The sequence below is a fragment of the Meriones unguiculatus genome, chromosome 5 (assembly GCF_030254825.1).
Source record: "Meriones unguiculatus strain TT.TT164.6M chromosome 5, Bangor_MerUng_6.1, whole genome shotgun sequence".
Lineage (NCBI taxonomy): Eukaryota > Metazoa > Chordata > Mammalia > Rodentia > Muridae > Meriones > Meriones unguiculatus.
Window position 1 is genome coordinate 2,275,515 of NC_083353.1, and position 124,422 is coordinate 2,399,936.

General features: G+C 47.9%; 9 protein-coding genes across 27 annotated transcripts in view; 3 read left to right on the forward strand and 6 right to left on the reverse strand.

Annotated features, from left to right (window-relative positions):
• Positions 1–615, reverse strand: part of Lbx2 (ladybird homeobox 2) — a 1,653-nt gene extending 1,038 nt beyond the window's left edge. Inside the window, exon 1 of the mRNA XM_060383483.1 lies at positions 384–615. Within this exon, the coding sequence (XP_060239466.1) occupies positions 384–579 (196 nt within the window). The 5' untranslated portion in view covers positions 580–615. The remainder of the gene's footprint in view (positions 1–383) is intronic.
• Positions 616–6,255: 5,640 nt separating this feature from the next.
• Positions 6,256–9,663, reverse strand: Pcgf1 (polycomb group ring finger 1). 3 transcript variants are annotated; one of them, XM_060383485.1, is made up of 10 exons: positions 8,986–9,663; positions 8,746–8,823; positions 8,248–8,353; positions 7,983–8,135; positions 7,753–7,824; positions 7,514–7,619; positions 7,302–7,335; positions 7,116–7,202; positions 6,476–6,556; positions 6,256–6,395 (listed from the first exon to the last, which is right to left on the reverse strand). In XM_060383485.1, exons 2-10 carry the CDS (start codon positions 8,800–8,802, stop codon positions 6,348–6,350), a joined length of 744 nt encoding a protein of 247 aa, XP_060239468.1. In that variant the 5' UTR covers positions 8,803–8,823; positions 8,986–9,663; the 3' UTR covers positions 6,256–6,347. The 3 variants fall into 3 exon arrangements, with proteins under 3 accessions (XP_060239468.1, XP_060239469.1, XP_021510361.1); XM_060383486.1 differs by lacking the exon at positions 8,746–8,823 and having other exon boundaries at positions 8,986–9,658; XM_021654686.2 differs by lacking the exon at positions 8,986–9,663 and having other exon boundaries at positions 8,746–8,895.
• Positions 9,664–15,246: 5,583 nt separating this feature from the next.
• Positions 15,247–17,629, forward strand: Tlx2 (T cell leukemia homeobox 2). Its single transcript, XM_060383484.1, has 3 exons — positions 15,247–16,521; positions 16,755–16,992; positions 17,294–17,629. The coding sequence occupies exons 1-3, from the start codon at positions 16,149–16,151 to the stop codon at positions 17,508–17,510; spliced, it is 828 nt and encodes a 275-aa protein (XP_060239467.1). The 5' UTR covers positions 15,247–16,148; the 3' UTR covers positions 17,511–17,629.
• Positions 17,630–18,917: 1,288 nt separating this feature from the next.
• On the reverse strand, positions 18,918–27,996 carry Dqx1 (DEAQ-box RNA dependent ATPase 1). 11 transcript variants are annotated; one of them, XM_021627862.2, is made up of 12 exons: positions 27,709–27,996; positions 27,112–27,357; positions 26,696–26,889; positions 25,977–26,364; positions 25,401–25,634; positions 25,212–25,311; positions 24,972–25,130; positions 24,693–24,884; positions 20,953–21,072; positions 20,610–20,800; positions 19,475–19,665; positions 18,918–19,321 (listed from the first exon to the last, which is right to left on the reverse strand). In XM_021627862.2, exons 1-12 carry the CDS (start codon positions 27,853–27,855, stop codon positions 19,162–19,164), a joined length of 2,322 nt encoding a protein of 773 aa, XP_021483537.1. In that variant the 5' UTR covers positions 27,856–27,996; the 3' UTR covers positions 18,918–19,161. The 11 variants fall into 11 exon arrangements, with proteins under 11 accessions (XP_021483537.1, XP_060239472.1, XP_060239473.1 ...); XM_060383489.1 differs by having other exon boundaries at positions 18,918–19,324; XM_060383490.1 differs by lacking the exon at positions 27,112–27,357 and having other exon boundaries at positions 18,918–19,324.
• Positions 27,997–28,138: 142 nt separating this feature from the next.
• Positions 28,139–31,175, reverse strand: Aup1 (AUP1 lipid droplet regulating VLDL assembly factor). Of its 2 annotated transcripts, XM_021627867.1 has the most exons (12): positions 30,996–31,169; positions 30,780–30,917; positions 30,550–30,700; positions 30,156–30,340; positions 29,860–29,932; positions 29,699–29,772; positions 29,402–29,468; positions 29,197–29,299; positions 28,946–29,059; positions 28,730–28,845; positions 28,427–28,545; positions 28,139–28,322 (listed from the first exon to the last, which is right to left on the reverse strand). In XM_021627867.1, the coding sequence occupies exons 1-12, from the start codon at positions 31,130–31,132 to the stop codon at positions 28,286–28,288; spliced, it is 1,314 nt and encodes a 437-aa protein (XP_021483542.1). In that variant the 5' UTR covers positions 31,133–31,169; the 3' UTR covers positions 28,139–28,285. The 2 variants fall into 2 exon arrangements, with proteins under 2 accessions (XP_021483542.1, XP_021483543.1); XM_021627868.2 differs by lacking the exon at positions 28,139–28,322 and having other exon boundaries at positions 28,471–28,607; positions 30,996–31,175.
• Positions 31,176–31,281: 106 nt separating this feature from the next.
• On the forward strand, positions 31,282–34,428 carry Htra2 (HtrA serine peptidase 2). Of its 2 annotated transcripts, none has more exons than XM_021627853.2 (8): positions 31,282–31,947; positions 32,049–32,253; positions 32,339–32,533; positions 32,761–32,793; positions 33,003–33,108; positions 33,263–33,332; positions 33,874–33,969; positions 34,067–34,428. In XM_021627853.2, the coding sequence occupies exons 1-8, from the start codon at positions 31,436–31,438 to the stop codon at positions 34,230–34,232; spliced, it is 1,383 nt and encodes a 460-aa protein (XP_021483528.1). In that variant the 5' UTR covers positions 31,282–31,435; the 3' UTR covers positions 34,233–34,428. The 2 variants fall into 2 exon arrangements, with proteins under 2 accessions (XP_021483528.1, XP_060239483.1); XM_060383500.1 differs by having other exon boundaries at positions 33,874–33,988; positions 34,067–34,202.
• Positions 34,369–50,224, reverse strand: Loxl3 (lysyl oxidase like 3). Of its 5 annotated transcripts, none has more exons than XM_060383495.1 (17): positions 50,089–50,224; positions 49,532–49,594; positions 48,074–48,420; positions 46,282–46,445; positions 44,468–44,682; positions 40,604–40,660; positions 39,936–39,995; positions 37,543–37,762; positions 37,017–37,197; positions 36,751–36,905; positions 36,382–36,549; positions 36,084–36,246; positions 35,684–35,927; positions 35,467–35,582; positions 35,257–35,393; positions 35,036–35,147; positions 34,369–34,886 (listed from the first exon to the last, which is right to left on the reverse strand). In XM_060383495.1, exons 3-17 carry the CDS (start codon positions 48,390–48,392, stop codon positions 34,813–34,815), a joined length of 2,385 nt encoding a protein of 794 aa, XP_060239478.1. In that variant the 5' UTR covers positions 48,393–48,420; positions 49,532–49,594; positions 50,089–50,224; the 3' UTR covers positions 34,369–34,812. The 5 variants fall into 5 exon arrangements, with proteins under 5 accessions (XP_060239478.1, XP_060239479.1, XP_021483539.1 ...); XM_060383496.1 differs by having other exon boundaries at positions 48,074–48,447; XM_021627864.2 differs by lacking the exon at positions 40,604–40,660.
• An 86-nt stretch (positions 50,225–50,310) lies between these two features.
• On the forward strand, positions 50,311–52,963 carry Dok1 (docking protein 1). The gene is made up of 5 exons (XM_021627852.2): positions 50,311–50,463; positions 50,787–51,086; positions 51,231–51,324; positions 51,436–51,620; positions 51,776–52,963. Exons 1-5 carry the CDS (start codon positions 50,404–50,406, stop codon positions 52,589–52,591), a joined length of 1,455 nt encoding a protein of 484 aa, XP_021483527.1. The 5' UTR covers positions 50,311–50,403; the 3' UTR covers positions 52,592–52,963.
• Positions 52,959–111,494, reverse strand: M1ap (meiosis 1 associated protein). The gene is made up of 9 exons (XM_060383501.1): positions 111,203–111,494; positions 102,652–102,837; positions 93,253–93,421; positions 75,760–75,933; positions 73,959–74,118; positions 73,194–73,335; positions 57,336–57,542; positions 55,293–55,433; positions 52,959–54,094 (listed from the first exon to the last, which is right to left on the reverse strand). Exons 1-9 carry the CDS (start codon positions 111,440–111,442, stop codon positions 53,936–53,938), a joined length of 1,578 nt encoding a protein of 525 aa, XP_060239484.1. The 5' UTR covers positions 111,443–111,494; the 3' UTR covers positions 52,959–53,935.
• Positions 111,495–124,422: the final 12,928 nt, after the last annotated feature.

Here is a 124,422-nt window from a genome sequence, read left to right on the forward strand (position 1 = left end):
GGCCGGGGCTGGGGGGTCAGGAGGTCCGGGGTCTTTCCGCCTCGCCCTAGCCCTGCCTCACCCCTTTCTTGCCTACAGCTCAAGCCTTTTGTCCGCCCCGCGGCCTTTCTCCACCGTGATTGCCCCGCAAACAGCGAACACCCGGCCCAGCGGCCCCCTCCGCCCGGCGACCGCCCCGGGGCCGCTGCACAGTCTCAGAACTGACGCTGGAGACCTGGGGGGTCGAGATGGAACTGCCCACCCTTGGGCAGAGGGTTGGGGTGGGTAAAAATGACCGGCAGGGTCGGACGAAACTTGTGGCCGAAAGAGAGAGAGAGAGACAGACAACAGACAGACAGAGAGGGGGAGACGAAGTTCAAGTCCGCGGACTTGCAGACGGGTACCTTCAGGAGGCTGCGGAGCGCGCGGGTCGTGGCCCAGGAAAGTTTTACTAGCTAGCTCCTCCAGGGCGCACAGTGGCGACGCGGGATCAGGGCCCGCCTCGGGAAGCTGCGGCGCAAAAGCTGCTCCGGGGACCATGCTTGGGCCTAGGATGTCTGCGATGCTAAAGGGTGTCCGGCGTTGGCGTCCGGAGTTCATGGCAAGTAGGCTGTAGCGATCCCGCCTCCCGCTGGGCTTGGCTCACAGCTTCCCAGGCCCCCCGCGCTCAGCTTCCGAGCTGGGCCCCCTGCCTCGGACCGCCCCCTAGAGCTGGGTGGGAGCCCCGCGTCTCCGCCTTCTGCACCCCACCTCCCTCCAAGGGCCGCCGTCTGGAGCCCATAGGTGTCCTGGCTGCCTTGTTTCTTCTGTGGGGTGGAGAGAGGCCGGTGGCTTCTGGCTTTGAGGTGTAGCCCTGTGCAGGTCTTTCAAACCTCGCATACTTCCCTGGGTTGTATGCTGCTTGGCTTCCTACTTGTAGGCTCCGGCTCGGCTCGTAAACTCCTGGGCAATAAAACTGCTTTCCCTGGCCCCAGGGGCTGGGAATTCGCGGAGTTCTGAGAAACAGGATCAGGGCTGATCATGTTCGCATCCTGGGTCTTAGCTAGAACGCGGTATCCTAATTTGGTCTTATCTTCTCCACCCAACCCTGGAGAAAGAGAACATGGTGGCTGGGAATGGTTGCTGCAGTGTGGGGATCCAGGATCAAGACTTGGGAGAGCCTGGCCTAGTGGACTGCCCTTCCTGAAAAGAGACCACCAGGAATGGGCGGTGAGCGTGCCTTGCTGTAGCCTAGAGGCCCTGCTAAGCTAGAGCACCCTACTGCTCAGCCGGGTCCCTTGCTGATGAGGACTGCTCTCCACAGAGGACTGGCTCTCCCTTGTCGTGTTGGTTAGCTCATTCTTCAGAGGTGATCTCCCTCCGGGGAAGACTGCCTGAAGCATGGACCTCATAGACCCAGCCAGATCACATGACAGGCCTCACTGGCGACTTAGACACAGACCCTGAGGCCTGCTCTGCTCATTACTTTTTGTGTTCTCTGTACCCTTCTCCCCCACATTTATTCCCACCCGGGTAGCACTTCATGATTATCTTGAGGTGAAATGAGGTAGCTCTGGGTCAACAAAGCTGGGTCGGTGAGGCTGTGTGGGCCTGGGTTCCCCATCTACTATCTCCATCTCAAACAGCTCATAGGTATGGGGACTGGCTACTCCCAAAGGTCAAGCCTCTTCCCTGCCAAGGCAGTTGCAATTTTCTTTCCAAGTTGTTGTTGTTGTTATTATTTTGAGACAGGATCTCACTGCTCCGAGCCTACTATGTAGACTAGACTGGTCTCAGTCTTCCCTGGGACTAAAGGCCTGTGCCACCACACCTGGCATTTAGTTTTCATTTTAATCAATTTCCTTATGATTAAGCCAGGGTCTCACTGTGTGGCCCAGGCTCAAACTCTCGTTAATCTTCCTGGCTTAGTCTTCTGTGCAATGAGCCACTGTACAGAGCCAAAACTAGCATTTTGCTCATGTTTGGTTCTTTGTTGCTAGTGCAAGGAAAAGGCAGAACAGTCTCTCCTGGACTATTTTCCTGGAGGCCTCTGCATCTCGTGCTCTCACCTAGTGTCCTCTTGTCTACTCCTTGGGACAAGTGGAACTGAAGAGTTTGGGTGACTCAAACAGGTCTGAGGAGATCCTGGGAAACTGGGCGCAAGGCTTCTTGACAGTAAGACACTCCCCTTGATGGTAGAGAGAGCACCTTCCCCATAGAGGGTTCTCTGGTGACACCTCCAGCCCTCAGGCATCCAGATCCTCCTGGAAGCCTGGAGGACGCTCTTGCTGCTCAGTGAGCCACTGCAGGGTCAGAGAGCAGAGCCAGGCCACGATGGAAAGCTGAGCTGCCTCAGAACCTTGTCAGCTAGTTATTAATGGGGCGAGGGAGGGCAGCAGAGAGCCTCAGCCCTCAGCACAGTCCTTGTGGTTTCACTTAGTGTGCAGTTAAAGCAGATCCCAGGAGGCAGAGGGAACTGCCCTACCGCATCCCAGTTCCCGTCCTGTCACTGCAGCCTCTCTGCAGGGATCCATTACGGGCCTTTATGTCCTTTTTACCTCTGCTCTCAATTACGCCTGTGTGTGCATGAGGAGGGTGGGGCTCTCCTGAGGGGCTCTGCCTTCCTCTCCTTCCTCCTCTCCTGCCTCAGGTAATGGGTGGGATTGGCCCTCAGACACACGAGAGAAGTAGAGAGGGTAAAAGGAAGCTATCCCAGCACCAGAGACTGACCAAGGACACACCACCACCCAGCAGCTAGTCCAGACTAGACCCGCCGACGAGGGGGGCTTCTCCTGGCTAAGCATCTGGAATGTCAGCTGGGGAGAAACTGGATCCACAGGAGGGACTGGAGGAGGGCGAGTGATTAATGAGGGATGTTAGGAGATTAAACTGGATTCCGGGCCTGAGGAGAGAAGCAGTTGGGGAGTGCAGAGCTCCCTGGCGCTAGCTGGTTTGCGCCCACAGGCCCAGCACCTCAGAGGCCCTAGAGGATTCGGGTTGCCTTCGCTGTCACTGTCAGGCAGTTCTTTCTGGTCTCCAACCCTCTCTCCCCCCGACTGTCCCTTCAGACACTTTAGGAGCCTTTTCAATGCCTCATAGGATGAAGATGGGATGGTTACATAGACCTTCATTCCCTGACGCTCACCTGTCACCTAAAGGCCTCTTCCCCCTTTAGCACTGTTCAATAAACGACCATCACTCTCAGAGTGGCTCATCCCACACAGCCCTCTGAATTCTGAATGGAAAAGCAAGCTGGGTTGGAGGCTGCTCAGAATAATCCCTTTGGGACCATGTCGAAGTCCTGCATTGTGACACCGGCCTTTAATCTCAGCACTTGAAAACAGAGGCAGGCAGATCCCTGAGTTCAAGGCCAGCCTGGTCTACAGAGTGAGTTCCAGGACAGCCAGGGCTACAAAGTGAGACCTTGTCTCAACAACAACAACAACAAAAGTTATAATAAGTAAAGCTAATGGAATGAGTATTTTAAAATTGTCTTCACAAAGTGCGTTGAGAGACTGAGGACATAGCTCATAGCACATACACTAAGAGGAAAAGAAAGAAAATCCAAGCAAGGTGTGTGGGAGACGTTCCCAGAACCTGGTTTTCTCTTGGTAGCTAGACTTGAAACAGTGTCTTCTTATACATTATACAGCCCAGGGTGGCCTAGAACCCCCAGCAACCCCCTTGCCTCGGCTTCAGAGCCACTTGCACTCAGCTTGGAGTTTTCTTTTTCAGACTGTGTAACTAGGTGGAGACCAGATCCCGCCACTCAAGTTTTACTTGTTACTTTAGGAATGGTGAGTGTGAGAGGGTTTTGTTTTTGAGTCAGGGTTTCGCTCTGTAGCCCTGCTCACGGTCCTAGTAAAGTCCTTTCCCTCGAGCGGCATTGGAGAGACGAGCGAAAGTCATGTCCTCTGCACCCAATAGAGCTGTAGAGCGCGGCTCTTGGGGGCCGGGAAGGCCGGGAAGGAAGCAGCAAGGGCTGGGCGGGGCTTACAGGGTAGGTTCTCACTGCCTTCATGCAGCGGGCAGCCCTGAGCAGCACATCTTAGGGCACCCCCCACAGAGGCGCTGGCACGATTTCCCAAGGAGATGTGAGCGACCTCGGGGTCAGGGAGGAGGGAGAGGGCAGTTCGCAGCTGCGCGTCCATCCGCGACCGCCGGAGACGCCGCACAGCTCCCGCCTCTGTGCTGACAGGTGGATGCGGCCGGCAGACCCAGACAAGCCTCGGCGCCTTCAGCTGGCCTGGGCCCTAGCGCAAGGGCCGCATCTCCAAGCGAGGTTGCTCAGAGCTCCTGAGCTGGGACCCCCAAGTCTTCGGGAGCGACTAATTAAAACAACCACCACTACCGTTTATTTAGCTCGGGGCTGGAGGCGGTTTTCACGGATGCAAGCTGCTCTCTGGTGTTTTTAATGTTGTAAAACAAATTATCCTTTGAAAAGTTCACACTTTGTATTTTATCATATTCAACCCCAGTTCCTGATTTCTTTTTGTTGCTGAGCTGCAGCCATGTTCAAACGCAAGCTCCTTTGCAGAATGCCAGCGGCGGACCGCCGCTCTAACGCCACATCCAGTGCTCAGCAGCGCCCTTCTCTGCGCTGCGCATCCCTCAGCAGGGACCGCGAACCGCCCTGAGAACTCTGTAAGGAGGACGTTTAAACCAAGGCACGCTGCTGCGGAGGCCAACTCCTGGGAGCAGCTGTGTTCCGCATGGAGGAAGAGGGTCTCTGGAGGGGAGCTCAACATCCGCCCCTCCCCACATTTCCCGGCTTTACAGGCCTGATCCCCGCTCAGACACTCATACATCCTTGGAGGTCTGTCTTCGCGCTTCGTCCAGGCTGGCTCAGGACTCCTTGTGACAGCCCCGCTTAGGCTGCCCTGTGTTGGGATTTACACACGGGGCCACTTGGCCTTCCTCATCTGCAGCACTTTTTAATCTATAATCTCCATGTGTCCCAAGCGACCTGGTAAGGTTTCCAGACAGCATAATGAGCGCTGGAGAAGTTCCAGGTGCCAGCTTAGGCTTTTTCTTTCTTTTTTGTTTTTTTGAGACAGGGTTTCTCTGTGTAACAGCCCTGGTTGCCCTGGAGCTCGGTCTGTAGACCAGGCTGTCCTGACTCACTGAGATCTGTCTGAGATTAAGGCGTGCACCATCATGTCTAGCCCAAGCTTCGGCTTTCTTAGCTCACTTGGCCTTCTAATCTCAGCTCCATAGCCGGCCCCCTTGAACTCCAGGAACTAGGCTTCTGCCTCGAGACTTCAGCTTTACATTCAGGTTTCTCCACATTCACACCGGCTGTCTCTTGCGGCTCACCCAGGTGGTGCAACAACAGTCTGAGGCTCCCTTCAGAAAGTCTTGGGCGAGGCCTTGCCTACAACGTCCTGTTTTCTTTCTTCTTTATTATTTTATTTTTTGAGCCAGGGTTTCTTTTAGCCCTGACTGTCTTGGAACTTGATTCTCCTACATAGCTATCCATAGAACCAGGACACTGGTTGGGATTACTTCCAGAGTCCAGCATGGAGAGTGGCCTTTTACAGAGAAGATTTGACCTTGCCTGGCCACACCCCTCTTCTAGGAAGCTTCTTTCCCACTTTAAGGCTTATCTTGGTGTCTCCACATGGATTCCTTTTCAATTTGTCTGTTTCCATCTTGGCTGTATCCCTAAGGCTAGCTGACCATTTTGTGGACAGCTGTCCTGGGCTCAGATCTGCTCCACTAGATGCCTTTGTGGGGTCTTCTTTCTTGTCTCTATTTCCCAGACTACAGTGCCAGAATGCAGTTATTTGGAGTTTTCCTTAAATATTACCCTTCTTTCTCTTCAGCCCTATAGTGGCCAAGGGACATGAACTGTGTCATCCTCACATACTGCAGTGGCATGCTAGAACAACAAAGCTGCCATCTAGTCAGCTTTCCTTCACCTAAAGGCCAGGTTTCAGTTCACTACGCGCCTCTATCCCTCTTCTTTGGCAAGTCATTTTGGACAGCTGGTAGATAAAGGAGACCTTTTTTCTCCTTGAGAGCTGGGTGACTTCTGAGGAACCAGGAAGGGCCCAGGCCAAAGCTTCAGTTCGAAGTGGCTAAGAAGGGAGCTGGTGGCACACACCTGTAATCCCAGCACTCCAGAGGTAGAGGTAAGTGGATCTCTATGTGAGTTCAAGGCCAGCCTGGTATACAAATCGAGCTCCAGGACAGCCAGGGCTGTAACCCTGTCTCAAAAAGCCAAAACAAAACACCCCCCCCAAAACAAAACAAAACAACCAAAACAAACAAACAAACAAACAAAAAGATGAGAAGTGCTTTTTAAAAGCTTTTATTTCAAAAAATAAAGCCACAGTTAATTTCACATAAATATCTGGGGAGGGGGAGGTGGGAAGCAGGCCTGGCCCCTACCTCCTCTTCTCTTTCACACTGTATTGTAAGAGCAAAGGAGATGGCTAAGGAGAAAAGGGAAAGAAGACATGAGTGGGCTGTCAGCACCCACCGCACCCCTCAGCCCACCGTGCACCTGGCTTACCTTGCCGAACCAGCGGGACAGCCATATCTGCTTCATTGTCATGTGATCAGGGAGAACCTCATTGTCAAAAAGGAGCTGTACCTAAAGGGAGATGGAGCAGGGAATGGCTCTGCCTAGTGCTGAGCAAAGATTTGTTCCTTCCTTGTGTGTGTGTGTGTGTGTGTGTGTTTGCATGTTGTGTGTTCAAGTCTGTGGAGGCCGGAGAACTTTGGGTGTTGTTTCTCAGGCTCCATCCGTCTTTTCTCTTTTCTGAGACAGGTTCTCTCACTGACCTGGAACTCACCGAGTAGAGTAGGCTAGCCCCAGCCGCAGTGCTGGGATTACAGGTTTACACTACCACACTAGTTTTTTGGGTTTTTTGTTTGTTTGTTTTGTTTTTAGGTCTAGGGATTGAACTCTGGTCCAGATGCTTGCAAGGCTTTACTGCCTAAGCCATCTCACCAGACCTCTCTTGCACCTTTTTCGTTTCTGAAGACAAGGTCTCACTCTGGGGCCCAGACTGGTCTGGAATTCATTATATAGCCTAGGCTAGTCTCAAACTTGAAGCAATCTCCCTGTCTTCAGCTTTGTTCCACTAAGCCAGACATGGCCTTCCCCTTTCAGTCCCTTCTTCTTCAGATAACCTAGCAGGTGTACTTACATGTTGTGGGTTTAGCATTAGGCGGTGGCACAGAACCCTTCGGAGATGGCGTACCTCAGCTCTAACAGAACACCGGACGTACTTATTCTAGGAATGGGGAAGGCAGGGAGAAGGACAGAGATATGAAGGAAGGCTTGCTAGGAGAAGTGGCTCCTTGAAAAAGGCCCTCCCTTCAGCCCCTCTCACCTGAAGGACATTTTTATTCTTGTCTTTGCCAGAACTGGACAGAAACAGACATGAGTTAGAATACTGCATTTTTCCTCTTTCCCACCTAGACCCATAGACGCTTTCTTCACGGGAACCGACACTCCCTCACCCCTTGCTTCTCCCTAAGCACCTTGGCTGATTCTGGGTCACTAGCAGTTTTCACTTCACGAAACCTCTGACCTGCCCCTCACCTTAGCCGCTCCAGGCACAGGCTCAGCTGCTCATCATAGCGGTAATAGTGGGCTTTAGAGTGGTCAAAACTGCTGAAGGGGAGGCCAAGGTTGCTCAGGGCTGGCTCTGAGAAAAAGGAGATACTGAGGAGGCTGATACAGGTCCCACACCCCTTTCCCCCAGACGGAAAAACTGAGCAGAAGAAATACCACGAGGGCTTTACTTGGCTCCCTCCCCCAAAGGACCTTGAAGGACATACCTTCCCCACTGGGCTGGGTGACTCTGTCCAAGCTTCGGGACTGATAGAATTCCCGAATCCGTTTCTCTTCACCTAGGAAGGGGTGAAGGGCGGCCATATTAATTCTCTTTGTCCTGGCTGTTGACCTCTTTATCTCTTTATTTTTGGGTTCCCGACAACACCGTTGCTCACTTCAGCTGCCACCCAGCATTGGGGTCAGGAGGCCCCACCAACACAAGGTGGCCACTCACTGTCTTGCAAGCCCGGTACCAGCTTGTACACGATGTCCTGCATGACCCGATCCAGCTTCAGGTTGAGCAGCGGCTGCGTCTCGTGGATCTTGATGTTGCACATGGGACAATACTTGCTGGTCTGCAGGTACTTCACGATGCAGCTTTTGCAGACTGTAAGAGGAGAAACGCAGCCGCTCAGGCCCTCCGGGCGCCCAGCACACGGGGCAGAAGCACGGAGGCGGGAGGCAGGTTGGCGAGGGCAGGGCGGGCTCCGGGCACTCACAGGTGTGGAGACACTCTGTGATGGTGGTGGCGTCCACAAAGTAGCCGGCGCAGAGACAGCAGACGATGTGTTCGTTCAGGTCTTTGATCTTCACCCGGACCTCCTCCTGCGGACACACCCTCGGTCACTCTTCACTGCTCATCTCCGCACTCCGCAGCTCCGGAGCGGTTCGGTCCCGGAGTCGGCAGGCAAGCCCGCAGGGGGCGGGGGCGGGGTGACTCCCCCTCCGCCCAGCAGAGGGCTCCGCGCACAGCGGGTGCTCGCTTCTCCCGGACTCGCCCGACCCTCCTTTCCCCAGAGGGACCCGACGCCGGCGGAGACCCAGCGCGCAGGCGTCCCAGCCCCGCGTTTGGCAACCCGGCCAGCACCGCGCGTGCGCACCGCGCGCCCCGTGGCTGCGCAGGCGCGCTGGCTGCCCGTCCCGCCACCGCCCGTCCCCTCGCCCGTTTGGGTTCGCACAGCTAACGGACCCCAGCAGTCGCCCCGCCGCCCCTGCACCTCGTTCCGTAGCGGGTCCATCTTGTACACTGACTGGAGCTGGTTCCGAAGCCTCATCGCGATCGCAATCTGGCCCCCCTGAGGAGACGCCATCTTAAAGGCCGATCCCAGCCCGCCACTTCCGGTACCGCCTGCGGGGCGGGACTTGTCTCCTAGCGACGAGGGCCTCACACTCTCCGGATTGGCTGGTCTCCCGACACACCCCGCCCTCACCCCCTCGCCCACTCCCCGAGCGCTCACCTGAGCCTGCTGGCCCCCCCGCCGGGGTCGCTAGGGAGTGGGGGGCCGTGGGGCGGCCCCGTCTGTGCGCTCCCCGCGTCCTTCCGACGGTGCGCACCGCGCCCCTGGACAACTTCAGGAGCCAGGGATGGAGAGCCTGTGCCCGCCCTGACCCCGAGCGGTCGCCCGCCGCTGCAGCTCCGGCGCGTGGGAGTCCCGGGACGCGACCTCGCCTCTGACCCCGCGTCCTCAACCTGCAGTGCCGCGCCGCGTGGCCGCGCGTCCGCGCCGCCGGGCTGTGTCCGCGGGACCGGCCTTCTCCCCGCTCCGCCGCGGGACTTCTCCCGGCTTCACGAAGTCCGGGAGAGGGTGCCTTGGGCGGGGTGGGGAGGGAGAGACCCCCGGGAACGGGGCGATCTTAGCCCCCGCTTTCTCCCTGCTGCCGGGGGTGGGGGGAATAGGCCCTGGGTAATGATGATGATTTAATCATCGGCGCCTGCGGAGGCCTGGGACAGACTAATGCAGAGCAGATGCCGAAGGAGGAGGGGAGGACTGACAGCGAGGAGACTTGGGCAGCGAGTGCCTGCGGTAGCATAAGCCCAGGCCCGCACCGGGGGAGGACCAGGGGTCCCCCGGGGCTGGTACACGGTCATCACTGGGTCCTTACAGCGGAGTTTAAAAAGGAGCCAAAGGGAAGATCCTAGTGGAAGCTTGAAAGGCTTTCTGTAGAAGACAGAAGTCTGTGGGCAGGGCCGACACATGGGTGAGGGTTATAAATGCTGGAGATAGGGCAGTGTGGAGGGTTGCGACCAAAGAAGCAGGTGCGGACTGAGCGTGCTAATGGAAGGATTGGGGTTAAAAGTGTTGGAATGGTTAGATTGACGGGCCTGGCAGAAAGGAACATGTACATTATCCCATAAATGGAATAAAATGTCCTCAGAATGGAGTAGATAAGCATCAAGCAAGTAATAATGACTTCTTAATCAACTAATTACAGCTATGGTTTACTTCCCTGGCCCAAGCCACCTAAGCACTACTGAGCCATTGCAGTCCTGACAGTTTCCCTTACTACCACTGCTCCTCCTTCAGCCCCTTTCCCCACAGCATGACGGGTGATTCTGACCATAGCTTAGAACACTCATTTTTGATGGCTGGATTTCTCATTTTGACCGTGGTGCTAGTTTAGTGGGCATGTACATATATTAAGACCAATTAGAGTATACACTTTAAATACTTGCAGCTTATTGTAAACTAGACCTCAAGGAAACTGTTAAATAAAGGCACAGGCCCGTAATCCCAGCATTTAGGAGGTAGAGATGGGGGGGAGGGGATCAGGAGTTCAGGGTCATCCTCGGCTACAAGGCAAATTTGAGGTAAATTTGGGCTACATAAGACTGTCTCAGTCCGGTGGTGGTGGCCTCTGTGGAAGCATGCTTTTCATCCCAGCACTCCAGGAGGCAGAGGCACAGGGATCTCTGTGAGTTAGAAGCCAGCCTGGTCTACAGAGAGCTTTCCAGGACAGCCAAGGCTACACAGAGAAACCCTGTCTCAAAAAACAAACTACAAACAAAAACCCTGTCTCAGATACAAGAACGAAAGCAAGTAATAAGTAAATCATAAAACTGAAAACCAGATTGTTGAAACCAACTGTAGTGGCGCATGCCTTTAATTCTAGCACTCAAGGCAGGGGCAGTTGGACTTCTGAGTTTGAGGGCAGCCTGATCTACAGACAAAGCAAATTCCAGGGCGGTCAGGGCTACACAGAGAAATCCTGTCTCAAAAAATCAAAACAAATAAATAATCTGATTGTTCCCTCTGCTTTTTTGTTTAGGATATTTTAGTGGTGCTGGGGTTACAGCTCTGCAGCGGAGTGCTTGTCCCAGGCCCTTTGTTGATCCCTAGGAACACACTTAGCAAACCCAGGGCCTGCAGAGGCACCTTCGATGCTAAGAGCACTGGATACGCTTCTCAGAGGACGGGGTTCACTTCACAGCACCCACACAAACGGCTTCCAACAATCTGTCACCCAGCTGCAAAAGACCCACTGCCCGGTCTAAACCCGACCTGCTCTAAGATAAAGAAAAGAAAGAGATCCATGTATGTGGTACCCATATATACGTGGAGCAAAGCACTCATGCATGTAAACTAAATCTAAAAACCATCACCACCAACAAAACAAAAATCTCAACCCAAACTTCATAGCTGGATCTTAAAAAAAAAAATTACCTTGGAGCTGGAGAGAGAACTATGGTTAAGAGTGCTCCCTGATCTCTCAGAGGACTAGGGTTCAGCTTCCAAGTCCCCAGCCAGTGTGCTCACAACCCCTGTAACTCCAGCTCCGTGGACGATGCCCTCTTCTGGCCCCCGTGGGCTCTTGCATGCATGTGGTGCACATAAACTCACACAGACAAAAACATACGCACCCATAGATTTAAAAGATCAATAGTTTTTTAATGTAACTTATTTTTGTGTGAGCGTGGCTCACTGCAGTGAGCACACGTGTGTGTGTGTGTGTGTGTGTCAAACTCTGGTGTTCTTAGGACCCCGAGACCGAGGGGAGGCTCCTTCATAATAAGGTTGAGTTGGCTAGCCAGCAAGCACCATTGACACTCGGGTAGCTGCCTCCCCAGTGCTCCTTCATAGGCAGCCTTTCAGGTGGGTGCTGGGGATTCCACTCAGCCTCACATTTACATAGCAAGCACTTTATTGACTGAACTTTCTTTTTTTGAAACACCGTGTTCTTCCACCTGGCCTCAAACTTGTGATCCTCCTGCCTCAGCCTCTTAAGGTAGCTAGAATTACAGGCATGCACTACCGTATATCTCTTAGTGTGTATTCTATCATGTCTCTTTATATATTATGTAGATATTACATTATTTGTTCTCATATTTTTCTAGTTTTTCATCTGCGGTTCCTACTAGAGTGTAAGTTTTTCAGAGTTAGGTACCTCCTTTCCTGTTCTGTCCACATCTCTACCTGCAGATCTGAGAACACAGTGGATGTTAAACTCTCCTGGATGGGGCTGGAGAGACAGTGCAGCAGTTAAGAGCATTCAGTGCTCTTGCAGAGGACGTGAATTTGGTTCCCAGCACCCATGTTGGGCCAATTGCCCACAACTGTCTGTAACTCTGGCTTCAGGGGACCTAACAGTCCTGGCCTCTAAGGGGTCTTGCACCTCTGTAGTGCGCATAAGCTCAAGCAGGCAAACACATGCACACACAATTTAAAGAAATCCGTTCAAAATATTCAGAATGACAAATGAAAGAATGTAGGTGATGGCGAAGGCCTACATTAAGGGTTTAGCAGTGGAAACGAGGAGTGTAGCTGGAAATCGCACACACTTGTAATCCTTGCACCCAGAAGATCAGCGCTCAGAGCCAGCTATGGCTACACAGCGAACTCAATGTCTGAGCTACAGAAGACCCTGTCCGAAGGATAAGGAAGAGGAGGCTGCATTTTAAATTTTAAAGGAAAGCATGGCAGAAGGAAGCAGCCAGGGGCCTGGCTGGGTAGGCCTGGCTAAGAGGATGAATAAGGATGGTGAGAAGTGAGCATTTCCTCTGCCTGCTGGACTTTGAGAGAGCCAGGTGGAGTTAGACCGAAGGGGAGACCAGAAATGAGTCTGGAGAGATGAGGCTCTAGCTCAGGAGGTGCCAATGATTTCTGCGTGGGTGTGAGAGTCAGGACTACTGGAATAGATGAAACCTGACTGGATGCAGAAAAGCTAAAGCCAGAGTTCTGAAGCATGCTCACACTCGTCAGCAGGAAAAGCGAGGCCAGTGGAGAAAGGCTAAGCAGTAACAGTGGAAAGCAAGACAGATGTAATAAAACAGGGCTGGGAATATAGCTCAGTGGGAGGACAGTTGCTTAGCATGCATGAGGCCTTAGGTTCAATCCCCAGTGCCCCAAAAGAAACAAAAATTAAAAGCAAAACAAACAAAACCAAAAGCCTAAAGAAAGGACACCTAAAGAGCTGGTGAGACGGTAGAGCAGGGGAAGGAGCTTGCGACCAAGCCTGATGACCTGCGTTCGCTCCGGGACCCACCGGATGGAAGGAGACAACAGACTCAAAAGTTGTCCTCTGATCTCCACATTCGTATTGTGGTACATTTACATCCCCACACACGCACACACACTACACTAAAAAGAAATGTAATTTTAAATTTAAGAAAAGAAGGAAAGACAATTCGGAAATGATTGGTTGGTGTGTGTGTGGTAGTACACACAGAAGGCAGAAGCAGGTGGATTCCTGTGAGTTCAAGGCCAGCTTGATCTACAGAATGAGTTCCAGGCCAGCCAGGGCTACATAGTAAGACCCACCCACAAAAAGGGGTGTGTGTGTCATAGAAAAACCAGCCTCCACTGGGCTAACACAAGAATAGCTGAGGGGCAAGAAATGAAGGTAGTGGCCATGGTCAGAACAAGGGAAAGAAAAAAGGAAAATCTCACTTAACAAGTAAGGCGAAGACTGTTCGGATGAGGAGAGTCTGAGCTGGTGGGGCAGGAAGGGCTGATGACAGACAGTGGCAGAAGGGTGGGGCCATCTTGAAGAACACTGGGGAGAAAGGGGAGGAAGGAACTGAGATGAAGGACTCGTCTTTCCCTGAAGCTGCAGCCTCTGTGTGTGGGGGTGGGGCGGGAGGGGGCATGCTGGTGCAGGAAGCCCAGAGTCGGGGAGGTCAAGAGAGAAAAGATAGGAGGATGGAGATTGGGCTGCATAGCAAGACACAATCCCAAACATTAAAAGAGGGGTATGGGTGAGGAAAGGACAGAAACAAACAAACCCTTCAGGGTGAGTGCCAGGCCGGGAGGACGCACTTACCTAGAACCTCCATCTTCAGCTTGGACTAGCAGGAACCAACACAGACGAGGCAAGAAGAGAAGCTCTTAGGTGGGCCTGCAGCTGACCAAACTGGGTGTCCTCTGTCCTTACAGGTACTTGACAGTGTCCTTATTAACTGCCTGCTCTGTATGCACAGCTACTGTGACCATTCTCAAAAGGTCATCAGTGGGGGAGTGCCACCTGCGCTGGCCTCAAGGCGGATAGTCCGCCAGGACTTCACCTGTCTCTCCTTCATCGACTCACTCTTTGACCGAGCTCAGGACTTCCTCAGTCGGTGAGAGGCGGTTACCTTCGCTCATGGAGCCCACCCTCCTGCCACACCTGCAAAACCAGTCCCCTGAACTCTGTGCCTGGCTTGGGGTTTCAGGTGCTGCTGCTGCTGCTCAGAACAGGGCGGATTTTGCGAAGGAAAGTGATTGAGTTCTCTAGGGGCATAGAAAGCACCGCATCGTTGCCAAAGTGTCCCTCCTCCACCCTGTGAGCGGGAGGGTGGAAGGAACAGCTGAAAAGGGTAGAATGAGAGACAGGCGGGAAAGGGCCCTCACGTAGTAATGTCCTCCTGAGCCCTAACCACTGTCCTCCGCTGTGCCCCCACCGCCGGCAGGCTTCTGAGAACACTGGGAAGGGGGGCTTACTCTTATCTACTTTTACGTTCCTGTCCAGATGCCCAAATATCCTGGTTCCCAGAAGAGAGAAGACCCCTTCACCCTGCCCCAGGCGTCAGGCTGCCAGCCCATCTGCTGGGAGAAAGGAGGGGCGCCTTTCCCAGGGGAATTCTGGAGAAATAACTAGAACAGTAGTCCCAGGGAGGTCTACACTGGGTCTGTGCTGGGCACTTCGCTTCAAGCGGGAAAGCCATAGCTGAGCCCTGAGGTGGGGAGGGGTTGAGGGTCCAGCTTTGGCAGAGCAGGGCGGGGTCTTCTGGCCAGGACGTGTCCAGGGGCAGGCTGAGCGGCTCCTCTGTGCCCACCCGCTGCCCCCCTCCCCGGGCCCAGTCTCACCGGCTCGGAGGCGCCAGGGCCCCCCCCAGGGCCGGGGCGGGCTGGGGAAGGTAATGTAATTCCGGCCCAGCTAACCCGATTATGGCGGCCTGCACCGGGCAGGGTGGCGACGGGGGCGTGTCTTCGGCTTAGGGGCCCGCCCGGCGGGGGTCCCATCCCAGGGAAGGGCGAGGAGGTCATCCCCCACCTCCCGGGTCCGCGGCCAGAGGTCACAAGGTCACCGAGCCGTCTCAGACCTTCCCCCGCTTTCCCCGGCTGGCACGCTCCAGGCGCGTTTTCTGGGACGTGGGTGGGGTGAAGCGTCTGCAGGACGCGGAGCCGGGAGCCACCCGAGGCCTCGGCGAGTCACCAGCGTAGCCCTTGCGCCTTACAGAGAGGAGGGCAGTGTGTGAGGAGAGCTTTCCGAGAGGCAAGGAGAGGAGTGGGGTCCCGCGGTGGAGGCCCGGTGGGCCCGTGGGAGGCTCCGGTCCGATTCACGGCAATTTCAGAAAATCGAAATTCTAAGAAACAGGGCCCCAGTTCCTGGCCGGCCAGGACAAGCAGGGTGGGGAGCGCTGCAGGAAAAGCCAGGAGGTGGGCCACGACCCCAAACTCGGATGTTCGTTTCCTGCCGCGCCCAGCGAACGCCCCTCGCCACCGTCTGCTTCCCACGCCTGGCCTCTTCCTGGGGCTCCGGGTCGCTTCGCCGTTCCCCGAGCGCTTCTCACACCGCCGGGAAGCCACAACGAGATCTGGGCTCAGGCGGCGTTTAGGTGGGAGCCACAACGAAGCCAGGAGGTGGCCGGCGGCTCCCATCGGGGGGCGAAGAGTGGGGGCTAGGGACGGGAGCGCCCGCCGAGGAGCCCGCGGCGGCCCGAGGGCGGAGGCCGGAGAGGATGCGGGGGCCTGCGCATCCCGGCTGAGTCACCGCCCCTCCCTCCCCGCACAGCGCCGGCCTGACACCCGCGCCTCCTCCGCCTGGCACCAGCCGTCCTTCCCCTTTAACGGCGCGGCCCCGCCCCTGCCCTCCCCCAGCCCCTCTGCCCGCCGGGGCCGACCTGTCAGTCACTGCCCCGGCCTGGCCGGCCGCCCCTCTCCACACCCGCCTCCCGCAGCGGCCCGGGCAGCCCCGCGTCACCTGCGCTCCCGGGACCCGCGGCCACGCTCCCCCGGGATGCGAGTCCCTGCGCGGACGCCCGGGCGGGGCGGGCACGCGTGCGGCTGCGCCCGGTGCGCGGGGATGCTGCTGGCGCGGGGGCCCCGGCGCCCGGCCGGACCCGCGGGCCCCTGAAGCCGCTGTCGGGGCCGGCAGAAACACCCTCGCAGCCGTCCAGCCTCCCGGCCCTCTCCGGCTGGGACCCATGGAGCCCGCGGCCTTGGCCGCGCACCACCTCCCGCAGCACGAGCCCATCAGCTTCGGCATCGATCAGATCCTGAGCGGCCCCGAACCCTCCGCGGGCCAGAGCCTCGGGGACAGCGCTGCGTTCCCCGGCGGCTTCCACGGGGCCCCCGGCTACGCTGCCGCGGGCTCGCTGGCCGCGGTGCCGAGGGGCTCGGGGGGCGGCCCGGGCGGCGTGATCCGCGTCCCCGCGCACCGCCCGCTGCCCGCGCCGCCCGCGCCTGCGGCCCCCGCGGTGCCCGGGCCCTCGGGCGTGGGGGGCGCCGGCGGCCTGTCGGGGCTCAGCTTCCCCTGGGTGGACGGCGGCCGCCGCTTCGCCAAGGACAGGCTCACGGGTGAGGCTGCCCGCGCCCCGGGGTCCTTCCCCCGCGCCCCGGTCCTCCGCTCCCTCCCCGCGCCGTCTGGCCCCGGCCCTCCGAGGGGCGCCTCCCCCCAGCCTGCCGCGGGGAGGGCAGCGTGGAGCGCGGGGGCGCGATCTTGCTCCGCGGACGGGCGGGCGGGTGAGGCCGCGGTCTCGGCCCTCCGCTCCCCGGGCCGCCCCAAACTTCGCGTGCCCTCCCGCCCGCAGCCGCGCTCTCGCCCTTCTCCGGGACTCGCCGCATAGGCCACCCCTACCAAAACCGGACCCCGCCGAAGCGCAAGAAGCCGCGCACCTCCTTCTCGCGCTCGCAGGTGCTGGAGCTGGAGCGCCGCTTCCTGCGCCAGAAGTACCTGGCCTCGGCCGAGCGGGCGGCGCTGGCCAAGGCCCTGCGCATGACGGACGCGCAGGTCAAGACCTGGTTCCAGAACCGGCGCACCAAGTGGCGGTGAGGCGCGGGGCGCGGGGCGCGGGGCGCGGGCCGGGTGGGGGCCGGGGGGCGCGGGGCGCGGGCCGGGTGGGGGCCGGGGGGCGCGGGGCGCGGGCCGGGTGGGGGCCGGGGGGCGCGGGGCGCGGGCCGGGTGGGGGCCGGGGGAGCGCGGGGCCGGGTGGGGGTCGGGGGGCGCGGGGCGCGGGCCGGGTGGGGGCCGGGGGGCGCGGGGCGCGGGGCGGGTGGGGGCCGGGGGGCGGGCGCCGCTGCCCCGCTCTCCTCGCCGGCGCGCTGACCCGCTGACTCGCTCTCCTCGCAGGCGCCAGACGGCGGAGGAGCGCGAGGCCGAGCGGCACCGCGCCGGCCGCCTGCTGCTGCACCTGCAGCCCGACGCGCTGCCCCGGCCGCTGAGGCCGCCGCTGCCGCCGGACCCGCTCTGCCTGCACAACTCGTCGCTCTTCGCGCTGCAGAATCTGCAGCCCTGGGCCGAGGACAACAAGGTGGCTTCGGTGTCCGGGCTCGCCTCAGTGGTGTGAGCGGCCCCGGGGCCGGGTGCGGCGCGGCCGGCCGAGCGCGAGGAGCCGAAGGCTGCGACTGTCCTCCGAGGCTCCGGGGCGTCAGCGGCCCCCGCCCGCACCTTGACTGCACCCTTCACGGCGTTGCGGGAGCTGCTGGAACTGTGGGTCACCAGGGCAGGGCTAGTGAATGAGGCGGGCACTTGCCACTCTGCCCTGAGTGGGCTCAGAGCTCAGGGCCTGCCGGGAAGGGGCCGTCGAGCCGGCGGCCATCAAGGACAGTGGGGTAATGGAAGAGGGGCTGGCTGTGAGGGGACTGAACTGCCCACCTCACCCCTCATCTGTAAAACCATCATTAAGGATTCCTTGACCCAGTGTCATGGTGTCATGTGTCCAACCTGCGGGCGCTCCCCACGTTGAGAGTCTCAGTGCTGTAGGTAAGGAGGTTCTCTATACTCCGAGTGTAAAAGCTGGGACGAGAACCTGCCTCACGCGCCGTGGAGGGCCAGAGAACGGGAGGAACCGGAGGACAGCTCATGGGCCCAGTGTTACAGTCAACAGGGGACACGCTTTGGGACTTGTGAATCAAAGATGATTCAAGACTGGAGATGTGCAGGTCAGAAAGTCAGCGGTGCTGTGGTGCAGGAAGGGAAACTGAGGACCTTTAGCAAGATTAACGGTAGGCAAAACTAATGTAAGATCTAGAGAGAAAAAAAATGCAGATGCCTGCCTTTGGGGGTGCCGGCTGACATCACCGGGGTGGAGACAGATGAAACGGAGGCCAGGATCTCCAGGGAAGGGAGCTCTGGGGAGTTACATGGCTTAAGCCTTTCTTTCCACCATATTTCAGAAACACATTGACAACGCGCAGGAAAGCAGTGGATTCAGAAATTAATGGAATAAGGGTGGAAGAAGGGAAGGAGAGCCAGCCAGAGAAGAAGACCAGGACATCTTTAGAAAGACTTTAGGAGACAGGCACTTGCAGTAATCCTGGCAACCTGAGTTTGATCCCTAGGACCAATTTGGGAGAAGAAGAGAACTGATTTCTACAAATTGTCTTCTGACCACGGCGCGTGTGTTCTGGCATGCTCATGCGTGCACACACGTGCGCACACACGCACAATGAAACAATGAAAAATTAGAAGGACTGCAAGCTATAGGTGAGCCGAGGCCACGGGAGGCTTTGTGATAGCTGAGGTGCGAAGCTTTCAGGTTTAAGGGAGTATTTTGTTGTCTAGTGTCCCCATCTTGTTTCTGGGGGAGGCCAGAACCCTGCGACAGGGACATACTAGTAGTCTGTGTTAGTGACAGCTACAGCAGGCCGCACAAAGGCTTGGTCTGAGGTGGGCAGGGGCTGTTCCTGCGGAAGCTGGCCTCTGACTCACGGATGTTGTAGCCGGCGCTGCAGAACCAAAATCAAACATGGTATCCCAGAAAAGTCTTTTATTGTCCCGAGGAGAGTGCAAAGTTGTGTGGGGCCCAACGTTTGCCCCCTTGCCCATAGATAGAAAAAGAAAGGTCTGCCTAGTCCCAGACTATGGCTCCCCTTCCCTCCCCTCCCACCAGTTCTTGGCTCTTGGGTTCCAGGAGTATACTTGACCCCACGCTGGGTTTCTAGCCGGGCTGAGTGCCCTGGGGCTACGTGGTGGGGTTGGCTCTGTCCATAGGCAGCTCACTGCACAACACAGCTGTCTCCATACTCCTGGGGAGACGGTGCTTCAGGCTCTGCCGCTGGCTCTGCCTCTGCGGCTCCCCTCAGCTGGTTCAGAAGGTCTCTGCTCTCACTAGGGGGCAAGTTACTCAGGAAGTAGGGAGGGGCTAGCTCCACCAGCCTGCTAAGAAAAGGCAGAGTAAGATCTTCCCTTTCCCCTCCACCCCTCTCACAAACCCTCCTCCTCAGTCTCACTCCACAGCTTTCGGTTTGGTCCCGCCCTGGGAGGGGAAGGACAGTGTAAGAGCACAAGCGTCAGGGCCAGGAAACTCACATCTCAGGTTGAATCTCAGAGACAACGCAAAGGCAGTTGTGTTTGGCTATGGAGAAGCTGTGGTAGAGGACCCACGCAGGCGGCCGCGCTGGCGCCCTGCGGCTTCGGTAGCAGCAGTCTGACGACAGCTGGGCTACGTGTTTATGGGTGAGAAGCAGGTAATTTCCAGTTCCGTCCGTGTCTCGGGCCACCTCATTGAAACACGAGTACATGGATGGAATAAGTAAAGGAGTAGAGAAAATCAAGAGGAGGTCAGTGCTGGGTGTGGTGGTGGTCCCAGCACTTCGGGGGCGGAGGCAGGAGGAGCAGGAGTTTGAGGCCAGCCTGAGCTTACAGAAAGTATGAAGGCAGCTTGGAAAGCATGAGACCTGGTCTCACCAGTGCCTTTAAAGACAGGAGAAAGTAAAAAGAAGGGGCATGAAAAGATTAAGAGTATTGTAGAGCCTAAAAGTAAAATGTCTGTGTGTGTGTGTGTGTGTGTGTGTGTGTGTGTGTGAATCTTCAGGAGTCAATCTTGGGTGCATTCCTCAGGCACTATCCACCTTTTTTTGGAGACAGACCCCGAACCTGCCATTAGGTTAGTCTGGTTGGCTAGGCAGCCCCAGGGACCGAGTGTCTCTGCCTCCCCAGTGCCAGAAAGACAAGTGAACCCATAGTTCTGGGAATCAAAGTCTGTCCCTTGAGGCTGAGTAGGTAGCAAGGTGCTCTACCTCAGCTCTCCCCCAGCCCTCCCCTGCCTTTTGATTCATTTTTTTCTAAAATTAAAAAATGGCGTATTTATTTTATCTATGTGTACGGGTGCTCTGCCTGTAGGTGTGCATGCCACGTGCCTGCCCTTGAAGGTCAGACATGTCAAATTCTCTGGAATTGGAGTTAAGGATGGTTGTAAGCTATCGTGTGGGTGCTGGGATCTGAACCTTGGTCCCCTGAGAAGCCATCCGCCCACCCCCACCCCTTTCGGACATGGACTCTTTCTGCGTAGCCCCAGCTGTCGGAAAACTTTCTATGTAGAACAGGCTGGTCTCAAACTGAGAGAGCTCTGCCCGCCCGCCTCTGGAGTGCTGGGATTAAAGGCATTCACCAGCACAGCAAGCAGATGCCTTTTGAGTCTGTCTCGCTGGGCCCTCTCCCCAACCTTGAGGAAGAATCCCGACAGCAGAGCTCTCTGAAGGTCTCTGCGGTTCTGCTGGGAGCCAAAGGCTGGCTGGGTCAGGGGGAGCTCAATCCGCTGCATGAGTTCCAGGAGCTCTGCCCGGAGTTGACGGGCCCTGCACAGCGCCGCCCAGTTTAGACCCCGAGCCTGGCACCACGCCTCATCTGCTCCACCTTGGAGAAGAAAGGAAATGGCTGTAATTAAGTCCTTAAGATGCACAAAGAATGACTACAGGCCAGAGGACCTCCTCTTCCTGAACACAGAGGTCTATTGGCTGACTGGATATTTCCTGGGAGTCTCTGAGGGTACAGACTGAGTCACTTACTTTGTGCAAAGGCTTCGTAGACCTGAATCAGAGAGCTGTGATCGCCATCTGCGTGTTCCAGGGCCCGACGCAAGGCAGCCTCTTCCGCACACTGTGGAGGCCGGGAAAACCCAGGAGCAGCTGGAGGCGGAGACAGGAAGGGGGTTTGGGAGGAATCAGGAAGGGTAGTAACACAGAGAGAGTACTGAAAATGTAGGAGTAATCCTCTGGGAACTTGATTCAAAAGACAGTACATTCTAGGTTCTCTGCACTTCATTATTCTTTGGAAGCCAACGCAGCCAGACCTCCACAGCACAGACAGATCTGCATCTGTAGATTCAATCAACTGAAAGTATTCAGAAAACAAAACAAAACAAAACAACAACAAAAAAACCAACAACAAAAACAAAACCAAAAACTACATCTATAGAGACTATTCTTGTCCGTTATTTCTAAAACAATATAGGGTAGCATTTGCATATGTCTGCACACAGTCTAGGCTACTGTAAGTCATCTGGAGGTTATGCAAAGTGTGCAGGAGAAATGCACAGGTTGCATTAATCGATACAGGGCTTCGTCCTGAGACAGAAGCACCAGTGTGCATTGTAATATCCACTGAGCGTCCTGTAGCCCAGCTCACCTAGGTGCTGATGGCGGGAAATGAGAGACAGTTTTTGCCCTTAAGGAGATTAGAGTCTGGTAGGAGGGAGGCTGGGCAGATACTCAGTGGGTACTTGCTGTATAAGAATGAAGGCTTGAATTTGAATTTCCACTAGCCACATAAAAAAGCTTAGAGCTGCTACCTATACCTGTAACTCCAGAACCTGATGGGTAGAGACAGGCAGATCCTGGGAGCTTGCTGTCCAGTCAGCCCAGCAGAAAAGATGATCTGCTTCCTCTGGCCTTTTCGAGCAAGAACACTGATGCCCCCCCCCCCCCCACACACACACGTCAGGTGGGAGAGTCCAACAAGGAAATGCACGAGTAAGAAAAACAGGTGTGTTTGGTACTCTGAAAGCAAAGAGAAGGTGAGTTGATCTAGACTTTGGTAGTGGGACAAGGGTGAAGAAAAGCAAGAAATCCTCGGATCAGTGTCAGAAGTAGGAATGCAGAAGGGACAGTGGGACCATTTGAAGCTGTTGGGAACAGCCTGACACAAAGGCTATTATCTGGGCCATCTAGTTTGGGTGGGATGGGTGACCTGTGGCAGGATGGCAAGGGAGGCTGGATTGGTCTGCATAGTCAGGATAAAAGGCTGACTGTGTGAGGCAAAGGAGTTAGCACAGTCTAGAACGTGAGAACAGCCACTGAAGAAGAATGCTAAAGTAAGAAAGTCCGAGTGGTGGTCCACACGACTGGCGGGAGACCATGGGAGTGACCAGAGGAGCAGGGAGGAGGGCCCATCCCTGGCATTGGCTGTGACTGCAGAGAGCAGATGACTGAAAAGCACATGGAGGAGCTAAAAAGGGAAACTAGAGACAGGCTAGTAGAGGGTGAGAAGCTGGGAACAGGAGAGGTGCTGGGCTGTCTGAAGCAGAAGAGAGGAAGACTGTGGCAGTGGGTAAGAGGGGCAGGTGAAGAGACTGCTTGAGTTCAGTGCTGAGCTGAGACACGATGGACTAGTCTAGGAGAAATATTTACTAGGAAAGTCAGGAGTTGTGGCACGTGTTTGTGATCCTACCACCTGGGAGGCTGTGACAGGAGGATTATTCCAAGTTTGACATCAGCATATACTAGGATATACAGTGGATCCCAGGGCAGTCTGGACTACACAGTAAAACCCTGTCCAAAAATAAAAAAATAAAAGAGCAGGCCTTCAAAATGACTAAAGACATGCCCCACAAGCCTGGCCTCTAGTTCAGCCCCCAGAACCGGACTCTAAGTGGAAGAACCAATTCTGCAGTCTCACCTCCTGACCCCACACGTGTGCTATGGCTCACCCCCACCGCTTGACATCCCACATCGTGCATGATAATACTTTTAAAAAGAGAGGGGCACAGATCTGGAGATTGTCAGCAGTCACAAGCACTGGCTGCTCGTGGAGAGAACCCACCTATGCGGTGGCTCTCAAGATCTCAAACTCCAGTTCCAGGGGATCAGACGCCCTCTTATGGCCTCCACAGGTACTGCATGCTGTGATGTACCTGTGTGGGGGGGGGGGAGGGGTGAGGTCTTGGTCTTCATTTCTCTCTCTCTGTGTCCCTCTTTCTTCCCTCTCCTCATCTTTCCCCCTTTGCCTCTCCATTTCCTCCTTCCTAATAGCTAAAGAATGCTACTGGTATAAAAAAATAAAAATTAAAAAAAAAAAAAAAAGAGTGCTCCCTGGGGGGAAAAAGGCCAAGATAATCCCAGGACTCGGAAGGCAGAGGCAGGCAGATCTCTGTGACTGCAAGACCAGCTGGGCTACATAATGAGACCTGTTTTTGTTATGGTGGTTTGTTTTGTAATGGTCCTGGCAGAGAGATGTATAGTTTGGGGATTTCAAGTATAGAGGCAGCACTGTGAACTGGCTGCAGATGGAGCCACTCAGAGTTCTGGGACTGAGAAGACACACAAGTCAAAGGTTAGAACCACGTGCTCAAGTTTAAGGCCAGCTTAGGCTATACAGCAAGATCCTGTCTCAAAAAGAAAGGGGTGGCTGGGAAGGTGGCTCAGTGGTTAAGAGCAGTTATTACACAGCATGAGGACCTGAGTTCAAATCCCACATATCCATGAAAATGCCACCTGATGTGGCTAACACACACCCATCACCTTAAAACTGCTAGAGAGATGGCTCAGGGGTTAAAAGCACTGTCTGCTCTTCCAGAGGACCTGGGTTCAATTCCCAGTACCCACATGACAGCTCACAACTGTCTGTAACTCTAGATCCAGGGATCCGACACCCTCACACAGACACATTCAGGCAAAATACCAATGCAAATAAAATAAAAGTAAATAAGTTTAAAAAAAACTGTAGGGAGTGAGCTGGATGGTGATGGCACATGCAGTACTCAGGAAGCAGATGGATCTCTGAGTTCGTGGCCAGTCTGATTTACAGAGTGAGTTCCAGGATTGGCTACACAGAGAAACCCTGTCTGGAAAAACAAAACAAACAAAAAGACTGTAGGGGGTGGAGATAGGAGGATCACTTGGGCTCAAGATACTAGCCTAGCTCCAGATTCAGCAAGAGAGCCAGCCTCGAGGGAATAAAGGACAGAGGGTGGAGCAGGCCCCCTGGCATCCTTCTTTGGCTTTAGAGTCCATGCACACTCATGCACAACTACACACACACACACACACACACACACACATGCAAGCACTGCATGTGATGTCAGAGGCATAGAGAGGAAGTAGTGAGCATTCTCATGCAAAGGCTGTGAATAAATGCTCAAACGTCTGGACCCTCACTAGCGAGCTGTCATTTCAAGGCTATGGTCCTGAAGCTGGAATGCCGCAGGAGAGCCACACCCAGGACAGACTGGGATGAGGATTATGTTGGACAGGTGAGTGGATCTAGTCAGTGTGGGCAAGAAGAGAGAAGGGTTAGGGAAAAAGGCTGTGGAGATGATAGGAAGAGAGGGGTGGACACCTGGCCCCTCGGTGTGGAGGGGTGGGAAGGCTGGCAACCAGTGATTCAGCTTCAGCCCGGCACAGGGCTAAAGAGCTGGCTGCCTAGCAGACAGGAGACCCTGGGTACCATCCCCAGCACAGCAAAAGCCCAAAGTCCCGATGAACAAGTGGCAGAATCCTTAACACGGGGCGCATTAAATCTAGAAGTATACCAGTAAGCATGGCAGCGAGAGTAAGCATTTCATCCACACAGTTAAACTCGCACGAGGCCAGCAGGGCTTTGGCCAGCTCAGGGGGCAGGGGAAATTCCGACAAGATGATTCCCAGGTCCGACAGCTCCCCATCGTCATCCAAAGCAGCCAGATAGTCTAAGTCTTCCACGGCCTGCATCAGTGCTTCTGGAGCTGGTAAGGACACAGGGCTCAGACATCACAAGCAGTCAGAGCCCCCTGCAGCCAGAGCCGCCCTGGGGCGGGGGGGGGGGGGCTCACCAGGCCGGTCCAGGAAGTGGCATTCCCCTGGTTCTGCAATCTGCTTCCTCATTAGTAGCAACACCAGGGAGCTCAGATTCTCTTCATACACTTTGGGGTAGGGAAGTGGGGGAGCCTCTAGCTCTAGGATGGACTTAGAGTACAGGCGGAGGCAGGACCCTGAGCGGAGAGAGGCCTGCGGAAGTAAATTCCTGGGGCTTGTATGGAGGCTGTGTTTCATGTGAGGACAAAGGCTCTTACCTGGTGGGGATCCCCTGGCCCGAAGTAGTCTTGCCTCCGCCTGACACTTGCTAATTGGTCTCAACACCTGGGATTCTGCCCGGATCCGAGGACTGTAAACCTGTCATCCAGCCCCCAGAGAAGGCCACGCCAGATCAGAGTGGCCCATTTCTATCTGAGGCTCCACTCCCCCTCATTTCTCTCACTCACACTGCGAAGTTCCCGTCCTGAGTCAATGACGTGCCGGATGGAAGGGAGAGAGAAGGAGAAGTCTGCTAGCCAGTGAGTGACCACGATCTTCTGGACACTCCTGCCTGTGTCCTCATACGCAGCCTGGACGGCTTGCCCACAGCCTGGGTGAAGGGGCAGTATCCGTGGTGGAGGCCCCGGGACAGCCGGCACCCCCAACTCCCTGGACAAGGTTTCGCAGCATAGGGAGATGTCCTGAGGAGACGGGTGGAACATTAGAGCAGTTCCGACGTTTCTGGGGGTGGGGTGGGCAGAGCACAGACCTTTTAAACAAACTGATGAAAGCTAAGGCCCTTCATTCTGAGAACACACTCATACTTCTGAAGCTGGGGGCGTCCTAACTTCAGCTTTCTGTGCGCAAAATGCTGCATTATAAGGAACTTAAAAAGTGGTGGCAGGGTTCTTTATTCTGAAGTCCTCGACCCTCACGCCAAGACTCCAGCAGAGGGTAAATACAACTACTATTCATAACGTGTTGCCCCGGACAGGAAGGCAGCACAGGAGTGCTTCCCGTAATCCACGTTTCCTCCTGTTTACCTCCTCACTGGGCAGGTATACCAGCACATCTCCTGGAGCCTCTTCCCGTCGATACAGCTCAAGCACAGCTTGGCAGGCAGCCTCCACTAGGTCAGTAGGGACAGTGTCCTTGTAGGTAAGGGTGGGATTTTCACCAGCCTCTCTGGGTACACGCACAATAGGAGAATTGCCCCAGAAAGCTTGGAGTTTGGGTTCAAGGGCTGGGTCAGTAACCACAATCACTCTGGGATCCCCTGGAAGGTCTCTCAGTCTGGTGTCTCGCAAGAGCCCCTGCAGTAAATCTGAGGCCACTGACCGCTCCTGAACCTCATCCAGTATCAGCACACTCCAGGCTCCAGGGCCTCGGGTTGAGGCTACTTCCTGTAAAAGTAGCCTGTCCCAGCAGAACCTGTTGACATTGGTAGTGGGCAGGGAGTCAGTGTGGACACAGCAGGCCCAAGTCCAGGTACTTCTCCCCAAGGTGCCTAGACTTTGACATTGAAGGTCAGAAAAAGATGTTTTCATCAACTTCCTAAGCCTGTGGACCACTAAGTGTGACCCCGCATCTCAGCGGGGACACTTGGTCCACACACTATATCCTCTGTCTTGTGGGGAGGGTGAGGTTTGCACCCCATGACTCAGGGCAGCTTAAACTGGGGTTACGAGGAGGCGCCAGACAGCTCGGTTTGTCTCCGCTCGGTAATGGGAAGCAGCCTTGGACCAGACTGCAAATGGCCCACCTGAGCACGGTGTTGGGCCCAGTGCAGTCCTCCTGTGGGATGCGGTATCCGATCTCATGACCCAGGGTCAGGTCCATCTCATCAGCCACCCTCGAAGCCAGGCTCATGGCTGCCAGAGGGTAGGGCTGAGTGACTATAACCTGGCCTGTCTGGAATCCCCTGGCTAGTGCAAACTCTGCACACCATTGAGGAATCTGGGTAGAGAAAGGGAAGGACCATTGGTCAGGGCATCGGAGGACTTCTGACCAAAGTGCTGTTGGAACTATGGCCAGTTGAACTGGGATCCCTGAATCTTGACTACCCACTGGGGTCAGCCAAACCCAGCTTCCTTCGGTCATCTCTCCCACATCCCCATTCTTTACCCAGGAAAAGGCATTTAACCCTGCCCTCTGTTCACTCCCAGAATCTTCCTCCACCTGGGTGCTCTTGCCAGAGCCGGGCTCCCCAGATACCAGCACCACTCCAGTGGGGCTACTCTCCAAGTGCTCCAAGAACAGGAAGCGAGCAGCCCAGATGGGCAAGGCTCTTCGCTGCTCAAGTAGCTCATAGTAGCAAGAAGAGAAGGGGAGCCCATCAAAGGGGTTCACAGCCAGTTCAGACTCCCCAAGACTTGGTTCAGACTCTTCTGCCAGCCCAGAGGCCATAGTGGCTGTCCATAGAACCTGCGGAAAGCAGGGCAGCCAGTAAGGCTTTAGATCTGGTGACTGACAGCAAATTTCTCTCAGCTTGATTCTCAATCTCAACCCAGAGGGAAAAATGCCTTGGGGCCCACCCTTCCCAGCGGTGCTTGCTTTCCGGGAAACAATGCTGGGTGTTTCTAAGGGGCCATCACAAGTGGACTTTTACCCTGCTTGTGGTTGAGCAGTAAAGATCCGTGACTAGCACAGGAGCCCTTGGGGAAGCAGGAATTACCATTAGCAGAGTAATCTGTGGGAAGGACCCAAGGTGGGGAAAAAGCATGAAATTTGGAAAAGAGAGAGCGGGATATCTCTATAATGACCCTGGATTCAAACCTGCCAGCAGCTCTGAGACGCGTCAGGATGGCAGCCAGTTCTGGACACACCTAGCCAGGCACCACCAACCCTGGCCTGCCTGGAGTACAAAGGTGAATTCCAGCCCCACCCCGAGACTGAACTCAAAATCCAATCCAGTAGCTTCATCTCTGGGGGTGGGGCCTTTTGCTCCACCTTGGTTAACTTAGCTAGAGGAACCTATGAAAAGCGGGTTCCTGCTGCCACGCTGAGCGTGTGTGAACGTGACCGGCTTGTGCTCGTGAAAGGTATTCTGGGACTTGAAACCAAGCAAGGATCCAGTTGTTCTGGCTTCAGTTTAGCATGAGATAATTTCACAGTTCCATTCTGACCATCCTCACCACATACTCCTCAACCAAGGAAAAGGAACCTGCTCAAGGGGCTTTTGAAACCCAGAGAGGCAACAGAGACCTTGAGTGGAAACCCTGAATTTAATGTGAGATTGGGGGAGCCCCATCCCTCCCTTTTACCACCCACTCATCCGGCCTGTTGTTAGCTGGGTGAGGGCTGCCCCCAGTCTCCGTCCTGCGGCTCTGGGTACCATCCTGTTCCTTTGGGTTCAGTCAGCTTCCTGGGCCTGTCTCTCTCTGAATCTCCTGTGGGACATGGGGAGAGATAGTGTGTAGGCTTTGTCATATCAGCTTCATCAGGCCTTTCTCCAACTTGTTTCTTCCTACACATTGTCCTGTAAACCTCTCACCTTCTTGCATATTCATACAGTGCCTGCTTGCGCTCCTGCAGGCTCTCCTGACGGGCCCAGGAAGACTTGGCAAATGTTAGGGCTGTGGGCTGAGGGGTCACCAGGCCAGAGCTGGGGAACTGAGGTGATCACAATGTCAGAGGGCTTGCGAAGTCATCATCATTAAACACCCATCGAATGCCTACTTTGCAAGAGAGGCACTGTGCTAGGGTCTCAACAGCACAAGAGAAGTCAGGGAGAGGGAGCAAAGAGACTGCCCCGATCTACCCTTAAGTCTTGGCCTTGACTACTCCTGGGCCTCACCTTTGGGGCAGAGGCTGTGGCCAGGGCCGGAGTTCCCTCAGTGACGTCTTCAGGCATGAAAGCCACTGCCCCCTCAAGCAGATTTGTGATGGTCAAGTCTACACACCCAGTCTTGGCTAGGAAGAGAGGATCGGAGGGTCCATTCCCTGTACGCCTTCTCTGGCACAACCCAGTTTCCCCCTGTCTGTCACTCTGTGAGGCTGCCCTTTCCCATACCCAGGTCTGTCTGGATGACATTCAGTGGCACGTGGGGCAAGACCTCCTTGACTCTCTGAGCCAGCGTTGTCAGCTGCACGTCAGAAGGGCTGGGAGAAGGGAAAGAAGACTGCACTGTTTAAAAAACAAACAAAACAAACAAACAAAAGGGTCAGCTGAGTGGAGAACCAAGGAGGCGGGCAGTGGGCAGGGTAATTAAGAAAGCACAACTGCCACCGGAGCGAACATCTGGGTGCACGGGGGCCACACACCTGACTGGGGGCGTAATCTGGGGTGTCTCTGTCGCTTCATGTGCTCTGCTTTGTCTGCTGGAGTGAGCCGGGTCCCTATCTGGCCCAATTCTTTGGCCACCAGCTAGGGAGAATTGGAAGGTTGTAACCGTAGCCACTTCAAGCTTTCTTATCCCTTGACCCTGAAGAGGGACCCCACCTCCACCATGCCCGTGTCCACTACCACCTGTTGTACACGGAGCGCAAACTCTTCATTCTCTTCCCCAAGCTGGCGATGAATGGGATGAAGCCACCTGCAAAAAACAAAGCCCTGCCCTGCTAAGGCACCCAGGGATACGGTATCATCCCTTCCTCATTTTTCTTGAACACTGGCAGTGAGAGTTGGGAGATGATGGATGAGTGTGGCCTCTGGGGTGGAACTCTGACATTAACAAGTCCACAGACACACAGGGCAGAGGTCACTACTTCCTTGACCTTGAAGTGGGCATCTTCCCAGCCACCAAAAACTGAGGACAGTTAGTACCTTACTTGATACACCGTGAAAGGGACGAAAAGTGACCACAGCAGTTCTGAGACCCAGGAGGCATCTGACACCGTCTGAGTGGAGGCATGAAGTGAGGCTTAAGTCAGGGCCAGAAGCAGGGAAACTTTCCCTCCAAACTTCCCTGTCCAGCATGCACTCACCACAGAGACCAGGGGTCTCTGAACTTGCAGGGTAAGAGGTTGTACCACATCCTGGATAGAAAATGGCCACGAACTAAGAAAGAAAGAGTAGAGAGGGAGTTCAGCCTAGCCCAGCCAACAACTCGTACCTGACTTAAACCAGGAAACTGTCCAACTACAGAAGCAGATAACCGAGGAATTAAGGAATTAATCATTTCGGGGGCAGGACTGAAAGTGGGCAGACAGGAAATGAACTAGGGCAGGCTCAGGAGCCTGGCAACTCACTCAACTGGGTCCAGATACCTGTGCTAACCCACCTGAAATGCAGGAGCCCCTCTCGGCCATTGGTGGCCTCTTCCTCGGGGAAGAGCAGCAAAGGTGTGGGCGGAAACCTCGTGGAAGCACAGAATTTCTTGAGTGACTCCACCAACTCCACCCGCCTATCCATCTCCATGAAGCCCCGAGACCAACACACAAAGCTGGGGGGACTATTGAGTAGAGGCTGAGAACAGGAAGGAGAAAAAGCAAGAAGGAAAGAATGGGGGGGTGTCAAAAAAAGAAAGAATGAAGAAGAGAACACGTGGGGTGGCGTTTATGAGATGAGGGGAATGGCTCGGTATTCCCCAAGAGAACCCCAATGGGTAAAGGTGAGCCTTGAGCTCAGGCCTAGGGAGCCACCCGGTGGCGCTCTCGGCCTCGCCCCTCACTCACGGTGCTACAGGTGGTGAGCAGGTTGACAATGTTGTGGTCAAAAGGTGTGACATGGTTGGAAATAAGGACCCTGACGCGGTGATCCCGGAGTCCAGTGTCCTCCTGCCGGGCCACGAGCCCCAGTACGGCACACATGGTCCGCACCACGAACCTGGGGACACAGGCGGCGGTGACTGCGCGGTCTCGAGCCGGGCCCGGCCCGGACGCTCCCCGGGCACCACCGTCCGCACCTGCGGAAGACGCTGTCGGGCAGCGCACAGCTGACCAGGAAGACGTGGAGCCCGAGGAAGAGGCGCAGAACCAGCAGGCAGAGGCCGACGGGCGCATAGAGCAGCAGCGCGAGCAGCAGGAAGCCGTCACTCGGGAGCCTGCGGCGAGAGGCGACGCGATCAGGCGCCGAAGGCGAGAGGACGCGCGGACCGGTCTCTTCCCTCCGCAGCGCTTACCGGTGTGAGTCAAAGAGCCGCTCCGGCCCCGGAGCTGGGGGAGGTTCCATCGCAGCCGCCTCAGGAAAGCGGGGCCGCCGTCGCCGCCATCTTCGCAGGGCCGCGGGGGCTCCTGGGAAGGCGGAGTCTTTGGGCATCCGCGGGGATGCCAGGACCCGAGGCCCGGAGGCGCCCCGGAAGGGCTTGCGCTCCCAAAATGCCTTGCGGCCCGGAGGAACGTGTGTGTGTGTGTGTGTGTGTGTGTGTGCGTGTGTGTGTGTGTGTGTGTGTGTGTGTGTTTGTGTGTGAGAGACGCCTGAGAGAGCGCGTCCTGAAGGGACTACACTTCCCGGCATGCACTGAACAGATACCGGCGTACCTCGCTTCTCCCAGTCTGCTTGCTGCGCTCTAGAGCACCGCCTCTGAGAAGGGCGGGCGAGGACAGTGCCGAGGCGGAGCTGATGGCTGCGCTGAAGGCGGGGCGGGGTGCAGGCTGGAGCCTTCGGGCTTGGCGGGCTTTGGGGGGCATCTTCTGGGGGAAAGGCCCCCTGTTCACCCCTGACCTCTGGGCTCTGCTGACGTCAGGAACTCGAACTCCTGACCCTCAGGCCCGGTTGACTTCTGGGACCCCCAGTCTCCCGGCCCGGGTGCCTGTGGGGGTCCTTGCATCACGGGCATGTCTGACGTCTGGGACCCCGGATCCCTGGGAAGGACCGACTGTGGGGACTGCCGGCGCCAGTGCCCAGCAGGCCTGCAGAAGCCTCGGAGCCCGTCGGCGCGAATGGCTGGCGGTGGCGGTGGGAGCAGGGGGTGCAGCGCTGCTGCTGTTGTGGGGCTGGGGGCGGGGTCCTCCCTCGGTGCTGGCCGCAGTTCCTGCTCCGCCACCCTCGTCTCCCCGGAGCCAGTACAATTTCATCGCTGATGTGGTGGAGAAGACAGCCCCAGCTGTGGTCTATATCGAGATCCTGGACCGGTAATGGAGAAGCTGGCCGGGAGGTGTTGAAACACCTGCCGTAAGGCAAGCGAGCAGATGGGGTGGAAGCTGCAGTGTAATCGTGCTCTCCCCCATCCCAGGCACCCTTTCTCCGGCCGTGAAGTCCCCATCTCAAACGGCTCGGGGTTCGTAGTGGCTTCAGATGGGCTCATCGTTACCAACGCCCACGTGGTGGCCGATCGGCGGCGAGTGAGAGTGAGGCTGCGTAGCGGAGACACCTACGAGGCCGTGGTCACAGCTGTGGACCCCGCGGCGGACATTGCCACGCTGAGGATTCAAACCAAGGTGGGATGCGGTAGGCCAGGTCTGACGGCCTCTGTTAACTCGCTCCTTCTTAAAATGACCGGTTTGGTGTCTTCGTCTCCCTTAGGAGCCTCTCCCCACACTGCCCCTCGGCCGCTCTGCCGATGTCCGGCAAGGGGAGTTTGTTGTTGCCATGGGAAGTCCCTTTGCACTGCAGAACACCATCACATCTGGCATTGTCAGCTCTGCTCAGCGTCCAGCCAGGGACCTGGGACTTCCTCAGACCAACGTGGAATACATTCAGACTGATGCAGCCATAGATGTGCGTCCTGATGGGAGAGAAATTAGGAGCTAGGTTGGAATTGGGGAGGGCAGCTGTCTGGCGTGGGCACCAACTGACTTGTGGGCTGCAAAATACAGCCACTGTAGTTCATGGGCTGAGAATGGAATTGGAAGAATCTCCCTACACCCTGTTTTGGCTAGTTATAAAATTCCCAGAGGCATAGAATCCCAGATCTCTTTGATGTTTTCTTTCATCTTACCCCACAGTTTGGAAATTCTGGTGGTCCCCTGGTTAACCTGGTAAGTGCCATGTTCTCCTAAGAATCCAGTGTGCGAAGGGTGGTTTTTTCCCTCTCTCTCTCTGATTCAAGGACTTTTAGTTAAGTTTCTGTAGTCTCTTGATCATCTCCTCGTATCCAGCCAGACCCCTGCCCCCAAGTCCTCTTGTTCAGGTGCCCCACCCTCTGCCATCTGTGTGGGCTAGGGGACAGGGGGCTGTGTCCCTGCAGGATGGGGAGGTGATTGGAGTGAACACCATGAAGGTGACAGCTGGAATCTCCTTTGCCATCCCTTCTGATCGCCTTAGGGAGTTTCTGCATCGCGGGGAAAAGAAAAGTGAGCCTGTTTTACAGGGAAAGGGTTTCCTTTCTAATGGAGGATGGGGCATAGGGGAGGGGCACTCATTGGGACTTGGTGTAGAGGGTTTACTGGTAGGAGGGGAGGGAAAGAAGGATGTAAAGGGGTGGGCTTATTTGTCCTCTTCTTACAGATTCCTGGTTTGGAATCAGTGGGTCCCAGCGCCGCTACATAGGGGTGATGATGCTGACTCTGACTCCCAGGTATGTTTGGGGTCATGACATATGGGACCACCAGTGTGCTCAGTGGTAGACAGCTGGACTCTCTTCTTGGGTTTTGCTCTCATGTCTGTCTTTATCTAAGATGAGCTGTTGACTGCTTTCACAGAGCTGTTCCCTCTCATCATAACTTTCTCATTCTACTGCATCTTGTACCCTTTCACCTGATTGTATCCTGTTAACTTCTGTGATTTAAAGCTTTCGTTGATCTAGCATTGAAGAACTATTTCCACCTGTCTCTAATTAGCCTTCTAGACTCTGCTTGTCATTTCTCCAGGACTGCTTTGATTTTCTACTTTTGTGTCTTAACACCACTATTTTGTATAGGTGATAGGAGCTACCCACCCTTCTAGGTCCTTTCCTTATAGTAGAATTCCAGAATGGCAGAAGTGTAGTTGATTTAACAGTGTGTATCATTTGGATTAGCTATCTTTTTTATGTGTATATCTAAGCTCTGGAAGGTAGAAGTGAACTATCAAGAAGGAGAGAGCCAGTGTGTAGCTAACAGTGGTCTGTGCCCTTTCAGCATCCTTGCTGAACTACAGCTCCGAGAGCCAAGCTTTCCTGATGTTCAGCATGGTGTCCTCATCCATAAAGTTATCCTGGGCTCCCCCGCACACAGGTGATGGAGAACTAGCCCTGTGAGTGGTGTGGTGTGGTGTGCATGGATCCCTGAACCCAGCAGTCTACTCCTTCCTCACCCTGTCCATCCTCCACAGGGCTGGTCTGCGGCCTGGTGATGTGGTCTTGGCCATTGGGGAGCGTATGGTACAAAATGCTGAAGATGTGTATGAGGCCGTTCGAACCCAGTCACAGCTGGCAGTGCGGATCCGGCGGGGATCAGAAACACTGACCTTGTATGTGACCCCTGAGGTCACAGAATAACTGGACTAGCAAGACTACTAAACTCTGGCTGATTTCCTCCTTGCCTTCTTAGCCTAGGCTCTACGTGTACCTGGGCAGAGGACTCAATGGACCTATGGAGGGCAGGTCCCTCTAACCACTGGCACAAGTCCTGGGCTCTGAAGAACACATTTTATATAAAATAAAATTATACCTAGCAACATGTTACAGTCAAAAATAGGGGGCTGGGTCTTTTTTCCCCACCAAAAGGCTAGAGGTAACGTGGTACTTAGGAGAACTGAGACTGTGGGAGCTGACCCTCCTGACATCCCTAATCAAGGGAATGAGCTGCTCCTCTCCTGTGGGGCAGTTCTTTGTGGTGTGTTCTGTGTTGCTGGGTCTGTTCGCTGATTCTCCATGCTTGGCCAAAGGTTATGACAGCTGACCCTGTAAGGGAGGCACCAACTTCTCTAAAACAGTTCATCACTCATAGAGCACAGATGGATGACTGTAGTGGGCCTGCTGACATCAGGGGTTCTTGTGATATGCTCCTGAGGTAATGGCAGCCTCAGACCCCTGCCATTGGGGGCCAGTGGTGGTTTGCAGAGAGGGTGGTTGCATTTCAGACGATCTGGTTGCTGGTCTGGCCAGGGTAGCGCTCAAACCTCCTGTTGGCTTCTTCACTGAAGGCATCACCTGCAGAGTAGACAGGCACTGTGAGGGGCTCTCCCTGCACAGACGCAGGAGCACATGGCCGTCATAGGGAATGGTGGGGAGACACAGCAAGCACTTAGGGAAATGAGAGCTGCTCCCTCCTGTCCTCCACTTAACCCCCCATCACTCACCAATGTGGCAGTTGTGCACCCAGATACGATGTCCGTCATACTTGCAGTTGCATTTCATTGCATTGTTGGTAAAGTCACTCTCTGCTACCTCAAAATTTGGGTTGATCACCACCTGTGAATTAGGAAGAAAGCTGGTGTCACCCAGCTGCACTCCTCCAGGTCAAAGGTGCCATCACCACCCACAACCCCAATATCTGAAAGCCCAGGCAGATGTGAGGCACCTGGAGAATGTAGTTTCCTGGTTTCACATCTGTGATGTCAATCCACTGACAGTCAATATCATGCCTGTAGAGATCCCAGCATCCCACGGTGATGCCCTGCTCTCCAAAGTTGGCACACTCGTACCTCTTTGAGACATCTAAAGGGAATATTATATGTCAGTGAAGGGCAAGGCTGTGCCTCGGCTTAAGTCCACTCTGGCCCCAACTCACCCTCCTGACACTCAGTGTCTTCTAGACAGAAACTAGCTTTGTGGCCCTCAGCCACCTTCGTGCCGTTGGGGGTCAGGATATCATAGTGAGTGAAGATGTCCATACTGTGGTAATGCCTGTGGGACAAGGGAACTTGTGATTCTTTCCCAGATTCCAGCAGGCTTGTCACATCCCCTACAGCCTTGCCTTTTTCTTTGGCCCCCTTCTGCCCTCTCACCCATGGCACTCATGCCACACCCAGGAATGGCGCCCAGCCTTGGGCCTAAAGTCAGCTCTTCCTAGGTTGTGGATCTGGGAAGAGAATCTGAGCAGACGCCGGTGGCCATAAGGCCAGTTGGCTGAGCGGGCGGAGCTAGCCAGGCAGTTCTCTTCAGCAGCACAGTATAACATGTGCAGTGGCCGGTCTTCGATATAAGCGGTCTCCTGTACCAATGCCGAATGCAGCAGCAGATCCGAAGCAGCTGCATGAGGAAAGAGTGATGGGAGTTACCACTGAGGGTGCATCTCTCACCTTATGGGAGACTGGGTTCTCTCGTGGTCAAGGAGAGCCCTGCAGGTCATAGCACATCGCCCTCCAAATGAGAGCCTTGCTTCTCTAGCTCATACTACCCACTCACTTTCAGAACAGATGACTCCTGCAGTGAAGCGGGTTCCCGTCCTCTTGCAGCTGATGTGGGTGCTATGATGGGCACATTGGTTCAGGGACAGCTCAGACCCTGTGCAACGCACTCCGCTCATCACCACTTCAGTTACATTCCCTGAGTCCCAATACCAGGTCTCCTGAGGATGTAGGCAGGTGTTTTGGTGACAGATCGTAGGTTGCAGTTCATAGGGCCAGAGGACTTGTTTTCACAGTCCTTTGCCCAGAGAGACTTTGGTGGCAACAGCTTCAGTTCCCTCCTCTCTTTCACTTACCTGTAGGCCGTGGTTAGCGTAGCCCAGACCAAGTTGTCTACAGGCCACCATGGCCTCCAGTGTCCCCCAGTCGTCCCCACAGATGAGGCCCCAGCGAAGGTGCCCAGGTGCCCCTATTTGCACTTGGACTCGCCCTTCATAACGGCTTCGGCCCCCGCTGAGTCGGATCTGTAGGAGTATAGAGTGGAAGAGGTATAGAGGGGAACTTTGAGAATGGTCTCCAGCAGGGAGCGGTGACAGGGCCGCAAGTGGCATGGTCCTGTAGGAGCTGTAGGGTGTCCGGGCCTGGGGTAAAGGGCTGGATGCAGCTACACTGTGTTTGGAGGCCAGGCCTGGGTAGAAAGACCCAAAACAGAATGTATGACTGACCTTAGTCTCCACCCCAGTATAGGGGAGGTTGCATCGGACACCTGCATCTTGGCTATGGGAACAGTCTTCAGCTGTGATGTTCTTGGAGGGGCACTTCCAAAGGGAGGGTTCCTGGCCAGAACACCGAACTTCACTCAGGTGGATAGCACCCATGCCTAGGGTCAGAAGTCAAGGCTGAGGAGGCGGCAACTAGACCCTCACTGCCCAGAGGATCCCATATCTCCCCAAGGAATGTATCCCTAGTTGTGAACATCCTCGCCCCTCACCCTGCCCCATGCGGGCACCGCTCAGGGCCTCTCGAGCAGTGCCAAAGCCCAGCTCTCGACACACCACACTGGCTGCCTGCAGGTCCCACTTTTGGTCACAGACTGTTCCCCATGTGCCAGCCTTCAGGACTTCCACTCGGCCCTCTCCCGGGTGGGCACCACCCTTTAGGCGTACACGGGCCTGTAGAAGAAAGACATGCCCAGAGTGAATGGAAACATTGGCTTGGGGAGGGCTACGGAGCCCACGTTACTGATGAGGTTTTTAGGATAGTGGGTGGCATCGGGTCTGTGGCGCAGCCACTGGAAGGCTCCCTATCCTCAAAGGTCAAGGCTGTGCTTAGTGAGTAGAGGCTAGGCTAGGGAGTTCCCACCTGGGTGAGACAAGGCCAAATTCACTGTCTTGGGCTAGGATGTGGAGCTGAATGGTAGGTTTGCTGTGTGTGTGTGTGTGTGTGTGTGTGTGTGTGTGTGGCCTGGGGTTCAATCCCCAGTACTGCAGAATGAAAACATCTATTGTCTCACATACCTCCCCCTGCAGCTTAGACTGCTGGTGCTTCTTCTGACCAGTGGCGGTGGAGTAGAGAGGGCCCAGCACACAGCTCACCACTGCAGGGCTTCCCCCAGAGCACCTGGTAGTGTCATTGGCACGATAGAACTCCAGCGAACAAAGGGAGAGGTGGGCTTCTGTGCCCACACAGGCTACGCTGTGCAGGCCAAAGGAGTGTTGCTTCTTTTGGGCCAGCATCCTATGGGGACAGGAGTGAGGTGCAGTAGGGTGAGGCCACGTCCTTGACCCCCCCGCTCCACAGCCGTCTGTCACTTCACCTCCTCTCCACCCCCAATCGCTCACGGCTGCTTATTCCTCTTCTTCCTCTTCTCCGTTTTCCTTGGGGGAAGGCAGGGGTGCCTAGTATGTAGACAAAGGGCTTTGGCTGCCCAGTCAGGGTCTGTGAGGGTCTTTCTGCAGCAGAACCCTAGGGCCTGGGTGGCCAGGTTTGACAGCAATCTTGTTCTTTTGTGTTGTTTTTTGAGACAGGGTTTCTCTGTGTAGCCTTGGCTGTCCTAGAACTAGCTTTGTAGACCAGGCTGGCCTTGAACTCACAGAGATCTGCTGCCTCTGCCTCCTCCTGGAGTGCTGGGATTAAAGATGTGCGCCACCATCCAACTGCAACCTTGTTCTTAAGGACCTAAAGGAAGGCAGAGGCCGAGGCCAGGGCAGCCACGCAAATCTAATGGGAAGCCAAGATCCAAAGGGAAGCCAGAATAGATGGCTCTGAAGGAGTGGCTGACACAGACAAAACTGACCTGAATAGCCAGTGAGCAGACCCTTCTATTATGCTCTAACCGAACAACCCAAATGACACTGAGCCAGGATGCAAGGTACTGAGGAAGTCTGCATCTAAATAGCTTCTTAGGGGCCAGCGGGGCTTCCAGGTTAGAAGCCATGTCATAATATGTCAGACAGGTATGGCCATAGACTAGAAGATGGCAGTAGGAAGAACTAGCAGTGACTCTGTCTGGAACGAAGACAAATGCAAGACAGACAAAAGTTGGAGGGACTAAGCCTGGGGAGGTCGCACATGCCTGTAATTCTAGCAGTTGAGGAGGCAGAGGTGGGCAGATCTCTGAGCGTTAGAGGCCAGCCTATTCTACAAGGCGAGTCCAGGACAGTCAAGTCTGGCTACACAGAGAAACCCTGTCTGGAAAAAAAAAAAGTACTTTCAGTATCCTGTTTGGCTGAAAATCAAAGTCAGACCATCCCAGGAAGAGACCCATAACTTCTAAATTCTCTTATATTTGTGGCTGTGAGCCTAGCCTTTAATGGCTGAGACATTTCTACAGCCCCTTCTAAATTCTCTTACCCACTTCTGTAATCAATAAAAAGTGGCAGTGCATGCTTTAATGTGAGGGATCAGGGAAGGAACCAAAGGATGGTTATGTTGGGCAAAGACAACCCAAACCGAAGAGCTTGTACTCATCAAGTTCTGAGCTCTACGACAGCTCCCGGGGACAGAAGCCCACAACAAGTGAGCCATACTCTGGGGGTGAGGTGGGGAACATTGGAACTTGGTGGGGAGAGGAGGTGACAATGGAAGGAGGCCTTCTTCAGGCCTCAGAGGTCATCAGGCAAGTTTTAGTGGTGCTGCCTGCCTTTTAAAGACAAGCTGCATGGAAGAGTTGGAAATGTCCTACTTTCTTGAATTCTGAGGGAGCCCAGAAAGAAAATACATTAACTCGATGCCTAACTATGAAGAGGCAGCCAGGTGGGGGCTGTGCTTCTTAAGCCCTCCCTAGAAAGGTTCCCTAGGCCACCCTCCACACCAGGTAAACCAGTAATGTTTACTTAAAACAAAAACCAGTCTGAGTGTCAGTTTATGCACATGACTGTAGGAGCTGAGGAAGCCAGAAGGGGGCATCAGCACCACACCCTCTGGAGCTGAAGTTAAAGGCAGTTAGTTGTGACTTGCCTAATGCGGGTACTGGGAATTCAGGTCAGGTTCCCTGGAAGAGCAGTACATACTCTTAGAACCATTGAGCCATCTCTTCATCCCCTAGTAATATTTACTTAAAAAATGGAAATTAGAAGCACTCATCAAATAAAGCAGGACACATCTCTTGGGCACAGGGTGATCTTGTGGGGAAAGGCAGGTGCAAGACCGAAGTGTTAGATTGCCTGTTGGAAGGGAGATAGCCACACGGGGTAAGAAACAGAAGTCTGTGACTAACAGTCTCCAGAGACTCACATCACAGTGACTTCCTTCCATTTCTGGAGAGACCTGGAAGGTGTTTGTCACTGCTGCCACTCCACCTCTCCTCAGCTCCATCAGTCCAACAGGCCCGCCTTAGACCCTTTCCTGGTCGCAGCCCTGTCCCCGTCCACCCTGCTTCCTCTCTGATTCCAACCCCAACTTCATTTACCTCTTGCTTGGCCCCCTGCCCACTTGGGGCTTGTGTTTGACTTTAAACTTGTTGGTTGGTCTGCAAAAAGGAGAAAGATGTTGGTAGAGAAGGTGGTTGAGGATGTGGCCCAGGCAAAGTGAAGCATTCTGCTTTTAGGAGGACCCATTTGTTCACAGTATGGGGAGAGCAACTGCATTCCCTGCACACAAAGACTGTGGAATGCCACAGGAGGGCACACACTTAGCAACTCCTGATGCTCACTGGAGTTAGTGCTACTAAAGGCAAATCAGTGATGGAAATCCAGGTGAGGGAGAGGAGAGGAGGTCAGCTGAAGGCCAAGGGAGAAGAGAGTGGAAATGTTCCTGGACCAAGAGAGATGAGCTGGGAGTGGGGATGGGTGGGGAGAAGGGGAAAGCAGGGGCTGAAGCTGCAGTGGTAGTCCTTTTGGGAGCAGAAGAAGGACGTGTCCCCTCAGCTGTTGCTACATTCTTCTCCCATTCCCTAAGGTCAAAGCTCACCCACTCCCATGCTTGCCTCCCATTCTTCCCTGGAGCAGCCATTATCCAACTACATTCCTAGTCCATAGGCTTGGGTTCTGGGATGGACATGGATAGGTTTCCATCCATCCATCCACCTCCTGAGGCCTCAGGGGCTAACAGGAGGTCCCGGGGCTCTTGCCCCTTTACCTTCCAAGGGACTTGGGGCGTCGGGCCGAGGCTTTGGCCGCTCGCTTCCTCAACTTTCTGTGATGATAAGACAAGGTCAAATCAGGACTGGTGTAGCACCAAGTGGAAAAGACCAGTGTAGCCAGAACCAGGGACAAGATCCCTTTTCTAATAGTCAGAGAGCTTCCAAAGGCAGGGTGTGATGTCATAAGCTACTCCCAAGGCCCCATAGGCCCTCCAGACATGAAAGGTGGGTGGGTCCTAGTCCTGACCTTCAGAAATTAGATCAAGACAGATGAGGAATGACCTCCATTGGGATGTGGAGGTCAGAGAGGTAGCTTGAATCAGCCCCAGGAAGGCTGGTGTGTGTGTGTGTGTGCTTCTTTGGTGGTCTCTCCGAGGTTGGCCCTGGCCTGGGACTGCTGGACCAGGGCCTGAGGACTATATATCTGAGGACACTGGCTTGGTTCACCTGGGGAGTCTTCCTCCTACCCAAGTCCAATCCCACATGCCTGGTCATTCACAAGCTGAGCTCATCTCCCAAACATTCTCGTAGGGAAGGAAATATTTTAAATTGGCTTCAAATTTTATTTACTGGAGCAGGCGAGATGGTGCACACCTGTAACCCCAGGGAGGCAGAGGCAGGCAGATCTCTGTGAGTTCAAGGCCAACCTGGTCTACAAAGCAAATCCAAGAGAGCCAATAATACACAGAGAAACCCTGTCTTGAAAAAAGTAAAAAAAGAAAAAAATATAAATACAAAACTGGGCATGGTGATGCACACCTGTAATTTAACAAAAACTTTGGCTTTATTACTTCCCATATAAATACCCTAAGATGATCTCTGACCTACCCCCCCCACGCACACACAATCTTTAAGGGAAGAAAAAAGAGAAAAGAGCAAAGCAATCCAAAGAATAATCAGTGGCTGCCAACATGGCTTAGTAGGTAAAAGGTCATTAAAACCCGGCAATTTGAGTTTGATCCCAGAAATCCAGTGTGAAAGGAGACAACTGACTCTTGGGAGTTGTTCTTGGCCTCCCACATGCCCTGCAGTGTACACACAGACACACACACACACACCAACACACGTACACATGAACACAATAATAATAAGATAAAGCAATTCAAAGTCAAAGTAATGATTAGAAATGTGAATTAAATGGCACATCTCAGCTGGGCATGGTGATGCAGGCCCATAACCCCAGACTGGAGAGATGGAGGCAGAAGGATCAGGAGTTCAAGGTCAGCCAGGGATACATGAGATGTGGTCTCAAACAACAAAACAAAAAACACCTCTGAGGGCAGGTGAAATGACTCAGCACAAAAAGGAGCTCAAGACTCAGAACCTGAGTTCAATTCCTGGGACTCACGTGGGAGAGATGGAAACCCTCTGACTTCCATCTGTTCCCAGTGGCATGCAAAAGAAATAGTGTAAGAAAATTAAAACAACAAGAAAACAAAACCTCTGCTCAAATCCCTCCAACGGAGCAAAGCCCTGTCTCCCACGCGACCCTCCTTGATCTAGGGCACCTGTTCTTCCCTGCCACCTCCTCTGTCACGGCCTACCACGTCCTCATCTGTTCACTCAGCTCCAGCCACACTGATGTGAAGACGAGCGTGACTTCCCTACCCCCACCTCTTTGTAATCCCCTCCTCACCTACATGTCTGCAGCTGTGCCCTCACCTCCCTTACGTCCGTCCTCCAGCAGCGTCTACTCAAAGCCGGCTTCCCTCTCCACCCCTACTTCATGACCCCTTCCTCACCCCTGAGGCAGGCAAGCAGGGGACAGTTAGCACACTGGGGCTCTAGTTGTCAGCTACCTGTGCACATCCCCTTTCTCAACAAAGCTCTTAGCATCTTGGGACCCTCACCTGCATCTGGCCGTGTGCACCTATCTCTAAACAAAGCAATTGGGTAACTCTGGCATACAGCTGACTGGCAACTCTTAGTAACTCCCTTTTTGGAGCAAATACATCCTGAAACATATCAGGAACTGGAGCAGTGAACCTGCCCAGCCTAGCCAGATTTGGGAGTCAGTGAGGTAAGGGAAACTATATTCTCGAGTATACTTTTAGGGTAAAGTCCCAACCTACCATCTTATACTCACGCATGATTGGGCGTACATATGGTTAAAATGAGACGCATCTTGGGAAAAGACATGAGCACTAAACAAAGGCTTCTATAACCCAAGCCTGCCGATAGAGGCAGGAAACAGCCCACGGTTCGTGCCTTAACAACCAGCGTCTTGCCCTGGACCCCCAAAGCCAGCCCTGGGCAGGTGTCCTCTAGCCCTCTAGCTCGGGTAGCCTGTTGCGCCCCTGCAGCCTATGTGCTCCATGCTTCCACATCACCTTTGGTAAAATCCTTTCCTACTGTGCTCTTTCAATTCTTTGAGTAAGATGCCATGACCCTTGTTCTAATAGAGGCCATGGTAACACTGCCATCCTTCTGTTTTATTAGTTTGCTTTTATCTGGTTGCCCCTGGTTCCCAGAGGAAGAATAATTGTGTTCACTGTGGAATTACCAAAGTCTGCAGTAGGAGCCAGCACACAGTGGGGCATCAAGTAAATGTTGGATGAGTGACTCTCTGGGACTTGGTTCATCCCATACCCCTTTTTTGGAGAAGCTTGTGCTTAAAACCTACAACTCTTTTAGAGGCTGGTGTTTGGATTCTGAATGACAGCCTGAGCTTGGTGGAAGGAACACAGCCTGAGATGGATGACACTAAAGGCGCTACTGCACACAGCTACTGCGAAATGGTGCCGGACTGCAGACGGCTCAATTGTATTCCTTTCAGATGTGTTTGGGCACCACAGCAAAGAACATTCCAGCAAAAATGGAAAAGAGTGGATGTTAGAGAGTGTATTGATTTTAGAAAGAAAGTTTTCTTATTCTACAGATAAATGCTACTCGAGAGTTGCTAAATGAAAAGTTTGTGAGCATTTAAGGAAAACATATGGCAATTCTTAGAGATCTAAAATTACTGAAATAAGAAAATTACACACAAACCACTATGACAGCCCTCTGTGGAGGGTTCCTAAATTTGGAGGCTGCAGACAGCTGTGAACACAGCCTATCTGGATTTTTGCAAGACTTAACAAACAAACAAACAAACAAACAAACAAAACCTCCCATAATTTTAGTATAGATGAATTTTAGTAAGAATGAAATATTGGCTACATTATAGCCGTGTACTGCCCAACGTATATTCAGGCAGCTTTATCCATATTAGAGACAAGACCTGAAATGGTGTTCTGTCTCAATGCAAGGAAATGCCGCCTTTCCTCAAAGACGGGCACTTCCACAAAATCCTGTCCCATCGGACCACATCTTGCGCAGTGTGCTCAATGGAGTCATCTAACTGGCAAGAAGCCTGCCTACAAGAGAAAGAGGAGCTCTAAGAAAGCGAGCTTTCGGTCCTGCAAAACAGGGGGCAGATCTCCAAGTATCCTCCCGACTAGCCCAGGCTGTTTATCCGAACTACCAAACGAGATGCTCCAGGAAGGAAGCCGCCCGCCCGTCGCACGGAACCGTGCCCGGGGAACGCGGGCCGGCCACAACCTCTGAGGCCGCGGCGCAGCCTCGCAGACACCCGCAGGCACCGCCTCCGTCAGGCGGCCGCGCCCTCAGTGAACTCTGAACTTCGGAGGCCCCGGGGCCCAGGCGCCAGAAACCCGCCTGCCGACCGCTGGCGTCACTCCCGCGCACGCGCATTTCCCAGCTTGCCTCCTGTTTGCAGAGCTGAGGAGGAAAGCCTTCGAGGTCCCACATGGTCTCCCGATGCCTGCGTCACAGCGGTCGCCTCACACCCCCGCCCCTAGACCCGGGCTCCCCGCAGCGCCTTCGCCTCCTCCACGGCCTGCACCCACCCCGGCCCGCACCTGTAGAAGGCCACGTTGACTCTCTTTTCTCCAGGGAAGCCCAGCATGCCGCAGACCACGTGGCTGTTGTGGGCGCTCCAGCCTCGGTCACACACTTGCGACCAGCCCTCGGGAAGCCGGACCTCCACCAGGCCCTCGGTCACAGGCAGCGGCCGCCTGCCCCACTCGACGGCGGGCCGGAGCCGCACCTCCTCCACCCGCAGCTGCTGCTCCACCTGAGGGAGGAGCAGGAGAGAGTCACAGCCGTGCGGCCCCACAGGAACCCCGTCCGTCTGGGAAGCCCGTCAGCGGCGGGACCGGGGCGGGCGAGGGCGATGCCAGCCCGGCTGCCCGGCTGGCGAGGTGACCCAGACTGGTGTGTGACAGTGCAGAATATGCTACCGCAGGCGCCCGAGGCTCTGAGCGAGGGAAGCTGTAAGTGCGCGCTCAGGAAGAGGAGAAAGATGCTGGAGAAGAGGGACGGGGCCAGGAGTGGAACTATAGAGGCTGTGCCAGGTGTAGTGGATACTTAAAATAATCGGATTGGGGGCTGGGGCTCTTCCAGAGGACCCACAAGGCAGCTCACAACCATCTGTACCTACAGACCCCTGGGACCCAGTGCCCTCTTCTGGCCTCTGTCTTCACTAGGTATGCATGGGGTCCTACACATACATGACTGCAAAACACCCACACACATTTTTAAAAGTTGGATGTTACAGTGCAGCACCTCATCTGCCCCCATCTTTCAAATTTCGTGGAATTCCACATTATCCTATAAAGACTTATGGGATCCCTTTATAATCTCTTCTAACCGCTTAACTCCACAGCCTTTTCAACTGTGTGTGGGGGGGTGTCTGTGTGGTGTGTGTGTCTGTGTGTGTCTGTGTGTGGTGTCTGTGTGGTGTGTGGTGTGTGTCTGTGTGTGGTGTCTGTGTGGTGTGTGGTGTGTGTCTGTGTGTGGTGTCTGTGTGGTGTATGTCTGTGTATGGTGTGTCTGTGTGGTGTGTGTGTGTGGTGCGTGTCGGTGTGTGTGTGTGGTGTCTGTGTGGTGTGTCTCTGTGTGGTGTATGTGTGGTGTGTGTGTCTGTGTGGTGTGTGTGTGGTGTGTATCTGTTTGTGTGTGTGTGTGTGTGTGGGTGGTGTGTGTCTGTTTGTGTCTGTCTGTGTGGTGTGTCTCTGTGTGGTGTATGTGTGGTGTGTGTGTCTGTGTGGTGTGTGTGTGGTGTATGTGTGGTGTGTGTGTGGTGTATGTGTGGTGTGTGTGTCTGTGTGGTGTGTGTGTGTCTGTGTGTGTGTGTGTGGTGTGTGTGTCTGTCTCTCTGTGTGTCTGTGTTGTGTCTGTCTCTGTGTGTGTGTGTGTGTCTGTCTCTGTGTGTGTGTGTCTGTGTGTGTGTGTGTCTGTGTAGTGTGTGTGTGGTGTGTCTGTGTGTGTGTGTGTCTGTCTCTGTGTGTGTGTCTCTGTATGTGTGTTTGTCTCTGTGTGTGTGTCTGTGTGGTGTGGGTGTCTGTGTGTGTTTGTCTCTGTGTGGTGTTTGTGTGTGTGTGTCTGTCTGTCTCTGTGTGTGTCTGTGTGGTGTGTGTGTGGTGTGTGTGGTGTGTGTGTGTGATGTGTCTGTCTGTGTGTGTGTCTGTGTGTGTGTTTGTCTCTGTGTGGTGTCTGTGTGAGTGTCTGTCTCTGTGTGTGTCTGTGTGGTGTGTGTGTGGTGTGTCTGTGTGTCTGTCTCTGTGTGTCTTTATGTCTGTGTGTGTGTGTCTGTGGTGTGTGTGTCTGTGTGTGTGTGTGTCTGTGTTGTGTCTGTGATGTGTCTGTCTGTGTGTCTGTGTGTACCGCAGACCTCAATGACGTTGGAGTCTGGGAAGCCAGGAAGCCGCTGGTCCTTGCAGATGACCCCGGCGTCCTCGTCGTGGGTACAGTCGCTGTTCCCCCAGCCCCGGGAGGCACACTCTGCCACACTTCCCTCAGTCCCACTGCAGCTCAGATTGTCCAGCCAGATCCTGCCTGTGGAGAGGAGAGGAGCAGACAGAGAAGCGCTTGAGGACGAAGGATGAGGGAGTGATGGGGCTGGAGGGGCAGCATGGTGGCCTCAGGCTGCCTCGAGGATAACCCTCCTTTTTTGATGAGAAAAGGATGGAGATGGGACAGGGGGCTCTGGAGGGGAGGAGGAAAGAGGGTCTAGGGTTGAACCAAGGTTAGGGTGGTCTGGGACACTGAAGAATTAATTAGGGTGAATTACCCTAGAATTAACATTTAAGTTCTCATCGATATCAATAAGGATCCATTCAATAATAGCCATAATTGAGTACTATGTGCCAAATGCTTTGCCACAGTATGTCCACACTTAATCTTTCTTAGGCTGGAGCAGCCAGAAGACCACTTATGTAAACAGACTGGCGCTCGGAAACATGACGTAACTTCCCTAAGAGTTGGACCTCTCACTGAGACTTGGGAATCTTAGATTCTTCCACTGATGTTCTCACCTCTGGCAGTCTCCTATATGCTTATGTTGCCTGCTGCCACAGAAACTCTATTTGTACTTTCTGGACCATAGTGAGTATCACTGACCACTCAAAACTGGAGGAGCCTCCTGAGAGGTATGTGTCCCATTGCCTCAGGCGCCTCACCTAGTCTGACAGAGCTTACCCTTCTGCCCATAAGCCACATAATGATCAGAAAGTCCTTTCCCTACCAGGTCTGATCCGGTCCTTTGATGTCACCCAGAAAACTCTTCAGCCACGACCGTCCGTCCTTCCCAAATTTGAACACAACCAGCATGTAATTACTAAGCGAGGCTTTTTTTGTTTGTTTGTTTCTGTGCCAAACTTTTGGTTTCTTTAGCTGTTCCTCCTGAAACGTGGCCTCTGAAAGTGCTTTCATCCCCCATTCTCCTCTCTCTCTTCTCCCCTCTCTCTGTTGCTGTCTGTCTGTCTGTGTCAGTCTCTCTGTCTCTCCCTTTCTCCTTCTTTCCCTTCTCTCTGGAAAACTGAGTTGTAGGGTGAGCACTCGACCTAGAAGCATTTCCACTTTCTACTGTCTGGCTCAAAGCGTGCTATCTCCAAATGACCCTTTACCTCAGGAGTGGTGGAGCTAGCGGGAGCAGGGGTCAGCGCAGGTTGTACGCCTCAGTCCCACTGTGGCTCTATACCGTCTGAGCTCTTTCAGCCTCAGAGGACTGTGCCCAGCCCTCACAGTCATACCTGCCCCAAAGGAGTTCCAGCTTGTCAGTTAGCTCTGGCCTGGGCCCTGGTTTTGTCAGCTACAGTACACGCCCCCTTCCAGCTATGGAACATGCAGACACCATTCACCTGCTCACACATTCTCATCAAGTCTGCGCCTGGGCCTTCAGGGCTCTCCAGCACTGGGCTGTCCTTTGGCATGGCTCTGCAGAATCTTACTTTGCAGAAGAGAACTTCTCAACCCCCTCATCATTGTGCGTATGGGACACTGGAGGCTCATGGGAAGGACTAGCTAGCTTCAGGTCACAGGGCCTGAAATTGCTGTTAGATGGTTTATTATCTGTGGGTTTGCTTAATTCTGTCCATTCTTGGTGCCCATGTCCCTCGGCTGTGGCACTCTCTCTGCACGTGGACTGCACTTAGGTAACAGGGCTGTCCCAGAGCATCGCTCACCTGTTCCTGGGCCGTATTTGGCACTATGGGTCCAACCTGTGGCTTCTGTGAAGCCCAGCTCCCGGCAGAGGACATGGGCAGCCTGCAGCGTGAAGTCATCATCACAGACAGTGCCCCATTCACCGGCTCGCTGTATCTCCACGCGGCCCTCATAAGGCTTTCTAGGAAAGCCAGCCAGCCGGAACCTCAGCCCCTGGCTTCCGGGCTTCTTCTCTGGGTTGGTAGGAGGGGATGGAGACCCCACACCGGAGCTGCACAGAAAGTGCAGCAGCAGCAGCAGTCCCCATGGGCAGCAATAGCACACACTGACAGCTCTCATGGCAGGCAGGGCCCTGGGGTGGGGGGCACTGAAGGACAGAGAGGAGAGGTCCACACTAAATGAGGGCAGGGGCACAAAGAAAACAGGCACAGCCTTAGAGACCTAGATGGGAGGTGAGGGAAGGAGACTTTCCCTTTTGCAGATAACAAGATGTATAGCTAGTTGTTCTGTTCCACAATGCTCTTCTCTAGTTTGGCCATCATTATCACCATTACCATCATCTCTGTTTCCTCTCATTCATGGGGTGGGTACTCTTGGTACAGACCAAGAGTCTGAGGATGGTCCAGATAAATAGGGATAAGGAGAAAAGACACACAGAGAGGACGACCCATCCAGACAGGATGTGAGAGGAAGAAAGACCGTGGGAACGAAGGGGGGAAACAGAAAGACACAGGGTAAGAGACAGTGAATATGGCCAGACATAGTATTGGAGAGTGACACAGAGACACAAAAACCACGAGGAGAGGGAATAACAGCCAAGGTGCAGGCACAGGAGAAACGACAGGACGACCTATGCAGTCAGACGGCACTGCAGGCAAGGGGAGCCTGTGAGCAGACCGGGGAATCTCTGAGCTATGAATGGGAGGACTATTAGCAGTTTCCTCTGGAAGCAGAAGCCCAGGCAGGAAGGGCTGAGGCTAACGGGAGTAGGGGACTCTTGTGCCTCCCTCCCTAGCACATGGGCTCACAGGGGCAGGGGGGCTCTAGGAGAGCTACGCTTCAAGCTGGGCAGGCTTTGGTGAGGGGTTGTCCAAGCTTCCTGGAACACCACTGTTTCTGTCACCGGGCAACCAGAAGCTGGGGCCGACTCCTCAGCTCAGGCCTTCTCTATCCAAGGCTGAAAACAGTCCTCCACAGCAAGGGGGCCCCTGAATTGCTTCCCCCAACTCAGACAAGACAGCTTTGTTCTGGGAGCCTTTGGCTTGGAAGCCCTGGTGTCCGGCAGCCTCCAAACGGCACCCTGAAACCTCCATCCCCAGTATCTGCTCAGCAAACCATTCTTGTGTTTCCTTCCTTTAGCAATAATAAAACTGTCAGTTGGTTGGCTTCCCGGACTTCATCCCAAATCAGCTTTTCCCCTGGTCACCATCCTCCCCATCCCCAGTTCCTCTTCCCCCTGGCCGGCAGTGACTCCCTACCTTCTACTAGGCAGCGCTCCAGAGGCTGGAAGCGGAGTCCTGGTCCTGGAGATTAGTTTAGGACTTTCAAAAAAAAAAAAAAAAAAAAAAGTTCGGCCAGGGGAGACTAGACCCCCCTTTCCTCCCCCCTCTTCGTTGGTCCCTCCCTCGTCCCCTAGAGCCCTCCCACATTCCGCTTTCTCCCTCCATTCCTGCCAGGCCAGTTCCCTCCTCTAGATCTTCCCCTCCCGCGTGGAGCAGGCTGCAGCCGCGCCACCCCCTCCCACCCCTCCCGGCTCAATGAAGCCTTCTTTTCCTGTAGGTTGGAGGCCCGGCGGCAGCCGCGTTCAGGATGCTGGACTTGAGAAAGGTCTCGGGACCGCAGGATGGCCCCTGTGGCGGCGGGAAGCTTTCCAGCCTCAAGCCATTCCTTCGCCTCCCCAGCGAGGCAGAGCGTCAACAATCCAACCTAACCCCGGGGCTGGGCCCTGGGAGCAAGTCCCTCAAGGGGAACTAATGTCCTGAGGTCTCCCTGGGTCGTTATGGCGCCCCGGGGTGCCTGAGGGTGATGTCACGACCTTCACTCTGATGTCACGGTAATCATATGACATCACTCTCGGCCTCTGCTCCCAGGCCCCGGGAGCCCTGGCTGGCAATCACGGCTTCCCTGAGTGGCGCCACTGTGCGCGCGGTGTGGTCAGGGGCCGGGTCGGCTATTCCGGGACCCGGAGTTCTTCCCGCCGGCTCCTCTTCCTCCCTCTCCCTCCCCACCCGGCCCCTCGGCCGCGGCGGGGGCCCGGGAGGGGCAGGCACGCCTCCGGCACCCTGCAGCCCCGCCCCGCCCCGCCCCCTGCCCTCAGTGCCAGGAAGCGCGGAAGGAGCCGCTTGGGGCCATGGACGGGGCTGTGATGGAGGGTCCGCTCTTTCTGCAGAGTCAGCGCTTCGGGACCAAGGTAGGGTGTGTGTGAGGGTCTGTGTGTGGCGCGGGGCGAGCGAAACCCCTCTGGACTGGGAGTGGGCGTCGGGGTCCCGAGAGAGGGAGACCGGGCCGGAAGCAGGTCCCGGCGCTGCGCGGGCCGCTGTAGAGCCCCAGAACGTTCCCTGCAAGTCCCGGGCCGTGCCCCCCTCGGTGCGGAGGTGGGGTGACATGGTTTCTGGGAAAGCGTCCCTGCCCGGGAAGTCCCAGACTCAGCGGCCTGCGTGGGTCGCTCCTTCCTCGTGGGGGCGCGTGCTGCCGCGCTCTCCCGCGCACTCCGCGCCTCTCGTTCTTTTCCAGAGGTGGAGAAAAACCTGGGCTGTGCTTTACCCAGCCAGTCCCCACGGCGTAGCGAGGCTGGAGTTCTTCGATCACAAGGGGTCGAGCTCGGGAGGCGGTCGGGGCGGCTCCCGCCGTCTGGACTGCAAGATGATTCGCCTGGCTGAGTGTGTGAGCGTGGTCCCCGTGTCCGTGGAGAGTCCCCCCGAGCCGGGCGCCGCTGCCTTCCGCCTGGACACCGCGCAGCGCTCGCACCTGCTGGCGGCGGACGCCCTGTCCAGCGCCGCCTGGGTGCAGACTTTATGCAGAAACGCCTTTCCGGTGAGGGGCTGGGGCTGAGCGGCCTTGGGCCTAGGGGTCGCTGAGAGCATCGGGCTATTACGGCGGCAGTGGACTGTCTGCAACTTGCCTGGACCCAAGGGAATTATTTATGAGCTCCCCTGGGCTCTTTTTTATTTTCTGCAGAAAGGCGGCTGGGCATTGGCCCAGACAGAGAACCCACCTAAGTTTTCTGCCCTGGAGATGCTGGAGAATTCGCTCTACAGCCCCACCTGGGAAGGTAGATGTCTGGCAGGCATGGAGTGAGGTGAAGGGGTGCTCTTGGGAGTTGGTGCTTGGATTCTACCGAGCCCCCTAACTTAACCTTCCCCTTTCTTTGTGTTCCTACCAGGATCCCAGTTCTGGGTAACCACGCAGAAGACTGAGGCTTCGGAACGCTGCGGCTTGCAAGGCTCCTATATACTGAGGGTGGAGGCTGAGAAGCTGACCCTGCTGACATTGGGGGCCCAGAGTCAGATCCTGGAGCCGCTCCTTTTCTGGCCCTACACTCTGTTGCGACGCTATGGCCGGGACAAGGTGCAGGGGCTTGTCAGGGAGGGCTACGGGGTCGGGTAGCTGTAGGTGAGCAGTTCCATTCGAAAGTGGTCCCGTCTCCGCAGATACGCTAACTTGGTCTGACCTGTGGCTCATCTCTTACGACAGCCCTAACTTGTTTCCCTCCATACCCTCAGGTCATGTTCTCTTTTGAAGCGGGTCGCCGCTGTCCCTCTGGCGCTGGAACCTTCACTTTCCAGACTGCACAGGGAAACGACATCTTTCAGGCAGTCGAGGCTGCCATCCAGCAGCAGAAAGCCCAAGGAAAGGTTGGACAGGGACAAGATATTCTCAGAACTGACTCCCACGAAGGGGAGACAGAGGGGAAGGTAGTTTCCGCTCCCACTTCCCAGGAGTCCCCAGGCAGCTGCCCAGCCCTGTACGCTGAGCCTTTAGACTCCTTGCGAATTCCTCCAGGCCCTTCTCAGGACTCAGTGTATTCAGACCCTTTGGGCAGCACCCCTGCTCAGACAGGGGAGGGGGTGCATTCAAAGAAACCTCTCTACTGGGACTTGTATGGACATGTGCAGGAGCAGTTGCTGAAAGCCAAGCTGACAGACTCCAAAGAGGACCCCATCTATGACGAACCTGAAGGCCTGGCCCCAGCCCCTCCCCGGGGCCTTTATGATCTGCCTCAGGAGCCTAAGGATGCATGGTGGTGCCAGGCTCGGCTGAAGGAAGAGGGCTATGAGCTCCCTTACAACCCTGCCACCGATGACTATGCCGTGCCACCTCCCCGCAGCTCCAGCTCGAAGCCTGTCCCTGCTCCCAAGCCACAGGGCTTGCTCCTTCCAGACCCTGGTGCCACAGGTGGCAGTGGCAGCAAAGGCCACGGCTCAGATACAGCTCTTTACAGCCAGGTCCAGAAGAGTGGGACCTCAGGGGGTTGGGACTGTGGGCTCGCTAGAGTAGGCAATGACAGGACTGGGGTCAAGTCAGAGGGCTCCACCTGAGACAGTTGCTGACAGGAATTCCATGGGGAGGTGGCACAAAAATCAAAGAAACCTGTTTTAACTTAACCACAGGAACCAGAGGGTGGGAGGGGCCTATGGTAAGAGCAGGGGACCAGAGGAGGCAAGGGATGACCAACCCCAGTAAGTCATAGGAAGTAGAACAGATGACAAGGCCAAGAGGTAGGCTCTGGGGAGGCTCAGCAGTGCTGAGGAACGGCTAGCTGGCCGACTGGGCCTGTGGAGTGGGCCCACTGGTCAGAGTGGGTGTGCTTTGGGGAGCCCACTATGGATCCTTGCTCTTGTATTGTTCTTTGCCAGGTGTATTTTTTAATTTATAAAACAGATCTCATTAAAGCCAGCTTGGGTTGAAAAGGTCTTTGTGTGTGAATAGACACAGCGGCAGCATGTTCTGGGTGCGTGTGGAGGGATCAAGAGAAGAACCAGATCTATGTTGGGGACCATGGAAGGAGGGAAGGGTCCAGGGAGGAAAGCCTACAGTGTGCTGACTCAGATCCGGCCTGGGTGGCCGCAGGCTCGCAAGGCTGGCCTCTAACTCGACTCTGGGTCAGTTGTCTGTTATCTGCTTAACTCTCCTCTGCTTTCTTTCCACCAAGTGTGAGAATTTATGTCTGCCTCCAAAGGCTGCTTGCAGGAAATGGGTACACCTCCCAAGCACCTACTATGATCTAACGTGTAGGGCAGGAAGGCACCTTACACATGGCAGCCATTTTTCCTGCGCTCCAAGGGGGCCGACAGGAAGGTAGGCAGGTGTGGGGAGAGGGGATGAGGAAGGGAGTAGGCTTCTTTCACAGCACCCACTCCCTCTGCTGGGCTACACAACAACACCCTGTCCCCTCAACATCCACAGAGGTTTGCCCAGTGCTCCTGTGTCTGAAGCTGAAGGAAACTACTGTGGGTGGTCTGGGCAAGGTCCCTTTCTAGACCAGGGTTCAAGTTCTAATGTCTTGATTTTTCTGAGCTGTGAAAGCTCATCCTTATCTTTGAGTTGCAGTTTTCCAGGGGTGACCTGGCCTCACCTACCTTCTCACACAGAGCTGCAGTAGAAGAAATTCTGGCCTAGGAATGCTCCCAACAATGGTAGAGGCTTACTGGGCGTTTAGTTATTTGTGTCAACACTATCAAATGATCCAGAAGAGAGTCCCTGCTAGACAAAAGACAGGCCTGGGTGTGCTCTGAGTTGGGCAGCAGCAGTTGTGGGAACTGAGGAAGGAGAGGCTGTTTCTTAGCCTGAGCTCACTCTCAGGTGCAGGCTGAGAGCCCTCAGGCAGCCATCCTGTGAGTGCCAGTGTAGGTGTGATATGGCCTTGCTCTGGCGCTGGGGACTTAGGTGTGAGAAGGGAACTCCTCCTCTGAATCAGAAGGCACGAAGTTTCCCGAGAAAGCTTTGCTGGCTGCTGAAGTCTTGGGAGCTCTACCTGGGGCTGAAGTCACTGGCAGGGGGACAATTGTGGCTCGAACTTTGTTGGTCTGCGGCTGCCCGGCCTGCAAAGAACAACCAGTCTTCTATGAAGACCAGACAGCTTCTGAGTTCCTGTCCCTGTCCCTGCCAGACTCTGGTCCCAGTTCCTTCCTAGTCTTCATTTCTGGAGTGACACCTGAAGGCCTAGGGCAGTGACAATCCCCTGGGATCCTCTCTAGCGTCATCTCTGTCAGCTTGCCTACCGTGCCCTCGTGGGCTCTGCTCCTATGCATGTGGTCATCGCTTCTACTTTTGGAGCTTAGAAACATCCTGCTGCAATTTTAGCTGAGGTGAAAATGTGCTCAGTTACAGAGAAATGGAGAAAAGGAACATCAAGCAAAGGAACCCTTAATGTGATAGACCAGGCACAGAGGCGCTTCATCTTCACTTTCCCTTCTGATCTCTCTTGCCTTTTTTTTTTGACAGATCTCACTGTAGCCTAGGATGGCCATGTTTATAGCAACCCTCCTGCTTCAGCTTTCTGAGTTCTAAATTATAAGTGTGAGCCACCATGTCTGGCTTTTGGTTTCGAGTTTTTTCTTCAGAACCCCATTCTGAAGTTACTAGCCCAGGTTGGCCTCTGTCTCCTTATCTGTACTCAATGCGATGCTTCCCTTGCTGGTGCTGTGAAGAGTGAGTGAATGAGAGCATCCAAGGTTCTTACTAGAAAGCCTGGCAAGCATCAGTCCTCTCCCTTTCCTTAGGCGGTTCTTGTCCCGCCTCCCTGTCAGCCCTTTCTTTCAAGGAGCAGGCTGTGGTTGTAGTTCCAGTGCAGGCCGGTTTGCTTAATAAGACAGCAGGGTGGTAGATGACTAAGAGCTATAACCACCACAATTAGAATACCTAAGCCTCAGGATATGATGGCATGAGCCATGTTCCTCCACCACCACCCCCCGCACCCCCCACACGCTCAGGAGGCTCTGGCAGGCAGAGAACGAGCTCAGTCTGGGCTACACCGCGACATCACGAGACCTGCCTGAGGAAAACAAAACCAGAACCAAAAGCAAAACCGACTAACCAAACGGCCACACTTCATGTGACTGCCTCAGCAGGTTCTTTTTCCGCTCTCAGCTTGGTTTTTCCCTCTACCTGTGGTGGAGTGGGGAGTGAGCTGCTCTCTTGGGTCCTCTGCTGTTGGGGGGTGGATGTGAAGGGCTCCCTTGGAGTCAGGGCACAAAGAGGATGGGAGGCTACAGGGAAGGTGGGGACAGAGAGCTGTACCTTTCTAAGGCTGCGGCTCTCCCAGCTTGCGTAGGGCCGTCCCTGAGGCTTGGCGTAGGTGCTGGTCAGATGTGAATACAGGTGGCTCCCAAATTGCAGTGGGTTGTAGGTGGGCCCCAGCTCCAGGCTGTCCAGTGTACTCTGGGGAGCAGAGGAGGCAACTTATTCAGGGAACTCAAGGTCGAGTGTGTAAGAGACTGGAGGAGGGTGAGGATGCTGAGACAGATGAGTCCCACTGGTGCTCTGGCCCAGGAGAGTGGGCTTGTGTCGGTGAGGGGACAGAAGTAGGTGGAACCTCTGGTGGTGAGAGACTCTGAAGCCCCTAATGCGAGTTCCAGGAAGTGTCACTGGGTTCTGGGAGAAACCAGAACTCCACAAGGGGTTCCCTGTGGAGGGGTTAGGGAAGGTGTGTCTCAGGTTACAGGGTGGGGTAGGGGTGCTCCTGTCCTCAAGACAAGTACAGGGAGTACCCAGCCCCAGGTGAGCGAACATAAACGGAGGACATTGGAGCACAGCATTCCTGAGTAGTTAGGTTTTCCGGCCACAACATCCTGTGCCAGGAACCGCTGGCCCTGAAGTGAGACCCACCGAGGAAGCCATGGCACTCCTGCCCGCCTCTTTGCATTGCCATGGCTTCCAAGCAGCAAGCACAATCCCAGGCTCTGTCCTTTCTGCTCCTCGGCCAGCCAGCAGTTGAAGGTGGCTCCCCTTCTCCCAGTCCAGAGCCTCCCCTCCCACCCCAACCTGAGGGGTGGGGCAGGGGAGGAAAGTCAGAATCTAGACAGAGAGAAGGAGGGGTGGGAGAACAAGGAGGGAGGGGGTGTTCTGCCCCCAAGGCCTGCTGGCTTCTCTGCATCTGAGTTTCTACTCCTTTTCTTTTCCCCAGCAGAGGCCCAGAGCATAGGCATGCACATAACATTACAGGGGCATAGGGTCACACAGAGGTGCTCAGGTGGAGCCACACGCATGCTGCCATATGTCTAGAGGTTTGGCACACATACTAGAACACCATAATGGACACGAAAATCCACCCACATCTTCCCATTGGCCATCTCCCTTATTGTCCATCATTTCTTTGTTCCTCTGCCTCTCATTGCCTCCTCTGACCCCTTTCTCCCTACGGTACTCATCTCTTCTGTGCAACCTCATGGTCTCTGTTCCAAGGTAGAAGTGCAGGTGAGGAGCGGGTCATGATAGCAGGCTGTTGCAAAGAGCTTCAGACCAAACTAAACAAATCAAATGTAACCATCTGGACCTGGACCTGGTCTGCCTGTGTGGACCTCCTCCCTGCCTGCTGTCAGCTTTTCCTTCAGGACACGTGGCCTTTTTTTCTTCACAGCTAGTTACTTGTTGACATTCATTAAAATTGGTTTTCAGGGGTATATGAATGTGTGAACGTGCAAATACTTATGCACGTTCTTCTCTAAGATGGCTGGCACTAATTCCCAGTTGTTCACCTATGACAAGACCTATTTGTCTTTCAGCTCTTCCTTCACAAACCTTACTTCCCTCAAACCAGCCTTGCTTCTCGCTTGGTTTTCGCGCTGCTGCCTTAGTCAGACCTCCCACCTCATTTTCTATTTTTGCTTCTATCTCTGATGGCCACAACACACCTCGGCTGTTCACTGGCCCATTTTTTATCCCTCACCACTTTCTCAAGCGCCGTTCTTTTTTTCTCATGGTATAGTGGTTTAAATGAGATTCACCACCACAACCTCTTTTGCATACTTAGTGTCCAGCTGGTGAATACTTTGGAAAGATTAGGAGGTATGCCCTTGTGGAGGAGTGTCACTGGGCGTGGGTTTTGAAGTTTCAAAAGCCCACATCAGGTCCAGTGTCTCTCAGCTTGCTGCCTGAAGATCAGGATGTAGCTCTCAGCTACTGCCCCATCTCCACATGTGCGGCCATGTCCCTGCCACACTGACAGTGGACTAAGCCTCTGAAACTGTAAGTGAGCCCTCAGCTAAATGCTTTCTTTTGTAAGAAAAGCCATGGTCATATCTCTTCACAGCAACAGAACCTAAGACACATGGGCCCACTTGCCTCTATGATCTTTAGGCTGTCCCTGGGTGGGTCCTCAGCCAGCGGGGGGAAGAAGACAGGCAGCATCAGTTCCCTCGTGGCCACCAACTTCACCAGCAGTGTGAGGGAGGGAGATGGTGTGATCACATAGAAGCTGCAGGCAGGGGCATTCTGGTTGAACCTGGGGATCAGGGGTTCCCCCCTGGCCAACAGCAGCCAGTCTCTTTTCTGCAACAAGGACATACATCTTCAGTCTTTGGTTTGTTTTGAGGATTACTCCAACTGAAGATTTCAACCTTTCTTTGGGGTGTCAAGGAGAAAAGAGCCATTTCGCTTTGGCCCTTTGGAAGAGCTTCTACTAGCACAAGTATATGCTCTTCTTCCCTGTTCTAGGATATGACAGAGAGAATACACAAGAAATTTTGAGTGATACGCAAACTAAGAAATGCTCTTGAACTTGAAGTGGGTTCATCTCAGACTGTGTGGGGTTTGGAAAATGTCAGTCTTATGGATGTTGTATGTATGAAGTGTATTTGTGTGTGTGTCCTCTTGCTGGCCAAGACCATTAACCACATCTGGCACAAATATAACAGTTCTTCTGTTACACAGACCTCCTACTAGTTCTACCATCCTAATGTAAGAGAAATGTGGAAGAGAGCGGGAAAGGAGACGGTCAGCATTTTATGGAAGAGAGACAAGGGGAACGTGGACCAACAGTACTGAGTGGGAGACAAGGGGAGTAACACCTGCTGCAGGTGGCTTTGGATTTACACCCAGGGAAATGTACTGCAGTAGGAGAGAGGAGGAAAAGCCCTGCCATCTTAACTCAGCACATGGAGTCTGGCGGTTGCTGGCAAGGGGTAGGGAACCTGTACATGTCTCCAAGGAAAAAAGCTCTGACTATTCGTGCGGTTGACAGTAGTGGGCTGATAATTTTGATGCTTCCTCAATAAAAGCATGGGTGGAGATAGATGATCTAGTCATCGGAAAGTTAACTATAACTATAATCATAATCGCAATAGTGAATCTAATAATAATTCACAACAGTGGAATGCTTCCTCAGCCACAGACATTGTGTGAAAAGCACATGGAGGCCTTTAGGAGTTCACACTCGGTTATTATTTTGCTTGTACCTAGAGGTTTTTCTGAAGAACAGATTAAAAAAAATGTGATGCAAAGTCTACCTGAGGCTTACTAAATCCATCATGCTGGGAGTGAATAATATTAAAATTATGGTGTATGTATGTGTCACTGTATTTGCCTAGCCTGGGGACACAGCCTTGCTAAATCTGAAGGAAGAGTAGGCAATTGCTTAACTTCCATTGGCCAAAGTAACTTCTGCTTGGGTCAGGATTTCAGTCATCATTGTTGTTCAGTCTTCTATTCTGTACCAGTTCAGGCATTTGTTTATAAGTTTGTAAAAAGTTACTGAGTGGGGAACTGGAGAGATGGCTCAGCAGTTAAGAGCACTTGCAGAATTGAATACTTGGGTTCGATTCCTGGCACCCACGTGGTGGCTCACCACATCTGTAACTTCGGTTTGGGGATTTGACGCCATCTCCTGACTTCCACGGGCGGTGGGCATGCACGAGGTGCGCAGACGCACATGCAGGCAGTGCATTTATACACACAATCTTTCATAGTGAGTGACCTACTGTTCCAAGCACGAGGTGCGCAGACGCACATGCAGGCAGTGCATTTATACACACAATCTTTCATAGTGAGTGACCTACTGTTCCAAGCATGAGGTGCGCAGACGCACATGCAGGCAGTGCATTTATACACACAGTCTTTCATAGTGAGTGACCTACTGTTCCAAGCACGAGGTGCGCAGACGCACATGCAGGCAGTGCATTTATACACACAGTCTTTCATAGTGAGTGACCTACTGTTCCAAGCACGAGGTGCGCAGACGCACATGCAGGCAGTGCATTTATACACACAGTCTTTCATAGTGAGTGACCTACTGTTCCAAGCACGAGGTGCGCAGACGTTCACTGGACATACTGTGTCCTCTTGGCACGTATAATAGAGTAAGGGGGAAGCCTGTGAAGGATGTTTGTCTAAGTTTCACATGACCCACTCATGGGAGTGGTCTATTTTTAGGAATGACTGTCCCGAGTCCCCATATCTCTCAGTCCTAAGCAAGCTGATAATGTCAACCACTTGGCTAAGACTTGACTAAGCATAAGACAGTTTGCCACTGGGGCAATGAGCTATGGGCTCACGTGATGCTCCTTGGGTCTCATCATTAAGGAAGAGTCATACATGTTACAGCGTGAACTTGATGAGCACTTCTGAGTGTTGCACACAGAACACCTTTGAACACTAGACTCCCAGCTGACTGATTTAGAGCTAAGTTTCTGTTAGTCAGCTGGCATTTAGCAAGGACTGCAATCTCAGAATCTCTGCTAATGTTGGGACTGTCAGAGGACTGGGAGATTTTTTTTTTGTCCTCTCTCTCTCCTTGGATTTTTTTTTTTTTTTTTTTGGTTGCTGAAAGAATTGTATAGAATGCTTTAAAACTAATGGGCTTGATAAAATAAAGAAGCTGCCACAAAGCTCTGGCAGGGAAATAGATGTTCTTATTAGGTGGCTACATTCATTGCTCATTGATCTTCAGTTTTCTAGGAATGTCTGGAGAATTTGAGGAGGAAGGAAGTTGAACTTTCCGGCTCCTGTTTGAGTGTTGATTTCTAGAAGAAAAGGAGTCACCAACCTTCCCCAGCTGTGATGTTAGGCTACAACAATGTCGAGTCTGGCAAGATATGCCCACTGGTGCAAAAGTGGCACAAATGCTATGAAAATAACAAGTTTCTCATAGAATTTAATGCCAGCTTCACAAGTTGAAACCCATTCCTGACAGCATTACTGGGGCCCAGCATCTGTGGCTCAGACAGGTCATAGACCCTAGGGGAGAACCTACATCTATTACTCGGCCATGTGGACATAGCGTTACACCAACTCCTGATGACTTATCCTTACACCCATAGATTAGAGCATCTCTCAGCCCTCACTAGAGAAGCTTCTTTTTGGCAATAGTGATTAACTCAAACCCACAAGATCTCTTGTCAAGGTGCAGAGAATAAGAAACTGTGGGTATTGGGATCATGCTCCTCCACCCAAGGCTCAGGGATCGCGGGGCAGGAGAGGGGCAGAGGACTGTGAAAGCCATAGGCAGTAGACGACATCAAAGAATCTGTTTTCTGGACATAGCAGGTTGCTGCACATATGAATCTGCAACAGATAGTGTGCAGAAGACAAGATTTTTTTAATGTGTGTGGGTGTTTTGCTTGTAAGTATATCTGTGTATCACATGCATGCCTGGTGTCTGTGGAGGTCAGAAGAGGTCATCACATATCCTGGAACTCTAGTTACAAAAGGTATGAGTAACTGTGAGGGTTGCTGAATAGGTCTTTTATAAGAGAAACAAGTGTTTTTAACTTCTGGGCCATTTCTCCAACTCATTGGCTTAATATTTAAAAAAAAAAATCAATCAATAGATTATACTATATCACCTTAGTTAGGGTTGCTATTGCTATGAAGAGTCTGAGACAACTCTTATAAAGGAAAGCACTTAGTTGAGGCTGGCTTACAGTTTCAGGCTTAGCTCATTATTGTCATGGCATAAACACGGTGGCATGCAGGCAGACATGATGCTGGAGAGGGAGCTGAGAGTTCTATATGTTGATCCACAGGCAGCAGAAAGAAACTGTTTTCCACACTGGGCATAGCTTGAGCACATGAGATCTCAAAGCCTGTCCCTACAGTGACACACCTCCTTCAACAGGCCACACCTACTCCAACTCGGCCACAGCTCCTAATAGTGCCACTCCCTGTGGGCCAAGCATTCAAACCCATGAGTCTATGGGGACCATATCAGTTCAAATTGCCACATATGCTAATAAGATAAAGATAAAAATTATATAATCATCCAGTAGGCTTAATTTTTTTAAACAGAATTCGATACCCTTTCACAATAAAAACAAACAACAACCTAGAAATAGGGGTAGAATTTTCTTATCTTGACAAAGTGCTAAAACAAATATAAAACAGCAAAAATAAAAAAATAACCTCATAGTTGCCTGCTGTAGTGGCTCAGACCTATAAATAGAGCATTTGGGAGGCTGACATAGGAAAACCACCACAAGTTCAAAACCAACCCGATCTAGGTGGTTAGTTCTAGGCCAACCTAGACTGCAGTGTAAAACTCTTTCAAAACAAACAAACAAGCAGGCAACAGCCTCCTTCCCCAACTAAACTCCCTCAAAATTCTAATTCAAATCACTGTGGTGATTTGGAAAAGAATGGCCCCCATAGGCACATATATTTGAATGCTTAGTTATCAGGGAGTGGCACTGTTAGGAGGTGTGGCCTTGTAGGAGGAAGTGTGTCACTAGGGGTGGGCTTTGAGGTTTCAAAAGGCCAAGCCAGGCCCAGTGGCTCTCTCTTCCTGCTGCCTGCCAATCTGGATGTAGAACTCCTAGCTACCTCTCCAGCACCATGTCTGCCTGCATATTATCATGCTCCCTGACATGATAATGAACTAAACTATTGATATTATAAGCAAGTCCCAATTAAATGTTTTCTTTTTTCCTTTTGGTTCTCAAGACAGGATTTCTTTGTGTAGCCCTGGCTGTCCTAGAACTTGCTCTGTAGACCAGGCTGGCCTCCAACTCATAGAGGTCTGTCTGCCTCTGCCTCTTGAGTGCTGAGATTAAAGGCATCTGCCACAACGGTTCAGTTTAAATGCTTTCTTTTATAAGACTTGCTGTGGTCATGGTGTCTTTTCACAACAACAGAACACTAAGACACATACTTTGCTGCCAAGAGCAGAAACAAATATATCTGATCGTATTCCTCATCTACAATACAATATTGGAGATGCGCTGAAGACCAGAGGCCTTTTAGGAGGTTAGGATTCTGAGTATGATCCCAGGTGAGAGGCATCCATGATGATGCCAGGGTATTACCAATATGGCACATGGAACTAGATGCTGAATTTGGTGTAAGAAAACAGCAACATGACAGTTATCACGTCAGAGAGCTATGGCAAACCCATGCTGTTATAAGTGCTGTGAAAGCCAAGTAATATGTAGCAATAGACACAAGGGTGGAAAAGGGTAAAAAAAAAAATGAGTAGGGACAAGGTATGATGGGGCAAAAAAAGCTTCACAGTGAAGGCATTTAAGCAGAACCTGGAAAAAAGTGAATAGAACTTTGTCAGATCGACAGAGTAAGGGTACAATGTGTAGAGGTGTGAAAGAAGTTAGAATATTTGGAGAACAGTTAGTAATGTATTAGTGTGTCTGGATGAGACTGGAAAGTGCTGTGAAAGACAAAGCAAGGAAAGTAGATGAGGCTGGATCGCAGAAGGCCGGTGACCCCATGTTAGCCTTCTGCCTTCATACTTACTCCCCTCCCAACCTTCAGGGTCTAGCTTCTACACTTGTTCCATTTTTTAAAAATCCTCTTGACCTGCCGTCACCCCATTCTCAGTTTACAATCTTGGTCTTGACTCTTTGCCTGTCCAGCCAAGGACTTTCTGTTTCCCCACCCATTCACAGCCCAACCAGCTCATAGCCTGTGTGCTCAGACTGGACACATCCTGGCTGGAATTCTGTCACTTCTGTGGCCAGTTAGGGCAGACATGGACTGGACACTCAGGAATGTGTCTCTAGAGTTGCTGACATTTGAAGCTGGAAACTGAGACCTAGGTGGTATTTTCATTTCTTTTTCTATTCATGCAGACCTGACTGTCAGGGAAACGAGGATGTGGAAAGTGAGTCACCAGCTGCAGAACTGAGACGAACACAGTAGGCTTCGGTAATTGAAGCAACATTTTCCTGGCGATGGATTGAGTCATCTCATAAAGACTTGGAAAAATTAACTTTTTAAAGTATTTATTCCCTACCACACTTTATGAAACTGTTATTCAACCTTAGAAAATATGCGAAAGCACATAAAGACAAAATACTGAGTTAAGGAGACTGGCTAAAGGAGAAAGCTAAGAGCAGGGCATTAGTGGAGTCGGGATTAGAGAAGTCAGAAATTCTAGAGATCCCCATGGTTTTCTCTGACATGCAGTCTGGGAGCATCTCCTTATGGATATTACTGAGTAACAAAAATGTTTCAGAGACCACCTGTGATCAATATGACAACAAACTCCAAGTGACAGCAGAGTGGCACAAAATTTGGGACTTGGAACAAGCTTTCAGGAGTCGGTACTGGCTCTACCATTTCTCTGCACCCTAGTTTCCTCTTCCCATCTGCAAGACAGAGATGGTCCTTATTTATAGGATGGGTATGATAATAAAATAAACTAATAGTTGCAAAGTACTTGGAACTGTGTTAGACACAAAGTCAGCATCATAAAATTAAATTTCTAAAATTAGGTTGGCATAATAGTATACATGTTTAATCCCAGAATTCAAGAGGAAGAGGCAGGTGGGTCTCTGTGAATCCAAGGTCAGCTTGGTCTACATAATGAGTTCCGGACTAACCAGGGTTATGCAGTGAGACCTCCGTATTCTTTTTTCTAAAAATTAAGACGTATTTAATTATTAGTTGCTTTTTATTTTGCCAAATTAAAAGTAATTGGTAATTTTGAGATATAGGTCTATAAAAGCATCAATGGACTGACTCTAAGGACATATACTCTTATGATCTGGATTAATCTAAAAGTGAAATTTACCATATTGTGGATGTTGTATAGTGATTTTCTCTAAGAGTAAAACCTTCCATCTTGGAGGGAAGTTCCTGAAGACACAGGATGTCAGAAATGAGATGAGACAACAGGATGTTCTCAAGGAGATGAAACACTCCATCCTTCAAGGACGCTCATTAAGCTCAATAAGTAAAAAACTCAGAGCCTTCAGGAAGTCCCTGAAATGAACCAGACTCGCAAGGCCCTTTCCCCTCAAGCATATATAAGTGGTAAGGCCTGCTGATCTGATAGCCTTGGCCAAGAGTGCTTAGAAGAGCTGCCTACGAAAGGCTCAGAACAAGCAAGCTGCCTGGAAGGGGCACAGACTCAGTTACCCGGAGAGAACACTCGCCAACTTGTTAAGCTGTGTGCAGGCTGTGCACTGTGCTCCAGGCTTTCAGCTTGTCACCTATGCTGGGTAGGCTTTTGAGTCATTTCAGTTCCTGCAAATAAACACCTGCCCATACTCTTGTAAGTAATTTCAATAAAACTCACTGGTTCACCAAGTTGGACATTGGTGGTAGCTATACCTTGGTCTGATATCAATTTCTTATTTAGGATGAATAGATGTTTGTTCTTGTCTCCCCAAAATAGTATCACACAACATTGGAGAATATCTATCTTTCAGAGAGACTGGGTAAAGCTTTTTTGCTTTTTTGATGAACGTACGATACCCAAATAAAACAAACAATCTTTGAAAAAGACAGAAATGGAAGCATTTTCAGAAACGAAACAAATAAAAACCCCAGAATGGAAAGTGGACTTCTGAGTGCAGTTGACTAAGGCTCTAAGGCATGTGCAAAATGCAGCTGGAAAAGTTGCACAACATTGGGCTGAGGAGCCCAGTGAGTCAGCTCAATGGCAAAGACTTGATTATTGCAGCATATATTTTGTCCAGAAGAGCTGCTCCAAATGAAGAGGTGAAAGAGAGGAACCAGTGAACAAACTGACCTACACTTTGACTTGTGGGGAAGCCCATGAACCTGGAAGTGAAAACATGGGTCAACTACCTGGCTGGGGCAAATGAAAAACTGCTCTGCATGTAGTCAGATGGCAAAGGGGGAATATGAGAGCATGTGCTAAGAGCTGCTTCTGCATTGGAGATAAGTGTAGGCTGCTTCTCCTTCCCAGGACAGTCAGAAAAGCCTCATAGCATGTACAGACCAATATAGTGAGGTATTGTTGAGGATTTGAACACTGGAGATTAGAGAACAGACAGTATGAACAGAAGGGGATAAAAGGGGGGAAGCTAAATTCTCTTCATTTATTTGGTTGGAATATGTGTTATGTGAAGGGAATAAGGGGAGATAAAGCTGGACCTTGAATACTAGACTAAGAAATATAGATTTAATGGTAGAATAATAGTCCCTAGAGAGGGAAGAATCTAGACAGAGGCGGGAATGATGATAGCCTCACTCACTCTGAGGGCTTACGTTGAATTTGAGTTGGATGGTGGTAGCAACTGGAGCTCAGAACCTAGGATTTCCATCTGCTAAGACACATTTGCAAGGGGACAGCAACTAGCAGATTTTCCGGAGGAGACCTGGTGGTAGGGTGACCTGGTGGTAGGGCGACCTGGTGGTAGGGCGGAGTGTGACTCAAGGCAGTTTTCCACTCACAGCATTTGTGACATTCTAGAGTTATACGTGGGTTAGGAGGTAGAAACACTTGAGAAAGCTAAGAGTGTCTCAGTAGACTTGGGTGGAAATGATTAGAGTTGAGGCCTTCTAGGGTGGAGGGAAAACACAGTGCAGCAGGCTTGTAGCTGAAAGCTCTGGAAGATAGATTAAGCTTTAGCAGACTGAGGTGCAGTGTGACTCAGCACAGTAGCAGGGGACTCTAGCTGCCTGGTTCAGGGAAGGGTGGACTCTCTCTACCATCTGTAATCTCTCTAATATATTTATACAAAGGTGAGGCTCTCATTAGATATTGGAGGTACAAAAAAGCCAAGTCAGGCCTACATGTTGGAAGACAAAAGAAATAATAAACCAAATCCACCTGAATCTTAAATGCTTAAAATTACATTTATCTGTTTGTGTGAGTGAGTGTGTGTGTGTGTGTGTGTGTGTGTGTGTGTGTATAGGTCAGAGGACAGATTGCAAGGGTAGATTTTCTCCACCATGGAGGTCCCAGGTATCAAACTCAGGCCATTAGGCTTGAACCAAGTCCTACAGGCTCACATGCATAAGTGCTCTCTTTCACACACAGACACACAAGTATACAAACAAACAAACAAATGTAGTGGATGGTAAAAGAAAAAAGAGTCAGGCCTAGTGGCACGTGCCTTTAACGCCAGCCCTCGGGCGGCAGAGGCAGGCATGTCAGTATGAACTTGAGGGTACTCTGGTAAACATAGTAAGTTCCAGGAAAGCCATGCAGAGGCTCAGAGTCTCAAACAAACTAAAAAAGAAGAGAAAACAGGAAAAAAGAAGTGGAAATTGTAAAAGCACTAACCAGGAACTCTGCAACCACGTGCCAGATACATGACAGCTGCTTTTCACATACAATTCTGCTCACCCAAAAACTGGCAATGCACATTTTATAGTCGCTGTTAGATGCGACAGAGACAAGAGTTGTAGTGTGTTTCAAATGTGACTCTCTCTTCTTCCTTTCTCTCTGCTCTGCTGAGCACAGAAGCCTTGCTAGCACCAGCCTTGAATATTTTACACAAGATCTGGTAATGACGTGAATCATGCCAGAGAAGCTCAGCCGGTTTAGACTATGTGGCTGAGTGGGAGGAAGAAGACCAAGGACAGGGCCCAGAGGATGTGGTGAGAATTTTGAGTGTGTGTGTGCACACATGTGTGTAAGAGGCCTCGGGGCAGCAGCTTCACGGTACAGATAGTTGAGCGAAGGAGAAAGATCTGAGAAATTCCATTGTGTTTATAAGATAGATCTTCTTTGGTATTCTTTGAAAACACAAAATAATTAATTAAAAATTACTTTTGGGTCATTGGATAATGTTTTTTTTTAATATGTGGCCTGTGTAGGGCTTGAAACACATGGGCCACTGTTTGCTAGGGTTATGAATGCATATATATGCCATAATTAGAGACATGAGCATGCATACGTTCACAGTAAAAGAGCAGACTGAGGGCAGTTCCAAAGGGCAGGCTTCTCTTGAGCAATAGGTATTTTCACCAGAGTATTTTAGAAAATTCCCCTGAGCCCCTCAAAGCTAGAAGGAGTAGGTGCAAAGGAGCAGGCTCAGTAATTAAAACATGTCTGCTGCGTCACCAGGGGACTGGAGTTTGGACCCCAGCACCCACAGAACAACTCCAGTGTCCCCATGAGGGCCTATGACCCTAGCTTCGAGTGAGGCAGAGGCAGGGTATGACTGAGGCTTGCTGGCTTCTAGCTGAGTCTAGAATTCACAAACTCCCGGTTCAGGGAGAGAGCCTGCCTCAGAGGAAGAGGCAGAGAGGGAGAGAGGACACCAACACTCCCTTTTGTGCCCCCACTCTCACCTCACACACTCCTCTAGACACACTCATACATAAATCTTTTAAAAAATAAAGGTAACAAAAGGGGAAATTTCTTAGCCAAAATTTGACTAAAGCTGAGGACTTGGTTGGTAAAGTGGGGAAGTGATAGAAATACCAGGAAAAGTCAAGTTTATCATTTTGGATTTTAGAGTAAATCAAATTTACATCTCAGTCTTTAAGTTAAATAACAGGAAATATACCTAAAAAACTACTTAAATATGCCTTTCTCTAAGAAGGAATACAATACATAAGATCTAATGAAAAAAGCAACTGGAAAGGTCTCTCTAAGGAAGCACCATTGGAGCTAAGTCTTTCAGGTTAGGGAAGGATTTGAACACACGGAGATAAGAGAAGGTACAGCATGAATAGAGGAAGACCAAATGTAGGGAAATTTAATGTTCTTTATTTATTTGGTTGTAATTATATGGATGTGAAGAGAATAATGGGAGATAAAACTGGATCTTAAATACTAGACTAAGAAATATGATTTATGTTATAAAGAATAATAAGACTTGTGGTGTGTGTGTGTGTGTGTGTGTGTGGTTTTGAGATCAAATCTAGGGCTTCATGCACACCAGGTAAGTCCTCTATCACTGAGCTACAACACCAGCTGAAGACACAAAATATTTTGAAGTTGAAGATAGCAGCCTCACTGTCATGTTTCAGGGTTGGGTTATGGGTATTGCTCTAAACCAGACTGAGAAGTGGAAACGTGTAAGTGTCCAGACCAGTGGAGAAATGACTGCAGTATTAAAGCACAAGTGAGAAATGGCTCGGCTAGCACAGTGAGGATACAGGGGGGAGAAGGTGGTGGGCGAGGAGGACAAGTGAGGTTCATTAAATGAGTGGGTGCAGGCAATGAGAAAATGTGGTTGTCAGAGGACTGCTTCAAGAAGGTAATATTGGCATGGTGGTGCATGCCTTTGATCCCAGAATTTTGCAAGCAAAGGTAGGCAGATCTATGTGATTTCAAGGCCAACCTGGTCTACATAGTGAGCTCCAAGCCAGCCAGAATTATACAATGAGACTGTTTCAAAATTAAAAAAAAAAAAAATGAAAGAGAGACAGAAAGAAAAGAAAAAGTAATGTAGTGTCAATGTGCAGGTAAAATGGGGCTGGAGAGGTTGGGAAAGGGAAATTAGGAGTTTATGAATAAGTTTGTGTGTGAGCAAAGCAGTGGGAACAGGAAATGAGAACAGCTCCAATTTAGGAGATGAAAACTGATGTGGCCGTGGGTGACTCAAGTGTAAAGGACACCGTGGCTGGAAGTGGCTGAGGTTTCCAGCCTGGGTGACTTAGACAATGGTGGGGTTGCTATTAACAGAAAGACAGAAGTTGGCTGCAGAAGACACATCAGTGTGGGAAGGAAAGAGCGCAGAGAGTTGCACTGGGAACTCAGTAGTTCCCAGATTTGAAAAGAATAAATAAAGTGTAAAAATACAAAACCAAAGATGGAGGAAAAGTTTAGCAGACTCAGGGCTGGGGAGGTAGATCAGCAATTAAGAACTCTTTATGCTCTTCAGAGAACCCTGGTGTGGTTCCAGTACTCAGGTCGGACAGGTCACAACTGCCAGGAGCGCCAGTTCCGGCCTCTGTGGCATGCACTCACATAGATATACACACATGCACACTAATAAGAATAAAAATATATTTAAAAAGGTTTGGGAAACTAGTGAAAAGAGGGTTAGGGAGGTTCAAGCTAAATAGTAGGTCTTGTCACATAGTAAGTATAAACATATTCCTTGTTGAATGAATGACTTAAAGTGAGAAATTCTTCTATCATACCGCCATTGAGGATTTGTGTCACTCAGGGAAGGTGCCATTCAAAAAGCAGGATGAAGAGCCTTTCGAAACTAATTTACCCCGTCAACCCAGTAGGAGAGTAGTATTTAATGCAGTGCTGGAATGAACAGGGCCAAGAAAACAAGTTCCCTGTGGCCCACATAGTGAAAGGAGAAAACTGACTCCTGCAAGCTGCTCTCCAACTCCCATGCATGTTATGGTCTCTAAACCTACTTCCCAAACAGACAAACGAATGTAAAGGATGAACAAGGAGCAGTTAGGAATGCCTAGAGTGAATGCTAGCCCTGTGAGATACAGAAGCCCAGCGCGAGGGGGCACATAGAGCTCCATGTTCAAAGGCCCCTCAGGGAGGGGCTTATTCCACCTGACAGCTGGCCGCCTGGCGTCAGTGCCAAGGCAGGAACTCCAGGCGGGAACTTGGAGGCAGGAACTGAAGCAGAGAGCGCACAGAAGAAGCTCTCTATGGCTTGCTCAGCCTTTTTTTTTTTTTTTTTTTTTTTTTTTTTTTTTTTTTTTAATAAAACCCAGGACTATCTGCGCAGGAGAGGCACTACCCATAATGGGGTGGGCCCTCCCACATCAAACATTAATAAAAAAAGCCCTACCTACAGTTTTGCCTACAAACCAATCTTAGGGAAGCATTTTCTCAGTTAAGGTTCCCTCTTCCCAGATACCTTTAGCTTGTATCAAGTTGACAAAAAGCCAACTAGAATGCCTATTTATCCATTTCGGACATTAAGCTGTTCCTAGTTTTCTACCACTGTAAATAACACTGAGATAAACAGCTTGTATGTGTATATCTTTACCTCATTTTCTCAGGCTATCTATAATCCTGCCTAAAGTGTTGAATTGTAAATTTTAATGAAAATGTGTTAAAATGCTAATGTCTAAAATATCACATACTAGCTAGGTGTAAAGGTACACACCTTTAATTTCAGTACTCAGCAGGTAGAGGCAAACATATCTCAGTGAGTTCAAGGCCAGCGTTATCTGCATAGTGAATTCTAGAACATCCAGAACTTGTCTCACAAAAACAAAACAAACAACAACAAAACAAACAACAAAAAATTCTGTACTATAATCATTGAACCAGGTATGGCAATACCTGCCTATAATACATGCTTAGAAAGCATAAAGCTTATCCTCAGCTACATAGCAAGTATAAGGTTAACCTGGGTTACATGCGACTGTCTTTAAAAAAAAAAAAGTATCGCATTGAAAACAGGATCTGCAGGCTGAGGACTGTAATTCTAGCTAATTCAGGGAGGCTGGGACAGGAAAGTCTTGAATTCATGCCTTGTCTGGGCTGTAGGTTAAGTTCAAGTCCCTGGGTAACCTAGACCTGTACCCAAACAAAACTAAAAAATAAAAGGAAGTCTGGGGATGCAGAACAGGTGAAGGGCGTTTGCCAGCAAGTGTGAGATCCTGGGTCCAACATGTCCAAAAGAAAAGAAAAAGGATTGAAGGCATTGGGGAGAAATACCTGCTAACTGATGGGCTATCTCAGAGACTCTGAGGAAGTGGAGAACATAGGAAACTGAGCTGCTGGGCACTTGCAGAACTGATTGATCTGTTGTCTCTGCTCTGCAAAGACAGGAGGTGGACGGCCTTCAGACCAGAAACAGGAACCCAGTGGGTGGACCCAAAAAGAAACAGGAAAAGAAGTTTGCTTTTGATAGTGAAAGACACACAATGCTGTGCTGTCCTTTCCCTCGTGTCCACGGAGAGTCACTGTCGCTCATGTCCACTCAGGTCAAGCCTTTGATTTTTAAAAGATTTGTTTTATTTTTAATTATATGTGCGTGGGTTGGTGCATATGAGTGCAGGTAACCTGCACAGAACAGAGTTGTTAGGTCTCCCTGAAGCTTGAGTTGCAGGAGGTTGTGAGCAGCCCAGGTGGGTGCTGGGAACTGAACTCAAGTCCTGTGGAAATAGAGCATGTGCTCTTATGTTCTGTGCCATCTCTCCAGCACTATGTCAAGTGCTTATTCAATATCTTGTCTTTGGGTTCTCTTTTCAGTTATTTTATTTTGATTTAAGCCAGACATTAATTTTTCTTAGGTTTTTGAGACAGGGTCTCACTATAGCTCTGGCTAGTCTTGCATGTACGATGTAGATCAGGCTAGTCATGAACTCACAGAGATCCACCTGCCTCTGTTTAACAAGGGCTGGGATTAACGGCAAGTACCACCACATCTGGCTTCTCTCCTTTCCTTTAAAAACTTTATGTGTGTACATTGGGCCTGAATGTATGTGTGTGTGCATGCCATGTGTGTGTTAGTGGAGCCCAGCAAAAGGCATCACATCCCCTGGGCCTGGACCCCGGGGCGTGCGAGCCCTCTGAGGTGGGCTCTGGGAACTGAAGCTGGGTCCCCTGCAAGCGCAATAAGCTCCACTAACTGCAGAGTCACCTCTCCAGAGCCTCGCTAGTTTTCTCTCTATTTTAAAAATAATTTATTGTCAGTCTCTGGGCAGAGTGTGGGGGTGTGTGCCACGGCACACGTGTGGGGTCAGAGGGTAACTGTGTGGAGGTGGTTCTCTCCTACCTTTGTCTGCTGAGTCGTCTGGCCAAGCCACATCAGTTTTGTGTGCATGTGTTTGTGCGTGTGCGTGTGTGTGTGTGTGTGTGTGTGTGTGTATTTTGCTTCTGTTTCAAGGACTGACACCTTGATGTTCAATTCAGAAGCCAAGCAGTACTGGATATTTCATCTCTCTGACTCCCCATACCCAATTCTCGTTAGTTCTAACTGAGTTCTAACTGATTATATATGCCTACAAATATTTCTCTGTTGCATTTTTCTAGCTGTGACTTACTCGATACTCTTAATCTTAGCTATATTTCTATATCTCTATGTAGGTATGTACATATGTGTTGTCTGTCTGTCTCTTCCACTGCAGGCTAAGTTTCTTGAGGAAACAGATCTATCCATTCTGTCATCACTGAATACGTGTGTAGGGCTTACTGATCTTTAAATGACCTGTGATAACCAGGGTAGTGTTAAAAAGCTGTGGGACTTTAAAACATTTATTGTTATGCTATGTGTGTGTATGTACAATGTGTGTGTGTATGAATGTGGGCACAAGCGTGCCACAAGTACATGAGTAGGGGCCAGAGGAGCATTTCCATTCTCCATGGTGGATCCCAAGGCTTGAACTCAGCTCATCAGGCTTATGTGGCAAGCACTTTTACCACAGAAGTCCAGGAAGGAAGCATTATTAAAGCATCATTACCGTTAAAGCTTATAAAATAAGGGGTTATGGCTGATTTCAGGACGCACTGTGCATTCAAGCTGAGCAGCCTCACATTGCTTCTTCATCCCTGCTTGTAACTGCTACCCTAAAACTGACTTTTACCTGACACTTTGAGATATGATCTGAGGTTCTGGATTTCCTAGCTATGGAATGAATAAGAACAGCACCTGGGCCAGTGAAATGGCATGCTTGGTAAAGCTGTTTGCTGCCAAACCTGACAACCGGAGCTCACTCTCCAGGACCCACATGGCCCGAGTGATAGAAATGACTCCCAGAGTTGTCCTCTGATCACTACACATGTGCCACAGCATTTGTGCAACACGCTCAACACATACACAGAAAACAAGGAGATCAGATCTATAAGACGGCATTTGTACGGAGCGGGGAGGTTCTTTTGTCCTTGATCAGCTGGTCGGGCTGTTCCAGGCTGATGCCCGTTAAACCATCTGATAGAGTGTGTAATGTCTCCTTTGGGCTCATCTAACAAAGGAGATGTTAGATTTGCTATACATTTCAGAGTATTTCCAGTGTTTCATTCTTCCCAGGTTGATGCAAGTCTGGGATTAGGGCCGAGCCAGTGGCTCTTTCTCTAACTGTTACTTGAGCAATCTTGCCAGGCGATAGGGCACTCACCAGCAAGCAGTGACACAGGGCATGAAAATGCTGCTGGTTTGTCTCCAACTCATCCCAGTCCAGCTGCCAGCAGCTTGTGGGTCTGAGGATGAAGGGGAGTCCATAGGTCAAGGACTCACAGACCCCACTGGAAGTTAGAGCCCTGGAAAAAGAAAGACTTCTTAGTGGCATCTGGCACCTCTAACCACACCCATCTAAACTGAGCTCTGACCTACGACCTTATTGTGGAAGCTGTGGCTCAGGGTGTGTAAATTACATAGTGTGTCGTCAGTCAGTATTGAGCATGGAATCCAGCACACTGAAAGTTCTCAGTTTAACAGTCAGTCTTCGCATGGGGCCCCACAGTAAGAATAGAAAGCAGCAAAGTCAGGCCCTCCCATCATCATTCTGCTGGATCCCCTGAGGCAGCAATCCTGATACCTAGAGCAGCAGTAGCGTTGGAGTTGGATCTTGATACCCTCTCCTCCTTGAAAGATTCATCCCTGTACTAATCCTAACAGGTTTTTGATAAACATCCGTTGGATGGCTGAGCACCATTGCATCAACCTTGCTTTTCTCTGCAGTCAGATTCCATATCTGCTCCGTTGGCTTCTGCTTGCTGAGGAGCTCAGCCTTATTTTATTTTCATTTTTTATGGCAAGCTTGTGACTGCTGCCTGGCTACTGACTATTGCCTGACTGCAGAGATATAATCTAAATCTCCGTGCTTCCAGGTCACAGTGTCATCAAGAGCAGCTTAGAATGGTGGGGCTTCCTCAAAGCATACTTGATGACTTGTAGCTTGTACGGAGATGATGACAGGGAAGCCATCTGGTAGAGTGTGCTGATGTCTCCTCTGGGGTCATCCATTTTCAATGTGCCATCGGCTGTACCAGGAAGCAGGGATGGGCTGAGAAATCGCTCTTGGAGATCGCATTTCAGACATACTACAATTAAAGGAGAGTTAGAGAAGACCCTGGGTTACAAGTTACCTCAGGCTGACAGCAACTGCTACTGGTTTACTTTCACTGCTCAGGCAGGGGTCAGGAGGAGGCAGGGGAAATGGGGTAAGAGAGCATGCTTGGTTTGAGGGTAAAACGGATCTGCCACCTGAGGTCTCGCTATTGCTCTGCATAGTTTGTTCTCTGAGCCTGGCATGGTTTTCACTTGCTTTACTGCTGGGCTGGCTGAGCTGTTGTCTCAAAGCGAGAGGCGTGGCTTGTCATTCAGTGCAAGAGGAACATATGTCCTTGGTGGAGCAGCTAGTGGTAAACTATGCGGGGGCCCTTGGGTATTACAGAAGGAAATCGTGCCTCTGCTGCTTCCCTGCAGCTTTGGCAAGTGTGCTGGTCAGAGCAGGGAAAGCGGAAGTAAGACAGTCAGCTGACTGCTGTTCTTTTCCCTTGGGTTCTTCTAGGGGTGCTCTGGACTGTGGGAGGAACAAGTTCCTAAAATAGCTTATTTTTAAAAATTTATTGTTTTATTTATTACAATTTATTCACTTTGTATCCCAGATGTAGCCCCCTCCCTTGTCTCCTCCCAGAAATAGCTTATTTTTAATGCTTGGAAGGACCCTGAGTATTGGGCTTTCAAAGGCCTTGGAACACAGTGGCAGCATGACATGAGGAGTGCATAGATTATGTGGCACTTTGCTCTATAAGACTTTTGGCTTTTTTTTTTTTTGGATAGGATCTCTTGCAGCCCAGATTGACCTTTGACTTGCTCCGTAGCTGAAGACAATCTTGAAGTCCTGCTCCTCTTGCCTCTATCTCATGAGTGCTGTTTTCCTCAACGTCATGCCTAGCTAGTGAGAGTTTTAAGAAGTTTATTATTTGATGTGTTTTTTTGTCTGTCTGTCTCCATGTATGTACACTACATGAGTGCAGTGCCTGAAGGTGTCAGATTCCCTGGAACTAGAGCTACAGGAGACGGTGAGCTCCTCGTGAGTGCTGGGAACTGAGTCTAGGTCCTCCACAAGTGCAGTAAGTACTCTTAGCCACCGAGCCACCTCTCAAGCTCCAGTGAAAAGATTTTCTTTTTTCTTTTTTTTGTTGAGACAGGGATTCTCTGTGTAGCCTTAGCTATGTGGAACAGGCTGGCCTTGAACTCACAGAGATCCACCTGCCTCTGCCTCCCTGAGTGCTGGGATTACAGGTGTGTGCCACTGTTCCTGGCTTCTAGTGAGACTATTTTTATTTACTGTTATTCTCCTTGCCACAGGTCGTGTTGATATTATCAAAGCAAAAGAATCTTTTGAATTATAGCACCAACAATATCTACCATAGTAAGAGAGTTACCACTGAGAAAAATGCATAATTCACTTTACCCTTATATGGTGTAGCTGATGTCTTATCATTGAGGTGTTGAGGACTTTGCCTCCATAACTACTTGGCCTTTGCTGGCTGGTATAGTCACTCTTTAAAACTTTTCTCTTTATACCTATGACATCACCAGACTGTGTCACCCAATCCTCACCCAATCCCTGGGCTTTAAATTGTCTATTTGGAAGACTCACTGGAGTCATAGAGAGTTCTAGCCCTAGGCAAGAACACTCAGCCTACAGAACCTATCCTTTCAGGTTTGTGTACTTGGCTCATCCTTGGCTCTGGAAGAAGGAGGAAGGCTCTGTGGAGTAAGAAAAAGGTGGATGTGTTCTCGGTCAGTTTCACTGTTATGCAGCCAGGCTTTGAAGAAGACCTCCATGCTGACAACATCGTTGCCTAGAGTCTGAAGGACAATGTCAGCTTCCAGGATAGAACTCTCTGCAGAAGAAAGGAAAATGGTGGTTAAAATGGCTTTTTTCCCCAATCTTATTATTTACTTATTTATTTTAAGGTTTTTGTGGGGGGTGGGGCTGGGAAGATGACATGGTTAGGAGTGTGTACTGCTCTCGCAGAGTTAGCTGAGTTCAATTCCTGGCAACTATATCAGGAGGCACACAACTGCCTGTGACTCCAGCTCCTGGGATCTGATGCTCTCTCATCTAAACTCTGAGGGTACCTGTACTCACACATGCACACACACATGTAATTAAGAATAAGAAGTCTTTACAATGAATTAAAAATAGATTTTTTTTAATTAAAAATTATTTATGTGTGGTCCTGGAGAGATGACTTGGCAGTTGAGAGCACTTGTTCTTGCAGAGGATCTGGGCTCAGTTCCCAGCACGCACACGGTGGCTTAAAACTGTCTGTAACTCAAGTCTCAAGGAATTCAACACCCTCTTCGGCAGATGCCAGGCATGCATGTGGTACACATGTTCGTGCAGACAAAATACTCATACACATAAAATAATAAAATAATCTAAAAATGTCAAAAATTACATATGTGTTTGGGTCTGCATATGTGTTTGTGTACCGCAACATGCCTGGCACCCACAAAGGACAGAAAGCGGCATGGCATCAGATGCCTTGGAACTGGAGTTCTAGATGGCGGCTGTGACCTACCCTGTGGCTGCTATGAATTGAATTTGAAAGAACAACCAGTACTCGTAACTGGAGAGTCATTTCTCTAGCCACGTATTTAAAATTGTAATTATGCATTTGTATGTGTACATGGGAGTGTAGGTATCTGTGGAGGTCAAAAGAGGGTGTCATATCCCCCCACGCTGGAGTTACAGAGGGTTATGAGCTCTGACTTGTGCGCTGGGATGAACTCAGGACCTCTGGGAGAGCAGCACATGCTGAGCCATGTCTCTAGTGCAAGCGTTTATTATTATTATTATTGAGACAGGGTCTACCTGTGCATTTCTGTCCTGGATCTGACTATGTGGATCAGGCTGCCTTTGAACTCTCAGGGCTCTCCCTGCCCATACCTTTCAAGTGCTGTAATTAAAGGCATGCACCGTCACACACGGCAAAGTGTTTAATTTTTAATCAAACGTTTTTTTTTTTTTTTTTTTTTGTTTTTTGAGACAGAGTTATGCTATGTAGCTCTGGCTGGCCCAGTGTTCACTGTGTAGACCAGGCCTTGAACCTGCCACAAACCCCCTACCTTTCTTCCCAGTTTCTGGGATTACAAGCTGAACTATCATATGCAGCTACTTTTTTAATTATAAAATGTGAAAGATATAAACTTTAAGATATAAACCGGCATGCTTATCTCCTGATACACCAACTGTATGTCTGTGCAGACACATTCGCGGAGCATACACAGAAACTTACACAAAGACGTTCAGCATTGTCACACCAACAGCCAAACCCTAAACAGGAAGCAAGTTCAGTGCCCAGTCATGGAGGAATGTTTAAATAAATTATGACACACTCAAACTGGCTTATACTATGTAGTTGTAATTTAAATGTGCCGACGTGGGGACCTAGACGGGAGTAACGTAGGAAGTCGCAGGGCAGGTATGATCCCGTTTGTATGAACATGAAGCTACCTGCAGAAGTGCATACATGAGTATGTACATGTACTCACCATGAAGGTCTGCAAGGATGCCATCCAGCTACGAGATGTTGAGCAGCAGGAGCGGGCAGGTTCCGAGACACATTTCCTTTTTATTCACATTCCTACATTCTTTAAATGTTATCTTGATTTTATATTTCTGTTTTAAAATATTCTAGGGGGCTGGAATGATGACTCAAAAGTTAAGTGTGCTTGTTGTTTTCACAAATGACCAGATTCGACTGTAGCACTCACACTGAACAGCTCACAGCTCACAACTCCCCTGGGACTCCAGCTCCAAGGGATCCAGTGTTCTCTCCTGGCGCGCGCGCGCGCACACACGCACACGCACACACACACACACACACACACACACACACACACGTATGCATGCACGCACGTACAACACACACTCTACAAATAAATAAAACAAATCTTTAAAAAACACCATAAATATTCTAGAATATAAAAGCTACAAAAATTACACCGCAATGCAAATTATTTATTAGCAAGGGACACATCAGTTTTATATTATTGTTTATAGTAAAAATGTGTTTAATTATTGCCTCTGTTAAAATGAATCTGAACATTTAAAAGAAAAAAGATGGACTATGTATCGGTCTTTGCCTTAAGATACAGAGTTTGTCATTGGTACAGCGCCTCGCAAGTGTGCTTGGTATCAGAGGTGGGGCTAGGCGAGTGTGTGATGAGTGGCTCTGCGCAGGTGGGTTACCAGGCTTCCCTGGGGTGCTTCGGAATTCAGCCAGCTCCACCTCGGGTGCTGGGGGCTGCTGTTCTGCAAGTAAACATCAGGGAAAGTCAAATAGAAAGTAATGGAGGAAGCATGGACAGTGGCCGTGAGGGAAGAGCTGAGGAGAAGCCCTGAGGGGCTCGCTGAAATACAAAGGGCCTAAGAAAAGTCAGTGGCTCAAATGAATGAACTTCTGTGCATGACTCACGAATGCCGAGCAGTTTATTTCCAGAACGACATTCCTGAGGACAAGTTGGTAGAGGTGGCAGCCTTCTCCACCACAAGAACAAAGAAGGTTCAGTTCTACGTGCTGGCTCTAGCACAGGAGGTGCGGGCAGCTAGGTGACTTCACATTTCATTCAAGGACTTACCCTGCAGCCAAGAGGGATAGCAAGGATGCTTTTTCCCCAGCAGGATCGACTCTGCTAAACAGTCATGCACATTCATTCGTCACTAGCTGCTTCACTCATTCCATCAGGAGTACACAACTGTGGAATTTTAAAAGCAGCACTTGAACATTCCTTCTCAGGTTCCCATCTGCTCCATTGTGTTTCATGATACTTTAGCAATAAACACAAGATATTGCCAAAGAAGCATTTAAAAAAATAATGTGCATCTGGTGATGACATAGGCAAGCACATGATAGTTTACTGCTCTTTTTTTCTGAGCCTTTGAACGTTGACTTTAGCATTTCCTTAGTGAGGCAAAAGAGCTATTAAAGCAAGGAGGCCAAGTACAGAGCTAAAGAAATGGAATTGAGGTGCTGGAGAGGTGGCTCAGTGGGTAAGAACACTAGCTAGGTATTTTGCCTGTGTGCATGTCTGGGGGCCATGTGTGTGCAGGGCCCCCAGAGGCCAGAAAGGGGCAATGGATGCTCCAGGGCTGGCGTTACAGATGGCTGTGACCCACCTTGTGAGTGATGGGAATGTTGGGAATCAAACCTGGCATTCCTGGAAGGCTCCGCCCTCCTCTTTTTCTGTGATGGCTCAGGCTATTCCTCCCCATTGCCACCTACTGACATTTAGTTTACAAGATCAAGTTCAAACACCGCCTGCACGTGTCCTGCCCCACCCAGCATTTGTAGGTGATGTTGGCAGATAGTTTCACACTTTGTGTCGTCACTTTTGTGACATTTGATCCTCCGCTTTTAAATGGAGGCTTCTTTTCCCGTGATCCTTCCCACCCCCAGTTCAGGGCCTTTGCCAGAACTCAAGCGAAGCCTGTGGCTCCCATTGCTTTTCCTGTGCGTCTTGTGTTTCAGCTAAGTTAGTTGCCTTGTCACATGACTTCCTTCCTTCCCTAGGACTTTCATTACTCTATTAATCTGTGGCCTGCTCCTCCTCCAGCATTTGACTCATAACTTTGTCCAGGAGCTGTGCTTGAACCATCTCCCCTCGTGTGTCTGTAATTAGTACTGCTGGGTGTTCGGGAGCTTCATTCATGCAGCATTAACCGTGCTTGTTATTTTCTCTCTTCTGAAGGGTCCGTCTCCCTGAGTTTATGAAAGGCAGTGAGATCTAGTGGAAAGGCCAGGACTTGCACTGGATATTGTTAGCCTTGCGTTCTTGGCTGGGGGCTCTGTAACCTATTTCCTAGTTGCCATAAAACACTATAAGGTGAGAGGTTTAATAACAGCTTGCAGTAGGTTTAACATCCCTCCTCCTCTTCTGTTTCTTTACCCGCCCCCACACTGTCACTGTGAGAGGAAACAGGCTCTCATATGGTCCAAGTTGGTCTCACACCCATTATGTAGCCAAGTATGATCTTGAACGTCTCATCTTCCTGTCTCCACTTTCCGAGTGTGGGGATGACAGGGATTGGCATTCAGCAACATACCCAGTTTATGTGCCGAGAGCCACACCCAAGGCTTCGTAGACATGACGCCTAGGAAGCATGCTAGTAACTGCACTACATGCCCAGCCTTTCACTCTTCTCCAGAAAGCTTGGTCCCTTCCTTGGCCTCAGCTTTACTATATGTGAGCACACCAGTACCTACTGCAGGATCACTCACAGATGTAACCAAATGTGCTAAGCCTGGGCGTTGGAAAGGAGATGTCTTCTTAGATGCTGAAGAACGGCTCTTCCTAGAAGGCAGGCCCCCCCTTGACGAGTGCCTGCAGGAAACTACAGCTAGTGTAGCCTCGCCTGAGTCATTGTAACCACAGAAGGCTGCGTCAACACTATGGGTGGACTTATTCTGCCCCCTAGTGGCCACAAGCAGTGACAGCCTTCAGTGAGCTCTTCAAGCTCTGCCGGATACTGAAATCGGGTACCGCCTTCAGCAGTGACAACACTGAAGTAAAGTCACAATTGCAGTGTTGCTTTAAAAAAACATTTTATTTTATGTGTATGTGTGTGTATCTGAAAGTATATATGTGTTCCATGTGCCTGCAGGTGCTGTGGACTTGGATTTACAGACAATCATAATCTGCCGTGTGGGTGCTGGGAAGCAAAGCCTGACCCCTGGAGGAGCAGCCCCCGCCCTTAGCTGCTCAGCCTGGCGCCCTTAGCGGCTGAGCCATCTCTTCAGCACTCTGAAGGGTATCTTTAATGGAATTCTCCACGTGTGTATTAGATGACGGTATTTTTCTTGACATAAACTTTCTAAGGTACTGGGTCGTAGGTGGTTTCAGGGAGATGGAACTCCCGAACAGTCTTGCTGCCCATATCCACTCCCACAAAGACCTGGGGATCATCCCCTTGCTCCCAATGGCCTTAGCGTGGCCCACCCTGGGGGATCATGGGTGTGAGCCCTCTGAAATTGCATACAGTTTCAGCTGCATGTGTGAAGGTGCGTTTGCGTTGAGCAGGGGAAGAGGATGGGCACTTGACTTTTCCCAGACTCTTAGAAGCCCTCTGTGAACCTTGAGAGAGCATCCAGGCTTTGTCGCCGATATTACTCACATCTGTGGGATATGCACTCGTAAGTGTCCACGGAGGCCAGACACTGGATTGCCCTGCATCTGTAGCTACGTGCACTTACGAGAAGCTCCATGTGGGTTCTGGGAATTGAACTCTCATCCTCTACAAGGGCTTGGCACACTCCTAGCCAGTAAGCTAGTCCTTATACCTCTCTTAAAAATATTTATTTGGTGAGAGAGAGAGAGAGAGAGAGAGAGAGAGAGAGAGAGAGGAAGAGAGAGAGAGAGAGTCAGAGGACAGCTTGTAGGGGTCTTTTCTCTCCTTCCACCATGTGGGTCTTGAAGGTCAAACTCAGGTCATCAGGCTTAGTGACAGGCCTTGAAGCCATCTCCCCTCCCCCAACCCAGTTCCTGACTCTCTTCGGTTCATGTGTTCTAAGTCTCTCTCTTTAGGAGACGGAGGCAGAACTGTTGTGAATTTGGCTGTGGGGTAGATGCCAAGCACAGGGCAGCCAGGGTTCCATAGAGACCCTGTTTAAAACTGAAAGTCTTTGATCCCCCCCCCCCCCCGCAGACTTTAATTTTGCATTATAAAACTTACAGGTACTTAATGTGAACTGACATTTAAAAGTTAGAGCTGACAGGGAAAAAGAGTTTTCATAGGCACTGTGCTGAGAAAGGTAGGACAGGAAGGAGTGGATGAAGAGGGCGCAGGAAGACCTTCAGTCTGATGGCAAGGCCCAACAACCATAGCACTGCATTTTGCCTCCTTTAAACATTTAAAATTGTATTTATTATTTATTATCATTCTTGCCTGTGTGTGTGTGTGAGCATGCTCACTGCTGTACACTTGTCTCGGGGAGCAAATGTGGGAAGGTCGGAGGGCAACTTTGGGGAGTGAGTTCTCTAACTTCACCATGAGATCCAGGGATTGAACTTGGATCGTCAGGCTTGCACAGTGAGGTAGGTTGGGTAAGAAAAAGTTGAAAAGATTTCTGAAATCAAAGAAAATCCCAAAGCCCATGTGCACACGCACACCTAGGCTGCACAACTGTGATGTGTCTGTGAACCTTTGCATCATTTGGAGAGTGTTCTCAGGATACTGGCTTCATTAAAGAGGAACTGCTGACTCAAAAATAAACCCATATAAAGATGTCAGAGGTATTTACAAATTCCCCTCTAAGAGAGTGGCAGCTTTGGGTTTAGATATCAGTCCCCCTGTGTTATAAACACCAGTTCCTTCCCCTAGTTCTTCGTTGTCCCTTGACATCACAGTGCCTTTTATCTTGTCAACTTTATTACGTAAAGTTACATTTGTGTGTGGCAGGGACATGGGTGTGTGACGATGTGCATGTGGTAGTCAGATGGCAACTTGGAAGAGTGTGCTCTCTCCTTCCACTATGTGGGTCCTAAAGATTGAACGAGGGTGTGGAGCTCAGGTCTTCGGGATTGTGTGGTAAGTTCCTTTACTTGATGAGAGAACTTGCAGGCTTAGATTATTATATATAGAACATAGTAATATGATATATAATAGTATATATAATATATGAATATACAATAATATCTAATATATAATATAACACTATATAATATATAAATATATTATGATACTAATATATTATATATATTATTTGTTGTTTTTGAGACAGGGTTTTTCTGTGTAGCCTTGGCTGTCCTGGACCCACTTTGTAGACCAGGTTGACCTCGAACTCACAACGATCCACCTGCCTCTGCCTCCTTGAGTGCTGGGATTAAAGGTGTGTGCCACCATACCTGGCTTTAGGTTTAATAGTTTTAATATTTAAAAAATTTAAATAAAATTTTAAATTTTTATTACTTTATTTTGGTGTGTGTGTGTGCGCGTGTGTGCGTGCAGGTGTGTAATCCATGCTTGCACGTGTGGAGGCCAGAGGTCAACCTCAGGACTTGCTCTGTGGCTCTCTGCCTGGCTTTTGAGATAGGGTTTCTCAGTGTTTTGGCTGGACTGCCTGGCCCGTAGGCCACTGGGATCCTCCTACCTCCCCTCACCAGTTCTGGGATTGTAGAAGGTGTTGCAGCGTCTGGCCTTTTCACATGACACTGGAGATTAAACTCAGGTCCTCGCACCTGCACAGCAAGCACCTCATCAACTGAGCCCTTTCCTCACGACAAACCCTGATAGGAAAATCTGTCTCCACTGACTTTGTTGGAGGAGGAAGACAGGTGAACCGGGTCTCCAGAAAGTAAGGAAGCAGTCCAGGACAACAGAGAGCCAGAGAGCACTGAATGACGTGTTTAAGCTCAGCCCACCGCCTTCGATGGCCCTTGCACTACACATATGGGGCAAACTGAAAACATCTTAGAGTTTAGGTTTAAAGAATGGGATTGAGTCCGGGTAGGGTGGCACACACCTATAATCCCAGCAGTCAGCATGCAGAGGCAGGTAGATCTCTGTGAGTTCAAGGCCAGTCTAGTCTACACGGTGAATTCCACACCAGCCAGGGCTACCATTAGGTCTACCATTGTCTCAAATGGAGACAACAACCAGCAAAAACAAACACAGAAAGAGTGGGACCAAGAATTTGAGTATTTGCTCACTGAAGGGCCAACAGGTGGGAGTCTGAGCCTAACGAGGTTAATTGTCTGGGAAAACAAGCAAAAATCTCTCCAAAGCAACATAATAAAATCTAAAAATCCCTATAATATAACATTCACAACATAAAATCAAAATGTTTTTGGCATATAGAGAAAGAAAACTATGACTCAGTCTAGAAAGAAAACAGAAATCACAGACGCAAACCCTAACATGCTACAGATGTTGCGTCTACTAGATAAGGACCATATGTCCTTACCACCACACCAGTATCATTGAAGTCATCCTCAATGAGCAAGTGAAGGCATGCTCACAATGAATACAAATATGACAAATGGGGCCTGGGGAGATGGCTCTTCCAGAGGACCAGGGTTCAATTCCCAGCACCCCACACTGTGGCTCGCAACTGCCTGTAACTCCAGTCTTAGGGGACCTGACACCGTCACATAGACATACATGCAGGCAAAACACAAATGCACATGAAATAAAAAGAAATAAATTATAGAAAAATAAATATAACAAATGTCAATAGAGAAGCAGAAAATATAACAGATAATTAAATGAATAATTTAGAACTTAATACTATATCTAAACAAAAAATCTTCACATGGGTTTAAAAGCAGAATGAAAATAAAAGAGGAAAAGCAAATGACTTAAAGATAGATGGATCGAAAAACGAACAAAATCAACAAACGGGCCAGAGAGAAAGCTCAGTTGGCAGAGAGCTTGCTTAGTGTGCGCAAAGCCGTGGTTCTTCCCAGCCCGGTAAAACCAGGTGGGAGGTGTGGACAGGGGCATAGAATGTTCAGTTATCCTCTGCTGTGTGGAGGGTTTAAGGCCGCCTGGGACCTGAATCAATACCAACCATGCAAGTGGAAACAGAAAGTACGGAGCTGAGGGCTCTGTGGAACACATTTTATTCAGTCCTTTAAGTTTTATTTTGTTATTGCTGTTATTATTTGAGATAGAGCCTTTGTCTTTTGAGACAGGGTGTCTGTGTAGCCTTGGGTATCCTGGAACTTACTACATAGATCAGGCTGGCCTTAAACTCACAGAAATCTGCCTGCCCCTGTCTCAGAAGTGCTGGGATTAAAAGCTTGAACAACCACGCTCCGCTTGAGACAGGGTCTTGCTATGTAATGCAGGCTGGCCTCAAACTTGGCCATCTTTCTGCTTCAGTCTTCTAAGTACTGAAATTCAAGTTTGCACCACTATACAAGAAACTCTGGAACAATTTTAAAAGATATAACATGGGCACTTGGAGTCTTAGAAGGAGAGAAAGGATATAGCACAAACATATTTAAAGAAGTAAAGGCAGAAAACTTTTCAACCTAGGCTACAGATTTAAGTACACAGGTTTGGTAGGGTGTGGTTGTGCCCACCTTTAACCCCAATAGTTGGAAAGCAGAGGAAGATGGATCTCTGTGAGTTTGTGGCCAGTCTTGTCAACAAACTGAGTTCTAGGCCAGCCACGGCTGCTCAGTGAGACCCTATCTTAAAAAGAAAAATAGACTATATACTCAAGTTCTTTTTCCTGGGCCCCCTAAGTGGTTGGATGAATCAGGATGAAACTGTATATTTCCTACTCAGTCGCCAGCTATTTAAAACACTTTGAAAAACACATCAAAGCGGATGATGAACGGTAACTTTGTAGTTTCTGTGAGAAGCACAGACCAACATAGTAGCTGATGCTGCTCTGGGTGAAGAGTGGAAGGGTTACATTGTCTGAATCAGTAGTGGGAATGACAGACAAGGTTTTCCCCTGAAGCCAGCGGTCTCGACTTATGTCAGAGAGCACCTGCTGTTGAATAAGGGGCATTCTTGTGATAGACTCAGGCGAGCCGGAGAGAGGAAGTCCAAGTCTGTTCACAGATGCACTGTGGACGCCAATCTGAATTCCCAAATTGGTCACTGTTAAAAAGGGAGAGAAGGATATTCCTAGACTACTGTGTCTCAGGGTTGGGGCATGAAAGGACTAGCAGAATCCTAAAGCTTTTCAATCTCTCTAAAGAAGATATCTGCCAATACATTGTCAGAAAGCTTTTAAAGAGAATAAGCCAAGGACCAAAGCACCCAAGACTTGGAATCTTGTTACTCCACTTGTCCTGCAACAGAGAGGCCAAAATGTTGCTCTGAAGAAACAACACATTAAGAAAAACAAGGGGAAGGGTTGGAGAGATGGCTCAGAGGTTAAGAACACTGGCTTTTTTTTTCTCCAAATGTCCTGAGTTCAATTCCCAGAAGCCACATGGTGGCTCATAATCACCTATAGTGAGATCTGGTGCCTTCTTCCAGTGCGCAGGAACACATGAAGGCAGAATGCTGTATAAATAATAAATAAATCTTAAAAAGGATCTAATAGCTTAAAAAAAAAAGAAAAACAAGGAGAAAACTGCAGAATACGCTAACCTTTTGGCCAAGAGAATGAAAGAAAGCAAAGAAAAATGGCAGGAACAGACTGCCAAAAGACATAGGCTATCCTTAAATAAGTTTCTATTTCTGAGTCCAGTAAAACAACAACAACAACAAAAACAAACAAACAAAAAAAAACTTTTAAGATTAAGAGATATATAATCAGATCTTGGAAAAAATCTATAGATTCAAGAGGCTTCTTAGTGAACCTTAGACAGGGTAAGTTAGAAGAAATCTATTAGTAATGTCATTATTAAGCTGCTGAAAACAAGCATTAAGGCATATTTCATGAAAGCAGCCAGAAAAATGATCCTTTCCAGATATCTTAAAATGATTTAAGGGCTGTCACTTTCAGATAGAAACCAGGGATGGCCAGAAGGCAGTGGCAGATCTTTAAATTACTGAAACATCCTAGGCAACCTATAATTCTAAGTAGGAGACAAACATGTTCATGAATGAAGGTGGAATACGTTTTTCAGATAAATAACAATGAGAATTGTCACTGCTAGAACCCACACTACAAAAAATTTCAAGGTCCTTCAAGGGAAAGGACATGATATCCAAGGGAAACTTGGCTATCTAGGAATGAATGAGGACCTTTGGAAATAGCAGAAAATATGGGTAAAGATGGAGGACTCAGGATTTAAGACCAGGGGCTAGAGAGAGAGTCCAGCAATTAAGGGCAATTGCCACATGACAGCTCATAACCATCTGTCACTCCAGTCCCAGGGGATCTGATCTCTGCTCTGGCCTTTGTGGGCACGGAACACATGTGGTAACTAGAGCATGAACAATAGTGCATGTGTCACCTAGGACTTAGAACCTGAGAGGCAGGACACAGGAGGCAGGAGTTCAAGGTCATCCTCCTCTGAGTTCTATAAGACCTTGTTTCAAAACCAAACAAACAAAAAGAAGATAGAATATACGTTTGAGATGGGATAAATGGACCTATGTAATTGTGAAGTTTCTGTATTTTACTTGAGATGGTGTTATATTAATTTTAAGTAGGCTGTAAAAAGTGTAAAATTAAATTTTAAGCCTTGTGGCACTATGTTAACTCTAATTAGACTGTGAAGAGACAAAAGATATGTAATACAACCCCCTAAGAGAAGCCACTAAAAATAATACGAAGATGAACAGTAAATTACAATTGATAAAATAGCATTAAAATGCCTTTTCTGTTTGTTTGTTTGTTTTTTGGGGACAGACCCTGGCTGGCCTGGAATCCACTATGTAAACCAGACCGGCCTCGAATTCTCAGAGATTTGCCTCCCTTTACCTCCTGAGTGCTGGGATTAAAGGCATGCACCACCTCACCAGCTAAATTAAAGAAATGATTTCTGTGTCTGTGTGTCTGTGTGTCTCTATGTGTGCTACATGTATTCAGGTGACTTTCGAGGCTACAAGAGGATGTTACATCCCTTGGAGCTGGATGTAAGTCGCTTGATGTGGTCAAAGAAACTGAACCTGGGTCCTTTGGAAGAGAGCAAGAGCTCTTAGCTGCTGACCATCTTTCTAGCCAAATATTTTAAAAATATTTGAACAACCTTCAAAGACAGGAAAGCAGGAGAAAAAAACACCCAACCAAAACAGCTCTAAAAAATGGTAGACCTAAAACCAACCATATCAATACTGAAGGAGTATACATTTCAAGTAAAACTTAAAAGTTATCAGAACAAATAAAAAGTTATAATAAATAAAAAGTTATAACAAATAAAAAGTTATAAAAATAAAGTATACAACAAATATACTTTATTTATTTTTAATTACATACTTTATTCATTTGTTTGTTTTACCGAGATAGAGTCTCTCTGTGTAGCCCTGGCTGTCCTGGAGCTCACTCTGTAGAGCAGGCTGGCCTCCAGCTCAGAGACCCACATGCTCTGCCTCCGCAGGGCTGGGATTAAAGTTGTGTGCCACCACTCCTGACTCAGATTTACTTTAATATAAATTCACGGATGGGTTGAAAGCTCATGTGTGAGAAAAGATGAATGTTAAGGACCCAGGAGAAATGAAAACATACATGCACAACAAGATCTATCCGTTATCTATCTTTATACCAGCGTATTCGTAGCCAAAAGTTGGAAACCAAAGTTTCCATTGACAGGTGAATAGTTTAAACAAAATACAACATTTATGTAAAATATTACTACTTAGTAGTAAAATGAAATTGATATAAACAACATGGACAAATTTCAATATCTAAATGAAAAAAGGCCACATACAAAAGTATGTATTGCATGGTTGTATTTATGTTAAATGCAACCCAATCTACAGGTGGGAAGCAGAGGCTGGAGGGTGGGATTGAGGATAGTGAGTCAAGAGGGGCCATGGAACATGATGACAGTGTTTCATATCTTGACTGGGGTGATGATTTGTAGGCGTATACTACTATGAAAACTCACTGAGTTGTCCATGTTGAGCGGATGTAACTTCTGGTGTGTAGATTATTTCTCAAACCGGCAAGGACAAATATTTAACATCTCAGTTTTCAAGTAACTTCCGATATTCTGCTAGATTCCTATTACTTCATGTAACTATAAAAGGGAGGTTGCTATTTCTCTGAGACCATGGTTTCTTTCAATGAAACAAATGTCTGTCTGTGTTAAAAATCTTTAGGTAGCAAACACAGCAGAGCTTCTAATTTAGTCTTAATGCCACAGGAAAATGACTTTAACACAGTTATTGGAGACTAGCTTGATGAGCAGCTGCTCATTCTGGTTTGTTCCCCAAGACACCCGCCTGACAACTGGTTGGAGTACAGAGCGGATGCCTCAATCCCCTACTCCTAATTCTTTCTGGAATCTTCTAAGAAGCACTGAATCTCTGTCTTCTTTGTTTGGATTGTTAACATTTGGTGTGTCCTGAGACTATGTATGGATAGGATATATTTCCAAGGGAGCTTGACATGGATCTCTGGTAAACTCAGGAGGAAATTTTAAACAGATGGTTTGTGAGCACTTAGCAAAGGAACCCGATATCCTTGTATACATGGCTGAGAAATGCAGGCTCGTTGACAGCCTCGTTAAGTTGATTTGTAACTGCTTCAAGACTTATATACCCAATCAGTGCAGACGGTTGTCAACCCAGACAGAGGCCGTCTAGATGCCAAAGTATATTGATCACTGTGGCCTTTTTACTTTTGGCATATTTATTACTTGCCCATTCTTTAGAAGGCTATTATAAAAAATTTATTAAATGCAAATGAAGACATACTATGTATGCTCATGGAAGTTCCAAAAGCTCAACAATAAGTAGACAGGCATGAATTCTTTTGTTGAACTTGAGATGTAGAATATCATTAATAATTGGGAGGGAAAGAGGGAGAGGGCTACATCTGGGATACAAGTGAATGTATGAAATTACTTAAAAATAAAAAATATTAAAAAAAGAATATCATTAATAGCACTGATATGCCTGTGTGCTGTTCTCTGATTCTCAGGTCAGAACTGAATTGAACTTTCTTATCATTCTTTTCCTTTTAAAAAGTAGTTTTACTACATTAAGCAACATTTTATTGTTTTAGTTTCCTTAAGCTTTGTAAAGAAGCACAGTCTTCTATATGCCTTTAGCTACTTGCTCTCTCCACCTCAATATCAAATATTCATTCACATTGTTCTGCATAGTTGTGGCTCATTCACTTTATGATGATGGCTCAGATTTCGTATTCCAGACAGTAATTCTTTACTGGTTATATGAGTTAGGGCTATAGTCTAATTTTTCTGACTACCTTTTTCATGGTGTCTGCTGACAAACAGAAATTCTGATTTTTAATATAGTGACAATTATTCAGTCTTCTCTTCTTTAGTTAGCAGACTTTGTGTCTCATTTAGGAAATTCTTTTTCTCACTTACAGTCATAGATTTTTTTCTTATGTATTTTCTTCTAAAAGTTTTTATCTTTCATGTTTAGGTTTTTAATCCATTAAAAAAGTTATGTATTTCATAAGGTAGAGATCCAACTTCCCTTGTTCCTATAAGGAACACTGATAGTTCTAGCATGACTTTGTAATTACATTCATCTTTTTTCATTGTTTTTTTCATGGCAGCCATGCCACATATCAAGTTTTCATGTGACTTTCTGCTTCTGGGATCAATAATCTGTTCTAGATGGGACAAATTATCTATTTCTGTGTCAGTATGATACTATCTATTATTTTCAGTAGAGCTGGGTGTTAAATCCAGAGCATGATGCATGTGAAGCAAAGGACCTGCGAGTGAGTTGTATGACAATTGCCTTATTTACCAACTTTATGAATCATCTTTATGAAACACCATTAGCTTAACATGAGCCTTAACTAAATGTGTGCATGCATGTGAGCATGTGCGTCACACACACTTTCCATAGGATTAGCTTGTCAAATTAATTAAAAAAAAAGTCAGCTGGGTGTGGTGGCACACATCTGTAATCTCAGCATTTATGAGGTTGAAATGGGAGAATCTGATTTTCCAGGACAGTTTAGCTTACATGTCACCTTGGCTTTGCAAAGCAAGACTCTGCCTCAGAACAAAATAAACAAAGTAAAGCTGGGCATGGCAGTATACACTTGCAATCCTAGCACTCAAGAGGCCGAAGCAGGACTTCATTGTTCTAGCCAGAACTACATTGCTAGACCCTGTTTCAAAAACCAAACCAAGCCAAGAATCTCTCTGTTGAGTACCTTTCTGTTTTTTTTGAAAACAATATTTTTATTTATGTGTATGTGACTGTGTGAACGCCATATGTATGACATATGTATATGGGTGCCAGGGAAGGAAGAAGAGGGCTTTGTATGCTCTGGAGCTCTATTTAAAGGTGGTTGTAAACTATCCTAAGTGGGTGATAGGAACCAAACCTGAGTCCTCTGGAAGAGCATTTTCTTAGTCACTGTTCTATTGCTGTGAAAAGACACCATGACCAAGGTAACTCTTATAAAAGAAAGCATTAAATTGGGGTCCTGCCTACAGTTTGAGGGGATTAGTCCATGACCATTAAAAAAGGAAGCAGACAGGCATGGCATTGGAGCATAGCTGGAGCTTGATACCCTGATCCACAGGCAACAGGATGAGAGAGAGAGATGGGGAGGAGGGAGAAGGAGATGGAAACGGAGAGAGATGGAGGGGAAGGGAGAAGGAGAGGAAGAGGGGAGGGAGAGGGAGAAGGGGAGGGAAAAGAAGGGGGAGGAAGAGGGAGAAGGAGAGGGAAGGGAGAGGGAGGAAGAGAGAGCAGAGACCAGGTCTGGCATTGGCTTTTGAAACCTCAAAGCCCACCCCCATTGACACACCCCTTCTAATGAGGCCACAGTTCCTAATCCTTTCCAAGCAGTTCACCAACTGGGGACTAAGCTTGCAAGTATATGAGCCTATGGGGCCATTCATTCACAATGACATAGCAAAAATGCTCTTAACTGAGCCATCTTTCCAGCCTCCAAGATTTCCTCCTAAGGAGCTAGAGCTTTAGATCAGTGGTAGAGTGCTTGCTTTGGTTCAAGGTACTGACTTTGATCTACAGTACTGCAGCAAACAAAAACAAAAAGAAAAAAAAATATTTCTGCATTTAAATAGCTCAATGGATAAAAGCACTTGCACACAGCCTAACGAGGCAGAGACAGGAGAACTGTCTGTAAATGCGCACTGCAGCTATCCTGGAGTACTCAGAACAGCAGAAACCAGAGACTCCTACTTTGAAACAAGGTGGGAAGCTAAAACGAACTCCCAAAAGTTGTCCCCTAACTTCCACATGTACATGCCCGCTTACACACACATGTGCAACACACATACTACTAATAAATAACACACAAAACAACAACAACACAGGGAAAAACCCTAACGAAGATAGCGGCATTAGCCTCATGGTTTTTGTGAGGCTAATCTTGGGTGCTAGAATTAGCGGAATTTACTAGATTGATTGAAATCATTAGGAATCTGATGGAGAGACAGGGCGGCTCACACATAAAGAGAGAAGATAGGTAAAGAAAGCACAGTGGTTTCTTTGTGAGAGTCTGTATGTATTTCTTGGGCCAATGTTTCCTCATTTTCCTTTAGGAGTAAAAAAGAAACATAAAAGCAAAAAAGAAGGGCCATGAGAACCATGTAAAAGTTTTATATTATGTTTGATGAAAAAAAATCACACAAAGTACAGCTCTATGACATAAACGTGCCAGGGGACATCCGAGGGGCAATGTATGAAAATAGAAGTGGCGTAACGGGGTAGCGGGGTTATGAGAGGCTTCTACACTGAAAAGTATTTTGATGTCATTTGTTTTTTTAATAAAACAACAAATTACTAGAATTTAAATTTTTTCTCAGTAACAGGATATTAAAAAGCACTACAAATACTTATATTATTCTACCATTAGTATCAGCACATGGTATTTATCTGTGGCAGGCACTGTTCTAAGTGCTTTTTGTCACAAAATTATGAAAATTTGGGTTACCTCTCTCACACACCCCTCCCCTCCCCCCCTCTTTCCTATCTCTTGTAGCTCAAGCTCTTTGGCCTCAAACATGCTATGTGGTCCAGACATCTCATCCCGCCTGCTTCCATCCCCCTCATGTTTCAATTACAGGTGTGGGCCACCACACCCTACTTTTTCCTTTAAAAAAAACAAAAAAACAAAACTGGCAGCCAGGCATGGTGGTGCATGCCTTTAATCCCAGAACTTTGGAGGCAGAGACAGGCAGATCACTGTGAGTTTGAGGCCAGCCTGGTCTACAAAATGAGTCCAGGATATCCAGGGCTCGTGCTACACAGAGATACCTTGTCTCAGAAAAAAAAAATTATTTATTTAATTTTTGTTGTGTATGGGTTTTGCTAACATGTACATCTGTGTACCATGTGCAGACGCAGTACCCACCAAGGCCAGAAGAGGGCATGAGATCCGCTAGTTACTAAACTAGTCCAGGACAGAGAAATCCCGGTCACTGTCTGAACTGGAGTTCAGACAGTTGGAAGCCACCATGTGGTGGGTGCTGGGAACCAAACCTGAATCCTCTGTAAGGGCAACACGTGATCTTAGGCACTAAGCTATCTCTCCAGCCCCAATATAAAAAAGGTTTGAGGCAGTAAAGATTGCTAGGTCAAGAGCAGCATAGTAAACAGCAAAAGGCAGGATTCTTACCATCATTGCTGGGTTCTTCAGTAGGAGATGGTGAATCTACATGCTCTTGGATGCCTTTTGTAACCTCAACCACCTGCAGCCTTCTGACGCTAAGTAGGTTTATATCTTTCAATCCTTCCTCTAGAAGTTTGATCACTTCTTTTCCAGCCTGAGAAGTCAGGACAGTAATCTAAAATGAAATCCATGAAAATAATCAATTTGTCTGCTCTTCTTGATATCCAGAGTGAGAAACATACAATGTATTCTGGAAGACAAATTTCTAAGTCTGTGGTAGCACCTATTGTATTTAGTACAAAGAGAGAGATTTAAATATAACTTACAAACAAGATTTCACTTGATCTTAGCTAAAAGGTTAAGAAAGATACAACTCACATTTCATGTGACAGATTCTGGTGGGACAGATAAGCATCACTAGTCCTTTCCAATAATTCCAGGCAGGGCTTAGACAGTGGCCAGTGAGAAGCCATACAAGCTTTTTAGTCTTTTTTTTATTTATACTTAAAAAATGTAAAACACTGGCAGCATTTCCTCTGCTCAAAATATTTTGCTTTCACAGGAAAACAGAGGAACAAGGTACGTGAGTTCCCCTCACTGCACCTTAGAGAGCCCATGGCTTTTCTCCCCACAGTGCGTCCATGTGTGGCATTCTCAGAAGGAGTCTCTGCTTTCTCAGCATGGGTCCAAGAGATGATTTCTTTTGACTCTAAATGTACTTAACTCTTGACCAGTATGTTGGACCTAAAGGAATATTAAGGTATTTGTGTATAACTGAATCCTTTATGCCATCAAAATGATTTTCTTTTTTGATAGGGATTCTCTGTATAACAGAGCCCTAGCTGTCCTGGACTTGTTTAGTAGACCGGGCTGGTTTTGAACTTACAGATCCACCTGCTTCTGCTTCCTGAGCCCTGGGATTAAAGGCGTGTGCCACCATGCCCAGCAAAATGAATGTTTTTAATTATCAGTTTTGCTTTGGATTTTGATCCTCTGAAAGCCAATTGTATATGCAATTATTTTATATGTAGATTTTTTAATTAGCGAAGAGAAATTCAGATGCAAGTACAGTTGCTACTATTATTTCGGAATACTTTAGCATTGTAGAACGGTTTTAGGTTCACAATGACTTTGAGAAGAAGGGCACAATGGTGCTTCCCCTGCCCTCACACATACTTAGCTTCTCCCTTATTGATTTCCTCTGCCAGATTAGTACATATATTGCAAGTGATTCATGTAAATTGACAATACCCCAAACCCATAGTCTATGTTTGGACAAGCTGTGAGTGTGGTATGTTCTATGAATTTGTACAAATATACAATGACATTTTCCTATTAGCATATTTTCATACAGGGTGTCTTCATCTCCTTAAAAATCCTCTGTGCTTTTTGCTCATCTCTCTCACTTCACTATTTTTTTTTTTAATTTTAGTACTGAGGTTGAACCCAGGGCCTTGTCCTTGCTAGGCACATACTCTATTCCTGAACTATATTCCTAGCTCATCAGTCACCTTTTCTACAGTCTCTAGAATTTTACATTTTCCAGGGTATTTAGAATCACAAATGATATATATTTTTAAAATCCTGGATTCTTTTATTTAGTAACATTCACTTAAGGTTTTTCCATGTTCTTTTGTACTTGACAGCTCATTTAGTTTAGGTGCTGAATAGTATCCCATTGTCTGGATGGACCATGATGTTTTATCCGTTCATCTACAGAGAGACATTGTGTTTCATGGGCTGTGACTGCATGCACAAAACCTGCACAAGATCAAGCCATCAAAGTCCCTGCATGGGTAGGAGAGGGGCTCATGAAGCCTCACCTCTAGCTCTTTACATTTGATGGCTGCTAGGAGAGGGAGAGTCAGGTGTTTTTTTGTTTGTTTTTCTGAGATACGGCTCCCAAAAGGATGGCCATGCTCCAGCAGATGGCCCCATATCCTTTGATTTATTTATTATTTATACAGTATTCTGCTTGCATGTGTGCCTGCAGGCCAGAAGAGGGCATCAGATCTCATTTGTGATGAGCCACCATGTGGTTGCTGGGAACTGGACTCAGGACTTTGGAAGAACAACCAGTGAGTGCTCTTAAACAGTGAGCCATCTCTCCACACCTCCAAGGCCACACATCCTTTGATAGACAAGCAGCACTACATGAATTCTGGGTTTTAACAAAAAGAGCACATGGAGCTGGGAGAGAAAAGCGGCAGTGGGGATTGGGGAGGACCTGGACGGGAGAAAATGTGGGTGGACTGGATCAAAACACAGTGAATACATATATGAAAGTCTCAAAAATGAAAAATAAAAATTCTTAAAAAGAACACTGTGTCGTTCCCAAGGTTGAAAAGTATGAATGTGTTAAATGATTAGTAATATTTAATACTGATTTGCATGATTGTTAATACATATGAAAATGGGATCAATTATTCTATTAATGTAATTATTGCTGGTTACTAATACAGCAACAGTTGCTCCTTAAACCTTTATTTCATAAATAACAGAGTCAGAGACCTGTTAGCTTTAATTTACCCCTTAAAGCACTGGTGCTGGGCAGATAATCAACCCTGCTTCCTGGCTGTGGACGCGGTACGGCTCGGTCACCCCGTTCCTCTGCCGCCATGCTTTTTCCTCCATCCTGGGCCATATCCCTTTGAACTGTAGGCCACAGCAAACCCTTTCATCTATCTTGTCTGCTTCCCATCCAAAGCCCCCGTGAGTATTTGCACATGTTTCCATCTGGGCTGCTTCTCTCCATCAGGCCTATCCTCAGGGCAAGCTCCTCCTGACCCGTGCTTCTAGTTTACGTTCATCAGTGTCGACCAGCTCCTCTCTCCCTCCTTCCTCTGTCCTCCCCATGATCCCCCTGCCACCCCAAAGCCCACGACCCTTCCTCTCTAAGGTTGTGTCTTGTCTGGCATTTGATGGCAGCAATGAGAAAAGCAACTAACACAGTTTCTTGCAAAATGTAACAAAAATTTTAACTAAAATCATCAGAAGCATGGCAGTATGGCTCAAGGTAGAGTGCATGCAAAAAACCCTGGGTCCGATCCCCAGCAGAGCAAAAGTAGAAAGGGAAAAGACAGAGAAGAAAAGTGAGACAGGAAAAGGCCATGTGTGACATGTATGAGATAGTGACAGTGCAAGTCAGTCCAACAGTGTCAGTAATTACTTTGAGTATCAGTGGCCTAGAAATACTACTGTGAAAAAAATAGAGACTGGACCGAAAGAAAGACGTGGTTATGTTTTGTCTACGAGAAACCCACACGAGAACTGGCTCAGCCAATAAAAGCGCTTGACGCTCGCTCAGGCTTGAGAACTTGAGCTGGACCCTGAAGCCCACAGCGGAAAGAGAGCAACTTCTGAAAGCGGTCCTCTCACCCCCATACTTGCACCATGGCACGCGAGCATGGACACACAGACACCAATAAGAAATAAAACAAACAAATAACATAATGTTAAAAATAATCCCACATTAAATATAAAGACAGACAGAGATGAAAAGAGTGTGTGGGGAAAAACACAGCAGTCAAAGCAGGAGGAGCTGCGTTAATTTCAGGCAAAGAAATATCAAGATACACAGAGTCATCAGAGACTAAGAATTATCATATTACACAAGGATAAAGAAATCAGTTATTCCAGATGACATAACAATTATTTTTTATTTTTGTTGTTTGTTTTTTAACAATTTGGTTTTTCTTAAATATTTGAAAGATTTTTAAAGTGTTGTGCAAACCTTTAATCTCATCACTCCGGAGGCAGAGACAGACAGATCCCTGTGAGTTTCAGGACAGCCTTGTCTACGTAGTGAGTGTCAGGGATGACAGGGCTATACAGTGGGACCCTCTATCAACCCCCCACCCAAATTTAGTTTATGTATATGGATGTTTTGCCTGCATGTAAGTAAGTACACTGCATGCATGATTGGTGCCCAGAAAGGCCAGAGAGGGTGCTGAGTGCCCTGGAACTGGAGTTAAAAAGGGTTGTGAACCAGGCACAGTTCCCTGAAAGAACAGCAGAGAGAAACAGATGGCTCCTCTGTGTTTACTAGAAACCTCAGCATTCTCCATCAGAAATGACAGATTCAACAGGCAGAAGAATCTTTGAGGCACAACTGAACACATTAGTCAAATCAAAAGATATAATCACCGTTTATAGAATTAGTCAAAATAGACAAATGTATAGTATTCCAGTGCTCAAATGGAATACGCACAAAAGTTGGCTGAACTATGGGCCATAAAGGAGTCCCTAGCAGTTTCAAAGAATAAAAATCATATATTGTCTGCTCCTAGACCACAGTTAAATTAGACTAGAAACCAGGTCCAAAGATGTCTGAAAAGGCCAGAAAGGTTGTGGTACACATCTTTAACCCCAACAGTCTAGAAGTAGAAGCAGGTGGATCTCTGAATTCATGGGCTATGAAGAGAGACCCTATCTCAAAAAACAAAACAAAACAAAACCAAACCAAACAAAGAGAGCTGAAAAAGTCAAACAACACACACACACACACACACACCATGAAACAAAAAGTAAAAATATATCAAAAAGTTTACAAATATTTTGAACTAACAAGAAATAAAAACACAACTTCTTGAAATTTGTATGATAAGGTAAAAAACAGTGCATAGAAGAAAATAGCACTGAATACGTATATTAGAAAAAAATGTATATTCGATGCCCTAAGCTTTCACTTTAGGAAACTAAAAATAGATGAGAAAATAAAGTCCAAGTAAGCGGAAGAAAAAACCATGAAGATAGAGCAGAAATCAATAAAGTTGAAATTATAAGACTGGCATTTTGAAGCAATCAATAAAATTGATAAAGCTCTAGCTTCTCTCTTTTCCCTTTCTATTTTTGCTCTGCTGGGGATCGGACCCAGGGTTTTTGCATGCCTGGAAAACACTCTACCTTGAGCCATACTGCCATGCTTCTTGTGATTTTAGTTAAGCAGCTCCTATAATTTTATTTTCTTTCCTATTTTTAGTACATGGATTATACTATTTATTTATTTATTCTTTTATTTTTACTTTTCGGAGTGATTGTCCCAGAACTTGCAATATATATTCATGACCAATCTACGTCTACTCTCAAGTAACACGATGCCATGTTACATGTAGTTTATTGAGGCAGGCATTGTGTAACATGCCTACAGTCCCAGCACTGGGGAGATGGAGTCAGAGGAACCAGAAGTTCAAGACCATCCTCAGCTACATAGCAAGTTTGAGGCCAGCATGGGCTAGGACCCTCAAACATGCAACAACAATCTTAATTTTTCTACCCTCCTTTGTATCACTGAAGCTGTTCATTTCACTTATTTATAAACACATGTGTATGTATCCAAAACCAACAAGTTGTTGCTACTGTTTTGAACAAAATGTCACCTATTTTATGAATTAAGACCCAGGAAAATGTCTTAATTTATCTTCACTTATTTCTTTTTTGATTCTCTTTACTTTTCAGATATAGACACATCTTTCTCTTTTGGATTTTTGAGACATGGTTTCTCTGTGTAGCTCTGGCTGTCCTGGAACTCACTCTGTAGAGCAGGCTACCCTGAAACTCAGAGATCTGCCTGCCTCTGCCTCCTGGGCTGGGATGAAAGGGTGTACTGCCACCACCTGACTGTACTCACTCATTTCTAGCACATGTTATTTTCCTCCCCCACAAATACAATTCCACAAATTGTAGCTTGATAAATTTTTTTCTGTTAAAACTAAATATTTTATTTTACCTTCTTTTTGTCTTGAATGTTTTTGGAGAAGTTGACTATAACCCTCATTTCTTCACCCATCTCCACTCCTGATAGTCCTCTTCATTTTACTAGACAGTTTTGTTTTTACTTTATTACTTTATGTCATGTATACATAAGATTTTATCTAAGGCCCACAAAAATGAGAAAAATGTGACTTTTGTCTTTCTAAATCTGACTTAATTCACTTAATTAGCTACATCCATTTTCCTGAAAATGAGGTAACCTCATTTTTCTTTACGGTTGAATGAAATCCATTGTGCACATATATCATGTTTCCATCCATACTTCTATTGAGAGACATCTAGACTGGCTCTATAACTTAGCTACTGAGAATAATGCTACAGTGAGCATTGGTGTGGACCATCTCTGTGGTATAGTGCTTACTTGCATGATCCTTGATTTCATTTAGGAGTGTGTTTATGTCTTCTTTGATTTATTACACACTCTTATCATTATTCTTTTAATTTTTGTGTGGGATTTCATCTGATTCATTTTCATTGAATCCATCACTGGGGAACTGAAATTTTTCAGTGGGGTCACAGTGCCTTGATTTCTTCATGTCTCTTATATGTCTTCACTGTTACTTGTGCGTTTAGGGTTATTTCATTGGTTAGATTTTTTTAAATTCAGCTCTAGTTTTCCAGTTGAAGTATTTGAAATGTTCTACTAGAACTAGTAGGGCTGAGGTGTCACTATTTCCCAGTGAACTATGATTGGTCTAACTCAGTAGAGAAACTCCAAGTCCATGTGCCAGGTTGTGGGCTCTATCCACAACTCCAGTCCAAGAGTAGACTATTAACTGCAGAAGCCACTACACCCCGCAAATACCAGTATTTTAAAACTGCCATGTACTTAACTTCAATAACTACTGGGATACAAAAGAAAAAGGATAGTACAGTGTGTACTAAGCTAGTAGTCACTACGGCTAGGAAACAGGCTGAGTAAGAATAGCGGTCAGTGTTGGAGCAACTGAGAAAAACAGATGGAAGGATGACATTTAGGGTATTACTGGGATCAACAGTGTGCACAAAAGCCACAGAAAATTATAATTAAGAGGTAAAGGGATAAGGAATGGGAAGGAGAGAGAGGAAACCAGGTAGGATAAGAAGGAACTTGTGTGGGTCGTGTGTAGGAAGAATGACTGGGAGCACACCATAGGATGAGTGCAGAAATACAGACTAATCATGAAACCTAATCAGGTGATATAAAAAACAAAGCAAACCATGAGAGATATTTATACAACCTGAAGGTCTAAAAAAAAAAAAATGACAAAGTGGGACTGGTGACACAGCTGGGTGCTAGCATGCATGCCCAACGCTGCAAAGCTCTGAGTTCAATGACTCCATGTGTATTATGTAATTTATAACATATCATATATTATATAACAGTAGTTAGGATTTTCTTCCATGAGAGGATGGGTTTTGGATTCCTCCTCTCCATATGATGTCACTTGCAGCAAACTGAGAGGGGATTTGAGGGCAGAATCTCCAGTACAAACTTGTAAAACCACACCTGTACATACCCAGAGTCCTAGTGGATGGTAGCATGCAAACCAATTACCTTTCGGGTTGAGTTTTTGTGCAGTGGCCAGTAGATGTCAGCACCTCCTCATTTCCAGTCCTCCACATGGAAGAGACTTTTGGGCAGTTTCCACCCATTAGTGCTCATGTGTATGTATGTATGACTGAATTTCCCAAGCTTCATTTATTACACTCTTATTGCACAAGGTTAGGTTTCTGATTTATTTGTTTGTTTGTTTTAGAGATAGAATCTTACTGTTTAGCTCTGGATGGCCTGTAACTCATTATGTAGGTGAGACTGGCCTTGAACTCATGGAGATACTTAATACCCAGTGCTGGGAGTCTCAGCTTGGGTTAAACTCTGAGGCTCTGATGTGATCATGCCTGAGCTACTGCTTATCATTTTAGCTCAGAATGTTTGTCCTGCCAGGACTCAAGCTGCTTCTGTTTGTATCATCCATGGTAGCTCAGATCAGCTCCTTGCTGGCCTGATGGTACTAGCTATGTAGCCTTGGCTGGCCTTGAACTTGCAGCAATCTTCCTGCCTAAATCTCTGAGTACTGGGATTGCAGGGATGTGTCTCTGTTTCCTGCTCTATGTTAGCATATTAATTCTTGTTTTCTCAAATTCTACAGTCAGGGGCCAGGTGTGGTGTTAGACAATTTATAATCCCAACACTTGAAAGGCAGAGGTAGGAGGAGCTCTTTAAGTTGGAGCACAGCCTTGTCTACACTGTGAGTTCCAGGCCAACCAGGACGAGATCGTGTGACCTTGCTTCTTCTAAGCATCTAAATGGAATTGTTGACTAGCTAAGCATTTTAATGATTGTTAGGACAAAGTGGCAACTTCCACCTGCCTTAGATGCGAAACTGGAAGTGGGAAGTTCCACACAATTATTTTTCAACTCGTCTGTTTGCAGCCAGAGGTCACTAACACTGGGATTATTTCAATTCACACTCACCCATAATTTATTTATGTTTTTAAGATAGTCTCAACCTGGCACCAGAATGGCACCAGTTTTGACATTTGCTTACTCCAAGAAAATTTAGTCAATTTGAGTCAAAAATTGATTAAAGACAATTACTTTTTGTTGTTGTTTTGGGTTTTTGTTTTTTGTTTGTTTGTTTGTTTTGAGACATGGTTTCTCTGTATACCCTTGGCTGTCCTGGACTCTCCTCGTAGAGCAGGCTGGCCTTGAATTCAGAGATCTGCCTGCCTCAGCCTTCCTGTTTGGGGTTCTTTTTTGAGATAAGGTTTGACTCTGTAACCTCACCTGGTCTGGAGCTAACATTGTAGCCCTGAATGGTTTAGTCTTGCCTCAGCCTCCTATGCTGAGAGTACAGGTGGGAACCATCCTGTCTGGCTTTAAGGGTACCCAGATAGACTTAAAACAGAACCAATTTATTAATGTTCACCTTGCAAATTTTAAATTTCTGGAGGAGGTTGTATTCAGATTTCATTTTCATTTCAGTTTTTCCTTAAGGTTCACTCTGGTCCCTGTTGTCCAGTTTCTCTTGATGCTCTGCTGCACATTAAGAACTGAGTAGGTGAGACTGGAGACATGGCTGCAGTTAAGAGCACTTGTTGGAGCAGGAGAGATGTGGTTAAGAGCACCTACTGTGCTCCTGAGAACCTCAGTTTGGTTCCCAACACACACAGTAGGCAGCCTATTACTGCCTGTAACCGCAGCTCCAGGAGCTCCGATGCCCCTGTCTCTGTGGGGATCTGTACACACATCCATATACCCCTGCAAGTCACACACATAACTGAAACTGAAATAAAAATTAAAAAATGCAAAGACACTTAATGTTCCCTCAGAGGATTGAAATTCAGTTCCCAGAACCTGGTTGGGAAAGTTATAACTGCATGTAATGCCAGATCCTGAGTATCCAAACACACACACACACACACACACACACACACACACACAGCAAGAAAAGGAAAACAAACAAACAAACAATGTACTGAGTAGGAAAGAAAAAGGTTATGGAAAAGGAATAATGTCTTCTATCTGCAGGTGGCTGATTGCCTCGCTTTGAAAATTACATTCAGAACAACATAAGGATAATAAATAATGAAACACCCACGTAGATGGAAATGGGAAATGGCTTCGTGTCCTAAAAGGCATTCTCTTACCTCCAGGGAAGTACAGGGCTGAGCAGCACTGGTGGCCATGTGTCTGCTGTACTGTTTGAACTGCTGGAGCCCGTCTGCTACTGCCAGTGGCAGTAAGGTAGGATGCGGTCTGTGATAGCCTTCTACCTGCAGCATGCCAAGCTCTGAGATGCAGGCCTGCAGGCGAACGAAGTTCCCTCTCACCTGCTGCAGAGGAAGAAGACGAAGCAAAGACAATCTTTAGTAACCCAGTTTGCTGGTTAGCTTTTATCAAACTGTCATACATTAGATTCACTGGGAAGAAGAAATCTCAGCCAAGGAATTGCCCACGTCAAACTGTTCTGTTAGCTTGTCTGTGGGGCATTTTCTTGACTGATGATTGATGTAGGAGGGCCTAGCATCCTATGGGGTGTGTCAGCCCTGAGGGGGTAGTTCCGAGCTGTATAAGAAATCAGGCTGAGCAAGCAATAGGGAGCAAGTCAGTAAGCAGCTTTCTTCCATGGTTCTGCTCCTGATTGAATTCTGCCTTGACTTCTCTCGGTGATAGACAGAGTAGAATGTGTAAGCCAAATAAACCCTTTCCTCCTCAAGTTGATTTTGGTCATGATGAACTATATCAATAGACACCAAAGTACCAAACACCCAGGCTTTGATTAATTGGTAGTTTTTTATTTCATCATCAGTAACTCCTTGGGAGTTCCTTCCCTTCTTAAAACCCTGTATGCTTCACCAACTCATAGCGAATGCCAATTGTAATGCCAGGTTCACGGGACCCAGGAGACGACTCGATGCAATAGCAAGAGAGCTTTATTATGAGACTGATCAAACTCGGGACCCAAGTCTCACTGACGCAGCAGTAGAGAAGTGGGACCCCGAGCTCTGAGTGAACAGGATTTTTAAAGGGAAAGTCTGTGAGCAGGGGGTTTCCATGGCAGCAAGCAGGGGGCCACAAGCCTTGGCGTTACAGAATTGGGTGAAGTTTAGCAGGGTGGGGTGGCCTTTTCTGAGGCACACAATCACAATGGCCAAGGCATATAATCACAATGGCTATTTTTCTAAACCATATCTGAAACATTGGGGAGAATTTTCCCACCTGACTTCCCACTGATTCCCATTGATTATTGCCAGGGAGTTTGTCTCTATTTTCTATGAAGCATTTATTCTGTATTGTTTCCTGGAGGCTGTTGCTAGGAGAGTTAACTTTGTTCTCTGCCAGGTGTACATTCTGTGATATTTCCTGGTACCTGAATTCAGCTCCCAGTCAAGATGGCTTTTTGCTTTAAAATGGAGTTATACTCAGGCTAACTATACCCAGGCTAACTTAAACTCTTGACAATCATGTTCTAAGTTTTGCACTAAAATTTTCCCTAAACCAGAAGGAAAATTTGTAGCCCAAAATCTTAGATTACGTGGATTTATCAGAAATAGGAAAGGAAATGTTTCAATTCCAATGAAAGGTCTAGTTGTAACCATTTTGTGTGTGTGTGATGTAGGTGTGTGTTTAGATTTATTTTTATTTTAGGTGCATTAGTATTTTGCTTGCATGTATGTATGTGTACCATGTGTATGTCTGGTGCCATAAAAGGCCAGAAGAGGGCACCAGATCTTCTGGATCTGAAGTTGTGAGCCACCATGTGGGTACTGGGAACCAAATCTGGGTTTCTGTAAGACCAACAAGTGCTCATAACTGGTTAGCCATGTCTCCAACCCAGGACTACTTAGTTTTACTTTGGGTGATCCACAAATTGAAAGTCTAAGAGGGTTAACTTTAGATATTATTTCTCAGCCTGTCACTAAGAGGGTCTCTATTTAAAAATGATGTTTTGCTGGCTTGACACTGTAACTCTCAGAAGGCTGAGGCTGGAGGACTGAGAATTCAAGGCTAATGTGGGCTATATTAAGAGTTCAAGGTTATTTGGGGCTACATATTGACACTGTGTCTCAAAATAACAACAAAACTGTCTCCCCAGAAACAATAATTCTGATGTGGTCTCTTATTTCACGATTGATAAGATTCTACTGAACCCATGCCACAAGAGCATTTCAGTGAAAAAGAGAATCTTGGCTTAATTTAAGGAGCCAACAAGTGACTCCCAGGCAAGTGAAGTGACCTCATGGTTCTCCTCATCTTCCTTTATAAAGACTAGTTCTTAGAAAGCAATATAAGTCAATATGATTCTAGTTCAAGGATACTTCTAAGATTTGATACATTATTTGAAGGAATTCTGTACATTAATATAAGAAAGGGGAAAGAACCCTGCTTTGGAATAAAAAAGCCTTCTTACTTGTGGTGGCCCCAGAGGCTTATATATTTGAATGTTTCTTCACCAGGGAGTGCAACTGTTTGATAGGATTAGAAGGATTAAGAGGTGTGGTCTTTTTTGGAGGAAGTATGGCACTGGGTGTGGGCTTTTGAAACCTCAAAAGCCCATGCCAGACCCAGTCTTGCTCTCTCTGCTTGTGAGTCAGGATGTAGTTTTAAACTACATCTCCAGCTCAAGCTCTGCCATTCCTACAACATGCTCTCTGCCATGTTTTTAATGGACTAAGCCTCTGAAACTGCAAGCAAGCCCCCAAGTGAATGTTTTCTCTTTTAGGTGTCACCATTGTCACAGTGTCACTCCATAGGAATAGAATAGTGACTCAGACACGACCCCAAAGCAGATATTTGCAATGCTTATAGAATCCATGAGTATGAGCTATAATGCTTCCAGGGTAGAAGATCGTGTAAGTCAAGTTGTTTCACATTTCTTGCTTTGCTTTTGTGTTCCTCTCTCCAAGTCTTGGAGGAGGAGGGGTCGCACAAGAAATTGGACATAATTCTGACACAAAGAAATGAGCAATCTAGATAAGGATATAAAAAAATCTATTAAAGAAATAAATGAAATCAGACCATAAATATAGCCTAGTGAGATTTAGTTATGTGTGTGTATGTATGTGAGTGCATATGTATATGTGTGTGTATGTATATAAGTACGGGTGTGAGTACATATAAACGTGCACAAGTGGGCACATGTCATGGTGGGTTTATGAAAGTCAAGGAAAACCCAGGGTCTGTTCCTTGCCTTCCTCCTTGTTTTGAGTCAGGGTCTCTTTGTTTAGTGTTGTGCTCTATGGGGCCTGTGAGTTGCAGGGATTCTCCTGTCTCTGCCACCCATCTTAACATAGGAGCTGTGGGGTTACAGACTGGTGCTACCATGCATAGCTTTATGTGGGTTCTGGGACCCCAAGCTCAGGTTGGCAAGCTTAAACAACAAGCCCTTTACCTACCCACTGATCTATCCCTAGTCTAGCTTAGTTTCCTTAATGCCCTTTTCCTTACACATCCCTTTTCTAATCCTTCTTTAGTATTTTAAGCCAACATCTAGGTATTGTGGGCATTTTTATGATCCTAGTCCTTGGGATTTTGAGCAGAAGGATGTGTGTTATCTTCCATAGGCTTTTTGAGCATTCTGTACTCCACCCTGTTTTGAGCCTGTCATTAAAACAGCATTCTTGATTTCATCTAATTCTTCTTCTCTCCAACCTTGTTTATGATTGATCATGGTCTTCTTTTTTGGGCAATGGGATTGCATTCACCTACCATACCTATATCCATTTTATTTATTTATTTATTTATTTATTTATTTATTTATTTATTTATAGTTTTATTTATTTTTTACATTTATTTATGGATCATGAGAATCAGAGCATGCCTGTGGAGGTCAGAGGACAACTTGCTGCAGTCAGTTCTCTCTTTCCACCATATGAGTCTCAGGGATTGAGCTCAGGTTGTTAGTCTTGGGGTAAGTACATTTGTCCTCTGAGCTATCTCATGGGCCCCTAACCTACCCGAATCACTTTGCTGTAGACGAGTCTCCTGAATAGAATATACTGTGCCTGTAATAAAAGGCTATCAGTTCAAAAAAGAATTTCAGTAGATGGGCTTAGCATTTACTGGTGTCAGAGATGTGTGTTCTTAGTTATATGATGATATACCTTGTTTTTTTTAAAGATTTATGTTATTTTTAAATTCTGCGTGTGTATGTGTATAGGTGTGTGTGGTTGTATACTTGTGAGTGCAAGTATCCAAAGAGGCATTAGAGTCCCTGAACTGAAGTTGTGAGCAGTTTCGAGTTGTCTACAGTGGATGCTGGCAATTGAATTCAGGTCCTTTGAACAAACAGTACATGCTTTTAACTTGTGAGCCATCTCTCCAGCCCCAACACTTTCTGTTTTACAGCTCTTAGAAAAATCACTGTATTGTGTATGTTATTTTCCCTTTTTTCTATACGACTTTCATGTCACAACTAGGGAGATTTTTATCATCATATAACTATGTTTATGTGATTTCTTTAAATTATTTCTCTAACAGTATTTAGATAATTCACCACATGACAGAATTATAATTCATTGTCTTATTCTTATTCTCCCTTTCCATTACACTCAATTATAGTCCACCACATCATCGTTCTTAGCACTCGCACTTATCTGTGTTATTTGTTGTGTTGATATGCTTCCCTTTGAGTGTCAACTACTAAGGGTGAGGAAATAAGCATTATAGCTAAACTTGAACATTCTGAACCCCAGTCCCTCATTGTTGATAATATATACTTTCAATAAATTCTTTATAATAAAAAAATTTAAAAGAATTAGGAAGAGTTTCACAGTAAGGACATTCTTCTGGAATCCTCCCTTGAGGGGAAAATTAATCATTTGGGTTAGAATTATTTATAGTCACGTCATAATGGATATAAAAGGAATTCTAATATTTTAATTATGAAATCTCCATCATGATTTCTTATAAAAGGTTCAGAATTACTTGAGGATACTAAAAAATTAAATGTGAGGGTAATCTTGGGTCCCTCCTAGAAGCGATTCCCCATATGCTATCTTTCTACATTTACATTTTGAGGTGTCTCTGTGGACAGAAAATGTCAGATGTCTATATAGCTCAGTGGAAATGGATTAAAGGCATGTTTTCCTTTTACTTTGGACTGTCTGTAAACACCACATGATAGCATTATTCCTGCAAAATTCTTGAGTTTCTAACTAGCATTGTCTTTCCTGTTCAACAGGAAGAAAGTTTTGGCTTGTAATTTTTTTTCTGAGTTACCATGAGGAATGTGATTTTTTTCAGGACTGACTATAGGTAATTAAAAGGCTTTACACAGCAGGTTTCATGGTGTGGTGGTAGAAGAGAAATGGCTTTGGTGCACAGCCAGTTCACTGCAGTCTCTGAAGAACATGACCAAGGACTTAGGCTGCCCTAGGACATCCTGTTCTTGGAATATTTGGCTCCCCATCTCTGACACCTTCATTCCTATGTCTTTGAGGCCCATAGCAAGGTTCTGCCAAGACTTCTTTGTGGAAGAAACAGGGAAACTTAAACACAGTTTTCTCTATTCTGAGTCAGTCTTTTCTACTCCTAGCCTTCCCTCTTTGCTTTTTCTAACTCGAGATTGCTAAAACCACAAAAGCTTTTTTTGTCTGGGGTCCACTCACAAATGAGACTGTCCCTTCATCTGTGTCAATGCATTTACCTCTCAATCATTCTGAGAAAAAATAGGAAAGCTGGGTGCGCTGACTCACACCTGTAATCCCAGCATGTAATAGAATGAATCAGGAGAATTGCCACAAGTTTGAGGCCAGCCTGAGCCATATAGTGGGCCCCAGGCCAGTCTAGTTGACAGAGCGAGACTGACTTAAATAAACAGAGGAAATGAAATAATAATAAAAACCTACCATCATCAGCAGCACTAACAGAATGTGGTGGGGGAGTAGACACTTTTCTCAGGTTGGACGCTTATTATTCCATTTCAGCAGGTGACTAAAGGCTTAACCCTTTCCTTTGGTTGTTGGTTTACTCTGACACCTGGCAGATCAGCTCTATTTCCTAGCTTGGTTAAGCTCCGGGCAAGCTCATGGTTTCAAGTATAAAACTGCCTGTTCTTCCTAAGGGAGTGATTAAGGGATCAATTAATTAAAAGATGGCCACCTATACTAGGGAGTAGCAGGGAGATGAAGAAAAATTATCACAACCCTTGATACTGGGTGGTCTTGTTTGCCTTTCCAGGTCACAGTCTACTTTTCTCTCCCTGGTTTTGTATCTTTGGAGGTCAATCTCTAAGGACCAATTCAGTGAGCTTCCTAATACTTCTGCTTCTAAAAAGGTGTGTCCAACGGAAGGCACTAGCCAGGGATTTAGATGGGGGAGTCCCATTTACCCATACTGTATTTAGCTGAGTCCAGGCTCTTCTCCACTGCAAAATTCGATTTTCAGGGTCCTTGTATCTACTGCAATGGTCCCAAATAAAATCTTCTGTGGTGCTTTAAGAAGAGTCATGAAGCCAGGCATGGTGGCACATCCTGTAATGCCAGAACTCTATGGGGCAGGGGCAGGTGGATCTCTGTGCATTCCAGGCCAGCCTAGTCTACAAAGTAAGGCCAGGACAGCCAAGCCTACATAGAGAAACCCTGTCTCAAAAAAAAAAAAAAAAAAAAAAAAAAAAAAAAAAAAAAAAGTCACTATGTTTTCCTTAACAAAGGTCGCAGGTCCCATGAAGTAGCTCTCTTTAGTCCTGGGTGGCCTGGCTGTTGCATTGTCTTTTGTTGCCTCTACCTAAACTCTGCCTTCACCTCTGCAACTATTCTCTTTCTGTATCTCTGAAAAAATTTCAGCTTGGGTATACCATCTGTTTCTGGCTTGCAACTTGAGTGATTTATGTAGCTCCTTAAAAAGATCCCTTCCAAAAGGAAAATGGGAGTTCTCTTTTCTTTCCCATGTGTAGTCCTTTCTTCTCTAGCTACTTTGGTCTGTCTGAAGTACCCTTTCCTCCCTGTGAATGAGAAATCCTTAGAAGGGCCATGTCTTAGAGACTGACTGATTAGAATTTCGGTACTGTGGAGTGCTTGCAATGTCGAGGTGCAAAGGCTAATTACCATTGTGGAGCTAGTTATAGCTCTCCGGAACCATCCCTTGGCCACCTCTGTGTCGGAATTAATATCTTATGACTAATAGATTAAAACCTTTAGAATATATTAACTTAGTAGACCACTAGCTTTCACCAACTCAAAGACTAAGAACGTCACCAGATGGTGTCTTGGGCCTATAGTAAAGCTTCCCCCATTTCACTGGACCTGCCTCTCTGATGTAGCAACCAGCGTATTTTAAACTTGCCTTGATTGATGACTTTCTTTGTTCTATAAAGCTATAAAACTTCATGAGACTGCTTCCTCATTGGAACATGGAATTTGGAGTAACTGAAATCTGTGTTCCCTTGCCATGGTCACATAAAATGGCTCCAAAATAAATTATCTCTTAATTATTCCCTTTAAAATGAGAATTGCGGTTTTTGCATTGATATCCCCAAATTGTTTTTTGTTTTGTTTTGATTTTTGAGATAGGGTTTCTCTGTGTAGATGTGGCTGTTCTGGACTTGATTTGTAGACCAAGCTGGCCTTGAACTCACAGCGATCTGCCTGCTCTTGCCTCCCTGAGTGCTGGGATTACAGTTGTGCACCACCACATCTGGCCTATTTTTGTATTTTTCAAGACAGGTTTTCCCTGTGTAGCCCTGGCTGTTGTGGAACTCATGCTGTAGACTAGGCTAGCCTTGAACTCAGAGATCAGCCTGCCTCTGCCTCCTGAGTGCTGAGATTAAAAGCATGGGCCACCATTGCCCTGCCCCAAATTGTTTTTGGGCATGGTGTTTTATCAGAGCAATATAAAGCAACCTTGAACAAATTTATATTATGTTCATACTTTATAGTACCAACAGATATATTATATTTTCACTTTAATTAAGGAGAATGAGACATTAATTTAAAAACGAGTGGATTCTACTTAGATCTTACCCACACAATCAGCAACAAGTGTGAAATTTCTTCCTTTCGTTATTTTAAAGATACAGTATACGCCCATTGAATTAGCAGCAAGTTGACTCAAAGAAGCTGTATGGAGTCACTGGATGTCTTTCCCATACTTGTGATTTTGAACTAAATCCAAGTGAAAAGGAAGACTTGAATTGTCTTTTAGGAGGAGGAGAGTAGATAATTGTGAGGGAGCTTTGTAAAGATAATGACCTCTGCCTGAGTCACTCCTAAAACTTTACCTGGTGTTTTACCTAGAGGGAATTAAAATGTCACTGGAGTGGAACACAGGAAAAATAGTTTCATGTCTTTTTTGCAATTAGGATTTTCTGAGCAAAGAAAATTAGGGCTTGAGTTTTATCCCAGGACAAGGTTGGAAGAAAGGGAATGGTTGAATATCCAGACTTCTGAAGAGATTTAGAAACTTCTTTAAGCATTTGCGTTTCGAAAAGGACAAAAGAATCTAGTTCTTTACATTTCTTCGCAAATGCTAGGGTCTCTCCTCTCTTGTGGAGAGGGGTGGTGTGCCACCTATTCCAACCCCCAAAAGAGATTTCTCTCTTGTGACACAAGCTCCCATATACACAGGATGACTTCTAGTTCATGTGGGCTAATTAGACACGAGGAACCAATTGTTTTTTACCGTAAGTAACAACAGCTGTGAGCTCTGCTGTGGAAATTGCATTTGCTTTCAGGATACCAAGAGTACAGATAGACTTACCACAAATGGGAGGATACACTCATGTTGGTTTTGTACCGCGTATAAGCTGAACAGAGACATACGGCTGGGGCCCATCAAACTGCAGGCTATGGAGAAAAAATTTTGTAAGGCCTCACAGAGGTTGGGGCAGATGTCAGCCCAGGAAGGTGCAGCAGCATGCACAATGAGAAGTCTTGGAGGTTGCTGACTAATCTTCATGGTACAGGAGGTCCCTCTACTTGTAGTTCTTTTTCGATGCATGACAGACAAGCCAGCATGCAACTGCAGCCACCACTTGAATAATGGATATTTTCGAAACCTAAGAAAATAGAACAGAAATGACAGGCTTTCATAAAACTGAATTAGGTACTTGTAGCAAAGAATATAAATTGAGGGGATAAAGTCCAAAAAGGATTCAGTTTGGGTATTAAAGCAAACTCGTCAAGGTCATACTATATTAATAGCACCCAGGGGAGCTGTATGTTTGGCTTTAGAGTATGTATGAGAACGCTTAGAGATGCTAAGTGGAATTAACAAAGAATAAAGAAGTTAAACAAAAGCCAAACTTCAGGTTTGTTTGTTTGTTTGTTTTTTAACAAGGTCTCATGTTTCTTAGGCTGAGTATGATCTTCGTTATTTAGCTGAGCATGATCTTCACCTCCTGATACTTCTGCTTCCACCTCCCAAGTGCAGGGATCATACAAAAGCATCACTGTGCTGCAAGTCAAGCTCTGCAGAAGCTATTTGCCCTCATTAGTTTTATTTGTGCTTATTATTTTATATTGTAACTGTTTCTATGTCTATTTTTCGCACCATATTGTAAGGTTTCTCACAGTGTGGGATACCTGCATAGGAGTTGCTGGTCAGGGAGGCTCTCAGAATAATAATGGCTCTTGTTATTTTTCTTGGTTTCCCCATTATAACTAGTTGATAAGATTTTATTGCTGAAGGCACCACACACCTATAATCAAAGCTACAAGGAAATCAAATTGGTACTGAACTAGAAGTTTCCTCCCTGTTGGCTACCTCTCACAGTGCTGGAAAGTGCTATAAAGGCTGCTAGGGGTAGGAGGCATCATCAGTTTTACCCAGCTGTGAACCCTAGGAACTGTGATACTAACCTGCCTGGCAAGATGTACCCATTGGTGCAATAGTGGCATGACTGTCATGGGGCAGGCATAACCAACCACTTCCCAGTTAGATTTCAGGCTGGCTCTAAAAGAGGGAACCTCTACCCACTGCTGTAAAACTGGTCCAAAACCACATGACTGTAGAGCTCATGGCCATAGTGGGAAAACCTAATACCGCTGCTTAGATAAATAATTATACTATTAAACCACCTTCTAAACATTTATGCTTACACCCACAAACAAAGGCTATTCTGAGCTTTAAACAAAGAAGCCACGCATGACAGTGAACAGAGGTGAACATGAAGACCTTGCACAAGATATGAGAATAAAGGATGACCTAGCCTTAAATAAGACATGTACACCATCCCTTTAACTCTCAGGGGCCCTTTGGAAGAGGAGGGAGAAAGACGTAAGAGATGGAAGATACTCAGAAGGGCTGAAAAATGCTATTTTTATAACATGACCATAACAATCATGAAAACATCATGATTGTTATTTGTATATATGTTTATCTACGTATACATGAACTGCTAAGCTCAGGATCACACAGATGATGACACTAGTTGAACTCAGTGGGATATTAAGCAAAACAAAAACTAGTAAACATAGGAAAGAGATTTTTTAAGGATGGGTTGGGGGTTGGCAGGGGTGCAAGGGAAATAAGAGGTGATAGGATGGACAGTAACCAGAATGCATTATATACATGTATGAAATTGTCGAAGAACAAATTTTATTAATAAAAAATGAGAAAAGTAAGATTATTTTTACTCAAGAACTTAGATGTAAAAGTCCAAAACAAGACAAGAATATAAAAACTAGGGACATGTGAAAAGAATACACATCATGGAGGAATGGAGAAATGGATCAGCAGTTAAGAGCACTTGCTGCTCATCTAGAGGACCCAAGTTCAATTCCCAGAACCCATAAAGTAGCTCACAACTGTGTGTAATACTGGTCCCAGGGGTTCTGGCATTCTCCTTTTGGCTTCTGAAAGTGCCAGACATTCAAGTTGTACCTAGACATAAATTCAAGTATAACACTCATATATAAAAATAAAAATAACATATTATAACCAAGTTGGGTTTATCACAGAAACGTAATGTTAGCATGGTGGCTTACACATACCTCTAACTTCAGCATTTGGGAATCTGGGACACAAGAATTGCTTCAAGTTTGAGGCCATCCTGGGTTACAGTGTAAGAAAAACTAGTCTTTAAAAAAGAGAGAGTAAGAAAGAAACCAGTGTGCCTAAAGTTAATGTAACATCAGAATCATAATAATTTGTCATATTGAAAGATTAAATGAGAAAATTATATGATCCTATATAGATTTTTTAATTCAATGTCCAGACATGACAAAGTCCCTTAATAACTTGGAACAGAATAACCTGATTAAAATACTTAAAACAACAGGGCGAGGTGGTTCATGCTATAACCACACCAGCTTAGGGTTATAAGCTGAGGCAGGAAGAGTGGGGCCGGTCTGGGCTATGTTGTGAGCTTCAAGCAAACTGATCTAACACTGACTCAATCTCAAAAACAGTCCTGAGTGATCTAGGCCTAAGGACACACACCTGTAACCAAGAGGCACGAGGATCATGTGTTTGGGACCAACCTGGGCTTTGCAGTGAGTTCTGTTTTGGCCTTCTGATGTAGAGTGAGGCCCTGCGTAATAAAAGTAACCACCACCAAAACAAAAACCCTGGAGCAAACACCACTCTATATTTTTAAATGGAGGACTGAACCTAGAGCCTTACACATACCTTAGTAGACCAGGCTGGCCTTGAACTCACAGAGATCTGCCTGCCTCTGCCTCCCCATGTGCTGAGATTACAGGCTTGCGCCACTGTGCCTGGCTTCCCACCATGGTTCTTAATAGTAATGTGTTGACAATTTTCTCCATAAGATGAAGGGGCTTGCTACAATCACCCCCATTTAATACCAGAGTGAAGGTGGCATCAGGCAAGACAAATAAATAAAAGGCAGTACAGCTAGGTGTGGTGGCACATGCCTGATCTCAGGAGGCTGAGGTAGGAGGATCCCGAGATCACGGCCAACCTGGGATACATGGTGACATCCTGTCACAAATAAACATTTTGTTTTTGTTGTTTGTTCCTAGTGTACAGAAGTATAATTGACCTTATTCCTTAATTAGAAAGAGGCTTGCTAAATAAACACAACGCGTGGCTCAGTCTGTGGCCCAGGTTGTCCTTGAGCATGTAGCCCTCTTGCCTCCGCCTCTGAAGCAGTTGTGGTTACATGCCTGTACCTTCAAGCCTGACTTGAAAATGCTCATCTAAATTTTTGTTTTATCATTGTTGTGTTTGTGTGTGGACAATGTATGTATCAGGGTTTGCATGGGCTACAGCACACATATAGTTGTCAGAGGAGACAACTTTGGGCAGCTGGTGCTTTTTTTCTCCTTTTACATGGGTTCTGGGGATTGAACTCAAGGCAAGTGTCTTTACCCACTGAACCATTTCACTAGCTCTTGCCTAAATGCACTATTGGAACTGGAAATCCAAATCACTGTCTAATTTATTTACCAAGAAATCAGTAAAAGCGTTTGATCTTTTAACTGTACTTTTCAATTAGTGCCTGGCTTAGTAGCCTGAAGTGAGAGAATTATTACAAGATCAAGGCAAGCCAAATCCACAGAGTGAGACTCTGTCTCAAAAACAAACAAAATAAATTAAAATAAACAAAAAGTCAATGTACAAGGACAATTTCTAAATGGAATGTTCTGTTTGAGAGTAACACATATATTAATACAGTAAAAATGGGCACCCAGAAGGCTTATTCTTATTTATCACCTTGTATGCCTATTTTTCTTCATATATATGAAAATATAATTTTATTCTATCCATCTATCTATCTATCTATCTATCTATCTATCTATCTATCTATCTGAGACCAGGTCTCACTTTGTTTTCTAGGCTAGCCTGGAATTCACTAAGTAGTCTAGTCCAGGATGGCCTTAAACTCACATTGTTTCTCCCACCTTAGTCTCCCAAATGTTGGGATTACAGAGACGAACCATCTTGAAAACATCGTTTTTAGGTATAGGAAGTTTGCATTTTGCACAGTTCCACTATATACAAATTTAGCTACTACAGGGTTGGTAAAATTAACACTAGTCCATCAAAACAATTCAAACTTCAGGTTGCCGTGGAAAAGTACTTGATTACAATTACTAATAAGTAATTTCATAAAGTAGAAATTGCACCTAGCTCTTCAGTCCACAAATCATTATGGAAATAACAGATGCTTATCACGGTAATTATGAACAATTATATAACTCAGCGAATGGTCACTGCAGAGGACAGCTAAGGAAGTGAACATGTTACTTCCTTTTCTCTTTGTGACTAGTCCATGTGGCATTTTATAGGAAATCGGTTATGACAAAAAGGATATAGATATACAGAGAAAGTGCCCTTAGCAAAAACGGAATACTTACAGGAACTCTGATGAAAATGTTCAAACAAATCCAGACTTAGAGCTGTGCATAACCATTTTCTGAGGCATAGAAAAAAAGCGTGGTCTATCATAAGTTATACTATGGGAAGAATGGAAGCACAGGCATTGCTCAAACCACTGAGAAGGGTTTTGTTTTAAAACAATTTTGTTTGCTATTTTTTGAGACAGGTCCTACTATATAGCACACGTTGGCCTTGAACCCTCATCCTTGTGATATCTTTGAAGTGTGGGATAACAGGAATATGTCATCACACCCAATCCTCACAAGCTATTCCTTCCCTTTAAATACAAACAAAAAAAAATTTCAATGTTACTAGTGTTTTAAATTATAGTATGTGAAATATTAGCTTTACATTTTTCTAAATATTTACACAAGAAGAGAGCTTGTAGTGTTTTCCCTCTGATTAAGACATCTTTGTGATTCAGGTTGCACAATCATTTTTTTTAGGTCGTGGAAAGTCTAACAAAAATTTTGTATATTTTCTCACACATCTACCTTGCTCTGTATTATTAAATGGATTATGATTCATTTCACTGCAAGTAAAATATTACAAAATATTGACCGGAAAGTATTACAAATAAACACACAAGTCAAGATGCAGTAAGGCTGGGGAGATGAGTCAGTGGTAATAAAATGCTTGCTTAACAAGCAGCTGGGATCCAGTCCCTGAAACCCACCGAAAGCCACACATCATACATCTGTTAGCCCGGTTCTACCTTCACATAGGAAGGAATGACAGAAGAATTCCCAGAAGCCTTTGAACTAGCTTGCTTGGCACATGTACTATGAGCAACAAAAAGAAATCCTGTTTCACACAAGATGGAAAGCAAGAACCAATATCTGAGCTTGTTCTATGGCCTTCACATGCAAGCTGTGTGTTGCACACACATGAACATGCACACACACGTATATACACAGACATTATACACATAAACACACATTATACAGGCACACAACAGACAATTAAAAAGACAGAAATAAAACTATCATTTTTCCCTTCAGAAATCTTTAGTGCCCACCACATACAAGAGTTGAAACATATGAGCAATTAAGTTTCTCCAAAGAAATGGAGAAAAAATGGGATGGAAAGGATGGTATGAAAGGGAAGGAGTGTTAACAGTAATGCTAGCCAGTTTACACTAATTTATTCTGAATGAAATACCCTCTCTGCAAATTCTAAGAGCAAACTTTAAGATATTCCTTGAACTGAAATTAGAAGATGCCCTGAAAGTAGAAGTATCTTTTCCCTTAAGTTTGATAAAATCCTCTTGCACCATGAACCACTGTGGTTGCACAGCCATTTTCAGATCTCACAGTAATCTGCAACTGGACAGCTATGCTTCAAGCCTTCCAGTTGAGGTAACTCTCCTCAAACACGATCCAATAACGCATCTGAAGTATTTGGACACACTATTAAACAGGACCAACTTTATTTTTTGACCCCATAAACTCTCCTTTTATTAAGGAGAATTTTTTTTCCCTCTGTAATGTGGTCAAACCTGGAACTGGGCCTTGAACCATTCCACACCAAGTTACTTTAATACTAACTACTTAATATTTAATACTAAAATACCTTCAGTGGATTTCAACTATACTTGGAAAAAAAAGTCCAAAACTCTTTAGGCTTCTTTCATCAGGAACACATTCAGGTTCCAGCCGGGCTTTTTTCCCCAGCATTCTTTCACAATAGATTTGCACCCCTTTAAAGTACCTGCGCTGTGCATTTATACCTCTTAGGTCCCTTTACCCTGCAGGGCTGTAAGTGATCAAATTGTTCTCCCTTTAGCAGGGCTCCATTAAAATTTCTCTCTCTCTCTCTCTCTCTCTCTCTCTCTCTCTCTCTCTCTCTCTCTCTCTCTCTCTCTCTGTGTGTGTGTGTGTGTGTGTTGCGGTGAGGGTGCTGTGGGCAGGATGTCGCCCTGGAGAAACACTGGGGTAGAAAGTGAAAGGCCCTAGATTCTATCCTAGTACCACAAACCAAACCAAACCAAAGTTTTTGTAGGTTCTAAATACTTTTGCCTTCATGGACCCTATCTTCTAATTAAAAAGTTAAATTAATAGATTTTCAAGAGTCTTAAAAAACTTCAAGGTTTCCCTTGCGGGAAAAGTTTATTTGACCTTCATAGCTCATTGTTAATCCCAGCTATGGAGAGGCAAAGACCTTAGAAGCATCACCGCTACTTCCAGACCAGAGACAAAGAGACAGACAGACAGATGAGGGGAGGGGAGTAGAGCTGGGGAGAGAGAGGGAGGAAGGGAAGGAGAGATACACACAGGGAGAGAGACAGAGACACAGAGAGAGACAGAGGGACACACACAAGAGAGAGGAAAGAGACAGACACACAGAGAGAGAATATGAGAAGAAACTAAGGACTCCTCCTGTCGGGCAGTCAGGGGGCTGGAGCCGCCCCTCAAGCAAACAAAGCATCGTGGGCGTCGCGGACCCAGCAACGAAGCAGTTCTCAGGGCTCCGCCCTCACACCAGCCCGGAAGGCTGGCCTAAGTGTGTCCCCAAAGCATCCTCGGAGGCGCCCCCTGACTCCCAGGCCCTTCTGGGTTTTTCCTTGCCCAGAGGCTTGGAGACCGTCATTACCTGCCGGTCACGCTGCCCGCTCCCGGCGGGCACGCGCCAGCTCTGGCTCGCCGCCCTCGAGCGACAGCTCAGGAGACCCCTCAGGTACCACAGCCTCGTGCTTCAGCCACCCTTCCTCAGGGCCGCCTTCCCCGGGGCCGCGTCCTCAGGCTCCTCCGCCTGCTTTCCCTCCCCGTCGAAGGAAAGCGTAGGTAGCCCTGGAGCGCTGGCGTAGGCCCGAAGCGCTCACTCCGTCAGTAGTTCATTCCGTTAGCAGGCGCGTCTTTAGACCGCGGGTGACGTTTCTCTCAGGCTCCCCCTTCACGTCCCGTCAGACCACCCGGCAGAGCCCCGTTCGGCAGCTCCCCCAGGCACGTCTCCTCCCAGCTACTCGCTGAAGGGAGACCCCCTCGGCACCTTTCTCCTGGGGTCCCTCTGCAGGTGGTCCCCTCAGCCCAGCCCTCCTCCCACCTCAGAGCTCCCCTTCACGCACCTCAAGCTCTGCACGTGCGGGCTTCCTCAGGCTCCGCCCCTACAGGACCAGCCTCTGTCGCCTTCCTCTAGGGCTCCTCCCTCCTGTAGGACCGCCCCTCCCTGAGGCTCCGCCCACAGAGGCTCCTCCCACGGAGGCCCCCACCCCCCGACCCCCTGTCTCTGAGGCTCCTTCCCTCAGGCAGCTCCAGTTCAGACGCCCTCGCACGCAGTCCTGTGCTCTTGCCTTTAACCCTTCTTGTCCACAGCTTTGTTGACTTGGCCAACTCTCTTCTTCCGTAAACCCCGATGGTGAGCAGTGTGCTGCGATTTGCATATGGGAGTACGCGAACACTGGCCACCAAGTCCCTTCCTGAAAGAAAGTTGCCTCGTTCTTTTCTTCCTCCTCCTCCTTGGCTGGGATTACAGGCACTTACCACCATCCTGTCCCAATGGCATTTGTTAATGTATTTCTCAACCTGTCTCAACTTGGGTTGTAGAAATACTAGAATTATTTTTACTTCTCTTTATCTTTTAAGTGTATGTTTATATTCTAAGGAAAATACTATTAAACAGGTGTTCGAGATGGGAGGGTGAAGCAGAACGATTTTCAAAGAGTTAAAGGAGACAAAATTAGAGTCTGTCTATAAAAAGTCTCTTTTGGTGGGGGAGTAAAAAAAGATGGCCTCACTGCTTTCTTTCTTTTGTTTTTGCCTTTAAAAAAGACCTATTTAGTTTAATTTTATGTGAATGAGTGTTTTAGGTATGTCTGTGCAGTGCCCGAGGAGGCCAGAACAAGGCGTTTGATCTTCTGTAACTGGAGTTACAGATGGTTCTTGGTCACAACATGGGTACTGTGAAGGAAGCCAGGCCTCTGTAAGAAGCACTTTTAACTGCTGAGCCACCTTTCTAGCCCCTGCTTTTGCTTTTCTGAGACTGGGTCTCTCTCTGTACTCCAGACTAGTCTTGAACTTACGTTGTTTAGGGAATCCTCCTGCCTCAACCTTCCTGAATATTGTGATTACAAGTGTGAGCTACATGGCCTGGCTTAAAACTTTCTTTCTTTCTTTCTTTCTTTCTTTCTTTCTTTCTTTCTTTCTTTCTTTCTTTCTTTCTTTCTTTCTTTCTTTCTTTCTTTCTTCCTTCCTTCCTTCCTTCCTTCCTTCCTTCCTTCCTTTCCTTCCTTCCTTCCTTCCTTCCTTCCTTCTTTCTTTCTTTCTTTCTTTCTTTCTTTCTCTTCCCCTCCTTTCTCTTCCTTTCTCCCCTCCTTCCTTTTTCCCTCCCTCCCTTCTGTCCTTCCCTCCCTATTCCTCTCCATCAAGTCCCTTTTCTCTCTCCCTCTCTCCCTCCCTCTCTCCTACTCTCCCTTCCCTTCTCTCTCTTCCTCCCCAGAGATTGCTGCAAAGCAAAGTTTCTTCCACTGGCTATATCCCCAGATCCTAACTTGAGCCTTTAAGCTTTTAGAAATTGCTTCTAAGGGAGTTCATAAAGAAGACAAAACGTACATAAAATCTTTAATTACAAAGCAAGCTAAAGTAAAAGCAATCAAAATAGAGAAATGGCTTAAAAAGAACAATATATTCACTTGTAGAATACTATATGAATCTTAAAAATCTGAGATTTTAGGAAATTTTAGTGGGATATGTTAAATCAGGATTGATGAAATCAGTGTGGAAATGAAAGGAAACAGAGAACAATCTTTAAATGAGAAGAACTGCTCTTTGATCAGAACAACTGATTTCACGGTGTGTCAGTCAATCCCAATCTAACATGATGCTACAAGCTTTTGGGTCTGGGGTTTGATTTCATCCTATTTACAAACTAATAGCCTATGACTATATCATAATGGTGTAAGACCCCCAGTCAGATACAAAATACTTTATTATCTGGGCCACAGCAAAAGACCATCAGGTTACTTTTAGGGATGCCTTTGGGCCTCAAGTCCCATGGGGGTCAAGCACTATGGAACAGATGACTGCTATCCATGCAGTGGGCTTGAATGACTCTCCCATATTGTATAGCTGTGTACATATATATATATAAGCACATTATATAATTTATATTAGTATATAATATATAATACATAATATATAATATGTAACACATAATATACTATATACTATACAGCATATAACATATAACATATAACATACCATATAATATAATAGTTACATATAATTTATACATGTGTGTATATGCATGTATATGTGAGCACCTGTAACTGGAAAGGTCTAGAGTTTGCACTAAGAACCATGAATTTAATTCTATATGATATTAGGGATTGTTCATAGTTTCAGTAAGAATGAGACTGCAGAAATGTGGTTTTAGGGAAGATGAGTGGAAACATGAAAGTCTAAGTAGGTCAGTCCAATGGAAGCGTGTTTAATTACAGAAATGCTCTATATCTTCATTGTCTAACACAGTAACTCCAGATGAGAGCAATTCTGATGACTGTTAATAAATGACAGCAGGACAAATGGCAGGGGTTTGTCCAACTATTCAAAAGAATGAATGTTTCCTCCCTGCAGGTACTGTACCGGGTATAGAATCTCTGGCAACAACAAAGTAACCCTTACTACAAAGGTTATCTGGAAATGGGAAGAGTCACCCAGTGAAGAGACAGGTGGGAGCATGGAATATGAGGTGTTGGCCAGAAGTTAGTCAATGCAGCAAGTACCACTCGTACTTTACATGGAAGGAACCTGAGCTATGTAATGACACGTCTCACTGAGGGCATCTCACTGAGGGCATCTCACTGACACGCATGCTCTGACCCAGCAAGGCTGCAGCTCTCTCGGTTCCACCCGAGAGCGGGAAATGAACACATTAAGTATCACTACTTAACTCCTGAGTTCACAAAGATTATTTTTACTTTTTAGATTTTTTGTTATTTAATTTTAGATTTATTTTATTTTATTTTGTGTGTATGAATGTTTTGCTTGCGTGTGTGTGCACACGCATGCTTGGTGCCTGAGAGAGTGCTGAGACTTCACATGGGCGCTGGAAATTGAGCCTGGGCCCTTTGCAAGAAGAAGAGCTCCTAGCCGCCGGGCCACCTCTCCAGGACTGGGTTGATTGAAGTTTTGATTGCAGAAAGGAAACACGAGTGCAAGAAGAAAGCCATAACAGACCGCAATTGCCTTCATGAGACGTGCACCTAACAGAAACGTGATTAAGACTAGCGGGTTAGTCAGGATTTGCTCAAGAACTCTTCCCAGAAAGCAAGTGCTTATTAACATGGAGGCCCTTTTAGGAGACAAAACAGTGTATGATGAGCTGAAGCAGTCTTCAGCCCGAGTTAATAAAACATGTCCTCATTGCTCATAGACAACATGAGATGCCAGTCCAACTTCCATTCTACAAGTGACTAAGGGCTGCTTACTCACCATCATTCCAACTCAGGTGGCATGAGGATTAACACCAACACACAGAAATAGATCAGTGCCTTTCTGGATGGTTTGTTATCCAGCCACTACTGAGATGTGCTGTTGGTCTGTAAAGTACCTACTGTGTGCATACCACAAGTAGAATAAAATCCTGCATTTTTAGAAAGGACACCAGTAATGCTTCCATCTGGTTGTTGTCTTCCATTGTTATTCTTGATTTATAGGTGTACTAGCTACTCTTTCTTGCTGTGATGAAAGACCACGACTGAAAGTGACTTATGGAAGAATTTGTTTTGGCTTATGTTTCCAGAGGGAGAATCTACAGTGGCATGGGAGGCATAACAGCAGGTGGTTGGAGCAGGAGGCTGAGAAATCACATCTTCAACTATACCCAGAAAGCAGAGAGGGCAGAGTGAAATGAAGCTATAAACTCCCAGAGCCCAGCGGCATACGTCCTCCAGCCAGGCAGTTTCAATAATCTCCCTAGACGGTGCCACACACCGTCAAGTGTTCAAATATCTGATATAAAAGTAACTTTTATGTTCCTGTTTTAATTGTTGTCTGGGAGGCTTACTGCCTCCTTCTCCTAACCTACGCCTAGTCCTGGAAGCTTTTAGCCTCTGTACAATCTAATCTAGGCCTAGGATATTTTCAGCCTCTGAGATACAAATAAGCTCACCCTTTCTTGTTCTTTCTGAGCTCTGGGCTGGCTGGTTCCATTCAGCTGTTCTGGCTCAAACTCCTCTCCCAGCCTACTTATTCCAACTGGCTTCTCTCTTGGCCTCTGAATTGCTCTTGGTCTCAAACTGAATCCAGGAATCTGCTCTAATCTTCTGTCTCCTTCTCATTCTCTGGCTCATTCAGTCTTCACCTGAGCTCTGTCTCTTTGCAACCTGCCTCTCCATTACTGTCCCAGTAAACCTGCCTCCTCTGTCTATATAGCTCCTTAAGTAGCTCCCTTTCCTCTCTCTTGTCGTGAGAGTGGGGCGTATCTTATTCTGTCAACTCTTTCTCTGATTCATCACCTTTTCTGCCACTCAATTAGACATCAATTTCAAAATGGGTGCTTCCTTCTACAAACTGTCTTTACCTTTATTGTTTGGGATTAAAGGCATGTACTACCACGCCTGGATCTAAGCTTTTCTTTATCTGAAACTTGCTCTTTACCAGGCTGGCCTTGAACTCTGATCTGCTTGCCTCTGTCTCCTGGATTAAAGGAATGTTTGTATTCCAGCAGGATCAAACAGACTTAGAACTTTGGATATGCTCTCTTGCCAAAACAGCCGTGTTCTGAATTAACATTCCTCTACAACCTGAGCCTGTGGAGAGCAGCTCTCATTCAAGCCACCATAATAGTTATGTAACTTTTACAAATTCTTAAAAGTTATTGCTTACTAAATAACTGTCACAATTTTGTTGTGAATGACTTAGTTAATCCTTAGTAAACTGGTAGGTGTTTACATCCACATTATTCAAAACCATGTTCTCTCTCTTTTTAAGAAATTATTTATTTGTATATGTGAGCAAGTTTCATGTATATGTGGGTGCAGAGGCCAGAAGACAGTGTTGAATTTCTTGGAGCTGGAGTTACAGGCAGTTATGAGTTCCTTTGACATGGGTGCTGGAAACCAAACTCAGGTCCTTTGGAAGAGTGGCAAATTCTCTTATTTATTGAGCCATCTATCTCTCAAACCCATCAAGTCCTCTCTTAGCTAGACCATTCTAAATGTTTATTATGGCTCAAGTAGAAATTTTTACAGCTGGAGTAGCTTTATTGACAAAGTAGTTTATAAATCTGTTTACAATTGTAGGTTACTTAAATAACTCACAATGTCGTATCAAGTTAAATGTAATAAAACTGCAGAATTTAAACATGCTATTTGTTAAGAGTCAAATTGCACACATAAGCTCAAACTACAGACTGCATTTTCACTTTTTCCTCCTTTTCAGTCATTGCCACCAAGTTCTCTTTTTCAACGTTAAAGCGGCGATGTGAGTGTTGGTAAGAATTTGTTGACATACCTAAGTGGGCAGGAGTTTAAAAAAGCTAAACATTGCCAGTGTGTGGAAAGCACTTGAGCTCTGTATGTGAGACAGCAAATCCCAATACAGTTTCCTGATAGGGAATGCCAATTTCTGTTTTAGGCCTCCCTTCCAGGCGGCCAACAAGATAAAACGAAATCACACGTATCAAACACTTGCTAA

Bases quoted from the DNA above. Each gene is read 5' to 3' on its own strand.
- Dqx1 (XM_021627858.2), bottom strand. From the start codon at position 27,855: ATGAAGCTACTGGATTGGATTTTGAGTTCAGTCTCGGGGTGGGGCTGG. The intron at 25,131-25,211 runs GTAAGAGCCTTT...CTCTCCGCTCAG, and splicing joins GGCCAGGGGATCCCCACCAG to GGTCCTGCCTCCGCCTGTAC. The intron at 19,666-20,609 runs GTTGGGGAGAGG...TGTTTCAATGAG, and splicing joins TGTCGGGATTCTTCCTCAAG to GTGGCCCGAGACACGGACGG.
- Htra2 (XM_021627853.2), top strand. From the start codon at position 31,436: ATGGCTGCGCTGAAGGCGGGGCGGGGTGCAGGCTGGAGCCTTCGGGCT. The intron at 32,254-32,338 runs GTGGGATGCGGT...CGTCTCCCTTAG, and splicing joins CGCTGAGGATTCAAACCAAG to GAGCCTCTCCCCACACTGCC. The intron at 32,534-32,760 runs GTGCGTCCTGAT...CTTACCCCACAG, and splicing joins AGACTGATGCAGCCATAGAT to TTTGGAAATTCTGGTGGTCC.
- M1ap (XM_060383501.1), bottom strand. From the start codon at position 111,442: ATGCATCGAAAAAGAACTACAAGTAGAGGGACCTCCTGTACCATGAAG. The intron at 55,434-57,335 runs GCAAGTGGGCCC...TCTGCTCCCCAG, and splicing joins ACAGCCTAAAGATCATAGAG to AGTACACTGGACAGCCTGGA. The intron at 54,095-55,292 runs GTACAGCTCTCT...TGTTCTTTGCAG, and splicing joins AGAGCCGCAGCCTTAGAAAG to GCCGGGCAGCCGCAGACCAA.
- Loxl3 (XM_060383495.1), bottom strand. From the start codon at position 48,392: ATGAGAGCTGTCAGTGTGTGCTATTGCTGCCCATGGGGACTGCTGCTG. The intron at 35,583-35,683 runs GTGAGAGGGCAG...CTTGTCCCACAG, and splicing joins GTGTGGCATGAGTGCCATGG to GCATTACCACAGTATGGACA. The intron at 35,394-35,466 runs GTGAGTTGGGGC...TATTCCCTTTAG, and splicing joins AGACACTGAGTGTCAGGAGG to ATGTCTCAAAGAGGTACGAG.
- Pcgf1 (XM_021654686.2), bottom strand. From the start codon at position 8,838: ATGGCGTCTCCTCAGGGGGGCCAGATTGCGATCGCGATGAGGCTTCGG. The intron at 8,136-8,247 runs GTGAGTGCCCGG...CTCCTCTTACAG, and splicing joins CACAGAGTGTCTCCACACCT to TCTGCAAAAGCTGCATCGTG. The intron at 7,336-7,513 runs GTGAGGGGCAGG...GTTTCTGTCCAG, and splicing joins CTGTGCCTGGAGCGGCTAAG to TTCTGGCAAAGACAAGAATA.
- Dok1 (XM_021627852.2), top strand. From the start codon at position 50,404: ATGGACGGGGCTGTGATGGAGGGTCCGCTCTTTCTGCAGAGTCAGCGC. The intron at 50,464-50,786 runs GTAGGGTGTGTG...GTTCTTTTCCAG, and splicing joins GTCAGCGCTTCGGGACCAAG to AGGTGGAGAAAAACCTGGGC. The intron at 51,325-51,435 runs GTAGATGTCTGG...TGTTCCTACCAG, and splicing joins CTACAGCCCCACCTGGGAAG to GATCCCAGTTCTGGGTAACC.
- Aup1 (XM_021627867.1), bottom strand. From the start codon at position 31,132: ATGCCCAAAGACTCCGCCTTCCCAGGAGCCCCCGCGGCCCTGCGAAGA. The intron at 29,469-29,698 runs GTACTAACTGTC...TGTTTTTTGCAG, and splicing joins TTCACGGTGTATCAAGTAAG to GTGGCTTCATCCCATTCATC. The intron at 29,060-29,196 runs GTGTGTGGCCCC...TTTTTTAAACAG, and splicing joins CAGATTACGCCCCCAGTCAG to TGCAGTCTTCTTTCCCTTCT.
- Tlx2 (XM_060383484.1), top strand. From the start codon at position 16,149: ATGGAGCCCGCGGCCTTGGCCGCGCACCACCTCCCGCAGCACGAGCCC. The intron at 16,522-16,754 runs GTGAGGCTGCCC...TCCCGCCCGCAG, and splicing joins CGCCAAGGACAGGCTCACGG to CCGCGCTCTCGCCCTTCTCC. The intron at 16,993-17,293 runs GTGAGGCGCGGG...CTCTCCTCGCAG, and splicing joins AACCGGCGCACCAAGTGGCG to GCGCCAGACGGCGGAGGAGC.